Source organism: Botrytis porri (assembly GCF_014898465.1).
Source record: "Botrytis porri strain MUCL 3234 chromosome Unknown BPOR_007, whole genome shotgun sequence".
Lineage (NCBI taxonomy): Eukaryota > Fungi > Ascomycota > Leotiomycetes > Helotiales > Sclerotiniaceae > Botrytis > Botrytis porri.
The window spans coordinates 652,221-763,398 of record NW_024066081.1 but is presented as its reverse complement, the minus strand read 5'-3'; the positions used below and the strand labels follow the sequence as shown (position 1 = coordinate 763,398).

Here is a 111,178-nt window from a genome sequence, read left to right as displayed (position 1 = left end):
AGAAAGTGTTCGCCGTTCAGGCCATTCATCATTGGGTATAAGTTGGAGGAAGATCGACCAAACGCTATTTGCTAGGGTGACAAACACTTTATTTTAGTTGATCCCTTCTTCCAATCCTGAAGATCCTTGAGGGTTTAGAGATAAGTTTTTGGTTGATGAGAGGGAGGAGGGGAGGAGGGGAGGGGGGGGAGGTGGGGAGGAGGGGAGAGAGCAGGGAGGAAAGGATCGATTGGATGGTTGGATGTCATTGTGAGAGAAGGAAGAGATGTTTGTTGTAGAAATGAATATATTCAGAAGATATTCAGAAGATATTCCAAATATATACGTGCCATATCAACATACTCGGTACTTTATTAGCACATAGATCGACGAGGTACCTATCTACAATACCTAGGTATATATAATACTCGGTACTCACCATAGACACACTCTCAATTACCTACCTACCTGCTCACTTACTTACTTCATGTCAAGTAAATTGGGATTGTCCACCATCTCTCTCTTTTTCTTTCCTGGATCAGAGATGATAGTAGAAGTATCATATTGCTTCATTTAAACTTTGGAAAATTCAATTGCTTTTTCTTTAGTTTCCCTGGAGAAGATCATTCGCTAGGCAATCTATTACCTTGGTTCACGATAAGGAATATCATTTCGAGTGACACGGCGGCGCTTTTATTTGGATTTGCTTTGAATAGACCAAGGTCCTAGGTAGGTCCCTACATATTTGGAGAATGAAGAATGGAGAATGGAGACTGGAGAATGGAGAATGGAGAATTGGAGGAGCGAGGAAAGAAATCAACAAATAAGAAAAAAAGGGGGCAGAGAGAAGACAGAGGGGCTAGAGGGGACAGAGGGATCAGAAGGCAGAGAGAGAGAGAGGAGAGGAGAGAAAGAGAAAGAGAGAGAAGTCAGATGTAGAAAATGGTGAATATTATTACTAGGAAAGGTTACCTACCTAGCTAGTACTTTCACCTAGGTATCATTATCATTTCACTCTTCGGTCCCCTTGTATACCTGTGAACACTTAATCACATTCCCGCTTATCGTACATTACTCTTTTTCATAACAAAATCTCTATAAAAAAATCGTTTTCTCACATAAACTAATGATTTTTATAAAACCTCAATAAATAAAAAATTGATTTGAAAAATTAATATATTAAAGGTAAATATAGTAAGAATCTTATGAATAAACGATTTCTTTTAAATTTTCTTTTTTAATAAAGTTATAAGTTTTTAAAATTGTAATTTATTTTATTAAAATTTTATAATATATAACATCTTTTCTATATTAAGAAAATCCCTTTTTTTTAAATAGAATTTTTTTAGAAATTTCAACTTTCAATATCTAAAACCTTATTAAAAAAAAGACTAAAGATATTTTACTTATTTTTTTTATATGTAATTTTGATAAATTTCTTTTAATTTATTTAAATAATACAAATTCAATTATAAGATTGATTGAATTAACATATAGTTCAAAAGTTAAAGAAATAATAGTTTTTAATGTGTTTTCGTTTTTTTAGTATGTGATAAGCCGGGGCTTCACCTCTTACATTATATTTTACCTACATTTATCTACATTTACCTACATAATATATCATCAACCAACCAACCACTCTTTACAATCCATAATCCATAATCTATATGCGGACGAATTACCTGCGTAGTACCTCTTCTCCGTCTATTGTCTGTCATTTTCACAGTCATAATCATTGTCATTCTTTTATATTCTTCACTTGACTTCAATTCGATTCAATTCAAACCCGTCCAATCCAGTCCAATCCAATCTATTTCAACCCCCATTCAAACCCAATTCAACCCAATTCACCCCCATTCGATTTATAAGATCAATCTTGTAATCTTTTTTTATTTTATACACCATCATAACCATCCCATTTGATTAATTCACTTCATCCATACTTCACTGACCGGTAGTTGAATGAGAATAATTCATTCCACTATCAACTTCATATCACTCAATACGAATTCCAATTCTACATCCACACATTCATCCATATCTAGCAATCAAAATTTCTTGGAATTGCCGGATTCCTTCACCCTCTTCTTCTTCTTCTTCTTCTTCTTCTTCTCCTCCTTCTTTTTCTCCATTGCCCAAAAGTTCCCTCACCCCATTCAATTCCTCCATCAATCTATTAACCGTTTACCTAAGGCGTTTGATTGAATGATCAATGGATTGATTTGATTTGATTTGATTCAACAACAGTGGAGCTCAAGGGGAAAGTACTTCATACCTAGCTTCAATCACCCACCGTCCACCGTATTCCAAAGGGTCTGATCTGCAAATCTTCCTTTCTAGCATCAACCTTGGTTCGTCTTTCACTGCCTCTCAGATAGTCACACCAAGACCTCCAGGAAAAAAGAGCTTGTTGTTCATTAAATAGTCGGGAAAGCGTATAACCTTTTGCCCTTGGGTCCGAGATTACAAGGAGCTTCTCTCGCTTTATCCACGAAACGCCGGATCATCCCTCTCCCTCTTCTCCAGCCTAATAACTTATTACTCCTGAAGTTCGCGGTAATAGCGTCTAACATATACACTCCTTCGATTCGATGTCATACTGAAAGGAATTTCACTTACCTATCACTGGCATATCTGCCACTACAGTCTTTCATATTCAACAAATACAGTATATCTGCTTTCCATTAAATATTCATTCGCCATGGATAATAATAATTCAACTTCGGCTCCTCTCGCGGATTACTTTTGGATCGCGGGGATTGATTCTCTACAATATGGGCCCGAGGTTTTCCCTTCGAATCCAAGAGATAGATCAAGCAACATCATACAAGCGCCTCCCTCTCCTCAAGTCGATGCTACAATAGAAGAAAGTCCTGAGGGTGAAAACTCTCCTCCTCCAAATAACAATCGAGCTTCTGCACGACATTCCCGCAATAGCTCATGGAATCGTCTCAGCAAACAATCCTCGCACGAATCGCGAAGCTCAATATCCACTCTCGATGAGCTTGAAGGAACTGCGAGTAATCGAAGTAGTGTGACCATTAAAGCTGGTGAAATTGGTCACATCAATGGCATCGGAAATGGCACCGGCACCGGCACCGGCACCGGCAACGGCAATGCAAATGGCAATACAACTAGCACAAAGACCGAGGGTGGAGGAATATTTGGAAATTTCGACTTCGATACGGCGCTACTGAAGTTTGCGAGCGAGCGGGAGAATTTCCTGGATGACTTGAGTTTTAGTGCTGGGGCCACAACACAACCTGCACCTCCCATGACAAATCCGAGAGCTTCGAGATTAAGAGTGGAAGATGCAGAAAATATACATAGGAGAAGTCCGACTTTAAGGAGCGTGGGTGGAAGCATAAGGAGAAGAATTAGCTTCAGAGATCTGAATAGTGTAAAGAGACAGCCTTCTATGGCCGGTAGAAGTAGTAAGTCTGACAATATGCGTTTCGGTGCGGCACATATATTACATGCATTGCATACACCCAAGATGATTTTACCCGCAACCCTCTCATGTCTTTGAATACTTATGCTGACCATGACAACAGTGTCAGTTCGCACTTCGAGGCGCCTTAGCAATTACAATTCCGTCATCCCGCCTCCAGAGCCCCTGAATCTGGATCCTGATATGCACCCTTTAAAACGACGTTTTGAACCCGTTTTACTCGATAGATACCCACCCAAACACGCGACAGAAGAATTACCGAGGAGAGGTAAATTTCCCGATTATGTCCCTATGTTTGCATTTCCAAATGATATCAATATTGTTTCCTCGGACGAACGGCCACGATCAACCTGGCATGGATTTGCTATGACCTCAGATGACAATTCCAAAATATACGGAATTACCGTAATTGTCTGGAAGCCATTGGATCAAGAAGCGGCCGGAAATGTGGAAAGAAGATGTGAGGCTTGGAGACAAAGCCATATGACAAACGAGGAACGAGAACTTGCGGCGAGTTTGGGAGAACGATTGGCTGCAGAACGTGCACACCTTTCACAATTGCTAGCAAAATTGCCGAGTGTTGTATCTGGCTCGGCCGCTAGAGAACAGTTGGAGGAACAGATTAGTGCAGTGGAGGAAAAAATTACTTTGATGACGGATATGTTGAGGCCTGTCAGACACGGCGCAGCAGCTAAAATTGAAGGATTGACTGATGGCGAGACGGGGCTTTGGATACCTAGGGCATATGGAATCCTTGGCAGAGATGGAAGTATGACAAGCTTCTGGAAGGAATGGCTGAAGGCTGTTGTGGTACCAATGACGGATGGTGGAATACTCCGAGTTCCTGCAAGTTCGCCAAAAATCGGTAGATGGCAACCCCTGGAGAGATATGTTGTCAATCTGTGTACCGAAGCACTGAGCCCGATATCCTCGAAAACTCAAATTGAAATTGCAGTGCGAGAACTACGACTTTTTGCGCGAAAGGAAGCACCAAATGAACTGCCAGATTCACGAAATACGGATATTTATGCACTCTTCAGAGCTCTGAGTATACCCAATATTGTTGCTCTGGTAGAATTTATGTTGTCGGAATCTAGGATCATTTTACTGTCATCCCACACAGCTATGTTACATCTTGCTAGTAAAGCTTTGGTCAGTCTCCTGTACCCACTCAAATGGGCAAGCATCTTTATTCCAGTTCTACCAGCTAGATTAATTTCAGCGCTGGAAGCACCTTGTCCTTATATTGTTGGCATTGAAAGGAGATATGATAATATAGAGCTTCCGGAGGATGATTATGTTTTCGTGGATTTGGATCAAGACACCGTTGAGTCTACTGCTCCACCTGTTTCACTACCACGACAACAGCGTCGAAAGCTTGTGTCCCTCTTGCAGCTGGCAGCTCCTCATCACAATAGATGTGGTGTAGAGGTAGCACCACCACCTTATGCTGTTGAAACCTTTCCCTATGATGCATTTTCGTCGGAGAACGAATCGGTATTCACACAGAATGCACCACCTGGCACTTTGGGTAAGTACGTTAGCCAGAACTCAACAACCTTTGGAGAACCGGATCCACAAAAGATGAAGAGACCTCTAGTTTTCAATGCATTCTTGCAGTCGAAGAATGACCACACTCGTGTTGAGCGTCCATCAACTAGCGTATCAAGCAAAACCAGTCCACCCGCATCTTTATCGCCTGTATCTGGTCATTGCCCACCAATGCCTACAACTCCTATCTCTCGAAACGATTCTGGGTTCGCTCTGACGGCTACTTTGAGAGAGAAGAGATCTGGTCACTTCGATACAAACTCGAGACGTAGTTCTTCATTTGGTCTAGAGCGACAACCGACACTTCGTAGACCCAGTGCACCATTTGTCAATGGCCATTCGGCTAGTCTTTCCACTTCTGCTGTTTCCATTGGCGATAGCAACTCCATGTATGGTTATGCACCGTCTGCTTATGCACCATCCGCCTATGCGGCTTCGACTATCGCTGCTTCAACAATCATGCCCAACATGCTCATGCAACCAGTTTTGAATACGGAGACAACCATATGGGTAGAAGGACATTGCTTTGTTTATAATGCCAACGACATGGGATCTGTATGCTCCATCTGTGATGAAAGAGCAGAGGATGATGGCATGTATACCTGTAGTGCTTGTAGCACGGTATCACACGGCCGTTGTTTAGGTTGGTGTTCGCTTGTCTGTCCAGCCGCCTTCCATGCAGATCGTGTACGTGCAGCTTTCGTTCGATGTTTCGCAAATTTGTTTTACACTTACAGAAAACATCTTGGTCGGCCATCGAAAGAACAAAAGTCATCTGGACAACTATATGGTTTTGATTTAGCTGCATTCAAAAAGAGTCTCCCAAGCGATCAACAAGAATATATAGCAATGTTGGAACAGACACAAGGTAATTCAATTCATGGTTATGTCTGTGAAGTATACTAACATTAAGATAGCATTCAATGAATTTATTCACGAACGAGAAACTAAGCAATCAAACGATCGAGATATTCAGTTATTCGACTCGATTATTCAAGCGAAGAAGTCAAGAGGACGCGCATCATTCTTTTCTTCTAAAGCTTCACTTCGACCTAGTTTCCTTGAGGATACATCAGATCACTTATGGCGCTCCGCATTAGTTCCGGTACCTAGAGATGCTAAATTTCCTGGTGATTATAAGACGATTGTCTCTAGAATTCCAGCACAATTGGATATTGGATTGATGAAAGAGCCACGCAGTGTTGCAGGTGTGCCGCGTATGGACATGCCAGGAAAAAGGGTAGGCCGTAAAGCAGTTCCAAGTATGCTTGGTGGAAGAGGAATTTGAGTATGAATGAATGGAAAGAATGGTTGCATACGAAAAAGATATGAGACGAGGCCGACGGATCCAAAATTACGATGGAAAGATTACAGATAAATACACGCCCGGTTATAATTTAAAGAAAAAAATACGAAGGAAAAAGAAAGAGGAGAAGAAAGCGATTCGATAATAAATTTCAATGCAAGATGCGAGCGAGATGTGTAAGATATCCAAGCGAGGAGTTTAAAAGATTTTTTTGATGTTTTGTTGTTGATTCTCTTTACAAGTCCATGGAGCGAGAGCCTAGTGGCGAAATGCATAGGGTGGGTAGGGATGGGTGGATGGATGGATATCTGTGTGGTGTAATTAGGTGTTGAGTGGAAAGCAAACTTTTTGTTTTAATTGATTTTTGGGGTGGAGTGGGTAGATTGTCCAAAGGGGCGAGAAATGGGAATTAATATTTGGGGAGAAGCTGGGGAAAATAGAGGGGTGAGAGGGGCGGAGGAAAGACAAGCTAATGTGTTGGATTGCGAATTGGACTCAATGGCTGGATGGATGAACGTCGTGTTGGGATATGATATGATACTGAGTGGTCTATTGGTTGATTGCATTATATTTGCTCGCTTGCTTTTTGCTCTCGAAAGCTCGCTCAATGCGTAGATGGTTTTGCGTAGAGGCAGGGGATGAGGAAGAACGGAAAAACATGGCGGGTGATGAGATGCGGTGTTGGGTTACTCATGATGATGAGTCGCGGATAAAGGGGGCTGGAAAGGAGATTAGATGAGATGAGACGAGATGTGATGAGGGGTAGGGATGGGATGGTGAAGCGAGAGATAGAACGGCAAATGTACAGAGACACACCTACACAGAGAGCGATCTAATAATAGCGATACAGCGAGCAATACATCGAGATACCAAGAAAGAAAGTGTCGATTCAAATTTTGATGCATGCATACAGACGTATATATGACTTGAAGTGAAAAAGCAATGCATGAGTGATATTCGTGATGTTCTTGAAAATCGACTACCAACCTAGGTATGTGTATAGGTAGGTATACTTATCATGTTCGAAAACCAATCAACCATTCACTCATTCAAGACAGCTATGAATAAGTAGTCATACAAGTACAGAATCTAAACATCAAACAATAAAATACACACAAAGAAAAAAAATGAGTTTTGTATTCTTGTATTCTTATTCACGTCCTAAGATTGATTAGGTAGGTAGGTAGATAATTACAGGCGTTCTTTCCCTATCTCTTCTTCTCTATTTTTTTTTTTCCTTTCTCGTTGAGAGGATAGAGGATAGGTAGGTAGGTAGGTAGGTAGGTATGGAAGTATTATCCCCCCATTCCTTTCACATACCATGCCATACCATGCCATACCATATTAGACCACAAAGATCCTTCTCTATTTCTCTCCTTTCTTTTCTCCTCTCTCCTCCCCACCTTCCTTCCTACATTCCATCTAAGCTCTATCCTCCTTTCTCGCGTTCACACCCGCCACATACCTCCGTCTCCCCCTTCACCAACTTCCCCGACAGAAAAGTCCCCAATGTAAATGAAAAATGCTATAAAAAAAGTGTAGATACTCCATTCACCATACCGGTATACATTTTCATTTGAGAAAAGAAAAATAAAAATCATCAAAAAAACCCCCCATACTCCATTGCGATGAAGCATTCGTAATGCGAAATGCGAAACCTGGTATTCAGAATTCTGGGTTCTGGATTCACAAAGCCCGTAGGAAGATGGATGGCGGGAAAAGAAAGCATCCACCGTCTTGTCTTGCACACCATGACAATCGAATTAAAATGTCATCATCTTCCAGGCTTCAAAGCTAGAAGTTGAAAGCAGCGAATGAAGAGAGTTCCCCATTTCTATCCTCTTCCAAACACCATGTATACTTTCCACAAAGTATTTGCGTAATAAAGTGAGTACGACGGAACGAGTCTACAAATACAAACTTTGAGCCGCGACAATATCTCTCCTGATTTTCTTAAGCGACTCATCGAATTTATTCGAGATGTCATCGGAGCCCATGACTTTTCCTGCTTGAGCCATTTGTCTGAGGAGTTCTTCGAGACGACGGAAGAGTCGGATCAGAGATCCTTCGTAAACGTCTGTCATTTTACTAATATATTGTGTTAGTATAATGCTATCTCATCTTACCTCACATGAGGATTCTCAAAGGGAATCAAAACCAAAAAAACTTACCAGATTTCCGCAAAACTCTTTCCTTGTGCCCAAACATAAACAACTTCCATGAGTTGCCACTTGAAACTAGTCACGTATTCTTCCTCATTCATCTTCAATTTACTCTCCGCAGTAACCTTTGCGACGATCCTAGCTTGAGCTTGGATTTCTCTGTATTTAGCAGCCAATTCCTCTTTAAGTGGAGGACATTGACTCTTTTCTTCGAAAATGAAAACCGACAGAACGGCTGCGCACATTTCTGGGGTTAAATCGTTGAAGTAACCATTAAAAAGGAGTTCGGAGAGAAGAAGTTCATGACCATCGCCTGTGGATGAGATTTCACATGCAACACGGGCCTTTAGTTCGACGACTTCTTGTTCGTTGATGAAGCCGAGACGACGTAAAACACGTTTACGTGACTTGAGTTCATCGAGTTGCATGATGCTCAATGCGGAAGCAATAGCCTTGCGCTTTTCCTTGATTTGTTTGGTAAGTTCGAGTTTGCCGGCATATTGATTATAGAGATCTGGGAGACGGGGTGAGTTGTGGAGGGGATTGGAGAGTAAGCGAGATTCAAGAACTTCAATCTTGCGAAGAAGTCGCTTGAAGGAATCATCTGTGATACCCATATTCTCGATTGGGTCAAGCACTGCGATACCATCTGGGAAACGACGTTTGACTTCCTCAAGAGATTTGCGTACTTGATTTCGTTCGTTGGCTGGGTGAAGGTCCTTTGGAAGGAATATACGGACATGTCCAATGGCTTCAACACATGATAAAAGTACAGGAACAATTTCCATCTTGCCTTTGTCGCCTGCAGCAGGTGGTGTGATGCCTAACGGTAGGTCGTTCTGTGTTTGTGTAGTAACTGTACTGTCGGAAGAAACTAGCAGAAGCACGTCAAGGATGTATGCTTGTTGTGGAGGAAATTCTTGAGCAGATCCCTTAGCAGGTCGTCGTGCTGTAAACTTCACAACTGCTCCCCAGCCGAAATCATGATCTTGGTGTTTGATGTGAACAACACGTCCTGGTTGCATGAATTGAAGACAGTAGTTGGGGTGGTTGATGACATCACGCATGTCCTTAGTATAGGTAGTAAGTTGTTGTCGAAGATCATAGTAATCCTTAATGGTTGCTTCATCTGGAATTTGAACTTCATCCCTCGCAATTTGCAAATCTTGAAGTTCCTTTTCGAGACCAGTAACACTCGAAGTGTTCTGGAATTGGTAGAAACAATGTTCTAACATGAACTCTGGTGAGATTCCTTCCAGACGCATCAAGTTAAGAATCATGTTGTAACCAAGGTAGAAAGCTGAATTGAGCTTATCCTGCTCTCCACGTACAATTGTCTTGGCACTCTCTGGCTCCATTGTATCGTTGATCATCATAATGACAATACCCCTATCATCAAGACCACGACGACCGGCACGACCTGACATTTGCACGAATTCAGATGGCGTTAGGTATCGCATCTTCTCACCATCGAACTTCTCAACGCTAGTGAATACTACAGTCTTGGCAGGCATGTTCAAACCAATGGAGAAAGTCTCTGTAGCAAAAAGGACCTTGATCAAGTTCTCCTGGAACAAAATTTCGATGGTTTCCTTAAGAATGGGAAGAAGTCCAGAATGATGCACACCAATACCACGTCTCAACAATGGCAAGATGTGTTGAATTTGCGGTAGGGTCCTATCCTCTTCTGAGAGAGACTCGATTGCACTCTCGAAGACCTTCGAAACCATGTCTTTTTCGGATTGATCGTTGAAAGCCATGGAGCTCATCTGTAATGCATATGCCTCGCACTCTCTCTTACTGAAACTGAACACAATGACGGGATTGTAATGCTTCAACATGATCATGCGGACAATCTTGTAAATATCCGAACCTTCCTTATTGGCACCCTTATTGGTCTTCTTATCTTTTCCACGCCCCTTCTGTTTTGCATTGATGTCTGCTGGATCAGCCCCTTTCTTATCTTCTATTGTTGCCATAGCCTTTGAAAAGTTATCTTCCCTGAAGTTTCCCTTCTCATCAACAATCAAATGTATACCATCTGCACCAGCTGGGAAGAAGTAGTGTTGTAGAGGGGTAGGTCGGAAATCGGTGTAAACAATGTGACATGGCTGGTTGTGAGTTTTCGTGATCCATTCGGCAAATTGCATAGCATTGGGAATAGTCGCTGACAAGAAGACATATCTGACCTTGTCAGGTAATAAGATAATCGTTTCCTCCCAAACCACACCTCTAGATTTATCTCTCATATAATGAATCTCATCAAAGACAACCCAAGCGACTTCACGCATAATCTCAGATCCTCGATACAACATAGATCTCAAAATCTCGGTTGTCATAACTAGACAGGTCGCGGTTGGGTTAATTGTAACATCTCCAGTCATCAAACCAACGTCTCCAAAATCCGCAGTAAATTCTCGATATTTCTGATTACTCAAAGCTTTAATAGGACTGGTGTAAATGACTCTCTGATTGTTTTTGAGGCATTGCGCAATTGCATATTCTGCCGTAACAGTTTTTCCTGCACTAGTATGCGCCGATACCAATACACTCTCGTTTCTTTGGATTGATGCAATAGCGACTTTCTGGAAAGGATCTAATTCGAAAGGCCAAGTTCTCGCGGGTTCGGCAGGAGCTTTATGCTGCGATATTGGGATGTATTCGTAATCGGGAGGTAAAGAAACTTGATGTTGAATGTTGTGCTGTAAAACCAATGCTGTTTCTTCTGGGGCACCTTGTAATCCGGCTGAAGCAGCTACCTCTCGCGATTGTGCTGTCTCGAATGTATCTGTAACTACCGGATCGGCTTCTGTGTCTTTTCTGCGTCGTTTAGCGTCCTTCTTTGCTTCTTTGGTTTCGTCATCTTCTTCAATATCCTCTTCCTCTACATCTGCTTCTACCGCTGGCTCCTCGGAATCTACCATCTCAGAATCCACATCTTGCGCATCAGCAATTGGCTTTACATCTCCATTCGCATTTCTCTTCTTGCTGCGATCTTTCTTGTCTTTCTTTGCCTTTTTAGGCCTGCTGGGAGCAGCTGTTTGGGGCTTATCGTCGAAGGCGTCAAATAAGTCATCCATGACGATTGATATCCTACCACATTAACCAAGATGCAAAAGGCAATCGTGGTTTGTTGATACTTTATAAATGTATCAAAAAGTACAGGGTGTGGGTTAACAAAGATATTTTTTTATTATCGCTTTCCGCTCCGGGCACTATCTGAGATAACCTTGGAAAATCCCATTCTTTATTTAGCCTTAGGCATTAAAATATCTGGTTTGATTGTCGGCTAGTGCCAAACCGAGCTTCAATCAAAATCATTCGATTGACTGTTTACCCAAAATACAAAGCAGAACTCAATTCTTAAGGTAAGGCTGCGCTATCATAACAGCCCCAAGAGAAACTACTAACAGATCATAATAGATGTTGTCTAGAGCCGCCGTCCGCGCATCCTCCTCCACCTCAACGGTCGCCCGCCGTGGCTTCCACTCTACCCGTGCTCAAATGGGTTCTCCATACCATTACCCTGAGGGACCACGAAGCAACATTCCATTCAATCCAAAAACCAAATTCTTTGCTTTGAGATACTGGGGATTCATGGCTCTTGGATTCGGTAAGTTAGGATAGCAGCCCTGCTGAGGGGCATGGAGGTTGAAGGGAACCACACTAATATTGGGTTTAGGTGCTCCATTCGGCATTGCAGTCTGGCAAACAAAAAAGAACCAATAGAGGGCTGTTTAGGTGTACATTGCATTGGGAGGACAGTTATAAATCGATTGGTATTCAAAGCTAGAGGGGTGGGGGAACGATTGTGTATACAATACAACAGTTTTCACGGATATGACTTCATTCTTTATATTGATTATGATGGTCTCCCAAGGTACCAGACTTTATCGCGGCTTCTTCAGAGCCCCCATATGACTCACATGGTCAATTTATACCCATGGAATTCACTCGCGGCTCCTCGAAGATACTTTCTCGTCCTAGATCAAGCGGTTAGAAGACAGCCCCTCATGTCTCTGATATGGCACCATCTTATTACACACTCCCTTCAAGCCTGCACTTTAACTTTGGTATCAAAGGTATGCCTGTCTGCTGCTTTCAAAGCGAAACATCCCTTAAATTCTTCCTGGGCTCCCGATAGCTCTGCCATTGCACTCTTCATGTGATCAGGATCAGCTCCATTCTGAACCTCAACACTAGCAGTCAAAATCCATTTGTCGTCAGCATCAAATGGCTCCAGTAATTCAAAGGGAGGTAGCCTGCTGTTGACCTTAGGGCGTGAGGTCTCATCAACTTCTTGGAACTCTGAGGGGATTTCAAAGTAGCGACTAAGTGTAAAGACTATATTATTGTGAACAGTTCGGTGACTTTCTTGAATAATCTCCCGTGTGAATCTACTTGATGATTAATAACTGTAGATGATTGGTTAGTAGTCATTTCAACGTACCGGTGACTGCTTGCTTGAAGAAGTCTGCATAATGACTTTTCATTGTCTATCGCAATGAACATTCTGCTATTCACGACAGCAGCATTGGCTGGATCTGGAAGATCGGTCCACCTTAATGTACCAGGCACCTCATCACATGGGAGAAGACCCCTAGTTGAAGTCAATAAGTATTTTGTCAAGATGTTGAAAGCCCGTCTCAACAGATCACATGCTTTGATATGCAATCAATGAAAATTAGCCACTTACGGTCGGCCTTCTCCACCATCAAGCTCCTTTGCTGGCTGACCAAGTTGACTTTTATCAACATCATATATCAGAGTCAGAACGTAAGATTGACGAATCAGCTGCTCGTTGAGTGACTTCCACCAGAATTGTTTATTCGGCGGTTGGGCTTTCAAAAAGGAAGGATCAAGACCTTTCAAATTGTTGCGACTGCGTGGACCTTCGAATACTAATCGTCGACGAATAAAGTGCTGGGGTATCATTCCACAGTAGCCTTGGAGTACACGGAGAGAATGAGATACATCTTCGCTATCGACGGATGCCGAGAGGAACAACTCATGCATGGTGATTTTACCCAGAAGGCTGACAAGGATTGAGTTTGGGGGAAGGCCGAAGTACGGAGGTGGAAAGAAAATCTTTTGAGGGGGAGGTGGGAGGGGGGTGTAAGTTTTTGCTTATTGTGGTATAAATGAGGGAGAGTTTCCGTGGGCAAAAGTATAATTATTCTCGAAACGTGTTGTTGCAGTAGTGATGGATGGGTACCAAGGGTAGCTGGAGGTAGCAATGAAGGACCTTGAGCTCAAAATGTGATGACCGTACAGTTGAGAATCATCGAGGGAAAGAAACATATCTTTTTCCAGTCTTCACTTCCCGTCCCCAGATATACCTAGGTACACCAAGCTATTCAATTTCTTTGATATAGGACGAGTGCAAGCGAATGATTTCTTTGCAGTCACTTTTTATCAACATTTCCCCAGACCACCCTAGACTTTCAGACCAGACGAGGCTTTCGAGGCTGATAGAGTTAAGTAGGTGGGTAGGTAGGTGGACAGATAAAGCTCTACAACTTTGGATGATAATAACTTTGGATGATAATAATTTCCTTACAAAGTAACCCCGTAGTGATTGAAGTAGAGTCAGTGACAGTTAATGAATCAATGGTTGCTCTCTCGCTTATGTTCGGAATTGTCTCTGAATAACCCGAATTATTACTCGGTAGTGTGGTATGTACCCATCCCATACAGAGAGGAAAACAATCCTCGGCTAGTCCATCTTATCATCTGAAAATATCATATGTTATTGTTGTACCGGAAGTCCGTTGAAAATTCTAACTTTTTGCTTATGCCTTGGCTTTGAAATGAAATGGGTAGCTTGTGAAGACTGAAGAGCACCTCTTGCGGGCCAAGCGACCAGCCAACCAACCAACCAACCGACCAACAAGCCGTTGAATCTGCCAAATGTTACCTACCTGGGCGTGCATGAGAACTACCCTACTACCCTACTACCCACATACCACACGCCCCTTCCTGCAAAGTCAAGCCTCTTTCATACATTATGTGACAAGGAATCTGGGGAGAGAAATGATCTGACACCATTTATTATATACTTTGGACATTCAATGCATCCTTGATATTGATGGACATTATATGCTTTTGTTCATCACGCCATTAACTAGCATGTGTCTGCACTCTGCAACCATGATCAACCATGGTCAACCAATAAGCACGCAAGAATCGTTGTGCGATAAGAAAAAAAAAACCGATGATTGATAATTTGATGTCGTCTGAGGAATTAGAAATACATGTAATGCTCTATCGGAAGTGGCCTTTATCAATGGCTAACCCCGCACCAACCGAGACCTTTTCATCCGGTGGTATTCTATTAAGAAGACGGTTGGATTTTCTACTCTTCATTTCAGAGAGGAAGAGATATTACAGACATACGCTTACTTAAATAAATACAACACTCAAACCATTCACAGCTTCACATACCTAATCACCATCTTTTCTTTTGAATCACCCGCCACCATTTCCATATCTGGTTACTAGCGGACGCCTATCTATTCCCCTCCCCCCCATCCATCCACTCATCCATCCGATTCCCGAATTCTCGTCCCACTTACCACACGCTACGAGTACATTATTCACAAGACTAAAGCTTTCCATTTTCCGCACTCTTTTTCTTTTGACAACTTGACAACTTGACTTCTTGACTTCTTGACTTCTTGACTTCTTGACATCTCAATCTCCAGCAAGTCAAACACAGAGGCAGACGACGATCCTGACTTCCTTCTCAAACTCGCACATCTCAGCAGTATTCACAACTTCTCTTTGTGATTACTTTTTCAATCTTTCCCAACCATCAAGATGTTTGCGACCAAGGTTCTCCGTCAAGCCTCTGCTGCTGCTGCTCACGCTGAGCGTACTCCATTGATCAGATTCATGGGCAAGAGATCAATTCCCTGTATGTATTCTAATTTTCAATCTGCTCTATAATTCACTCTAACAGTTGAGATAGCTTCGGTTGATCACTCTGCACGACCACATCCAGCTTCCCCAACCCACGAACTTCCTGCAGGATTCGTTGAGGCTCAAAAGTCTTCCTCCTCTTCCTTCTCCTCCTACAGACAAAATGCTCAACAACATGGTCCACTTGGTCGCAGTGCCAGAAGTGACGGTACAATCGGTTCCCTCTCTGGTAGAGCTTTGGGCTCCGTTGCTCCAGCCAAGGGAGAATTCTTTGATCGCAGTGAACTCCCTGCACGTTTCCGACGTACTCCAATTGATCTTGCCGAGATTGATGCCATTGAGACTGGCGGTGCTACAGTTGTTTGCTAGATTTGAAGATTAAGAAAAGAAAGAAGAAAACTATTTGTACATTTATGGCTGGCTACGGAAAAGTGATGGATCGAGGGAGGATATACCCACGAAAACGATGGATTTCATGAAGATTCTGTGATAAGATGGACGAATATCAATAAGTTATCTTTCAGGACAGAGTGGAATACGCTCTACGTCTCTGTTTGAAAGTTTGGGATGCACAAAAGGATTGTAGCTCGGATCAGTGGCATGGAAAAGTTGCTTTTATGGGAGTCGGAGCATGTATCATCTTCCCTGTTGGAATAATTCTGATCTTGATCTTTACTCTGGAGTATGGGTTTCTGGGAAGTTCTTTTTATGGGTGGCTATCTGCATCGTTATGAGATGAGTTGAAGACAGCAAGAATATAACAAATATCAAACCAAACATGGAGCCAAAATACATTGATCACGTGCATAGAACATCATGATCCTCAACTACTTACTTAACCACAACTCGACATGATTTTCTCCATCTTGGGCTGTTTCCTTTTGGATGATACAGATCTCTCACATTAAATGACGCCCTAATTCTTGAATTGCATACAAATATCCCTTTCTAAATTCAAATGACTGCTACTCGCTAAGAATGATTCTTACCCATTACATCGCGTCATTCTGATATATCACCTAATTATCTACAAACAATTGATACCTACATTAAACATCGCACCTTACCTCCCCCTCATACAAAACCCCGCTTAATTCATTAAATCATCTAACTCCCGAGATCATGTCGAAATCAGAAGAAATCAAAGAAATAAACCAATCTGGTAAACTCATCGCTACTTATATTCGCTCTCATACTCCTGGTACTTCTGGGAGGAAATTTGACCGGATCGATGTTGATGTATGTGTTGTTTCTTTCTTCTTTTTCATCTATATACATGAAATGTATCTCTTCATAGATGAGAGGGTCTATTGGATTGATGAATATTGAAACTTTGAATAGATACCAAAAGGTCCGTCGACGTGGGTTATGAGTTTAGTAGGGGCATTCATGCCGGTGGGATATCCGGATAGTGTTACGGAGGATTATACTGCGTGGGTTTTTCTCTTTCTTTGAGGAGTTTCTCCTGCTTTGTTTTTGATTGGGATGTGAGAACTCTGGAGAATGATGACACTAATGGATTGTATTGTAGGTATCAATTTTATGTAAGATACCTTGGCTGGGGGAAAGGGGGAAGAAAATGCTGATGAGAGAAGGATTCTATTCAGGCTTTTGCTAGTACGATTGCGGGGTTGTTGGCTAGTAGGGCGGTGCTTCAAGGTATGAATGAGGTGAAGGACTCCTTTTGGGGGCCATTTGTTCGAGAGAATGAGTTTGTTTTTGAGCTTGTTGTCACAACTCCCTATCAAACCTTTCTCCTTTAAACATCACCACAAGCCTCCTTCTAAAAAGAACTCCAAATCTAATCCACCCCAGGTCTCGGCGTCGGCGACTCCACCGCCTCAGCAACCCACGCCGTTCTCCTCTCCATCCTCCAAGAATCCGCCGGCCGTATCTCTACCATCCTTTTCGCGCACCGACTCGGTAGCGCACTCGAACCCGAATGCAAAAAATATCGTCTCATGGCTGATATTTTCAACGACGCTGCTATGATTCTCGATTGCATCTCCCCTGCTTTTCCCAAGATTCCTCGTGTGTTTTTACTCAGTACGAGTAGTGTGTGTAAATCGCTTTGTGGAGTCGCGGCGGGAAGTAGCAAGGCGAGTTTGAGTGCGCATTTTGCGAAGATGGGAAATTTGGCGGAGTTGAATGCGGTAGGTTTTTTTCTTGAGTTTTTATGATAGAGGGATAGGGATAGTGGATGGGATGATACTAATAGAAAGATAGAAAGATGCAAGTCAGGAAACTCTCATATCCCTCCTTGGTATGCTCGTTGGAACCTTTGTCGTTTCCAAAATTTCCTCTCAAGTAGCCACGTGGATTGCATTGCTCACTCTCCTTTCCATCCATCTCGGTACAAACTATATGGCCGTCAGATCAGTCACCATGCGTACCCTGAACCGACAACGAGCCAATCTCGTCATTTCATCTTTCCTCTACAGTACAAACCACAAGAAGAACAACACTTCTCTCCCCTCCCCCAGAGAAATCTCACTCCAAGAACGCATCTTCGAACGCGACGGCGCAATTCGCAATATCCAAGGTACAATTCTCGCTTACTGCAACGTCGGCACGAGTCTCCAAGACCTCCTCTCTTCAATTTCTACACCCACAATTACAGGAAGTTATACAGAACCCGACTCAATCCTCAAATCTCTCCTATCCATCTACAAAGCTCAGGGTTACATAATGTGGTACTCCCGTTCCCGCAATACATTCCTCGTTGTTTTGAAAGAAGGATCGTCCCCGAAAGTTCAATTGGATGCGTGGTTTCATGCTATTTTTGCTATCAGTTTTAGGCGGGAGAAGATCCGTGGATCTGGGAATGCGAAGATGGATAATCAGAACATTTCAAATTGGATGAAGGAATCGCTAGAGGAATCGGAGAAATGGAGAGTAGAAAGCGAGTTTTATGCGGAGTTGGAGGGGAAGGGGTGGGATTTGAATACGCCGGCCATTGAGGTTAGAGCGGGGACGAGATTGGTTGTTGCGGGGGGAGAGGAGGAGAGAGAGTAAGGGGTGGGAGTGGATTAGGAAGGGGACGGTGAAGCAATGGGTTGAGTAAGAGGCTTGAGTGTTATTTGGGGCATTGAATATGAATTTTAATCAAAAGTGCAATCATGCTGTGTATATGCACACGGTAGGTTTCGAAGCTTGGAGATTTCACTTCACTTCACCCATCCCATCGAAATCTAAATAGTACGTCAAAAATAATTGCAGCGTCTCTCTTAAACACATCATTCTCATTATCATTCTCCCCACCTTTTCTTGACCTCGCTCCGTCCGAATCATTTCACCAAACCCCTTTACCAGCCAATATTCTCATTCTTTCCCCCCTCCAAATCACAAACAACAAACCATACATCCTCATCCCCAAGCACACAATCTCTTCTGCTATTCTGCGGCTGCTACTCAATCCCATCTCCATCTCTCTTCCATCAAATTCAGATCCAAAAATCCTACCTTTCCAAGAAAAATCATTCTATCTATCTATCAATCTATCCAGACGTCCGCATACCTAGGCAGTAAGTATGTAGTACATTGATCGATACCCATCTACATCTATATCTTCATCTCATCTCCTCTTCATCCCACTTCCCACTTCCCACCTCCTGTCCCCAAACTTCAAAGCAATAAATCTTCCATTCATTTCGAAATGGGTTTTCTCGTCCACTGTGTATTTGTGTGGGAGGATATGAGGACGTGTTGTGTAGGCGAACGTGAGGATATGAGAATATCTTGAAGTTCACAGCGGAAATTTCCTTCCAGGACAATGCAATCCACTACACACGTATAAGGGTCTTAGATCATCTCTTGGCTACTTATTCAATCACTGACATGTCCGATGTCGGGCCAAGAAGAAGGATTAGATGCAGTAGGAAGGTTGTGAGGGGAATTAATGTAAACCCACTTTTAGTAAAATGTTAATGTTTAATAGATTAGTACTTGATGTTTTGAAAGATTTTACTACTGCTTTAAACGAATCGAATAGATATTGAACTATTCCCCCTTAAATTTTAATATTTGAAGTTTTTTTTCGCTTTTTGTTAATCTTCATAGTTTTATGATATTTAAAGCTTCTAATAGGTTTTAAATAAAGTTAGAATAAAGATTCGAATACAAAATCTAATAAAAACTAATATTGTTACGAGCATCGATGTAGAGTCGGCGCTAGACCGATTATTATTCCGATATTAAAAAGTTTATATATATATATAGCTTTAGGAAAAAAGGTTTAAGGAATTAATAAAAAGTCTTTAAATTTAATTTATCTCTATTATAAAATTAATCTTCACCTTATTATAGCTCTTATAATTCTTTTTATTTAATTCTTTAAGAGTAAGTTATTAACTTATATTTAACAAATAGCTTCGAAAGTATTAAATTAATAAATCGCTGATATACTCGAGATATTCCTATAATAAGCTATTGATATATAATTTGTTGAGTAGATTTAATAAGGTATATCAGTAATAATAAAGTCTTAATCGATTCAATCTATTTATAACTAAGCTATACTAACTATATAATAAGTTATACCTAACGTAGTTTATTAATGGGTCGGTCATATCAGTGGATCAGTCATTTTTATCTTAAATTATTATTCTATATTCAATATGTATTTTCTGTATAATTAATCATGAAAATTCATTCTAAAGAAGCATATATAATTTTAATTATTTAAGCTATTAAATCAAATAAAAAATTATTAATTTGAAAAATAGTTTAGCTTTATTATATATTTCAAATTATATTAAATAATAGAATTCAAGATAAATCTAATATAATTAAGAGTTAATTAAAAAGTTATAATTTAATTGAATTAGAAGAGGAAATATTTATTTAATATATTCTTGATATAGATTTGAAAGGTTTTTTATTTAAACTTAAGAATATAAAAGATATAATAAATTATATTCTTAAATCGAAAGATATAAAATACATCGAAAAGTTTTAGATATATCAATTCATAAAATATCGAATCGAATTAAAAACACATTTTAATTGTGTTTATAACTTTCAAAGAGTTCTTTATAAGAATCTTAAACTTATTGAAAAGTGGTTTCAATTAGTTACAAATATATAAATGAAATATAATATTTTAAATAGAGATTTCTATAATTTCAATAAAACAGACTTTATAATAGGAATTATATATACAATAATAATTGTTATTAATACTAAGAAATATAATAAAAGTAAATCTATATAACCAGACAATCGAGAATAAACTATAATAATAATATATAGAAATGAAAAGAATGAAATTATTCCCTTATTTCTAATGGTTTAGGAACAGGTTTATCTCTTTAATTAATATATTGAAACCAATCTTCCTATAAAATAGATTATTAAACCTATATCTAATGAGTGGATAAATAATAAGACAGGTTTAAAATAATTGAAACACTTTGACAAGTATATTAAAAATTGAAGAAAGAGTAAATATTGAATATTGATATTGGATAAGTATAAAAGTTATAAATCAGTAGTTTTTTAAGTATATTATAAAGAGAATAATATTATATATTTATATTTACTATTATATTCAAATTATTTAATTTAATCATTTAATATTAACTATTTTAATAATCTAAAACATTTATATAATGATTAAATTAATGAATTTATTAAGATATATATTAATTATATTTCGAAAATTGAATTCTTTATAGCTTTTAAAGCTATATATAAGGAATCAATCATCTTTTAGAATATGAAATCAGAATTCCAAGAAATAGGTTTAATTCTATTGTTACGGGAGCTGCCTTTAGGATCATGTAAAAGTGGCTAGAGATCTCTCAAAATGGTTTAGATTAGATTTCAAGTAGGAATTCAATAAGGTTAATAATTGGTTGTAATTCTTGTAATTATAATAATAAAACTAATAATTGTTCTTGAGCATGAAGCTTTATATTATAATGAAACTTATTTTCTTATATAAACCTTCATTCTCTATTATATTCCTTAGGACCTTTCTATAGGCTGGATCGCTACGGACCTCACTGCGCTCCAGAAGCGCTACAGCTCCTTGACGCTCCGTCACCTACTCATAGTCATGTGACGCGGTACTTCGCAAGGACCGTCATAACACCTATTCAATCTTAAAGCTGTACTCTCGAAATTAGATATTCGAATTTATATACTTACCCCCCTCTCTTTCAATCTAAACCAATAAATCTTTTAAATCCCTTACAACCCAATTAAAACTCTTTCTCAATTAATATTAATTAAATTTCAAATAACTCATCATTAAGTAAGCTCTTTTATATTTATATTTGAAATTATATTAATGTTACGGGAGCTGCCTCTAAGGTTATGTAGAAGTGTCTAGAGATCTCTCAAAATGATTTAGACTAAACTTTAAATAGAAATTCAATAAGATTATAACTATTACAATTCTCATAACTATAGTAATAAAACTAATGATTATTCTTAAACACGAAGCTCTATATCCTAATAAAACTCATTTATTATATAGACCTTCATCATCTGAAGCCCCTGGGATCCGTATGCTCCTGGAGCCCGTAGCTCCTCAAGGCTCCCTCATGTGACACGCGAATGTGTCATGTAATGTCTGTCGTAACAATTAACTCTAACTAAAAATACAGAAAGATTAGCTTATGAAAATACACTTTTAAATATAAAGAATTATATACTTTAAATAATAAATAAAGTATTAAACAAATATTAATATATATAAAAATCTAATTATATCAAGGAGGAGTGCTTATTAAACAAAAGACTTTTAATATATTATCTTAATAAGAAATTGATATTCAAGTTTAATATAATAAGTATTAAAAAGAGGGGAATTCTAATAGAGAAGCATTTTCTAATTGATATTATAGTAAATATAGAAAGATAGGTTATAATATAAGAATCTATCAAAATAATGTAATAGATTCTAAATTATTAGATTCTTATGTTACAGGAGCTGCCTCTAGGGTTATGTGGAAGTGTTTAGAGTTCTTTTGAAATGATTTAGATTAAACTTCAAGTAGGAATTTAATAAGGTTATAATTGATTGTAATTCTTATAACTATAGTAATGAAATTAATAATTGTTTTTAAGTACAAAGCTCTATATTATAATGAAACTTATTCCTTTATATAGACCTTCGTTCTTTATTATTCTATTAATCCTATTGTGTTCTATCAGATGGGAGCAGTGGGATCTAGTGGGAGTCCCTAATCCCGTGACTTCCTGATCATGTGATGTGGTATATTGGATGCCGTCGTAACATCTTAATAGTTTTAATTAATTGATTTAGTTATTATTAAATAATATAGCTTTGAAATAACAATTTAAGGTAAAAGTAGCCGATTCATTGATATAACCGACCCACTAATAAACTACATTATATATTTTCAATTATATAAAATAAATAGAAAAAAAAAACCTATCCCTTTTTGAAACCTATTCAAATATACTATTGTAAAATCCTATTATATTATAGAACCTTTTAATCTTCTTATTTACCCTCTTATAATCCTTATAATCTTCTACTTCTTATATTTATTTTTATTCTTTCTTTCTATTTAATTCAACTTCTTTTAATATACTAAACCTCATAGTTGATATATTATTACCTTATTATAAAAATATCTTCACTCCTAAATTACTAACCCTCAAATTTTTCGAAATCTATTTATAATATTAATAATTCCAATTTCAATTCTAATCTTATATTATAGAATCTTTCATTTCTAACCTTGTTCTTCTACTATTTCAATCAAATTAAGTTCTATTTGAAACCTATTATCTTTATTTTCATTTCGTTTTATTTAATATTACTTCTTTAATACAAAGATTCTAAAGTCTTATAATAAAAAAGGTTAATGATTATATAGCTGATTTTAATTTATATTTGATATACTAATAATCTAAAATAAATTATATAATAAGTATAAAACGTATTGTAATATGAATTTTTATTATAATATATACTCTATATTATTAACGATTATTACTTCCTCTTTAAATAACTAATAATATATTATATATTATGAAAGAATATAATTAATATTAATATATTATAATTCCTATTATTCTTTAGAACTATTCTTATAAATTTTGTTATGTTAAAATATTAATAATTTTTTATATAAAATAATTATAGGTATTATATAAAGGTTTTATTTTTGTATATTAATAATCTTATTAAAAATATTTCTTAAAATAAGTAGAACTTATTAAAGAGATTTTCCTTTTTCATTTTTCTATATTTAAAACCCTTTTTCTTTTTATATAAAATTCTTCTATAAGTATAGCACGCTACACCGTAGCGTCGCTTACTTAAGAAGCGTATATAATAGCGTAGTCTCGATAGAGAAGAATGAAATAGCTTTTATAACAATTATAGAGATCCTCCTACAATAAGATTATTAAATATTAAAAGGTTTGAATCATTATAGAAATCTTTAAGAAGTCTTTTTAATTAATTTATTTAATATAATTATTCTATATAATAATAATATTAATTATTTTAAATATTCTAGATAAATATAATACATTTTCTTTTTTATATTAATAATAATAACTGTTTAATCTAAATAGATATCGACTTAATAATTATAAAAAAAATATAAAATAATTCTCTAATTCGAATGTAATATAAATTGAAGAGTTATTTCGAAAAAGCTCTTCTTAGTTTTTTTTATGTTTCTTCTAATAAAATATATATATATATAAGATATAAGAATAAAAAGAAACTTACTAACTATATATATATATATATACTAACTCTACTTATAACGTGATTTATCAGTGTGCGGGTCATTTTCACCTCAATTCACTCTATTCTCTTTCAATACGCGTTTTTATCAACAATCCACAATGGATTCGAATAATCAAGAAGCCCGTATACTCCTCGCTATCGAAGCTATTCAAAAAGACAAAAAAACAAGTATTCGAAAGGTTGCAAAGATATATAATATCTCGAATACAACACTACAGCGTAGAATTAATGGTATACTTCCCGTTCCGAATATCGACCTAAATCTTATAATCTTTCAGAACTAGAAGAGAATATCATTTCTGAATATATAATTGATATGGATTTGAGAGGATTTCCACCTAAATTAAGAAATGTAGAAGATATGGCGAATCATATTCTTGAATCGAGGGGTGCAAAGCGCGTTGGGAAGCTCTGGGCGCATCGATTCGTAAAGCGTCGAATCGAATTAAAGACGCGTTTTAGTCGTGTTTATGACTTTCAAAGAGCTCTCTGCGAAGATCCTAAGCTTATTGAAGAGTGGTTTCGATTGGTTGCGAATATGCGAGCGAAATACAGCATTTTGGATGGCGATTTCTACAATTTCGATGAGACGGGCTTTATGATGGGTATAATATGCCCCGGAATGGTAGTAACTAGTGCTGAACGGAATGGCAGAAGCAAGGCAATACAACCAGGCAATAGAGAATGGGCTACAGCAATCATATGTGGCAATGGGGAGGGTGAAACTATACCCCCATTTCTAGTGGTTCAAGGACAGGTTCATCTTTCGAATTGGTATACCGAAACCGATTTTCCTGCGGATTGGGCTATTAAACCTACATCTAATGGATGGACAAACAATGAGACAGGTTTAGAATGGTTGAAACACTTCGACAAGCACACTAAGAACCGAAGAAAGGGCAGGTATCGAATGTTGGTACTAGACGGGCATGAAAGCCATGAATCAAGAGCTTTTCAAGCATATTGCAAAGAGAACGATATTATATGCTTAAGTCTACCACCGCATTCAAGTCATTTAACTCAACCACTTGATGTGGGCTGTTTTAGCAATCTGAAACGTTCATATGGTGGTCAAATTGATGGATTTATCAAGGCACATATCAATCATATTTCGAAGGTTGAATTCTTTATAGCTTTTAAAGCTGCATATAAAGAATCAATCATCTCTCAGAATATGAAATCAGGATTTCGAGGAACAGGTTTAATACCATTTGACCCTGAAGCCGTACTTTCGAAGTTAGATATTCGAATTCGTACACCTACCCCTCCCTCTTTCGATCTAGATCAATGGATCTCTCAAACCCCTCACAACCCAACTGAAGCTCTTTCTCAATCAATTTTAGTGAAATCTCGAATAACCCGACATCAATCAAGCTCCCCTACACCTATATTTGAGACTGTACTAGCTCTAGCTAAAGGTACAGAGAGATTAGCTCATGAGAATACACTTTTGAATGCAGAGATTCGTACACTTCGAAAGGCAAATGAGGCATTAAGCAAGCGTCGACGCGCGAAAAAAACCCAATTACGTCAAGGAGGAGTACTTACTGGGCAAGAAGCTCTTGATATATTATCTCAACAAGAGGTTGATATTCAGATTCAACGCGACGAGCGTCAAAAAGGGAGGAATTCTAATGAAGAAGCATCTTCTAGTCGATGCTGTAGTAAATGCGGAAAGACCGGACATAATGCAAGAACTTGTCAAGATGATATAATAGATCCTAGATTATTATAATTTTCATAGTTTTAATCAATTGATTCAATGGTTGTTGAATAATATGAGTTTGAAAGAGTGAATTGAGGTGAAAATGACCCGCACACTGATAAATCACGTTATATAAAGTATATATATAAAATAAAGCGCGATATATAATGTTACGCTTCTAGTCACGTGTTTCAAGATAATTGATATTATTTAGAATCTCGAAAATATTCTTATTTCATATATAATAAGATTAAATTAAAAGAAATCTAAGAAAGAAAATAATCTTTAATATAAATATATAAGAATATCTTTAATTTAATAGCGATATACCTTTAATATTCATTCGAATCTATACTCTCGAATAAAACAAAACAACTAGATAAAAGCAGAATGAAAAAATGAAAAAGAAAAGAAAAGAAAAGAAAGCTATTATCACGGTGCAAGAGATAGGTACTAGGTAAGATGTATGATATTCTACAAAGAGTAAGAAGGAGGCGGAGAGGTTCCGACTATATAGAGGGTGGATGCCTTAGGCATCCATATAACTACGTATTGAACCCGTGACAGCTATCGTATAAAGCTAAGTCTATTCTATAGTAGAATGTCTATAAGATACTGTACTTTTCGAATTCAGTCCGCTGAGTAATTACTGTTTTTGAAATCAATTAATATCTCTAATTCGATAGAAATAAAGCTCTAGGTTTTTAAAGTCATTTTATCGAGAAATTACTATTAATTAGACCTTGATTAATAGGAATAGAGCTCTAGAATGAAGTTATTAAATATTTCAAGTCTTTTATAGAGAGAAGAGTATAGCTAGCTATTCTATGAGTAGTTAAATCTACTAATAGAAACTAATTAGAAATAGTCGATACTATATTGAGTAGTTTATCTTAAAGCAAAAGATAAAATAGTATTTACTAGAGTTGTTTATTTATGAGTGTAATCAGATCATTTTTAGGATTTTCAAGCTTATTTAAGACTTTTCAGGATTTTCCGAGATATTCGGAATTTTTCAAGATTCCTCCGGTATTAATACAATATCCCAGCGGAAAGCTAGTAGAGCTCCGTATTTTAATTTTTAGGAATTTTAGATCTATTCAAAACCTTTTAGAACTTTATTAAGATTTCGAGACTTTTAGGACTTTTTCAGAATTTTTTAGGATTTATAGGACTTTTAGGACTTTCTGAACTTTCTAGGATTTTTAGAATCTCTTTGTCTTTTTTAAGTCATATATTAGCAATATACTATCGATTTCTAATTTCTAATTTTATATTTCTTAGGGTTTATATACTTTCGAGAGCGAAAGCCTAAAGAGGGAGATAACTCTAGTGAATATAACTAATTATACGAACTATCGAATATAATTCATCATTCTATCGAAACCCAATCGACATTAATAAAATAAGAGGAAGTGTTAAAACACGTAACTAGGAGCATGACATTATATATTATACTTTATCTTATATATATATTTCATATACAAGTAGGGTTAATATATATATATATATATTTAATAAGTTTATTTTCATACGAAAAAGACAAACAGAATAAGACAATCCTGTTTACTCTTATACCTTATATATAGACGCCTTATTAAGTCTACTCAATAGAAAGAAAATAATTTATTTTTCGATTTTTTAAACTTTTGAATAAATTCTTGACACTCTTATATAATAACATAGCTCCTTTTCGAGTTATAAAAGAATTGAATCTTATAAAATGAGAATATAATATACGCGAAACAATACGTATAGATTATATAATATTTTCTTTAACTAATATTTATAGTTCTTTATTATATAGTTTAAAAAAAATTAAATTTCTATCTATTTTATTATATCCTCTATATATTATATAAAAGCTTTTTAGAGTCATTCTCCTCTCTCCTCTATTAATAATACTATTTTATAATAATATTTCTATAGTGTCTATAAAGACTTACTCTATAATCATATTATCTTCTACTCTTTTATAATAAGTCTTACAATACTAGCTTACTACTATAGAATTTAATAAGGCTTTAAAGTAGTATTAATATAGTAGTAATTAACTATCGAATAGCTTTAAGACTTTTAAGAACGAAAGTATAAGAGTACGTTCGAATTATTCTTTTCAAATTATTTAACAAATAAATTGAGATAAAAGTATACTAAAAACAGATAATTATTGTCACGGATCGGCCTCAATCGCAACTCCGATCGATCACGTGCACGATCACGTGTACATAGCTAGTTTATAGGTGCGCTCCATGAGTACTTTACTCTCAATTCTATAGTTGTAGATTCTAAGGATGAATTGTACCCTGCTCTCGTAGTTCTTCTACAGCAAAGTGTTACAATTATTTGACAAATAAAGTGTGGCTAAAATATTTCTAAATAATTCAAAACAAAGTTAAATCGAACGCTTAAGAATATCAAATAAAATTTATTTAATAAATAACTTTAAAATAACAAATACCTTTAAAATCCTTATATATTTTCCTAATGATTTTAAATATAGCTTTTTGATAAGTTTGAGAAATTATTTGCTAAATAATTTAACGAATTTTCATTTTAATTAATAAATCTTCATTTTCATTTAATTCTACTACTTTCAATATTACTCTAATATATTAATCTGAATATCGTTACTTTTTTCTATAAAAAAGATTATTTTGTAAATAACTATAAAAGTAATCCGAACGCACTCTAAAGAGAAAGGCTCTATATCGATATAAGGTCGGCGTTAAGCTGACTATTATTCCGATATTGAAGAGTTTTTCATATATATATATGTAAAGAAACGAGTACTATCGGGCAATAACCGGCGCAAGCCGGTATAGTATTTACGTCATGGTGTTATACAATTTGATCACGGTAAGGGGAGATTCGGCCCCTTCGGGGACCGAAGCTAGCCCCGGTGGGGTATTAAAACACCTATTTATATCCACAGCTTAGATTATCTTAAATATAGAGAATAATCAGATGAACCTTCTTCTTCTTGTAATACCCTGTAATTCATCACAATATAGCTTTAGGAAAAGAGGTTTTGAGGAATTAATGAAAAGTCTTTAATTTCAACTTACTCCTATTATAATACTAGTCTTTATCTTATAGTAACTCTTATAAATAATTTCAAATGAAATGTAAATAAATTTAAAGAAAATATAACTTTTAGAACACCTTCACCATCTAAAGTTCATTATATAAATTTTCAATTAGCGATATAATCTAGTTAATTTAAAGGCCTAAAGTAAGAATATATTTAGATGCGTTTTATATTACTTACTCTTCTAATCTTCATATAAGATAATCGAAAAAAGTCATAGCTTAAAAACACATTGAAAATAGACATTTTTCATTATTTTCAAATTTTTATATTTATAAATCCTTAAGAATAATAATCATTGAAACTTAATTTGATATAAATATTTCTATTAGCTTTAATAAAAATTAAATACTTTATTTTTTATAATCATTTCACTTTGATTCGATTGATTAAAGTTGATTGAATTTAAAAAAATTATTTTGTAATAATTCTTTTAATTGATTTAGCGTTTTTTTTTACATTTTTTAAGAATCTTTGACTTTAAGCTATCAACTTAAGATCAAATAAAATCTGAAAATAACTTGATTTATTTTTTATCAAATAATTAATAAATCTCTATAATGAAAAACTATTTCAACTACTAAAACGCTTCTAATAAAGAATTATATTCTATAAAAAAGATTGAAAAATGATTATTTTTGGTGTGTTTTTATACTATGGCTTTTTTCAATTGTGAGTCACTGTAGGTGTCTTCCCTCGAGACATGAGGAAAATCGACAAATACAAATTTAATAAGAAGCGGATATTGAATGGAAATTCAAACAACATATCAAGAACACCCATTTCATTGTAAGTAAGTTGAAACATTTCCTAATATACTTGATACACATTTTATTAGACTGTACATACATATAGTTGTACAGCTCAACCGGAGCAGAGAGTATGTCCTTGGAAGTCAAACTCAAAGAATTGATCGGTATACAAACACCGTAACACCTAAAATATACAATCCAGTGCCTAGCTTTCCATTCCATCCCTCTCAATTCGTTAATCGTACATCATCTCCTCTCGTAAAGCCCAGATGATATACACTCATCCAATGATGTTGGGCGCATATTTGCTGTGTCCTGAAGCTATAGCCGAATTTACATTCTGGCTTGTGTCCCGTCTGAAATTATATCGAACTTCAGTCGGACCTACTCCCAGACGTAGGATACGTCTTGTGAAAGTTGTCATGTCCGTCCATCTCCGCAATACTATAAGCTGTGACCGTGGCGTATGATGCCGAGTTTTGGTTACACCTCCAACCCCCCCCCCATTCCCATTTCATCATCTGCCGAATATAGAGCTCTAATTAAATACCTTCCAAGCCCTCATCTTCCATCCTTCTAATGTGTTCAACTTTGGTCGAACATCTAAAAAGAAATTCAGTTTTCCACTTCCATCAGGTGAAGCTTTGCCTGCGTAAAAGTCGATGATGTAATCAACTCTCTTACCACATCGATCAACAACCCAATCATGACGGTCAAAGGGAGCAGTATATCCAAGAAGTGTATTGAATCGAGCTTTGGGCGATAGCGTTTGCGAAAGTCCGAGGAAAGAATGAAGACGAGGTCCACCACATCTATTGAATTTATTAGTCCATATCTCATCACAACTTCTCAAGAGAAAACATACTTCTCGCTTCCCCATCCCGCCTCCCACTCTCTAATTTCTTTCCATGCCCTCTCATTCACAGCATTATGAATCGGCACAATAGTTTTCATATCTGCAGCGTCTGATTGATGACCTTTGCGCTTCATGGCTTCGAAAAACATTTTTTCACTAGGATAGATCCAATTTCCGGATGCAGAAACGCCAGACTCGGATTCGGAGTTCGCGGGATGAGAGGTTGAAGGAGAAGAGGACGAAGGGGTATCATTTGGAGAAGGAGATGCGCGAGGAATCGTGGAGATTTCACGGTCGAGTCCTAGACGGGGTGGAGAAGTTCCGGATTTGGGAGTTGATGGTGGTTGAGAGGGTGTAGATGATGAATTATCCCAGAAGAATAATCGAGACAGAAAACCTGAAGGTGTATGGGTAGGAGGAGGAGTTTGATCAACGGTTGAAGAATCGCAACTTGGACCTGGTTTTGATGGAGGGGTTGCGCCTGGGAAAGGTGGTTTGGTGGAATTGTTTTTGAGCCATGCTGAACGTGTTGCATGATCGACTGGACAGGCTTCTATGCCTTGAGCTGATTCTGCTTTAGACATCTTTGATAGTTGTGTAGATTATGAAGATATACTTTTTGGAGGCGAGGGGTGGTTGTTAATACATTTGAAAGAAATTGAATTGGTCGAATCTATTAACGTAGTTTATCAGTGCGTGCACCATATCAGTACATGCACCACTCATTTTATATACAAAATTCGTTTGTGCGTAACTATGCACTTTCTTTATTTATTAATATAATTTGATTTTTCCTAAAAAACTTTATAGTTATTTATATAAATAATAAGAATTTCTAATCAACTATTAGAAATATGATTTAATATAATAGTTATTTTAAAGAAAGTTTTTTTGTAACGAAAATCGTGACAATTTCAATCTTTTTTAAAATATAATGAAAATATTTATATAAAAATTATATTTTTTAAATATTTAAATTATAATTTTTATCATACATTTTATTTTTTTCAAAAAATAATAATTAATTATTAAAATACAAATATTAAAAAAACCCTGATTTTAGTATAATTTTGAAGTGGTGCACGTACTGATATGGTGCACGCACTGATAAACTACGTTATTATTATTATTATTATTATTATTAGCCCCCCAGCTTGAATTTGCTCTGTTGATGGGTGAATCCTTGTGCCTTGCTAGCGGATTATACTTATCCCGATTGGTAGTTGTTGACCGCCTTTGATATTTTGCGATTAGGTAGGTGAAGGGGGACTGGGGCTTGTTGTCAACAGGAGACTTCTGACTTCTTTTAACTTTGGGGGGTTTGTTGTCAAGAGGAGACTTCTTTTAACTTTTTAATTAAGAAGTGGACTATTGGAATATTGGAAATAAATACTTCTTGTATATTCCTTCCAGAAAATCAAACCAAAATCCTTACTCTTCTTATTTGATTCAAATCACCGTCCAAATGTCAGACACGAAGATTTACCAAGCCAGTACAACGGCTCCAGTTAATATCGCAGTAGTCAAGTAAGCAAAGCTACCCCTCTCTCTCCCATTGTACTTCCTGCATTGTCCACACTAGGAAACCCAACTAACATATTCTCTTACCGACCAGATACTGGGGAAAGCGCGATGCAAAACTAAACCTCCCAACCAACTCCTCCATCTCTGTAACCCTTTCTCAAAATGATCTCCGTACCCATACCACCGCTTCCTGCTCCTCCACTTTTGCCAAAGATTCTCTTCTCCTCAATGGCTCTCCCCAGGACATTTCCAACGCCCGCACTCAAGCCTGTTTCCGCGAGCTCCGCTCTCTCCGTTCCGCCCTCGAAGATTCCGATTCCTCGCTCCCGAAACTCTCCTCTTACCCCTTGAGAATCATCTCGGAGAACAACTTCCCCACCGCTGCAGGTCTCGCTTCGTCCGCTGCTGGGTTTGCAGCTCTTGTTAGAGCTATTGCCAACTTGTATGAATTACAATCCAGCCCCACCGAACTCTCAAGAATCGCAAGACAGGGAAGTGGCTCTGCTTGTCGCTCTTTGTTCGGAGGTTATGTCGCTTGGGAGATGGGTCAAAAGGAAGATGGATCTGATTCCGTCGCTGTGGAAGTAGCACCTGCGTCTCACTGGCCCAACATGCGGGCTCTTATTCTCGTTGTTTCTGCCGAGAAGAAGGGAGTTTCCAGTACCTCTGGTATGCAAATCACAGTCGAGACATCGAAACTTTTCAAACAGAGAGCCGAGACTGTGGTTCCAGAACATATGAAGGAAATGGAACGGGCAATTAGGGAAAAAGATTTCGAGGGATTTGCAAAGGTTACTATGATGGAAAGTAACAGTTTCCATGCAACATGTTTGGATACTTTCCCACCCATTTTCTATTTGAATGATGTTAGTAGAGCAGCAATCAGAGCTGTAGAGGATATCAACAATGCCGCTGGAAAGACAGTTGCGGCATATACTTTTGACGCTGGTCCAAACGCTGTAATCTATTTCGAGGAGGAACACCTTGGATTAGTCGCTGGTTCGTTGAAGAGTGTTCTTGGAGGTGTGGACGGATGGAATGGAAAGGATGTCGAGAGCAAGAGTGCAGAACATATTGATGAGAGAGCACAGAAGGTTCTTAAGGATGGTGTTAGCAGAGTAATTTTGACTGGTGTAGGTGGAGGACCAGAGATGACTGAGAAGCATTTGAGCGCTTGATTTGGAGTCAAATAGTTGATATGAGTGTGATTCGTGGAATTAAGAAGAAAGGGCGAATATAGAAGTTAGCGAGTGCATTTGTAGATGATATTCTTACAGCTGGTAAATACATTTGAAGTGCTATTACAAAAATTACTTTCACGTCTATCGTCTCGTAGAGAAGTTTAAAAAAGGCTAGGAGTGGTTGTGATCAGGCAAGAAGCTAGACCAAAACCCACCAGACCCCTTTGCAAGCGAGGTCTATATGACGCAATCCTATCCTCAGAGGTACTTCGATACCAAATCCACATACTCAAAATGGAAATCGTCAGCACCAATTGGACAAATATCTGAAAATACTACGATAGATTTGATAATTGACTGGCGGCAAATCATATCACCGTAATATTACAATTCCAGAAATACATCATTGTGTATTAGTCTTCGTCATCTATTCATGAACATTCAGTACAATGTAGACATTCAAATCAATATAAGAGTTATCGAACTTGCTCATCGCACACCACTCATTTTACACAGGTTTTTTAATAAATTTAATAAATATTCAACATTATATTGTTTATTAATAAAAATCTATATTTGTATTAATGAATAGTAATTAAACCTTACAGTTTAATTATATTATTTAATTTATAGGTCAATCTTTTTATATATATTTTAAATTCAATAGGGTTAATCTTCTTCTAAAACACCCTTAATTTATATTTTCATTCTTCAACAAAAGTAAATATAAATAAAAGCTTTTTTATTTCCTTTTTCATCTACCTTCATACCTTTTTAATTGAATTCAGATCTAATGAGAAGGGAGGTTAATCGAAACCTCATATATCATACTTTAATCGAGCTAGTTTAAAATAACCAAAATAAACTTTCGATCTATTTTCCATAAAAAAAAAAAGGTCTTTAGTTTATCGAATAATAAGAAAATAATAGGTTGAAGAACCTGATTACAATATACTAAGTTAATAATACTTTTAGCTCCTGATTCTCTCTATAAAAAAAACTAATAAGAATTTATAATTCCAGCTAATTACATTTCATATTATTATCGAAGCTTTTTTTAAACGATATACAGATTTAATATATATAAAATATCTCTTTTTATTAGATTTATATATTATTTAAACTCTTTTAACCTTTCCTAGCTTAAAAGGACTCATGTTCGACTATATAACTTTTCTTTAATTCCTTCTCTTTAACCTAACGATAACAATATCATTAATACCTTATTGTTAATAAAACCTAATAAAATACAACCTTTTTTTACTTACTCCTTTAATATAAAAAGTTTAGAATATACTATTTAATATTTATAATTATATCTAACGTGGTTTATTAGTATATACATTATATTAATATTTGTATTACTTCAAAATACACTAAAATTAATCTTTTATTAATATTTTTATTTAAATCATTAATTATTATTTTTTCTTTGAAAAAGTTTCCTTATAAATAATAAAAATGAAATATTTATAAAATTTAATCTTTTTATAAATATTTCAATTGTAACTTAAGAATATCACACTTTACATTACAAAAATCTATTTCTTTAAATAACTTTTTTATTATTATAAGATTTTACTATTTTAATTCATTTTATATTATTTATATAGATAAATATAATATATATAAAGAAAAATTAAATTATATCAATAAATAAAGAAAGTGTACGATTACACACGGCTGTTTTTTGTATGTAAAAATAATAATGCATATACTGATATAGTATACGTACTGATAAACCACGTTATATAATTTCTAATAAATTATACACATTAAAATTATTACCCCTAATATATTTCTAATCTATTCAAAAGCTATTCTTCTTTTGTCTCAATCTTTACTTAAATACCTAATAATTTATTAAATCTTTTCAATTATCATTATAAAAGATCTATAAACCTTTTTCCTATATATCATTTAAAATGAATTCGATTTAAATATATCTCTAATTATACTTCAAAAAACACTCAGATTTTTTTCAATTCATTCCTAAGATTTTTCATTATCACATACCTGAATCACTTTAACACAACAAAGAGTACCCTAATTTCAATAAAATTTATATAAATCGTTACTATTATTAAGTTCAACCATTTTTCTGAAAATTATTAAGAAAACTAATAATATTTGAATTTTTGATTAAATATTGAAAATAAGGTAACTGGGAAATGCTCGCTTAAATGTGTGGTGAGAAACCTCATTTATTTTTTCATTTTTGATTGCTAACTAGGTACATGTGTGTAATTCTCCTATGAAAATATTAGTGGGTATCTAACGCGCACTATGAATATGTACAAACCCGAACTACAGATCCTGAGCCCCTCTCAGAAACAACCCCATTACGAGGTAGCTACCAACTGCGAGTGAAATGCAAGATTACATGTCCAATCCCCAAGCCCTATGAAACCAAACAAAACCACGATTCTGCAAAACGTAGAGTCTACAATCTGCCAATCCCCCGCATCAACCTCTGCACATTTCTAAACTGCGTATTTTCCACCTCCAACCGCGCATTCCTCTCTTGCAACACAGCAATTTGGTCCAATAGCGCCGTATCCCCATCCGACTTCTGCATAATCTGAGATCGCAGATCCGCAGACACAGATTGCTCTTCTTGCAATTGTCGCTGAAGATCACTCTCGACGCTTTCCCAAGATACTGCGTCCTGTGCGCGACCACTGCGTTCCCTGATGATAGCTTTCTTCAATCGCTCATGTACTTTTTCGAGATTGAGAAGCTGTTTGATCACTGGAAGTGCGGCCATGCCTTCTTCGTTCTTTCGAGTCACGGCGTCGTCTTTGAGTTTCGCAATTGTTGTTTCCAGAGTGGCGATCTTTTCTTCCGATGCAACAATGGTAGCTTTCAGAGGCTTGGTAGCTTCCTCAACGGCACGAGCGATCTCGCTAGCCTTTGTGTCGTCGAGTTGAGCCTGACTGACGCGAGAAGCACGTAGTATGTCTCGTTCTTGTCGTGCTTCATCCCGTTGTTTCTTGAGCTCAGTAGCCTTTTCAACAAAGCGTTCATGTGCTGCTTTGTGTCGAGAAAGTTTATTGGTTGTTTCTGCACTATCCAGCTTTGTGATGTTGAGTGCATCTTGTCCAGCCTTCAATTCCGTCTCTAGCTTGGAAATCTTTTCGTGCAGACGCTGTATCTTGGCAGACCATTCGCTTCGAACCTTGTCTGGTTCTTTCAGTGCCTTGTTGAGTTTCTCTTTCGTCGTTGCTAATGCAGATTCTAGCTTGCTATTCTCACTTTTGAGTGCTTGCTCTCGATTGTCATGAGCAACATATAGATGCTTCATCTCGGTCTCCTTTTCAGCTATGTATCGTTCTTTGGCCACGATTTTCTTGCCTAATGAGAGTATCAAGTCGTCCTTAGCTCTATCTTCAGCTTCTTCTTCTGGCTTCTCGTGTTCTTCTTCCGACTGTTCAAAGTTTGTTTCGATGAAAGCTCTGATGTCATTGATGGTAACTTTGCGTTCTACCACCTTCTTCTTCGGCTCCTTTCTAACGAAAGCCAACTCAGTATGACCTGACGCTATCAATCTCTCTTTCTCCTCCACACGCCATTGTTTCCTCTGTTCCGGGGTCTTTGTCGTTAGGGGATACCCGTTCTTGAATCTCTTCGGCTCTTCCTTTCCTGCCTTGACTTGTGCTTCGATAGCACTTCTTACCCATTCTGGTGGGACTATTTCATTATTTCCTTCGTGATATTCGACAGCTTTTGTGGGAGATCCGATTGACGGGTCTGATTTTGGGACTGGGTTGCCTGTTAAAATTATGAGGAGTGTTGCAGCCTCGTCGCTTGTAAATGTGATATCGGTGTCATTCTTCACAGCTAGGCCCAGGCGATGGTACAGATATCCGGGGAGATAATTTTCAGGCTCAAATGCAGCCATGTCCATGCGTTGTTTTCTGGTTGCGTTTCTTGGTAATTTTGCCTCGCACTCTTTGGAAACCGGTAATGATATATCTAGAGCGGTAAGAACACGCGCTTCCCTGCTGCTCAACGTGGCATTGACTTGCCAAAGCTTCGCATCCTCGAGCTTTTCAAGACTTGAAACTGAACATAGATACCACTCTTTCGCAAGCTCTTCTCTTCCTCCTGGAACAACAAAGCAGGGTTTTGAAGCAATCGCAAATTCTGCTAACAAATTTATGCCTACATTCTCGCTGTAATCTTTAAATGGATCCCGTTGATAATCCAAGCAATGGGTCCCGTCGATATATGTTCTTTCAAAGATATAGAACCATATGAGTATGTCGTCTGCGGGTCTTTCCGAGCGTGCTTTGGCGTAGAACGCACCACGAAGAGATGTGTATTTGTAGGCTTCGACTTCGCGTGCAGTCAAGAAAAGACTCTGAACAGAATTTGCAGCTTCAAAAGCTTTCCCTGATATAGTTTGGAAGACTTCAGTATCCTTAGCCATATTTCTTGCCAGCGGAGGACATTTTCGACAGATGCAATCCAGCCAGTGCGCCTCCTTGACGGACAAGGTCGTGCCAGTTTGCTTTTCAAAACATCGCTGCACCTTTCTCTGCACTTTTTCTGCAATTTTTCTCTCATGTGCTGGAATAACTCTTCCCTCATTATAAGTATCCATGGTGAAACCGGCAACCAGCAAATATCGATCAGGTAGCAACAAGCGGCGCGATTGATAGTTGACTGTAAGCTGGATTTGAGCCGTCAGTGGAGGCGAATTATTATCTTCGACGAAAAAGCTTTCAGATTACCGCGAGCCAAAGTTATGCAGTAAGTAACAATCGAATGCAATATTAAGCGTTGAATTTAAAGATCGTCTGTCTAGACATGGAGACCATAGAAGAAAGGCAATGAGAACTCAGGTAAGTTAAACGAATTGTAGAATTGTTAAAAAATTTGTGAATTGTGTGATCAAACAAGTTCGAAAAGAGGGTGAAGGATTTGCTGAGTTTTAAAGAAGAATGCTGGTAATTTGCAAAAGATGAACCTGTGGACACTCTTAAACAAAAATGGATGGGGTTTCTTCGGGTCACTCACTGGCCTTTTGATTGAAATGGCTGTGTTGATTCACTGTTGCACATTCAATACTCGATGTCAGATTTTGCTAGGAGAAGATATCGATTTTGCTAAGTCTATCTTCTCGGATTTCTAAAATCAGAGTACAAAGTGAGCAGAAAAACGTCACATAAGAAGTTTTGAAGCTAAAAGGTTGTCTTGATCCTGGACGAACCAATCCTTCACAAAATGTTTTTTTTTTGGCTTTGATCTAAACCAACTAAAGGCAGATCTTAAGAAGAGTTGCTAGTGAAGTCTAGATGTATAAATTCTAAAGCATTTTGCAAAATTTCAGGTATTGGATAGATGTATAAGGGGAGTGAACTTGTTAGATTATCGTTGCTAATAGAAAAGTAACTTTAGAGTACAATTATTTAATCTCCCAAACCAAATCTCTTTGCACCTCTCCGCACTTTCCCTCGCACCTCTAGCTAACCCCTCCCATCATCAGCCCTGAATCTAGGCTTGAAGAAAGGAACCAAGCTTCCTTTCCTTCAAATATTCGAAACACTCTCAAGGTTCTGATTGTATATTCAGGATTTCCAAATTTCTGTATAGATCTGAAAAATTGAATGGAGATTTACATATTCAGAAAGTCCAGTGATGTGAGGAGAGAATCGAAAGAGAGTGAATTATCAAGAATAGAGTGAGAACGATGGGAAGCTGAAGAGATTGAGAATGAATTTTGTGTTTGTGATTAGTTTAGAGAGCTTGATAGATAACGACAGAAGATTCAGGCTGAGTGCTGTCAGAAACATGAACTTGGAGACCGAAGAGAGCAAACTTCAGTGTTTTGTGAAATGGGATAGAAGTAATAGATGGATACGCATCAGTATCAATAGACTGTATCATAATGTAGAATTTAGGACAAGTTCTGTCTTCTCTCTACTTTGCCAAGGGTGCATCATAACCTCTTTTATCTCATCTTTCTTAGAGGCATAATTACTTCGATGGACAACTTGTTGAGTATTCTGTTGCTCCAAACTGCTGTCGGGCAGAAATTTTTCTAGCACATAGAGTTTGGCTTTCTACTTCAAAAATCTCAGAGCATTTTGAAGAGGTCAACAGCGGTTTTTGACCTCCTTTTTTTTCATTGAGGGACACAAAAGAGAAAAGCTGCAGTCTTGATTCCCCTTGAAAGTTCTCATAATGCAGAAAATACAGGGACAGCATAATTAGAGAAAAAACAATAACAACAGAGAGAACCCACAATGGCAATGGCAATGGCAATGGCAACAACACTAGATATGGCAAAGGTCGAACATTACATTTCCTGAATTCTATGTATTTATGGTATCAATTATTCTCGTTAACTTTTATTTGTGTGGAGTTTCTATTACAGAATAATTGCAACCCGCAGATCTAGCATTGACACTAACAATGCACTAGATGATTGTATGGCGCAAAATATTCTGAACAGCTCGATTCATTATACTCCAACATTTCGACCTTGAACCTTCAACCCTCAACCTTCAACCAAGAATGCTTTTCAGCACCTTGATTTGCTCCTCAACGCTTGACTTGCTGGTTCCGCCAGCCGCTTGGCGTGCTTCTACACTCTTCTCATAGTCAAAGCATTCGGAAACATCTTCCTTGAAACGGCTATCAATGCTTTTCAATTGATCGTATGTCAATTGATCCATTGGAATCTTAGTCTTCTCAGAATATGCGACGACTTGTCCAGAGATATGGTGCTATTTTCATTATTAGCAATTGTTTAATCGTTCCTCTGGGAAGTTGGAAGGCCACTGAAAAATGAAAGGCTGCTTACAGTCTCTCTGAATGGTACACCTGCTCGCACTAAATAATCTGCTAAGTCGGTGGCCTAAGAACGATCCCCTTGATTAGCGAGAGCACTCCCAAGATACGCTAGGCTCGAGAAAAATTTCCACAAGTTATATCTTTGAATTGACTTACGAGCATGAATGGGTCTAGCGAGGCCTTCATCTTCTCTGGATTGATGGTCAACGTGCTGAGAACGCCGGTTGCGATCTGGATACTGTCTCCAACTGTCTTGATGTGATCCAACATTGGCTCCACACTCTCTTGGAGATCCTTGTTGTAAGTACTTGAAAGACCCTAATATGATCGATCAGTATATTGTCATATTGCCAAATGACAGTGGAGAAATACCTTGATGGTCATCATCAAACCTGCCATTTGACCGAATGCTCTGCCGGATTTACCCCTCAATAATTCCAAACTGTCACTGTTCTTTTTTTGGGGCATCAGAGATGACTATCAATGTTAGTTCAAGAGTCTATGTAAGTCTTGGGAGGTAGGACGTACTCCTGTGGAGTAGGCATCGGCCAAACGAACAAAGCTAAATTCACCGGTACCATAGATGATGAGATCCTCAGCCCATCTTGATAAATGTGACATGAGAGTGGCACCCCATTGCATTGTCTCAACGACAAAATCACGGTCGCCAACTGCGGACATAGAGTTCCACAAAAGACCTTCGAAACCAAGCTCCTCGGCCATTGCCTCACGATCGATATTGAAAGGGTTACCAGCCAAAGCACCACATCCTAATGGCGATCGATTGACTCGCTTGATAACTTCTCGCAGTCTTTGGAGATCAGTTGCAAAAGCCAAACCGTATGATAACATCCAGTGACTCCATCTGATGGGCTGAGCACGTTGCAAGTGAGTATATCCTGGCATGATATGTTCAATCTCATTCTCTGATCTGGCAGCCACAACCTTCAAATAATCGACTAGGAAGCTCTCAATCTTTTTGAGCTCATCCCTAAGCCACAATCGCATATCTGTTGCAACTTGCTCATTTCGACTTCTTCCGGTGTGTAATTTCCCTCCAATCTCTTTGCCAATAATTTCGCCCAATCTTCTCTCATTTGCAGTATGAATATCCTCGTCCACACCAGGAATGATCTTGAATGTGCCAGCAACCCATTCTTCCTCAACTTGCTTCAATCCGGACTCAATTGCTGCGAATTCGGCTTGAGTCAAGATGCCATTCTTGTGGTTTGCACGAGCCCAAGCAATACTACCCCGAATATCTTGAGTATGGAATGCACGATCGTAGTAGATTGATTCGTTATAAGAAACCATGAGCGGATCAAGACCACCTATTGAAGTGTCAGTAAGAACTGAGCTCAATCAAAGACATATGAGTCAAACAAACCAGTAAATCGACCACCCCACAACATATTCTCTCCAGGTTTGCTACCTGGAGCTCTAACTTGTTCTGAAGCCATAATTGAATAAAGTCGAATGAATTGATCACAACAATATTAGTAAATGTAGTACAGGACCTTATCGTCGCTGTGAGTATTGGTTGCTTGACATAAAGCCAAATATGGACGGGAATGCTAAGAAACTATTGATAATAGTATTGTGATAGCTAAAAAATCTTTTGAGGGGTGGTTCCTGATTGTATCGGAGGTCGGTGCTACGTTAATCCTTGCTAGCGCCCGCCTTGTGATAGATCCTTTTCCTTAAATGTCAGAACTACGGTAAACGACAACTCATCAATTGCTGTTTCATATCAAATCCAAATCTCAACTCTCCACCTCTTTAATTCTACCACGTATCTACCGAGTGCTTCTCCCAATATCCGAGGAGTTGATTTTTGAAGACCATTGAAGAAGCACAAATTCACAAGGGCATTGTCTGATATATTGATTTTAAATATGGCTTCGTTTCCCAACATCTGGACTCATCGTAAGGTGGCCGACACCGCTTCTAAGCCTTGTGAGATTTGCTATAAACCTAGTGCAAGTGTTCTGATAACCCCAGAGAACAAGGTGGATATTGTCATCCTCTATTTTGAAGTGATCGCTTAATGATTCTTATTAGGACTTCTTTTATGTATGCCCATCCCATTTAAAGGATAAAGGATTTGCTACACCCATTATAGATGAGGCTGCTATTGCTGCTAAGAAAAAGAAAGAAATGGACGACGAGATCGCACGTGTGAAGCAGGAGTTCGAAGAGAAGCAGAAGAGAAAGAAGGAGAAGGAGAAGGAGAAGGATAGTGAAGTTAAAAAAGATGAAGGGAAGAAAGACGAGAAGAAGACTGATGAGAAGGTATGCATGCATAACGCTTGGTCACTTGGTCATTCTCAATTTTAAGCCTACTAATATTTCTCCTGTGTCTTTAGGAGAAGTCAGACACTCCTGTATCACCAGCACCAAGTCCAACAGCAGATGAAGAACCTAGAGTCTTTTCCCTAAAAAAGGCGTTCTATCAACAGAGACTGGACAAAAAGAGACAGGCGGAAGTTGCAAGACGAAATCGTGAACGTCTCCAAAATTCGAATTTATTTCCTCAAGTCCCTAAAGGTTTGCCTTGAGCTGGGATCATCATCTTCAATGATCAACGCTCCTACTTAAGTGGGAGAGATTCCACCGGAGCCATCGTAGATTTATCATTGTTTCTTGTTATGGTGCTGATTTTGCAAAATCACTCGGAAACAGGAGCTTCGGACGTAACTTGCCACGAACATTCGTTCTTACATTCGCGAGTCAAGGAAGCGTCTTATTAGTTAGACATTCACCCTCGCGCAACCTTTACTCATTCTTGATATACTGGCCGGGGGATGCAACACGCGACTTTGATGGAGTCATTTGAAATGGTAACGCCCGCTTCGTACACGTCATATAATTTACTACTAATGAGAGTTGCAGCATCGTATGTTCTTGAGGTCCTTCTGCTGACTGCATATGATCGACCCGTTAGGAAGGCGGTCAATGCATCTAAGTTGGAGTTGAGCATGGATGGGTTGGTATTCACCAGGGCAGTCCTCCTTGTACTTACTATCCTGTATATAAAGCTTCATCAGGCTACTTCTCACGGCAGTCATCAGGCTAGACCGCGCGGTATCTTCCTTGCCAGGCAACGGAGTGAAAGAGTGGTACCATCCCGCCACTACCTACCTCGTACAACACGCCGTGAAGGTACATACGTGCTTACATGTTAAAAAGCTAGCCCTGCTTATCTCAAGCCATTCTAAGCTTCTTCCGATTCCCTGCAATATTTGTTTTCCATATCCACTATTTTCGCTTGAAAATTTATTGTTAGTGCTTATTTTCAGCCTTCAAAATCCTTAGGAGAAGCCACTCACCCCGGTACACACTTTGCGATACTCTCCAGCTACTCACTCGTTTGTCACTTCGCTTCTCTTATCCAGAAGCTCATCTAGTCTCAATTACCATATAGCATTGCTGAACCGATCAGTCTCGTGATCACACTAGTCATAAGGCTCTTAAGATGTCATCCAGATCCAATTGAATGCTTATGCTATCCTCATGCTCATCGATCATGTCCTGTAGTCAGACGGCTGAATGAGTATCCGCCAGCATCCTTTTACCCCCGCATATCTAACGATGCAATGCTATCCCTGGCCATCCTTCCGTAAACGATGGCATCATTGGATAGACGCGGCAATGTCTTGCAGAGTTAAGACCGCACAACTTTGCTCTGCTGGACATTGTACGTACAATTGATGTATGTATTTACTCGGTGAAACGTTCATTTCGGAAAGTCCGCTGCGAACAGAAAGCCTTCCGTAAATCTATCACATTTTCACGGCTGACTTGCATGCGTATGAGCATTCTATTACACTTCAAATATCGCGCTCGGTTCCTTTCTTCCTTCTCTGCCTGAGGTACGCCTTTGCATCCGTTTGTTATATCATCAACTCCATTCCGCTTACGGAGCCTGACATATATGGTCCCACCCTCCTCGCTCATGCTGAGTCATCGTCAACATCGATCCGTCCTGCTACCAGAATCCTTCCTTCACTACTGCATAGCTGCCTGATTCTCATGTAATGTGAGCATAAACGGACCCGACAGCTTGGTTGAAGTTAGAACGTTATGTATACGTGAAGAGTGGAGCCAATAATCCTACGCCGTTACGGGGTGTTTAGGATTTCCTCTCGCTGTCTTTCACAGTAAGTGGAGTGCTGGGATGAATGAAAAGAGCGTGCGGCTTACTGGAGAGCGGGACAGTGGTGAGGATGAGGCTAATCCTGGACGAGTTGGTTCATACGAAGGGGATTATTACTTCGGGAAGGAGGTCGTACCACATTATGTATAATAATATGATGTGATATGCTAAATGCTTTTTCGGGTCTCTGAAATAAGCTCCATCTCCATCAGGAATGATGAGGTCACCCTTTCGAGGTCTTTCCCTATTTTATACATCTAGACAGAAATATATAGAGAACAAAAGTTTCTTAATTCATACAGCACGCTGTACAAGGAATCCATTGACCCTCTGCAGATTCACAATCTAACAGATAAAGCACCTAGACCCATTTGTTCTGAATCATCATCCCGCTTACCTGTAAATGCACCCACACCCCATCTCATAAATCCATTCCTTCATCATCCGCTCCATGCGCCTGCTATCCGCGCAAATACAACCCAGCCTTACACAAGCAGGGCCAGGCAATCCAATCCATCACCTCTCGGTCGTTCCGCAAATACTACTTTGACATTTTTTTGACACTGAAAATTTCGCACTCCGAAATTTCCGATTCATTGTAATTACAGAAACTTTCTCTAACTGTTTTTTGTTCTACTTTTCGTTTTCAATTCTGAAATGTCACATGTGCAGGATGAAGATGTTTAGAACTAGGTGTGTGCATATACAGGCATTGATGTAGGTGGTCGCGGTGGATTGTATGTATCTCGTAAATAGTGTGCAATACAACCAAGAGAATAGGGCGGAACAAGCCATATCGGTGGCCCTGCAATCTGGTCTTCTCAACTTCCTATCATATCACATTTCATACTCCCTCTCTAGTACCGTACAATAACGTGCCATGGTTGTATCCATTCATACATATGTACATACATACATGTATACATGTTTTGTCCACTCGCGCGCGCGGCAGCATCGACCATTCCCAGATCAATCCGTATCCCCAGTCTACAAATTTCCCTTCTCCCTCTCCGAGATAGCTCCGCTTCCTCTCATCCCAGGAGGCAACCTAATACCCCCACTCCCGCCTTCCACTCTCTTTCCGATCGTGACCTCATCACATCTTCCCTTTAACAAACTGAAAGCCGGACAAACCCATACCCCACAACTACATCGCATCCCCTGCCAGGCATATTTTCCAACTTGGGCTTTGCATTTCTGGTTTGGACATTCGAGTCTTCCGGATAGGTTTCCGAGTTCGAGTTCTGGACGCATCCAGGAGAGAGGGTGCAAGAAGTGGTGGGTACAGGTGTTGTGGTGGGGAGTGGAAGGAAGGGAGGAAATAGGTGTTGTTTGGGGATTAACGAGGGAGGTAAGAGAAGATGTGGATTTTGAGTTAGGTATGTGAGGTATCAGGTAAGGGGTTGTGACGAGGTTGCGGCTGGGGTATTGTTAGCTTGATGATCATATTTCTTCCCTACTGAATAATAATCATGATATGTGACAGATAAATGAAACCCAGTAAAGATAAAACAAACGGAAAAACTTACCGACACATTCTACATCTGATCTCCTTTTCCTTGCCATCTGCCTTCTGTTTATCCTGCTCCTCTTCATCCTCAAATCTGACCCAATCAGGTCGTCCTCCGGTGGCCACAGCCAACTCAACCTCTCTTTGATACAACCATCTTTGATACTTAGGCTGATCATCTATGTTTCTTGGGCAGCCCATTTCGTGATAAAGTTGGAGTTGCGCCATGAATCCATCATTAGGCTCAGCGAAAGGACGTGCTTGTTGAACTTGGGCAAGCGCAGTATGGGGAGTCAGTGAGGGATATTGGCGGAGGAGGTAGGCAATTAAAATCGTTACGGAACGGGAGCGTCCCATTGCGCTAATGGGTGTCAGTGTTTGACATGAATTCCTCAAATATAGCATCATGGAGTCATGAGCAGAGAAACACCACTTGATCTCTCCTTTTAAAATCCTATTACATGCGTTCGTGTCTACTACAGTGATAAGAATGACTCTCGACTTTCAGGACAAACAAAATAAAGCGTCCCAACTTACCAATGAACAAGCACGGCACTCTTCTTCTTCTCGCCCTCCTCGCCCTCAAGTCTCCCATTACCCCTCAAAGCCTCCTCAATCCAAGCTCCCGTCGTCTCAAATTCGCCCAACAAGTTCTCGTCCTCTACATCATCCACTTCGATCTGGAGATGTTTGTACTTGTTCCAATCGATATTGAAGTTCTTGAAATCATACTTGAGAACACTGACAATGTGTGTGATGTTATTCTTTTGAAGAGAGTTTTCAGTCAACGAGACAATCCTGTCTAGTGTTAGCTCTATCTTTCTCTTACACCATCATTTATATCATTCATAGAGCAGCAGACGATAGTAAATGTTAGGGATCCCCCAAATGAAGTGAGTTGAAATGGGCGAAAGTCAAAATGATATCACGTGCGCGTGGCAGATGGTCGAAAGTGAATGTACATACCCCCCAACATACAACTCATCCTCCCCCGATAACCTCGAAGGTTCGATATTCATCTTGAGATTCTGTCTTAAATTCCTTACTTTCTGTATCTGTTCCTGTAACTGTTTGCCTTCCAAATCTGGCGAGTTTGCAATTGACGTTGATGTTGACGTCGCCACCTTGATCGAGCAAACCTTGTGTAACCTCAAGATAGCAAGTCAAACAATCTCAAATCCTCGCTTATGACCAGCAATGTCCTCTTGCCAAAAAGGGGGAGGGTAGTCAATTAAGATCAGGTGATGAAATATTATTGGTATGCAGTCCACGCTCAAGGGTGGTCTCTTCCTTCAAGCTTGTGTCTACATTTAGAAAATTCCAAATTGTTCTTTTGCTCTTTTCACCCCGCCTTACCGGTTAAATATCGGGATTTCGGGACTACCGATCCTGCACTCGTGGAATTTGCCTTAGGCCAAACTTTAAAATCAGTCTTGAAACTCATCGAATCAAACATAAAGTTAAAAAGTTTCTGCGCGGAGAAAGTGTTTTCTATCACGAGATCTCGTCTTGTTCTGTGCTTCGGCAGTTTGATTACAGAGCGCAGATGAAACATCCGGTGCGCAACATTCAGTATCATTTGTGCGCATACATGTCGTGGCAGTGTGACCATCTCGTCTTTTACGTGAAGATAGTCAGGAGATGATTAACGAAATTGCATTGTGTAGATGAATCTGCACTGATATCCATGCGATGAGACTCTCGGAGTACGCCTTTCTGGGGCTAAAAAGCACAAGCACGAGAATCTTCTCATCGGGCCGAGTCCGGGCTAAGAAATATTTACTGTTGGGGACTTTGGCCGCCGTGAAGATTCAACAGCAGAAGGTGGACGAGGTCAGATTGAGTTTTTCAGGGGGAAACTGGGGATGGATTTCGGGTATTATTAGGTTTATATCTCCGGAAAATTACAAGGCTGTCATGATAGACGATGATTAGACTCATCAAAGTTTGTCATTCGTTCGTATCGGTGCTACTGATATCGGTGATAGTCCTCTTATGAGAATCGAAGGAATGAGAATGAGAATGTTGGCCGAAATGAACAACAATATGTCTCGTTAGATGATCAATAACACATCGAAACGTTGCGCGATTTATTGTGCCAGCAGTCAACAGGCTGTAGTATCTCCGAAGGTTGGAATTGTCTTAGATTTTGTTGATCACCAAACACGCAGAGATCTCAACATAAGACATTATCATGAGTAAGTGAATGATGTCTGGTTCAGAGCACCCGACTCGAGGATAATCTAACTCACGTAGCACAAACATGCCACCAACCCTCGTTCGTCCGCCTACCGAAAGCCCTACCCGATGTTATCCATATGCAACACATATTGTACCTACTCAAAATAACTAAGGCTGGCCAGTCGTGCCAGTCCAATCCAAAGTCACAAGTGGCCAAGAAAACCACCCAGCATGTGCATACGCAATCAAATCATGAGAAGAAAAAAATCGTGTCAATCCAGACTCCAGATCATCCCCGTACCGATAAACGGACGATTGGCGATGTTCGTCCCAAAAACGGAAAAGTGTTGTGATACGACACCTCGTGTTTCGCTTCGACATCCCGCGTGTGTGCCAGAGATTCAGCCTTCTTTTTCGCCCTATGGGGCCGCACTTTACTTGAGCCTGGTACTGTGCTACGAGGCGCTAGAGGCGGGCGTTCATAAGGTTGGCCAAGGGATAAAAAGAAACGGAAAATTTGTTACATGAGCATGGGTTTTGTGTAACATTTCTACCTATACAAATTGACTGAATGGAAAGATCTGGATGACTTGGCATTTAGCTGAAAATTGAAAAAAAAAAAAGTACTGTCCGTATTCGAGATTTAGGCATTTTCATCTCTTGCATGCGGGTCAGTCAATGAAAGACGATACCAGAACATACAATATATTGGATATCCTTATACAGCAATTTTGTACCTTACGATACTATATGATGTTCCCAACGCCAATGTCATCAGCCGCTGATCAGAACATGGGTTGTAATTCACACCCATCTACCGAATGTTTTTCAGCCCTCTGTTCTAGATCTGCTCAAGACATCCACCTGTGGTCTATTCACCGCTTAGATTGATGCATGCTCACGGGACATTGTTATTTTGCAACTTAACGAATTGGCAGGCGAGTGTAAGGGTAGAAACTAGGCAGGTGCAAATCGGGGCGTTTATGGGAAAGCTGGATATACAAGCTTCTGTGTACAAAGTATACTGAAGCCTTATCCTGCTGGAAACGTTGGTTTGGGGGTAAGATCAAGTTTCTTGGATGCTTATTATATTGGTTCTTCTAAGATGCGATCTCCTTGTAACCCCTCTCAATACTCAAGCCACGAACGTGATTGGTGCGAGGCAAATTTTCGCCTCAATACCGGTGTGTGAGGATTCGTATGCTAGAGCAGATTAATAAGATAACAGTCAGCTTCGTTCGTATTTTGGGATCAATAACAGGTTGAAATCAAATGAAGCCCTGAACGAAAAAAACGAGATGCGTCCCCGCAGAATGAGATGGTGGCTGAGACTCTCGAGACACTCTGCGTGAACTTTGAGTCTTTGAGCTTATCCACCTCCCTCCTACTTACTAAACCCAAAATTAGCAGATCTAGATTCCCGTCTATCTGTGATCAACATTTCACTTCTCCCACCTGCCATTTCCCACTTCCACACACTTCCTTGCAACGCTGATCTAGTACACACCATTCACGTTCAATCGCATCTTCATGATTCATCACAACATCGTGACATAGCCTCCTCTCTCAAATCAACGGTTCAGGTCGCCGACTTTTACAAACTTCCTAGTAGTCGATCATTAGTAAAAGTAGGCATTTTGACGGCACGACTCGGTCACGCAGAGCCTCTACTCTCTCAATATTAGCAAGGCTTGCGTTACTCGTCCCGCTCGAGGCTCGGTAATTATCCTCAATCCAGAGGCATAGCTTTGATGTGATGTGATGTGATGTGATCAAATTTCCCTAATCACTATCACTGATTGCCAGGGGTTCTTCATTTCATTCACGTTTCCGGAATCTCGGGGCAATTTAGAATAAGCCTTGTAGGGCTAGGAAGTACCCGACAATGGACTGACCGTATTAGGAAAGCATTCCGGTGTTTATATGAAATCGGCGTCGAGTTTTCTTGGTGATAGCAATGAGATTGAACGAATAGACGACATGAGAGTGGGATTGATAGATGTTTGTGTCAGTATGCAATCAGGATGATGATTTTGATTGTTGAATGAATCCAATAATTATCCCTTGATTGTACGCACGCTACTCTTCTTCATTATTTACACAACTAATAAATTGACCGGACAAACAGGACGCAAAGTAGGCTCAAGGAGGGGAAACCCAGGAATGACTATTCTAGTCACAGACGACAGAATGCCCGCGCGCAACCACCTTCCACTTCCCCATTCATTATCATCGGCTCTACCGAGTTACCCCTTCATCTTCACCTCGTCGAAACCCGAACAGGATCACGATGTAGCTCTTACTGCTCCTCTTCAACGTACAAACGGATTACTAGAAGGTAAAATGCATGATTAATGATTACTCACCCGTGATTTAAGGTATGATTGCAGGATTTCAATCCACGTCGACGGGTAAGGTTCAGAGATTCCAAAGGGTGTGGTGCTGTGCCACCAACGGGCTTACCGTATTCAACCTTATTTTCTTTTGGGGTATCACTTTAAATTGTTGGTTTGGATTGTGGTTGTGGTTGTAGACTTGTAGTATGCGGAATCCTTGAGATGAGGACAAAGTATTGGAAATAGCAAGCGATGGTACTGGAATTCTCAAACCTCACCTCTTCCAATTGATCCCACCTTTCGTTCCCCTACAAACTTAAAAGTCCCCTGGAAGTTGGAACAAACCCCCATTGCACTAAAGGAAATACTTAAATACCTCGGCTGGTGGAGCTCACTAGTCCGGTCTGAGGTGCTCAGCCCTGATTAATCTAGCTTAGATCACCATCAGAGCGAACTAGGTAGTTATCTGTTGAACTTTTCACAGGGCTGCGTTGGATGCGGTATTGGTTAGAAAGTAAAATGCCGAATTGACATTGAAAATGGGGGTGGTTTGGGGTATTTTGACTTTTGACTTTTGACTTCTGCCTTTTACATGACCATTGTGGTTTTATAAACATTGTTAAGCCGTATTAGCTAGGATGGGGAAGCCAAAAGGTCATCACCACTCGGCGCTGCAGATTAATATCCATCTATCTATCTATCACCACAATAGTGGCAAAGGAAATCTATCCTTAGCTAATCACTCGTTATTTCTCCCTCAGAAGCGATCCATCAACAATCCGTATACTATCACAATCTAATTTCCCATCTCCGTTTTTTCACACAGACATGGAAACGGCCTTATAAGGATAGATACAAACTATCAACTCGCACCGACGCACCAGTGAAAAGCTCTCAAAAGAAGGCCAGAGAGTCGGGACCGACATCATGGTTTCTCCCCCATCCACAGCACTACTGTACGCTCGAGGGAAATGGTACAGAGTAGCATGCAGTTGGATCCTAGATCCTTGAGTTTGTGCATGGTTAGTGTGAAAGGGAGTAGAGTGGGGAGTCAAAGGGCTGACTATTATTCATGACGTTTTAGTGAGGGTAAGGAGAGACATTACTCCGTTCCTCATATATCACTGAAATAGGAAAGTACACAGATACATTCCAAACTAAGCGGAAACAATCATGTAAGTTACAAAATAGACAATCGATTCCATAACGTGTTCGCACACCTCTTTTCGCCCTTTCGTATGTTTTACGTGAAATACATGAAGCTCGACTCTTTTGCATGTGCTGAATATGGATATCTACATGGGATTGAATCCTACGGTCCTAATCAAGAATGGTATGTATAGAAAGTACATACAGTAGTGTATCGTATGTCATCTAATGCCCGCGAAAGACTTAAAAATTTCGGCAAGATACTCGAGGTTGGCGTGAAGAGGGGAGCTCGGATCAATCAAACATGTGTGTATATATATGAAGAACCAAAGAAAGCAGAAAGGGACAAATGAAGGACACAACGCCCAAGCTCATTTCGCCTTGAAAGGCTGATGGGGATCATGTTTGACACTCACCCCGTGCCGGTATACCTTCCTTATCTTACACTGTTCCTATGCACGCCCTCCCTCGTACACTACTTGAATATATGCAAGCAAGCAAGCTTTGCTTCCCGAGTCCGTAACTTTGCATTTGTGTGTGTTCCGTTCCACCAACTCCCTGTCTGTTATGAATCTTCTATTATAAAACATCGTATTAATGCATCGAGAGTTGTTGATATGGGTGCAATGAATGATTCGCACGCGTGAGATGGCAATGAAAATTCCAACGTTGTATTGCGTGACCAGATTGAGGCGCACAGAATCGTCGGAGGTAGGGCGTCAATAGACTGAATGGACATGGTGCCCATGGCTCGTTGAAGAAATCTCAATGTAACGCAAGTAGGTGCTGGGTCAATAACATGGTCGTACCGCATATACTGGGATCTTGGGACTGATTGCCTTGATATTGCCTTATTGTGATTATACCTGGTCTGTCATATAATCAACAGACCACAAGAGTCGAGAGACCTTACCAATGTTGAATCTTTGACTTACATATAGAAGGGTGATGTGAGATACTTATGTATTGGATAGACTGTTGCAGATGATGCAGCCAGACCGTTTCACACGCATTTGAGTTGAGAGGCGGGGTAATGAGTCTTATTCGAGAATCGGTGTTCTTGTATCTGATATGACCGCGAGCATGAGGTATCCTGTCTAACCTTAGCATGCTTGTGGATATATACACACTGATGGGACGTAGGGCTAGGACTGACAGTTAAATTGTGAGTTTCCAAGCGCCACTGATGTTTCCAAGGCAATCCCAAGTTTATGATACACAATGTTCCTGATGAGCGTCGGAGTATAGAGTTCCAGACGACCTCAGTCTCACCGGATAATGAAAATTGATCGACATATTGATCAACGGAGTGCTTCGCTTGTTCTGAGCATGAGGTATATGCAACACGACATAGCATCTGATCCAATAGAAAATTATCCTACACTTCAGCGCACAAGTTTGAGAAGGATTAATTGCAACCATAACATGACTTTAAGAGATCATGGGTGAGAACGAGAAAGATGGCAAGTAAGTAATGCTGTACCTCTGTTTCGAAGATCGACACGAGTCTTGTGAGTCTGGGAGGAGAATAATCAATCCCTATTTTCTTCCCCTATACGTAAGACATAACATGGAATTAAGCAGGGCTTATGGCGTAAACTAGGCGTGTTTTTTTTTTCATTCTCCGCATTACACAAGTGCCCAAGGTGCCTCGAGTATTTTTTCCAACTGCTAGTGCCAGTGGCTGTGTTGAAGATCTTCGGATTTCCATACTGTATTGGATATAACTCGAAACAAGTGCTGAAGTCAATCGCTAACGATTTCAAGGTTGATACCAAAATGTCAATTTAATCCCTAAGATCGAAGCATGTGATTCGGACATCTAGAGGCGACATGCTGAAATTCTCAGGTCAGAATGGATGGCTTAGCCGGGTAAGGATATTTGTGAATTTGTATGGAACGCTAGGATGGAGGATAAGGGAGCTGTGGATAATCTCAAACTTGGAGTTACTTGTCATATTGACTACAACATTTCCGTATTTTTGCAGTAGATTTGCTTCAAAAGGCTGCAGATGCTCAGGCATTCAGCTGCAGTACAACTTTCTCAGTATTGACAACCTCGTACCAATAACCAGTTGATTGAAGCTAGAGCTGTGGCGATTGCGGAAGATGTACCTTCGTACTCCGCACAATACCATGAATGTTACGAAAAGGGTTCTGTTCCCTTGAGATCATTCTCTCCTTCGCTTAGTGAGTACTATTAACATGAATACCTAGGTACCTAGCAGAATGACTCTCGTCATGAGATTCAAAAAGAGTAGTAATAAACATTTGTTAAATTGTCTTAAACGTACCTACTCAATCAAGGATCTCACTTATTGATGCATTGAGACCCTTGAATCTGCATTAGCTAAATACTACATACACCCAACAACAGCTGTTGTTCAATCAACTCTACTTTACAGATGGTTGGTGTGATCCCTCGTGTAATTATTGATCACTCTAACCTTCTAACCATAAACTCCCTCTTCGATGATTTCTTCCAATAAACAATCTAAATGAATAATCTCCTAATATGTGAGATTGCTAGCTAAATCTATGTGGAAGAAAGTGTGGTAGTACAGTCCCAAAAATCATCCATGATTGCTTTTAGAGGTTACCTGAGAATGAACTTGTAAGGCTGAACAGTAAGTGTGGAGCACCAGATCACATTAACCAATGAAGAAAATTGAAAAGGAAAAATCCAGGGCTAGTAGATGACTAGGGAATCTCGGATTAGACGGTGTAGGTGTAGCTAAAAGGGGTAATATTGGACATGACCCAAAACAAAACAAGTTTATGATTCAATTGATTGAAAGGCCCAGATGGTTCCTGTTTTCAATAACTTGTACAGAAATATAAACACACATATATAGCCTTATGGAGAGTTAGCAAAATACTAATGAGGAATGACAAGATGAAAGTCGAAATGTTCCTACTCAAGCGTTCAGAAATTTTATCATCGTCATCAACATCATCATCCAACAACATCAGCATTGTTGGTTTGACAGCTTGCTTACCAGCCTTATTGCCTATACTCCCGTGATCTTTTGAGTTCGTACTACCAAACATGGCATGGCATGGTAGGTATCTGACAGGGTTGCAGGATAATCATAGTCGTTGTATGCAAGAGGACAACTTTATGGAGCTTGATTAATAGTTTACAAACATCCCATTGGCGCCGGTTTGATTCATGAATTGCGCGCATCACATATTCACAGCGGGTAGCCCAAGAATGAGCCTATGGCCTCGAAAGGTAAGACTCAAAACTCGTGAATGAACCTAGTTCGCAAGACCGTGAACAACACTGGATCAATCAAACTGAAAGTATATTTCAGAAGAATAGAATCATGTTAGATAGATGACTCTATGAAACGACAAAGGAATACATTTGCACATACTGGAATCTGTATCTTACAATGTTCGTACAGTACATCTTACTTGAGTGGGTTGACTCTGACTGATTGACGACTGACAATTACCTACCTTCCCTCTTACTATCTTCTTAGCTCCTCCTCCTCCTCCTCCTTCCCCTCCTTTCAAAGTCAGTGTCCTCTTCTCTTCTTTTGATCAATTGCCGCCATCTGTATTCCATCGTATTATTGTATCCACTTTCTACAATACGTGCTCCCTTGTACATGAAATCAAACAGTACACAGATCCGAAAAATAGCCCTAATCCGCGTGTTCACATCGACCTAACACAGGAACGTCTAAAATAGGATTGAGAGGAGCTCAGTCATTCATCAACATCATTAATTGTCATCGCAACTTCACCAAATTGGATCGACTCAATTCATTTCCTATTTTGTGTTGGTACTCCCCTCTCCCTATCGTACTACCGTGCGCCGGGAATTGAGACAAACAGCCTTTCGATTGTCTTGGCTTTGACCAGTATCTTACCCTTCATCATTTGAAAAGGCGAGAAAGGCGAGAATATCCGAGATTCTAACTCTATTATACATGCATAGGCAGGTGGGTATCTACTATAGACATATCTACCTACAGAGTGAGAAGGTCATGACCTAGCGAACGAAGTGCAGTATTTAAGATTTACACTACCGAGCACTCATCAGGACGGACCTACATACGACTCGAATCCTCAACCCCTAACGCTTTAAATCCCCGTCTACTCAGAGAAGACTTTCATCTACCAGGTCCTACTTCTATCTACTTGCCATACTTTATCCATACTTTATTCCCAAAACGAAGAAGGCTTTATGGTCCTTGCCTCGAGGAGTTTAATCATCCATCCTCTTTGAGACCTCGTCCCCTGTTTCTGACTTCTCCACCTCGTTCTTTACACTCTACAGACGTATAATAAGTCCCACCTTTTACCCTCAGTGAACCCATACATACACCCACCCACCCATACCATAATCCATTCTGTTTAACCCATAAGGATACGGATACCTGGGTGCTTGAAATCTGCCTATCAAATTCAATTCTAGGTTGGCTTCCTCCGCTCTCATCCGTCCGTCCATCATCACCATTCCCACTCCCCGAATGAAATCCCAGTTTCCCAGCCCTATTGTTTGTCATTCGTATTCTTAAGGCTTATGAGCTTATGAGAGAGGGAAGCAAGAGTGAGAGAGAGGACCGACCGGGTTACTTGGAATTCCAGGTACGACAATAGAATTTCAAGCTTATATTTGAATGTGTGTATATATTTTATGAAAGATTTACTATTGTTGCGAGTATCATCATCTATTTAACTTGTCCTTTAATTGTTTATCTAACTATCGATTTATATGCCTTGAGGGTCTCTCTGCCTTCCTCTATATTTATATATTTGATACTTAATCATCTATCATTTATTATACACCATGTTATTATCATTACTATTATCCGCATTGTCCATATCTATATGAACTTACTTTTCTGACTGAAATAGTTCTCGATTCAATTTAGATTTTTTTTGTGTTAGTACATATTCAGCCCTTCCGCTAAAGATTGGCCGAAACATACCTCTCCGTACTTCTTCGTCCTTTCATAACCACAGACGTTCGCCCCGTCATCCCATTTTATGAAGGGTTCGCAAAACAACGTCAACTTCGCGAACTCTTTGAGTCTACCTCAAGAGGCATTTGGTCCTATTGAAGAAAATATACACCATTGGAACCGGACGTTGTGACCCGGAACCTCTTTTTTTGTAACTAATCTATCTACTCTTCGAAAAAGAAAAAAATATCCATGTTGCGATTTCCCTCCTTCTCCACTCTCAACCTTTCTCTCCCAAGCAAAACGGCACGTCCGACTTAGCGACTTCTAGACGAAGACGAGGTCAGCTCATGTTGTTAGGAGGACTACAATATACATCCACTTAATTTTCACAGCCTGTGGCTTAACTTACACAATGGATATTCCTATGCGTGGCCAAAAGCCGAGCTTCAGCACACCCTTACCAGAAATCCATGTACAAGACTCTCACCACCCCGATCGATATCCCGATCGATACTTAGATCAACACAAATACCATTCTTCCAACTCTTCAAGGGCCGCGGCTGGACCAATGTCTATACCTAACGCGAGAGAGTCTCCCCCTCCTCCTTTACCACCACCTAAATACATTCCAGACAGAGAAAATGGGGAAGATGTTGCGTGGCAGTGGGCAAATCAAAATCGGGAGCTCGATTGGGGAAGAAATGTCTCATCGGTTCCCGCCGGTTCGAGTCTGTATGGGAGCTATAGTCGCGATAGCATATCAGATGAGCGACCAGACATTGAACGTCGAGGAAGCTCCAGCGCCACTATCACTGCCCATCCGTCGAAAGATGTGAATAACCTTGCAATTGCAATTGCACTGCCAAAAGATGAAGGCTATTCAAGTCTTTCTGCTTCCAACGCAAGCATTGGGTCGACACAGTGAGTGCTATTATCTTAAAATTACGCCGGAGCCTCCGATTTTATATCACCCCGCAAACAGGATCGCCAGTTCTCTTGTCAATGCTTTACTGAAGATTATGAAGTATTCTCTTGTGCCTTTTACTAATTCTTCGTTTCGCAGATCAAGAACCTCAATAGGCTTTCAAAGTTCTGTCCACGATACATATCAAACTAGTGCTCAAGCATACGACAAATCACTATTACAAAAGTTAGGTAGTAGAGGGGATAATTTCACACCATCAAGACCATTCGCGAAGTCTCCGTTTAGCTCATCCGTAAACGATGCATCACCAACCTCTAGAATAGCGCGAGAACATGGTCATCCTACACTCAAGCCACTCTCTCTGCCCATCCATACACACAAACCGGCGCTTGCAGAGAGTCCCATAAATCGATGGGCAGATTCGCCTTTATCTTCTGGCATCTCACCAGGCAATCCATATCCCAGACTTAGCAATTTGAATACATTCGACTTTAGGTCACCGACCGATATGATAGACAATGAAAGGTCACCACACCCTTACAACATGAGGTCAGGGAGCATAGCCGACGATGCATCAAGTATCGCCAGCCAATCTAGGGAAAGCTTCCAGATGCCTTCTCCAGAATATGAAGAAGGCTTTCATATGGAAGAAACGGGTCTGAGACGACTACAGATAGGAGAGGAGTATCATGGTCGCAGTGAAGGATACTCTCCCTGCTCTACTACAGCTGGACAAAAACGACGCGCATCTTCTCCTCCCAGGGATGATAGTCTACATCTATTACGCACAGTAGGCAGTGCAAGTGATCTTGCTCGACGTCGCGAGTCTGGCTCACGCTCAACACCAAGTCCGCGCTTTCATTCGAGCTCTACGTCCATATCATCTACTACTTCTTTACCGAGGAACTCATTCTCATCCACACTATCAGTGACTGCTAGTAGCGCGACCAGTATGGGCTCTTATAGTAGGCTGTCTCATGGAGGCCTCTCACCCGGACCCATGGACATTAATACTGACATGTCATACAACGGTTCAATGTCGCTAAATCCCAGCCCAAGAGGTTCAATTTCGGCTAGAACAACCCATCATCGAGCTTTATCTGAAAGTCGACCTCTAACTAATGCCCGAAAAATGTCAGAGGCATTAGGACACGTGAAACACAATAGTGCCCCTAGTAGACAAGGCGGTTTCATTTGTGAATGCTGTCCCAAAAAACCTAAGAAATTTGACACCCAGGAAGATCTCAAGTTAGTGTTACTCAAATCCAACTTTTTGTTGATACTAACCACAATTTAGCACTCATGAACAAGAAAAGCAGTATGAATGCTTATACTGTCGAAATCGTTTCAAGAATAAAAATGAGGCTGAAAGACATCAGAACTCTTTGCACCTCCGTCGTTACTCTTGGTCATGTGCTGCTCTCCTAGATTGGGCGCATGCTTTCCATCCTTCTCCTTCGCGGCCAAACGAGGTGGATACTTGTGGATACTGTGGTGAAGATTTTCCGAGGACTGGAGTTGCGAATCATGAGGGAACTCCGATGCCTGTGGCGACTGGTGAGGATTGGGACCTCAGGGGTGCCCATTTACAAGACATGCACAAGTTTGGAGAATGTAACCATGCAAAGAAATTTTTCCGCGCGGATCATTTCCGGCAACATCTTAAACACAGTCATGCTGGTACAAGTGGAAAATGGACGAACATGCTTGAGAACGCTTGTATGATAGACGAGCCACCTCCAGAGCCACTCAGGGGACCCGAAAGAGTCAGTCCTGGTGGAGTGAGAGTAAGCAGGATCACCGAAGAAGACGAAGTGCTATAAAATAAACCGGCTTTCAATTAAGTGGCCAATGGAAGTCATTTTGACATGCCAAATAAATACAATTCATTTAGGGTCTTTCATATAAACAGCTCATATTTGGACTTTCTGACAATGGAAATTCCAAACGACCGAAACAACCATCATGAATTGGGGAGGTAACATAGGGACAGCTATCTATACTAAGGAGTTATTTTTGGTGCATTGCTTACAGTACATTGCATATCTTTTCTTGCATGATAAGGACGCTCATACATCTGGATCTGTTTGGCGTTTTGGTTGTCTAAACTTTTCTTTACAATTTGAGAGTTAGTGTCAATCTCCATAATCAGCGAGTATTCAAGAAACAGACTTGTCAGACTTAATTCCCGTTATCTTCGGGTGGATGACTCGGGCGCAAACGGGACGCGAAGAGCAAGTGAAATAGGTTTTCACTTGGGCTCTGTCATCCATGTCAGTTCAGTACGAAGAAAAGCCTTTTATATTGGGTCTGCTATCTATGAGGGAGGGATCAATGCCGAGGCGCGAGGGAGGCAAGAAAAGGGAAAGACGATGGGCATCTAATAGGCAAGAATTTGGCGGGGCTGTACTTACGTATGAAACAGCGCAAATACAAAAGTGAGTATATAGCTATTGGCATAAGAAAATAAAAGTTTACACTTTTGACTACTTGATTTCTCAGATTCTCAGATTGTGATGCTGTTGAATGTTGATCTCGGTGTTTTACATCTCTAGTAATGCAATTATATTATACAAGGCAAAAGAATGCTATGATAATTCAAGATAAAGTTCCCATATACCTATTCAAGCCTACTTTATCATCACGCAAGCACTGCAGGAGTTAATGTTGCTTGACCTAGTCATTTTTTATAAAGTTAAGCAATAATGCAATCGAAGCAGGAATATAACAGGATGGACTGAATTCAGGAAATTCTCTGGGGATATGGAGACTCAGGGGTGTGTTTATAGTACAATGAAAGCTCGAAGGAACCAATGAAGAATGACAGCAAAGAGTGATCCCAAGTACACGTATCATTTTAGTCTATATTATTTTGGCTTCGAAGCTCGTCCACATATGAGGGACAAGGTGTTGATGAGTTCTACAAGTTTGCAAAGGCAATCCTCTATCTTGTCTTGAGATCCTGTAAGTTCTCTTCTTTCAGATCTAGCTTCTTAACAATGGCACTTTATTCCTGGGCTGCCAAAGCTGGAGGCAACATCAAGATGTCTATTCTAGTCTCATTTGACGAGGTAGGAGAAGGGGTGATAGGAGCTAGGATAGATATTCACCTCTGTTGCGCCATTTTCTTCTTAGTCACAATCGAATGATACACCGAGGACCGAGGGGATTTTGGAAGCCATTGAATATTCACTTTTTGATTAGTTGAAGATAGTTTTGAAAATTGGTATGGATTCACCGAATCAGGGTCAAGATTGCATGGTAGGAGGGCAGTGTCAGATGCTATTACAAGTGTAGTCTACTAGTGTCAAGGTTTGGGCCTAGTAACTAGATCGAGTAAAAGTCTCCAATATGCAGGTCATAGATTGCGTGAAGGTAGTGCTAGTCCACATGTTGTATGCAATTTGTCATTCTCAACGTTTGTATGAGCGATACTGCAACGGGTTAAGAATCACTTTTTGACCATCAAACCATACTAATAAGTAGTGAATTTTGAACGGTCAATGGGTGGTATAAACTGTTGTTTCATGCCGTGAATATTTTCGTCTTCTAGCGAAGTGAGAAAGTCTTTCTCTATCTAAAGTTTAACTTTCCTAGGTATGTTTCGCTTGAACCTAAATCATTCGTACGATTCACTAGTACAGCCAAAGGCCGATTTTGTCTGCAGAACTGGTTATGGTTGGTTCATGGGCGTAGTAAATCTTTTGGCAGCTGTCATGTTCACTATAGGTTGATTTCTTAGCGTGGTGATCTAGTTGACAGATTTCAGTTCTCTTGCCTATATAAAGACTCCGTTCCCTCGTTCCTTTGCGACTTTTTTCTTTTCCTTTTTGTTCTTCGTAGGGCGATTGTGTATTCAACCCGCCATCCTTGGTTTCAGCGCCTTGGTCGTTCAAACATTTTGTTCCTTTCATTGAATCATCACCTTTTGATGTCGACGCCTTGCCGTTCAAGCATTTTTGTTCTTTCTATTGGACCATCGCCCATTGTTTACGGCGCCCTATCTGCGTAATCATTTTTGCTCCATTCGTCGAATTTTCCCATCTTGACTTTCGCGTCTTACACGCTCAAGTCTTCTTGTCCCTTCATTAGAACGAGGCTATCAACTCTTGATCATATAGTGCTATTCTGATTGACCTCCCTTCGGGGAGATTGAAATGATGAATGGCGGTACTTGGTTTGGGACCTTTAGCCTTGGCTGATGATCGGGTAAGATTACTTGGGCCGCTAAGCCGGAACTCAAGCGGGAGGATTCGGGCCTCGAGCAGGATGATTGCGTGAGGATACGGGCTGTTTCCAAGCGTGGTGCTTCAGTAGAGTGAGCAGGATGTTTCAGCGGCGAGAGCGGGGCGTCAAGAGGGGGGTTCACTGAATCGACCGAAGTGTTTCAGCGGCGAGAGCGGGGAACAAAAGGATGCCCGGTTGAAATGACAATTCGCCTAGGCCAAGGCTGCCAGTCCTTGACCCTGCTGTTGCTGTCTTTTGACTACCCTCCCTTCGGGGAGCGTAGAATCATAAAGAACAGGAACGGGGGGTGCAAGTCTGGCAGCCTTGTCCCGTAACTCTGGCCCAAGTCAGTATTCCTTTACCTCTTGTTGCTGTCTTTTGACTTCGTCCCCTTCGGGGGGCGAGGAATGATAAAGAACAGGAACATGAGGGGAGGGGTGCTGGCTTGGGCAGAGTTGCGTTAGGTCGATTTCATGGTTTCTCCGGCTGGACTTTGATAATTTCCACTCTCACGATTTCCTTCGGGGAGTCGGGGGTGAGGGAATTGCATGGGATAGCCTGGGGAATGATGAAGTTGACCCGTAACTTGGGCCAAGTCCATCGTTCTCTGATATTCTCAACGAGCTTCTAATCTGGTCATTCTCTTCGGGGAATGACTGGCGCAGGAGTGGCTAGAGGGTGATCGGAGAGCGTTGGGCTTGGCCTGAGTTGCGTTAGGTTGATTTACTGGTATTATGTCCCAAAGATCTAGGTGCGAAAGGGAATATAATGTTCAATTCATATTGGCTGAAAGGCTTCTTTATTCAAAGTTTCCATGGTGGAACAATATCCACAACTATAAACCAGTTTCTAGCCCAATATATTATATCTAAGTCTCTTCGAATCTCTCTCATCGTCTCTGGTATTCTGTTCCTATCGCAGATGTCTTCTCTGCCATTTGAGATTTCCCGATCATCTAAAAAATAGCCATTGCATTTGGGGGTGAAGAAACTCCTCCTGGCATATTCAATGGCATAGATGTTAGGAAGAACGAATATCGATTTAGTTCGCGACAGGTACGAGACAAGGCCTCAAGATCGAATATTTCACCTATGTGGTTAATAAGTAAGCTGGCATAATTTTTAAGCTTTTAAAACTTCGAATTGCACGCCGATTCTCTCCGTGATTTACGAAGCCAGGCGCATGGAAGTGGATAAATATTAGACAGAATTAGAAAATCATAGATAACTTGAAAAGTCAATCGCTCACTCACCGATTGGCATTCCCCATCCTCCGAGCAGATATTCATGACAGCTAAGCTCTCCCTGTGTAGGATATACCTCCCAGCTTATAGCGTCGCCTGCCACAGCTGAAATCCCACTATCCCATAGCCACTCTAATAACTCCAAACTAGGTTCGACACCAGCATGTTCTGGGGTACTTTGTGATGCATATTCCTGTTTTTGAGAATCGGTGAAACTATCCCATTCCGGGATTACCCCCATGCGGACAAAGAGAATATCACCATGTTGAGGGGTTATATTTTGATCGGCGAGAATTGCGACAAGCGTTTTGAACGGGATGTTGTGAAGGGAGAAGTTGGTGTACGTGATAGGTGGGGATTGTTGGGTGCACCAGTGAGCGTAGTCGATTAGGATACCGCGACCTGGAAGTGATTGTGAGCATTATGAAGATGTGAAATGGAATGAGAGAAGGGAACAGGTGACGACGAACCAGCAATTCCTTCAGGTGCCCAATGCTGGAGTCCAATACGGTGGTTGGATGTATCCATAATCTCATCTTTCGTAGTGCCGCCGCAGAAAACTCGGTCTTGTGATGTCGAGGGGTCAGAAGTATTTCGTGGCTGGGAGTAGTGACGAAATCCATCCCATTGACTGCTTTGTTCTTGTGTTATAGGGTCAGTCTATGCTTATATGATATTCAAATTATATTAAAGCATAAAATTGGGACTCGAAGCGGTTTTATGTGTCTTGTGGAGGTGTGACTTGATTTTGTCATAATCTCAACCGGTAGAATTCGAGGTAAATACACTAGGTGGTAATAAACCGTGGGTTTTACCTGCCTCTTTCAGATGAATACTTGCCCATCATCTAAATGAGAAGTTTCGAGCAAGATATCTCCGATTGAAAGCGTTGCGAGAATATGCTAGAGACATCGTAACTAACAAGAAGCATTGCCATAACCTACGGGGATTCATGTGATACACATCATCAAAACAAGCTCCATATCCACTTCCGCCTGGTCCATTCAGTGGAATAATCTTATGACCACATTTCTGTCGTCCAAATTGGGAATACTCCAATTTTGTAATGTCCCATCCGAGACCTATTCTTCTACCAGTCTTGATCTCTGTAGTCGCCGCCGAAGAGACTATTTCTGGTGTGAGAAGGGATAGGCGACCTAGAGGGTTTGTCAGGTGATTCATGGTCCAGAAAGGTGAAGAGATTCTTACCTATTCCTTCAAGAGTAGATCCAGGCTCCCCTATCCATACTCGTTTGGGGTCTGGTAATTTTGAGAAAGGGGTCTCGTAGATTGAGGGGTCGTAACGCGGGGTAGTAGAATCCTTCTCGGCCATGGTAGGAATATCAGTAACGAATATCAGGTTTCGAGGAGCTTTCTTTTGCTGAAGGGGCTCCTAGATCTTATCGTTGACTCAAGAAACAATCATGCAATCTAAAACACAAATGTTTTCCCAATTGTTGAATATATATCGAATCTTTGAAGGACATCACGTGTAATATCCCCCACCTCGTCCTACCTTCGGTAACTCGGTATAGTGACGTCCGCCAATCATCATGCAAGTACACGTTTGGGGTTTCATGCACATCACGACCTCTGAAAAGTATGGGGAAAATTCAGTGGTAGATATAACATTCTTCGACTACGACGCGCACCGAAATTCGAGTGAGCGGGTTGAGGTACTTACTTGGGCATCAGTACAGAATGTTTTTCTTTGCCAGCATCCGTCGAGATCGTGTTCTTCCGACGAGCTCCTTAATCTTTCCATCTTGATATTGCTAAAGCATAGTGAATAGCGATTATAAAGCGAGTGCTCTTCGAGAGGTACGATGCAGGTTACTGGCTTGTAGTGTGCAAGATTCGGGTGTGCTTAAGTTTAAGTTCTTGGAGTACTTGACAAGCAGATTTGCATACGTGGATGAGTTATGAGAGGGTCTAATAATGGAAAATCTTGAAAACTTATGTAACTTACAGGTTCTGCATGCAATCAGCTAGTGCTGTGAATCCTCAGAAAAATGTTCACTCCAATCAAAAAATGCTATTTCGGTAATATATATTGAATTCTGATGTAATTAACTCAGACACCAAGTCTGAGCAAAACTACACTAAAAGTACATCTGCAATTATTTTCGTAATATCAACGTTTATTCAAAAAGCCTTTGTTATCATGCCAGCATGTCCAGCCCCGAGATCCAGCCCCAAAAGCCATTACCTAATCCTACTATTGGAAGTTTGCTTTAGTCGCCAATTTGGAGTTTCCTTTTCTTCCGTTCTAATCCCGCCCTATCCTATGTTGACCTAGATGCAGACCCAATCTTGCGTACTCTGCAATCTCTTCTGTTGTGTAGTCTGACTCTTTGGGTGCATCTGAGCGTCTTCGCCGGAAGATACCCGTTATTCTTGCCTATATGAATTCAGTTAGCATGACCGAGAGGTTTTGATGAAGGACATGGTCTTACGTACCTTTAAGGTGTTGTTCTCACGTTTGTACTTATCTACTCGTTCCTCAAGACCAAGGTTTACACCTATCAACTCCTCAAACAAAACCACAGCTTGAGTCACTAAGTCAGTCAATACCTCTGGATGCCTTCCTTGTTTAAGCTTCAACTCGTGAAGGCCCGAAATAACTTGGTCTCTTGCTCTATCTATGTATTGCACGTGGAAATCCTGACGAGTTTTGATATACTCTGATATGCTGTCGCAGTATCTCTTAGCATAGATATTGAGATTCTTCAACTGGTGGTGGAACGATTTGAGTATCTCCTTTTCATGTTCGGGCTTCATTTGCTAGCATTGACGGTACTCAGCTTCACTCATTTTACGATCATCCATCGTAAATTTAGAGTAGGGATGCAGTGTAGGATTTATTCGACAGCCCGATGCAGAATTGTAAAGAAGTGAGCGGTAAGAGCCGTTTGTTGATTGTGATATTAGTGGCTGTTGCAATGGTTCTCCATAAGGCTGACGTCTATGAAGATAGAAAGCTGACAGGATTTGAGAGTAACTCGTGTGATTTGATATTGTTTCTTGGATTATTTGGTGTCTGGGGAGCCTTCTGCGTAAAAATTATATTCTAATAGATATGTCTTGTTATGTAGGAAGTGAAATTTCGGGTTTGTTGCTTGACATGTAACAGGAGTTCAAATGGGGAAAGTTCAAGCTGTTTGTGCCCATTCCTCGATGTGTGTTTGAGCTAGTAGATACTTTGAATGAGTAAAATATGGTTGGCTGAATCATTATGACATTACTTTCTATTATTCATTTATCGTATATGACTCGAAATCATAGTCAACTCGTGGCTTTTTTCTTTACAGATTAGATCGCCCTGACATTTGTGACACTTGAAGGATTATCATGAGTAGGCTATCGCTGTATGAGGCACGCCTAATAGAATCACAAAAACCTGTGAGTAATTAATTAATTGGTGATCAAGATGCTATTGTTTTTGATCACTGAAGTCGGTTCCTGTAGCCGAGAATTCACGAGAAGTTATTCATCTCTGCTCACAAGATTGTGCTCACTTTTGAGCATCTATATCAAATTTCACACATAAACACAAGCATATACCAATTTTTACAGATTCAATATTCTCATAGCACAACATCCATATATCACACTGTATTCAACCTTCAAGATGTTTACCCATTCTTCTATTCCTGCCATTACCATCAATAGTGTAGACCTCTCGCAGAGCCTTGAGGTATCCTCGATTGCAAACGACACAAGCAGCCAAGAAGCTATTGAGGGTAGGCTTTACCATGGTCCCGAAACACTACAGGGTGACATCCCAGCTGTGGCACCTACAAAGAAGCGCTGTTACGTTCTCAGAAAAGTCATAAAAGGCACATCAAAGGTAGTAAATGCTTTCACCAGTACGTACAATCACCTTCACAGAGTCTGTGATCAAAGAATAGAGGCTAATTTGTCTTTCAACTCCTCTCGCAGGAGTTTAGCGATCATATCACAGTGGTACCCGCAAAGTCGATGGAACGAGAATATAGAATTGGTATCGTAGTGAGATGCCCCTATACCATTATCCGAGCCGTTCATGATATAAAGATGCGAAATCCCAGTCCCAACTGGGTATTGACGTTTGAGGATTCATGGGCAGAAATTCGATCATTTTGATCATTCGATATGGGGATATTATCTCTTTCATATTTTGGGAAGATGTGAATAGCAGCTTTAGCCTGGACATGTTAGAGTCACAATACAAATGAGGAGACAATATGAATCAGCGAGATCTCATGACTAGCAGAATAGCGTTTTCTGACTACTCCTGACTGTTCACTTAGTATCATACAATTCATCCTTTACGTACCGTTGTATGATTCTCTGAAACATATAATGGTCCCAAACTTCTCCAGATTTGCATCTTCATTTTTTAAATTCTGATTTTTCTCACACTTCACAACATAATCCAAAAATCTCAAAGAACTTCTGCCACTTCACACTTGCAAAACACCAACCCAAGTCTTTTGACCCAAGCCATCCACCACGGCAAAGCTTTCTCGGAACTTTTCACATCTCATCACCACCATTGTTCCTGCTTCATACTATACCAGATTCAACAGCTGTAGGTTCAACCCGCAGTCATCTTACTAAGTCACACCGCTAACCTAGTGGCCAAGAAAACATGGCCTCCAGAAATGTCTACCAACAGAGGCGATCTAATTTCAAAGTAGATCTCGATAAAAGAATGCCTTGCTCAAAGAGAAGGTTCGGGATCGAGATCTCCGCACTGGAGCCGCCAGCGCTCTCCAGAATTTATACGTATTCCGCATTGCCAATACATATGTCGACGAAGCTACACATAGATTTGCATTGGAGGGGTTAACTCGGAAACACATCGACAATATCCATAAGGAGATTTTGCACATCCAACACATACCTCATCAATTTTTGAATGATGTGTATGATATCGTTTGCACTCCTGAAGCAAATATTTGTGAAGTTGTCTCATACTTTCTGAGGGGGGAGCCCATTACACCCGATTTGCTGAATAAAACAGTCGAAGATGCTTCTCAAGCAAACATTGCTTGGCAAATTATTCATCTTGGTGTTCTTCTGGGAAGGGTTCGAAATCGTTCACTTGACGAGTGGAACAGGATCAACTCTAGGCTACGTATTGGTATGGCAGTTTAGACTCTAGAGCACAAATGGAGAGACTGGAATTGGCAATGCGGTTAGCAAGTAATCTAGAACTTAGACCACAGGGCCCTGCTCGATATCCTCTCCGTCTGAGTACTGAAATTGAATAATGCACGTGGTTAGCTGAGAAGATAAGTACAGTAGGCGCGGTACTTGTGAGCTGAGATACATTTAGTTGGAGAAGTAGTAATCGACCTTGGGCAAAATTATGTATGGCTTTGATAGTTTTGACACATAAATGAAAATGGATCTAAAACTTACCAAGTAGAATCTTTTGTCACAGTGAATGCATCTTATTGTACCATTGTATTGTCCTCAGTAGAAAGCTTGACTGGATTCTTTCGTTTCGCGATGAACAGTCACGGCCTATCAAATGTAGAGTCATAAGTGATTCTTGAGAGCTTTCATGCCATGACTGAAAGTGAAATGAATCCTACATAATTTCTTTTACCTTTTGCACAAAACCCTTGGCTTCTCCCTGCCCTCTGCTGTTCTACGACAAGATACAAAGAATCCAAGCACCAAACATCACAACTTGCACATATTGAGATATTTTCTTGATTCAACTCAACACAGTCAAACCAAACACTGCCAGGTATTACCAAGTGTTATATACCCTTAGTCAAAATACAGCTTGTTGCTAAGTATATCAAATAGATCGAGGTAACCATTTACATATCTTCACCTCGTCAAATAGTGAAACTTAATACACACTTGAGTTAATCTTCTCCCCCAGGTGTTCTTGGTAAGATTTGCTTTTCTAAGAATATTCTTAACTTATCTAATTGTTGATCCAGAACAACTTCGAAATGAAGATAATAGATCAGACCATGAGAGCTTCTAAGGCATCGGCTGAGGCACCCGAAAGCACTAAGAGCGAGACAAAAAGGTTGCAGATGATGACAGCAGAGCTTAAGGAAAATGAGGAGCTTCTGAATATGAGAATTTCAATTAACAACCAAGAGATTGCTAAATTGAAAGACAATAAGCCAAAATATCAGGCTGAGATTGCAGCTTTGCGGAAAGAAAAGAGTGATGGATGGGTAGGAAAAAGGTCCAATTAGGACAAAACAATGATATGGTAAGCTCATAGCAGCGATATAAGTCCATTTACTAACTATAAATAAGGAGATCCGACAACATTATTCGGTGGATACTATGAGGGGTACTAGATGCTAAGCTTGGAATGGGAGGGTTGACCCGCAATAACAGAAAGAACTGCCTGACTTTTGGATGTTTATCCTTTAATACCTAGTGTAATAGAAATAAAATCTACTATGTAAAATGTCATCCCATTGTGCAACATTGATATGGCCTCTGAATGCTTTCTCAGATATCCAACATCAACTTTTGATATTAACACATATTGAGTGAACCCATCACAGGCTCGCTATCCAAAGTCCAAGTGTGTATTTTTATTCCAAAACCACTCGAAAGCTCAAACTTCTGTATTTTTATTCCAATACCACTCGAAAGCTCAAACTTCCAGTCCCCGTACTAACAGGAGGGGCTGATTTCTATTCAAACTTAGATTATTCACAGGAAGACACATGCTCTCGAAATTTCACAGATTTCTTGGTCAAGAAACATCAGGATCTGATGAGGTCTATGGTAAGAATTGATGGCTTTGATCCAAAAGCAACTGTATGCCATTTATGACAGAAAGCGCGGAGGTCTTGAAGAATTGTAAACCACTCGTGTGGTCTTATAACTCCTAGTTGATAGCCAAGCATCATATTAAGCAAATATATTCCGAAAAGAAAAGGGGTCGCCAGAGCAGCTAAACTTTCAAATAGAGAACTCTGATTCAGTAGATCTGCAACCAGTTAATCAGCTCTGGTAATACTCAATAATAACTTCGGTTCTTCAGGTTAACAGCCAGATATCACTCGTGAAGAAATATCTCACAAAAAATTGCACTGCTCCATATTCTTCGGGGTGGTGAGCTATAATTGACCAAATGTGTGAGTTGTCGCATCTTACACAGCTTCAGTTTAACTTTGATCGTCACTATATCAAAACAACATACCCAGTAATCATTTTATCCTAGTTTTGTTTGATCTTGAAAGAACTTATACGCACCCAGACCCTTTGCAAAATCTTGTGCTAGGTTCGTAAGTTGATCGAAAGCTAGCGGTGCACACCCAGAGTCGTTCGTACCTGCCGTGTTTGTAAGAGCTTACTTTTGAACTCTCAATCTTCATCTTGCAACCGACATTCCCTTTCAACACTTTCCGCAGCCCATCATCTCGTTTTCCCAGATACCTATCAAAGAACTCTCCAGGTAATTGATTCGGGATATTTTTTCCTATTCTGGTACACTTCTATATCACGATTGTCACGCTCGCGTGAGCCTTGACAGCTAAAGCATTCGAAGAAATCGCACAAACATAATAAGGAGGTTAGATGAATTTCGAGATAAGTGGCGAGGAATCGAGTTTTGACACTCTTTAGTCACAACTGGGATACTGGCACAAAGACTGGAGCCAAACGATTAGAAGAGTAGCACAAACTCAGGCGTTTAAGGGGTTCAAAGACCGGGGCCGGATAGTCCAGTTCTCTACTTAGCACAAGCACCGAAACTCAAAGCATTCAAAATTAGCTGAAGTCTGGACACTCGAAGACCTCGAAAACAGACGGCGGAAAATCCTCAAATATTTTCATACTTCAGTCTTCTATTCGATCAGATTGGCTAGATTCAACTACTTCTCAGTCGCACAATGTCGAGCATCGAAGAACAGACCAACAATGAACGCCGCGTCGCACATCTGCTATGTGCAGCAATTGATTCGCAACTGGAACTCGAGAAAGTCGCAGAAAAATTGATTGACAACGTGTATAAAGATCTGAACAGAATGAAAGCTTCTGGCTGCTCAAGTGAAGATTGGATCGCAATGTTTGACATAGCACAGGAATTAGTTGACCTTTTAAAATTTTTGACCGTTGATGAGGCTCCCATATCGATTATCGAGGAAAGAAAAGTCGTTGTCAAAGTCGGCAATGAATTCATGAAAGGAGAAAAACCGGAGAAAGATATTGAAGAGTACCTCGAATTATTTTTGAAGGAGATACATCCCGATTTGGATCAGATTAGAGCTGCTGCTAGCTTAGAGAAGCAGGACCTACACGATATATTTGGTTTGGCAAAGCAAATGGCAGAGCCCTATAAGTTTACGTTTGATGAGGAAATGAAAAAGGCAACTGTTGAGGAAAAGAAGGACAATAGAGCAAAGAGGAATGAAAAAAAGAATAGGAAAGGGGGAAAAAGAAAATCTGAGAGAAGGGGGGGGGGTTCATATCTCTTGACGAAGAACTGAGGGATCGCAGAACCGTCCCCTCTCACTCCGTACTATGATATTGAGGAAGATGGAAGCTCAATATAATGAAGTTTTCTCGGTTATACCCACTTTGACGGGAGGCTTGGATGACTGTACAACTTCAAGTAGTGCAAATTTGTAGCTTCATATTGGATTTCCAATGCCGCTCGCTAAAGAGTGTTGCGCTTATTTTCGATTCAAGTCTATAATCATTATTATATACTGTGTACGAAGATCATACCGTCAATTATGAGAAGAATGGGAATTTTAAGATTACAATTGGTAGGTCCCAAAAGATTTATCATTACTTAGCATGGGAGGATTTGCCAGAGATGCTTTATGTATACGGCGGTGCGAATCGTTTTCACACCGCGATGTTCTTGGTGATTCCGGAGGACGTTTATTTGCACAGGCACTTTCACCATAGTTGATCCTAGCAATTCGAGACCAATTCAATTTCATTTCCCGTGGTCATTTTTACTGTCAAGATGTGTTTATAGTGGTGTAGATTTCGTATACCACTCACATTGTGGTGTTATTTCCATCAATTCACTAAAATCAACCCACCTTGTGAGTCAACCGAGTAACCCTATTTCTAGGGGCTCCTAATCACCTTGAATTTCTTACTTTTCTTTCACGAATGAACAACGACAACAAACGATTTTGTTTGTGATACTTATTCGATTAAATTACGGAACCTAAGATCAAGAAATCTTTTATCAACTTAACTTATCATGGAGCCAAATCACACAAAATCTACTACTAATACTCCTTTTGTCAATCTCCGACTTCTCGAGAACATTAATCATCACATTGAAGCCGAAATTCCCAAGGAACGGTACAGAGATTACAAGATGCGCAGAGAAAACATAGATAGCATGACTCCACCGATCACTAGCTCTGAGGAACCAACCGTGTCTACACTTGAGGGATCGGAAGACGAAAGGCTGTCTTCGGAGACACTGTCTGATACGGAAGAGACATCAGAAGTTATTCAAGAAACTCGAGCTGAAACTAAGAAGAGGAGACGCCAAGAACTCCTCGATAATCATGATGCGAGATCGTACGAGCTCGTTGTGGATGGCCTTCTTGAGAGTCAGATTAGACATTACGCAGTGCTGCGGCGATGTGAATTGGTTTCTGTGCAAGCAAAAGAAGATAAACATTATAAGGAGCATACTTTTATTGAGACTAGCGAAGGTTGGAGTTTACTCAAACTTGTGTTTTGCTGGTCTTTCACTAATGCTTGGTCTCTAATCACTAGAATCAGAACCTACACCAAAACATGGAGATTCTATTTCCGATCTACCCAATTCACAATTCTCGATTAAGAGCAAGAATCCTAGATTTTCCTATAGCGAAAATAACGTGAGCGCAATTGGGTAAGTCGTTGCTGGCACTACCAGTCCATTCATACGACTGTTGTAAGGAGATCTCGCTAATAATCATGTAGAAAGAGTGGACCTGGCGTCACAAAGAAAGGTCACGTTGCCAAGAAACGGGCAATTATCAGTAAGTATCACACGGAGCATTCGAGAAGTTGCCAGTTGCTAATCAACTTTTAAGAAAAGAAGGATATGCTCGAGTTGATGTTAAGGGAATGAAGCATTGTTCCGGAGCTTAGTTTGAGAAAGGCATTGGTGGAGGTCTCTGGATGGGGTTTTAAGTGGGGTTTCTTACAACGTCGAAGGTAAACATCAGAATTTTGGAATTCGAAGCCACAACAATAATTGGAGTAAGGATTGGCGGTATGTTTTTGATCGGAAGACTTCAATTTTATCATTCACATCGCCAGGGACAATATCCGAGTTCGCACTCATCAGTCAGTATAGGAAGCAGGCTTTCTTTCTGGAGATATTCTCATTAGTCTGGAAAAGCATATCTTCATTCAACTACTATTGCTTTCATTGAAATCACGCACATTATCCGTGCGACATAATCTTCGGGTGCACTTACATGAAGACTAATATTCCAATAAGCCTGTCATCCAAGCTGCTTCTTTGAAATACGTCCTTCACAGAGGGCCAAAACCTTGGTTTGGTGGTGTTCTGTGGTTTCTGGATGTGAAAATGTGAAACCAAGCAACAATGCTGAATTTCCTCGCACAGTGTATCAACAACAAAGACAAATAGATCAGGAAGTTTCTAGCAGTAAGACCAGCTTCTGCGAAACTGGAAGCTCGATTCTCATCTGTTATTGTAACATTTATTCTAAAGATATATCTATTCAATTCTGGAGCGATCTAAAAAGGTGTCTTAGATGACCAGAATTGATCAAAGAATATTACAATCGTATGAATATATAGCTAGGCGCTACTCACAAAAATGTTTTTGGAAATACACTTTCGATTTTCATCCGCGTTATGGCCAAAAATTTGGAAGTAGAAAATCCCGAAACAATGAATTGTGCAGAGGGAAAAGCTACATCGAGAACCCCCAAAGAAACATCCACAGCATCTCGGAACCCATTTCTGCCTCGAAATTCGGTGCTTAGAAGCTCTTCCATCATCTCTGGTCCAGCTGCGCAGCTACAACCCCTTCATTCGGGAGTTATAGCGAAAGGTCGAACGTCCAGATTTGTGGAAAAAATCAGCAGCGATGAGGACTTAGAGAGCTTGGTGAAGAATACAAGGGCTGCCAAGACATTTGATGAAATGCCACTGCCTCCTGGGAAAGTGAGGTCGGCAACTGCATGCGAGGAGCAGACTAGAGTGAATGATTCTTGTGAAGCAGATTTCAGAAAGCACTACTGACACTTTCTCATAGGCCGAGGAAGCTGAATGCTGGTTTAGGAGATGTGGGCCGATGTAGATCGTCGAGTAGAGTGCTGATGTTATCACGAAGCATTGGTGGTAATAGGACTACCGATGCTGCCAGCTTCTGGCATATGTATTCCTCGGAACTTCAAAATTGTTGTTTGTTACTTTTTTGTAGGCTGCTATAGGAATATTAGTACGCCATTTTCTTGTAATATTCTCTAGGTACCATGAACATGATGTGACTAGGAGTAAAATAGATTCCCTAAGAGAGACGATGATACGTGTGAGAAATTCCTAATACTCAAAACTTCTCACATGAGAACCTGAATTTCGCCAACCCTCAGGGAATGATAGCAATCTCCGATGGAATTTCATGAGATTAAGCAAGCCTTGACTAGCATTAGATTTGTATTGACTAAGATACCACCAAACTGATGATTCTGTATCAGGACTAAAAATTCGAATGTTTCGTTTGCTGGATAATGAATTTACTGCAAATTTCTCCAGAATCTAGTATTTCTCGACTTCTGTATACCACTCAAAGGGGAATGTTTTAATACATATCTACTCTGATAATGCAGAAATACTGCTTCAACCCTCGTAGCTCTAGCTATTACAGGATAATTTCAACATTTTGAGTGAATTATTATCCCCGCATATCATTTGGTGGCAGGACATTCATATGAGATTCATTTCCACTCTGTTGTGAATAATCTATGCGAGTCATGAGATTCATTCACAGCATTAGCACATTGAGCATCAATAAAGCTTGCCACATGTTTCCCCGGCAGACAATTCCCTCACAGTAAACACAGAACCATACAAGAACCTGCAAGCTTAACAAATATAGAGACAATACATCCAGCAATACTACCTCATATCAAAGTAAGTCTACAAGTGGGCCATTGAAATTAAGCAGCCTGCTCATCATTCTTATAGTACTCGAAATCGAAACAACGCCATGCCTGAAAGAGAATCAAAAACTTTGCCGAAGATGAACATCTCTTCGGCGTGGGCTCTACTACAGAAGGTGTCGACACTCGTTAACAATCTTTCGAAATCCCAGGAAGAAGCCCAATTGTCCAGGAATACAGACTCGCAGTCAATCGAGAAATTGAAAAACAAGGTTAAATCACTTGAAAACGAATTGAAGGGAGTCAATCAAGACTTTGAAAGACGGATCAGGCAGCTTGAGAGCGTGATTTATCGTTCAAAGTGACCCCCACCAGGCCCCACGTGCGAGTGGTCATGACTAGAGTCCTACAGACTGACCGGATCAGCAACAACTTCGGAACGTGAGGAGCTTGAATGCTTTGACAGTCGATTGGGAGATTTTGGAAACATTCACGATATTGTTACTACCTAGGTAAATAGGTAATTGAAGACCAATGTACCATGATGGCGTTCTTGTGCAGGAATTGGTAACTCAACGTGCGGAAAACCTTTGGTGAGCATTGTATTTGGAAGGATCGAGTGTACAGGACTAGACAGAGGCGAACTCAATAAATTTCATCGAAGAGATCGCATGACTTAGCTGCAGCCTAGATTATTCGACTCTAGTCAAGGATGGATTGTCATTTCATGAAAGTCCTAGCGACCTGAAATCATGAGTTGGTGGGATAACTACAATATACATTCATTTTCCAATGAAATAACGTGGGATTTCGGGCATTTCTCATCCTCTAGCCTCCACATTCGCTTAGCATGACTTGCCAAGTGACTGTGTATATTCAGAGTTTCGAGTCAGATTAAATGAACAGGATAGTCGGCCAACTATCCAGTTGGCAGCACTGACTTATTGCTATTGAACGAAGCCAGCAAGGCAGCATATTATCTACAAGTACCTAAGCAAAGTAGCTCTCGCTGATAGCTAGATTTTCAACAAGGGCAATTGCAATTTTTGTGATGTTGATCTGAATTTTGGTTGTCGGAACAACTTTTAGACGGCTTAGAGATTGTTCAGGGTATACTTTGTGGATTATGTTTGGAAAAATGGACTGGTGATATTGAATGTACAATTACATAGAAGAATTGAGCTCAAAGAAGTTTGGAAATAACAATAAAAAGTTCATCTTCACTTTTCTGATTTTCCCGTCCAAACCACCGTGTACGTGCAAGCTGTTGAAATTATATTACCCATAGCGAGTAGATTCACTCTACCCATAAAGGGCTAAGGTGTATAATTTCATACATTTGTAGTAGTTAATCACACAAAAAAGTTGTTATTCATAGTCATCTGTCATAAAGGAGGTACAAATTCTCTTTGAGCACCCAAACTTAAACAAAGAACACCAACCACCATATCAAGCCCCGATTTCCACAGTTGACCTGAGATCAAACAATCACAACACGACCAAATTCCTCTGATTCTAGTTTTCGATTCAAGAATCATCATCATGCCTGAGAAGGGACGTTTCGCAAGTGCCACAGATGAACAATTGAGAGATGTGAAGTGGTTGAGGGCCCAATTCAAAGAATTTCAACAAGCTCAGGAAAGACTCGATATTGCAGAGAAAGCCATCCTTGAACTGCATACGTCAGTCAAAGAGCTTTCTGAAAAAAATCAAGAAGCTTGAGTCGTAGATAGAACTACTCTTTGTAAGTATCTCTCCTATAAAAGCCAAATCAGGAAAATTCTCTAAATTCTCACAAATGCTGTTAGCTAATCGATGGTAAAGACTGAAGATAGTCCATTTGACGGGATGACAGATATCTTGGGGGGAGGGATGGGCTGGCTGAGTCGGGTTGCTACACTGAAGTCCGAATTTCTTGGGTTTACTCTTGTAATGGGTCCACCAGATGGCCATTTTAAAGAAATGGTTTGGGCCCGAGAATCAGGAGCTAGCAACATATAGAAAGGAATAGTACAGCGCGAATCTCAAACATAGTCAATGAAAATCCCACATCGCGAGGTCTTAGCGATGCCACGCTAGTTCGCCTTTGCTTGCATATTTCTGCTTTGGGATTGGAACGGCTAGATTCATTGCGTGAATAAGATCCAGAATTCAAGCGCGCAAGTCATACGTTTCATGTCCATAGTTTGACTTCTATAGGATATCATTGTTGTTTAGTCGAAGCCCGTATGTCTCCAAGGAACCGTTGAGAAGAAACAAAATTCGCAGCTTCATTGCACTCGCATGGACAATCAAGTCGCATTTCTACGCACTATTGTTCGATATGGGGGAAAAAATAGAGCTTGAATGACAAAGCCTATATATTCAAGCATGAGCTGAGCAGTTCGGTCCAAAAGCATGACTGTGGAAGGATTTCATTGTTATGACTGTTTTCCAGCAATTATGACTGAGTTTCTTCTCTGTGAGACATCAATTTAAGGGTCATTTTCTCCTTGACATATCCATACTCCACAATCAGACAATTTAAGAAACAAAAGCCAACATATCCTCGCATACCAATACCAGAAAAGCCTCCCGAATCACTCTTTTATTCAAGAACTCAACCATCTGACAACGAGAAATCTGAAACATTCGCAACAGAACTGCATTTCGAAGTCAAGATGCCCTCCGCCGCCGATCGTTTCCAAGGTCAGCCCATTGAGAATGTGCGGGAGAAATGCGAACGTCAGAAAGTGTCGGCCGTGACACGATGCCTACAAAATAATTTTAGAAGAGAAGACGAGTGAGTAGCCAAAATGGTACGTCCAGCACGCCCCCTACTGACAAGTAGTAATTGCTAATAAATGACAAAGACAGCGGGAGACGAGCGGATTGGCTCTAGCTCTGGCTCCAAATACTAACAACTATCTCAGGATCAAAAGAGCCCGGCGCTAAATCAAGTGCTTCCTAGATTGAGCGTTTAGTCTGTACAACATTCTATATCGTACTTGGTCGTCTAGCCCACTTCTATCACTTGAAGCAAGGAGCCAGCACGCGCATTTTTGGGTCATTATTGTTGGTTTAGTTTCAGGTGTTCAGATACAGTACTAGGGCACAGATAATGACCGCTTGCCTTAATTACACTAAAAAAAAATAGCGAATTAGTATATCTTATATAATGATTTATTAATCATTATAATTATGTTTTTCAATTGAAACTTTTCAAATGAATCATTTATATAATAAAGATTTATATATTTTGTTTTTTAGAGTTTTAATATAAACTATAGAATTAGTATTTTATGATTGAAATAAAATCTTATAAAAGTTTTTCAAATTTTATTTATTAGAGGTTTACCTCCTTAATAATCTTACTGTCTACGAGGATTATAGTACTATATATATACGAAAAATGAAAACTTTTGTTTAGTAAGACTCATTTCAAGCGATCTGATTAATCAAAATGAATTTTAACTTTATTGACATTATAATATAGTATAATACCTAAAAACATTAAGTGTTTTTTTCAATAAGACTATTTTCATTAAATTAAATAAAGAATTAAAAAAGTAATAATTATTTAAATTAAATTAAAAACTTTTAAAGAATATAATTTTTATAATTCTAACTTAAATATAAGATCTATATAAAGAATTGAAGTTTATATATTATGTTTTTGAGGCGAATTAAAGGCAATAAAATTCTATAAATATATATAATCAATTCAGATATGATTATATTTAAATTCATTTGTTTTAAGGATGAATTTTGGTGTGATTTAGGCGATCGGTCATTATCTGTACACAGCGACTGTAGGAGCGGATAGAGGATTCTTCATCACAGGTATTAGATTTGGCATCGACAAGTTCAATTCCAAAATGCCAGTATAAACATTTGTTGGTCTATTCGTTGATTTGGAGGCTCAATGCTCTAGTACGAGTGGGTAATCTAGTCTTTAGATCACCGGCACTGGATGTTGGTGTTCTATCACGTAAATAATCTACCACATAAAGAAGGAAAAACTGGTTTGAAATGTCTTTTGATTTAATGTGTAAATCTGTCCTCATGTGCGCCCCGTTCCATTAAGCCCAGAATGATAAATGCCATGCTCCAGTATTCCAATATCTACATCTCCCCGTCACGTAATCTCGTGTCTTTATACACAACTTAACCCCAAGTCTTGAGTGCTTTCATGCTTCCCTCTTGATCGAGTGCCTTGTGCATGTCGAAGCTGTTCCACAATAGATGGGGCTCGTGACCCCAGCCTCTTCTCATACACTCGAACTCGGCCTTTCTGAAGTAGTCTTCCAAGATTGGCTTATAATCTGGATGAGAGCACTTTTCAATAATGACCTTGGCTCGCTCTTTTGGACTTAAACCTCGGACATCAGCAAGACCTTGTTCAGTAACGATAACATCCAAATCATGCTCGGTTTGATCGACGTGTGTGCACATAGGAACAATGCAAGAAACACCGTGAGCATCGGTCTTAGATGGTCTAGTAGATGGTGTGTGCATTATACTGTATTTAGAAGAACGGAGGAAATCAGCAGAGCCACCGAGGCCGTTCAACATGCGAGAGCCCATAACATTTGTGCTGTTTGCATGTGCGTAGATATCGACCTCAACTGGTGTGTTCATTCCGATAACTCCCAACCTTCTGATGATCTCAGGGGAGTTAGAGACTTGCTGTGAGCGAAGCAAAAGTTTATCGAAGTATTGCTCCCATCCATCGTAGAAGCGCTTGAAACCATCTGGGGAGAAACGAATAGAAGTTGCGGTTGCAAAGTCTAAACGTCCAGAATCGAAAAGGTCAAGGAAGGTATCTTGAAGCACCTCTGTCCAGACTTTGAGGTTTCTAAAGTTAGATTCGGCTAGACCACCAATGACAGCATTGGCAATGTTACCAATACCGGACTGAATTGGGAGGAGGTTCTTGGGTAGTCGGTCATGCTTCACTTCGTGCTCAAGGAATTCAATCAAATGAGCAGCAATTGCACGCGATGTAGCATCTTCTGGCGCATTTGGTACAGTTTGATCTTGATAATCGGATTCGACAATGGCAACAATCTTCTCGCTATCAACAGGGATTGAGGTTGTTCCAATACGGTCCTCTGGTGCCATGATCAGGTATGGTTTTCGCTTTGGTGGAAGCTCGGTCATGGTGATATCGTGTAAACCCTCAAAAGAAGGCATAGAGGTGTTGACTTCAACAATGATCTTGTCCGCCATTTGGATCAATTCTGGTGATGCTCCAACGGAAGCTCCAGGAATAATACCGCCATCTTCGGTAATAGCTGTGGCTTCAACAATAACCACATCCAGCTTTTTGTTGGGACGATCTTTTGTGTAAAATCCATAAACCAAGTCTACAGGAAACATAGACAAATGTTTGTCGAAGAAATTGATGTTGCCATTGTTAATGCCTTTTGCAATAGCTTTTCCGACCTGATGAGGGCTTCGTCGTTCGATCATATTCAATTCTGCCCATCGATTTTCCGTTTCCGCTCCAGAACTCGCACCTACGAAAAGGGAGTACTTAAGCTTGCCCTGCAAGTTGTTCTTCTCTACGTGATCTGCGAGCATTGTTGGGATCTTTCTACACAGTTTCGATCAGTATTGGTTTTCCGCTGAATCAATCATATACTATCATTTGACCCCTCTCTTGCTGAGCACCGCAGTACAACTGCAGTTGTTACTTACTTAGGATATCCAACACCTGTGAACCCAGACCACCCAATGTAAGCTCCATTGGGGAATAAAGGGATCAAATCTTGAGGATGAGCAAGCTTCTTAAGCAAAGATGGTCTCCTAACTCGAGATTTCAATGCAGCAGAAGCTGTCAAAGCTGCCGCAGATGCCATCTGGAGAAGATTGAGCTATAGCGACGGTATAAACACAAACAAAGCGAAAAAGCAAACAGGAGAGGAGAGGTGATGCAGAAAATAAGGTTTGAAGGTGGGAGATATCTACGTATTTAAAAAGCCATCGTATGATCTGTTTACTTCGGCAAGCATGGTCAAATTGTGAAGCTCAACCGGGTTTGCTGGGACGATGGCGCCCCGCAACGATCGGTTACAAGGAGATATTTCACTCCGTCATCGCAATAATTCGGTTATTCGGTAACATAACAAACACACTGACAGCCAACTCTACTGGAGAGTCATGAAAACTTAAGGAATTATGTTTCATTGGTGGAGAAGGTTGAAATTATGAAATTCTTGTTAACAGACAACTAATATACCATAGCTGTGTGTAATAATGACATTATCAAATTACGTTAAAGAAAGTTCACTTCGCAGCTCCAGCAACCAAACGCATACCCTTTGCCAGTACCTAGTAGTCAGTCAGTCTCACTCAATCAAGATCGTGTCGTTCAATGCTGGTGTCATTACACATTGAATTCAAGCCTTCATCTGAAGAATCATTATACGTTTATTTCATTGACTTCATTCTCTATACAAGTAGTTCAACGACGCCTTTGCTCCATATCCTCCTGTCGCGGAGGAGCCATATTCATGGCTTCTCTTGCTGCCCTTAACGCAGTCTGGTTTATTCTCAACTCTACACTGTAGTCTCCAAATGAATCAACTAGCTCTCGAAGTCCGCTTTTGAGGACGGCGAGGAGCAGATCAACCTCGGGACTCTCCTGTCTCCCTTCTACGTCGGTCCAATGAGCCCCCAATCCGATCCTAAAATTTTGCACTTGGATAATCGTCTTTGTATATGTTTCCACGATATCCTTGATGTCCTTCTGTACTTTTCCATATTTATCCTCAACAAGACTACACACAGCAAACCTAGTTATCGAGTCGATAGCATCAACGATAATACCTAAATCGCCATATGGTGTTCCCAGTACTACGCTTGCAATCTCCTTTCGATATTCCTGCCTGAATGGTTTTCCGAACGGCAGCTTGAGGATAATGATCGCCTGCTCCCGTAAAATGTTCTGTAGTCCTTCGGGCTGTTGAAATTTTGTAGGGAGTGCGGCTTTGATTGCTTCACTCTTCTTGTCGTCCTTCAATTGGCGGCGACGAGATATCTTATCGGGCGGTGATAATTCTCCTTGGGTCTTTGCAAATGAGCCCACGGCTTCTAAATAACGCCTGCTTCTTGACTCTGCTGGTTCGGATTTCTCAACAAGACCGCCCCTTGGTTCATCCTTGAGCGATTCGGTTAGTAAACGAGGAAGCGATGATATTGGTTCTATGGTTTCATGCTCCTCGTACACTTTGATCACGGGTGCTTGTTTTTTGGGATCATATTCCTCGATACGCTGGTTGATTTCATTAACGGTTTCAAGGCATGTCGCAAGGATTTGAGACCAAGCTGAACCACCAACACGGTCAATGTCCTCAAAGATGGCTTTCCGCCTTCCTTGGTATCGCTGAGCAATTTCTACAAGTTCCCAAAATGCGAACGCCTGAATGGTATTAGTACAATCTAGTAGGAGCTGCAGGGGGGACTTACTCTTGTTTGTAACTTTTTACCCTTTAATCCAGTTAACAAACTGCCATTTGGATCCCGAGACTCGTAGGTAATTGGTCTGTCGTTCTTCAAAGGGGCTTGCGCTACGTAAATAGAGAAAGCAAGATTTCCAAATTCCCACAATAGCGTAAGCATGAGCCCGGCAATGACTGTCCTAAGAACCATGGTCCAGTGAAAAGGTAGTTCACTCGGAGGAGTGGCAGCCTTGGGCAAATTCCAGAAAATCTTTGCAAATGACCGAGTAAAACCCCAAACACTCTCTCTAATATTGAATGTGTAAATCGGCAAGATAAATGGGATGGGAACGCTGATGTTCATAGAATAGATAAATGGAGATACTACTGCCATTATAGAAACACGCTTAAGACACTGAATGGCTAGAGGCATTGCCTTCGCTTTCAATTGTATCATTGGCAGTACGGTTGTGTGCGAAGGTTGCTCAGATGAAACTTCTGGCCCAGTCTTCGTGAGTGGAATGTCGATGCGATCATAGTCGTACCAAAGGTGGAATCCGGCTTGAACGAGAGCATTGAATAGAAGGAAGACGGTCAGATATATAGGTTTCTCGTTCAATATTGGTCGACTTGTTTTTGCTGCAAGCTTGATACGGTTAAGACCTGCGCTCTCAGAAACCGACCAGACGTAAATCTCGCTGAAAAACCATGCTGAAAAGAGATACCAAAGTGCTGTCTGAACCGTCTGGTATTTGGGCGCATACTGTGTAAAGGTGTGGAAGCTCGAGTTTGAGGTTCTGATTCCTACGTGTAATTGGGCTACTCGAAGGATGAATATCATAAATGCGCAGGTGAAGAAGAGACCGGTTCGGATACCCGCCCTACCCAGAGGAAACCATGACCAAAGGACTGTGAGACTTGATTAGCATTGCATATTGAAAGTTGTGAAGCTGAAGAAGACCTACACGAATTCCATTCCCCAATCCATACCGCTTCAACGTAACATACTGCTGCTAAGACAGCGGTTGCCAATGCAAATCTTCTGTGTAAGGCTGGAGTTAAAAAGTCCTTGTAAGGACGAATCCTTACTGCGGGTGGCATGGGTGGAAATTTTGTGAAGATGTTGCGTCTTAGAAGACTAAATCATCAATAGAAGAAATTGGAATCTACGAAAGGTTACTGATCATGTTGTCGTTGGAAAATTAAATAAAGAAAGCAACACACGGAAGAGCTTTTGTTGACATTCACTTTTCTAGGTAAAATAAATTTGAGTTGGTTGACGCGAAAGGCACTTGGGCACTTTGGTGGGTGACCCGCCCTAGGTTGGTAGGCGTGGTAGGTAAGGTACAGACTACAGAGTACAGTACGTCAGCCAACATAGGATATCACACATCAAACATCACATCACTCACCCACCCATCATTCCAGATTATCACAACCTTCGTGGGCGAAATAGGCAGCGAGCGAATTTGTACATAAAATCAATACCAAATCTACACTCATTTGAAAACGTCTCAAAACATCAATAACAAGCAAGTCATGTCCTTCGATCAGTTGTCATCAATGGAGTCGCAACCGACGACAATGCGAAGAGAGGATGATCCTCAATATGCGGACGATCCGGAATTCCAAAAATTATCGCAAGACCTTATGACAAAGCTCTTCTCATTGACAGGAAATATCTCAAGACTTTCAAATGAAATAAACTTGTTGGGAACGAAGAGGGACACGGAGAGGGTTCGGGAAAGAGTTCACGATCTCTTGGAAGACTCAAAGGATGCCTTCAAAGAGATTGGCGATGGCGTCAAGAAGATACAATCATGGGAGGATGTAAATGTAAGCAATAAGATGTCCTGTATGATATCGACGGGGTATTGATAGTTCATGATAGCCATCGCAAAAATACACTCAAACAAAACTTACGCGCGAGTTCCAAAACAACTTGACCGAATTCCAAAATGTACAGCGCCGAGCTCTCGAGAAACAACGATCCTCTGCCACTGCAGCACGAACGGCAATGGAAGAAGCGCAATCACCAGGAGCTGAGGGTGGCAATCAGTTTGGACAGCAACAATCCCAAGAGCAGCTTAGATTGGCTTCGCAGGATGAGGTTGATTTTCAAGATTCGTTGATAGTAGAGCGTGAGGCCGAGATCCGGAATATCGAACAAGGCGTCACTGAATTGAACGAGTTATTTCGAGATGTGGCACATATTGTCAACGAGCAGGGCGAGACTCTTGATTCGATTGCCAACAATGTCGAGAACGTACATACAGATACAAGAGGGGCTGATCTAGAATTGAGGAGTGCCGCTAGGTATCAAAAGAACGCTCGGTCAAAGGCTTGCTGTTTACTATTGATATTGGCGGTCATCCTCACTATTATTATACTCGCGGCCACCCTAGGCTAGGCGCACTTTTTTTTTGGAACGGTTCTATGTGTTAATATCCTTGGGGGAGTTTTGGCGTTTTCCCATGGCATCCTGCTTCCATGTCTTCATACTTTCATTGTCATTTTGTACGATTGTCGGCCAGAATGTTTTTAGAACGATTTAAATGAAGCAAGAGAGGGTGATAGGATTAGGTATTTTGTCACGGTCCTATTGTCACCTCTGAAACTAATATACGACTATTAAAATCCTCTGCGTCTACGTTGTTCGTCCGTGATTGATTGGCTATGTTTGTCAATTGCCCCAATGATTCATATTCCTAATGATGGCGGCTAAGATTGAAGAAAACCAGCGGCAAAAGCAAACTACATGAGTCCTAGCTAACAAGTGATTCTATCGGAAGATGCGATTGATTGATTATAGTGTACCTGAAAAGGTAGTTGGTATTGCTTTTTCTGTCCCCTTGGAAAACCATTCCCTTCGCATCGAAACTCATGATAGCCTGACATCATCACAAGGCTTCGTCTGTCACCCAAGCGCGTTCTCCATACTTTGGAAGATTCGCGTTGCCTTTTTAAAAAAAATAACAGCATATTATCACGTTAATACATATACTCATACTCGTACTCATCCACTGAAAATTTCAGTATGGGTATTGAATTGAATGAAGCTAGTCTCCAAAAGGCTTTCCAATCTCGTCCAGACTTACAGAATGCCATAGCGGCAGCATCACAAGGTAAAGTACATATCTCTCAGCCTTGCAAGAAAAAGAGGTATATATAAAAAGTCAATAATGCGCCAACAACCACGGAAGAATTGATAAGTTTGATACCCCAACTAACCTGTAAACATAGCTGGTCCAGAATATATTGAGCTATTCAATCAAATTTCCCTATATGTCTGCGAGACAATAACTCAGCAAGCATCAGAACCAGCTTCAAAGAAACGTCGCATAGATGAGAGCCTCGCAAGTCGAAGTATCCCGAATAGCACAAATGGCACATCAAACAGCGTCGGAAGCGCGCCTGCTACTGGAGAAGATCCAGTCTTGCTTGAGATAAAAGAGATATCAGTGGTGATACCGCAGCGCAAGAAATACACCCTCTGTTTCGCATCAACACATCTCTATGGACGATTACCGACCTCTGAGGAACCTGCGTCTGGCATGAGCTATGCCTGGAAGGACATTGGTACTACTCCTACTCTTGAACTACCGGAAGTTTGCTGACTAGTATCATAGAATACGTATTTTGCCTCCCAGTCCCAGAGAAAACGCAAAAACAATACAATTATATACTCTTCCCCAAGAATTCTATTATATCACCCTCCAAGCCTTCAGCGTCTGCACAGCCCGTACCTGAACCATTAGTTTTCACCATCACCGATGGAGCGCCAAAATCAGGGACTATTGCTGGAACAGATAGTTCAGCAGCTTCAGCTGTCTCCGATGACTACAAAACACTTTTTAACTGGGCTATTACCGCCCGGTTGAAGGCCGTCGGTAATATTCTCAAGATCACTGAATCGGACCCTAAGCTGTTTGCAAGTGCAGTCAAGCAAAGTCATCGACCAAGCGAGAAAGCGGTGCATGTTAAGGCATTCAGAGGATCTAAAGACGGGTACTTGTTTTTTCTCCCTACTGGAATTCTATGGGGATACAAAAAGCCATTATTATTCTTACCACACAACCGAATTGCTGCACTATCCTTCACAAATGTCTTACAGCGTACCTTTAATCTTTCACTCGACATTGACATGTCAGTCTCAGGCGAAGAAGAAACTACCGAGGAAATGGAATTTCAAATGATAGATCAAGAAGATTTCGCTGGCATAAACGAGTATGTACAGAGATATGGATTGCAAGATAAGAGCATGGCCGAACAGCGTAAGGCCAAGCGATTGAATGTGAACGTGATGAAGGATGAAGAAGGAAACGTTGTAGGAAATGCGGAAGCGGGAGAGTTGGAAAGGGCAGCGCAAGAAGCGGAACAGGCAGCGATGGACGAGGAAGATGAGGATGAGGAAGATTATGACCCAGGGAGCGAGGGTGAGAGCGAAGGGAGTGGCACAAGCGATAGTGAAGAGGACGATGATGAGAATGGGGAGGGCGGAGGTGCTGGGGATGATGAGGATGATGAGGATGATGAGGATGGGGAGGAGGAAGAGCTGTAGGAATGAGATGACTCATGTTTTGTTTCGAAACTGTAATTGTTGCTGATTTCCTGATAAGATATGCCTTTTCAGAGCTTCAGTTGGACAGATAGCAATTCGGAGGTGCTGAATAGCCTTTGTATGAGTATATGAGTAGCATCAAGGGTCAGAGTTTAATCAATCTAACCTATGGATTAAGTGCGTTTTTTCATCTTGAATCTGGTGGATAATTTTTGGAGTCTCAATGTCAACATAGGCCTACTGTAGTACTATGTCATCTGAAATGATCAAGGAGGATCACACTTTCAAATTGATTGTAAGTTCCATCATTCTAAAAATTTGTCACTTATCAGCCCTGGCATTATGAAGCTCCTCACATATGTTGCGATACAGGTCTGTTCATTGCTCTATCAAAGGGCTCATCTCAATCCTTCATTGCTCTTCTCTCCATGTGTATCAAATAATACAAGGATTGGGAGCTTCGCGAAGGGTACTCCTCCAGCAGCACAAGAGAAGACGGCAGTGAATCATTGGCGCTGTTTGTGTAGTTATTTCGATGTTGCCCTTGTTTTCGAACTGGTCCAGCTGCTTCTTCCCTATGTTGACGGGCTTTCGTATGTGTACATGTTACGGACGTTGAAACGGGGGCCAGAAGACTTTTGCTGTCCAGAACAGATTGTTATATCGAGGACATTGATCTGGATGATGCATTTTAGTACATATCTTCAGTATGTCTTACACTAACTACTCTAGATCCCCTGCCTTCTGGTGGTAAGTATGTTTACTCCATCCATCATACTTACTTCATACATGGAGTAGACTTGATCTCACAATGGCATCATTATTTCGTCTTGTTCAATTCAACCACAGTTACAAAGCTCATACCGGGATACTTTTTCCTAAGAGGGGGTATGTTCGTATCCCAGCAAGACCAACATCATACAACTCCATGATTTTTACTGGCATGATCAAATATTCTGACGGTCTGCATCATCCACGTAGAGTCCAGTGCACACAATGATCTAGTGGCAATACGTAGACAGATTGAAACTGAACGATTGCCTCTCCACGATTGTCTGACATCGTGCCATTGCCTGGATCATTAAAGCATCAGGGCGAACTGGGTAGCGAAACTCACCTTGACTAACTCATTCCATGCACTTGCATCGGAGCCATCATCCCAGTGAGAAGCCCTCATCTTCGATCCTCTTACAGGCGCATCTACTCTATTCAGAAGGTCGGCTCATCCACAACCTCCTCATAATTTTCATTATCCACTTGTAGTAGATTCACAAATAAAAGTCCACAAAGTATCTATCCATGACACATTCACCCCCACTGCCAAACCCACCGACATGAAAAATCTTCTCCTTACGCCATCATGCAGCTACAACCTTAAAAAGTTGGAATCTCGAACTACTGGTGACCCCACTGCCATCGACACCCAGCCCTAACGCCAAACTACATATAATCACTCAAGAAGAAAATAATAATAAAAACTCTTCACTCGATAAAATTTTCATACGACTCCGCCACTAAGAGTATTCTCTACATGCAGTACAAATTCGACCGGCCGATTCCGCCTGGAAGGCTGGAACGAAGAAGATTCAGCAGGGAATATACTCAACAGGGATTCTGCGCATAAGAACCTTCCGTATGTCGTTGGATTCGGATACGCACACCGAGAGACCTTGCTATCGGGATACAGTACCGAGACATTCTGTATGGATGGATTCCCAAACAACTTCGATCTACATCAAGAACGACGTCGTTGAGAAGCAAGTTTAGAACGGGCGAGAACCAGTTGTTGGGATCCTCCGGTGCTTATACTACTTTTGGTCTTTCCTCCACCTTCACTAGAACTGGGATGAATCAGGCTTGCTGTTTGAAAGCACATGTGTCATGTAGGCCCTGAAATAAACTTGAAAGGCACGTTGGCGTGGGGGTGGACTTGCAGTTCCTAATGCTCAATTAATGATGCATGAGCACGAGAAGCATGAGGTGACCCCCAAAAGAAAGCTTCAAAACCCAACAATCGGTATACATAAAACTATCAATACTAGGATTTTCGTAAAACCCCAATTCTAGACCTCTGTACCTGCATAGACTTACATCGTGGTTCCAACTCGATTGGAATGTACATGGTATCGTATGATTCTAGTCTGTGATTATACGATACAGGAAAAAGAGCCTTCTCGGGTAAAATGAAGGAGCTGAGTAGAGGGTGGAAAGGCTTCAGTGTCGTATTTTTGTGTATCGGATGTCTTTCCGTGCATATGGGCTTAGTTCGCAATATTTGAAGGGTCCGTTTGTGAAGTAGTCTCGAGGCAGGCCAAGAAATGTGATAAATCTATATTTCCGGATATGCATGTTGGAGATAATGGATTTTAATATGTAAATGAAATATAGAATAAATATCTCGAAAGGTTGTGCTTTGTCTATACACTGGCATCTGTATGCAATGTATAGTATATTGGCAGACGCGACAACACTTGCCAGAGATATTAACGAATGGTCTTCAATATTGTAACCCAAAGGTACTCACTCGTACGTGAATTCAAGTCATGCGACTTTCAAGAATTTATCTACTGTCCCTTCTCGTATAATAAGTATATTCGGACGAAATACCTCGAGAACTAGCATGCAAGAAGTCACTTGCCAATTCAATATTATACTCGATTTTGTTCCCTATCAAAATCATATCACAACATCTACCATACTACACTATAACGCCAACAATATGTCGTGCCTTTACCTTGGAAATCAAAAATAGGCACGGGAAATCGATCACCCTCACTCAATGGGTTCTCAGAATAGAAAACTAGCAAACTGCAGTATCACCTCCACCAATTCAAGACCCCGAAACGCCATCATCGTCGGACTCGGACGTATTGATAAACTTACAGTATACACCACAGCAGCAAGATCAACGTCCCCGAAAGCACTCGTGTATGTATGTATGTATGCATGTATCTTCCTACCTGCAAGCCAACGGGTCGAGTACATGGGGTTAATATGATGCATGGTCTGGCAAATTTCGAGTACCTCACAATACATGGATATACCAAACCTCGTGTGAAGAGGCCCAACGTTTCAAAGCATGATACTGTATTGACCGTACGAGTACATGAAGTGTACGTAGCAACATGACCAGCTTCGATCATCACGACATATCATTTCCTTGGTACCACTCGTGAAGCCCTATGGCGATAACGACCGCTTTCTCATACCACGGATGATAGGACCATGGGTACATGGAAACGGACGGGTCAAGAAAATGTGCTCGAGCCGTTCAGTCAGTTCGTCCAACCCCAGATCAACAAGTTGCTACAAGCCTTATGGCAGTTCACAATACCGGCTGTACGCATTGGCTCATGCGTGCACTCTCATCTGATTAGGGCTCGAGTTGACTGAGTTGTATTCCATAGACGGGAATGATGTGAGATTAGAGTCAATGAGAATGGACGAGGCTTGTCCCTTGAAGAATCCCTCCCTTCTCCAGCCCGCATCTGCAGATAAGTTTAAGAGGCGAGATCAGATAGGCTTTTGAAGAGGAGTAACACGAAACTCGTGCCTAATTTCCTTTCCTGCCCCCCTTCAACGTGTAACTTCCTGGACGTAGCAATGTACATACTACATGATAGCCTATCGTAGCTTATCGTGAATTCGCCCAGAACACTTCATCCCATCCCATCAAATGAAGTCCTCCTCTGTATTGTAAACACTACTTACCATCCAATATCCTTGAAAACTCATCCTCTTAAAAACTTACTTTCCCAAACCTTACCAATAGCACTCCTAAACTATAACCTAAAAGCCCCAATTGGAACTTTCCCATATGTTCGCTGTTAGTATGTATAAAGTGTTGTAATGATTAGACCCCCAAACCTTTCCCAAAAACGTGTGGACGCAGACAAATAGAGATACGCCGATTACACCGATCACATCAACAGCGTCATAGCAGCATACACACAGCATGCACACCTCCAGCTCCAGACCAAGTGCAGCGTCGATCCCCTAAATAGGAAAAGAGGAAAAGACATTCGCCTCAAATAAGTAGTCGTTTCGAGCGGTGGAGGCTGTCCGTTCTTTTTGAGTTATCTACTCGGTAGTGTCTGCTAATTATAATCAATCGTATTGGCTTGTTTCAACCTTCATTGCCCAGAACTGCAGGTACACTTTTTTTGAGCCCTAGCTACGCACTCACTTCCTTGCATGTCCAGATTCTAGCTATACTTCTCTAATGAAGTCCATGCATTGCTGTCCGTAGAATACCAAAGAAGCTACGAGGATCTTACTACTGTAGGTGCTTGAAAAATTTCTTATATTGAGTTTGCAACATATTGTTGAATCCTGCCCCGGTTTGTGCTTCTTTTAAATCTAGTTGCCTTTTACAACCGGAAAATAAGTGCCCGATCCGATATGATACCACTTAAAGTTACAGGGCAACAAAAGGACGGTTTCAAGAAACTTCCTAGATACATTTTGCTTTATGTTATTAGTCGGTCGAGCTTGAGGTCTATTAACGTGTCTCGAACGTGTCATGCCCATGCCTTTAAAATATGATGAAATCACAGAGCATAGTTAGTGAAGCTAGAAAGCCATACTAGAAAGACCGCAGCGTTAAACCGTCCAAAAAATTTGTAGAGAAATTTGTAGGATTCTGGAAGACGCTTCGAAACTCAGTTAGTGCTGAGAGGTCAACATTATTAGAGAGTATTCCACATGTGATTGTCGTCACACCAATCGAGATAAAGAGCCAATGTGTTGCTTAGATAAAATGTTTTTCCTTTTTTTCAGTAGTAGGGTATCTAGAACTAATATTCAAAAATCCTCCATCCGTCTTGATTACCACCTCATTTGTTCAATCCCTTCATTGACTGGCTAGCTTTGCGCTTTTCCACATTGAGATCTTCGTTAAAACGATAATTCCAAGGATAGCCGCCATTGCGTTGTGTTGCGAAATATTCCTCCATTGAATATCACTGTTCATCCACTTCCATTGCCCTCCCACCCCTGGTTCCACAAGGTCGTCCTTGTCCTTCCCACCGCACCACCCTTTGATCACCTGTCTAATCTGACCCATCCTCCCCCCTGGTATCCCTTTACTTGTTGCCGGTATATTACAAGCAATGCGCACAGGTGTTTGCTATCCCATTATACGCCCTCTTAGGGGACTTTTGCCTAATCCCATCCGATCCGATAATCCAAGCTCCTGTTCATCCCCTTAGCCAAGCCAGTCTAGACCCAGCTCCAATCCCAGTGAATTTTTTTGCGCTCCAGCTCCATCACTTCACGTGAAAACGCAAATAACAAAGGAAATAAACGCATGAGAGGAGATTATCCATAGTATCAGCATGGATAATTTCAAATAAATAAAAAAGTAAACAATACACAAGAATAACAACAATGCTATAAAAAAAAGGATGGTAAAGATCCCGGATCTCAAATTGGTATTTATCATAGTTGGTTGCTAAGGAGTGTTTGGGTATAATAAAAATTCGTTTCGTTCGTAAAGTCGTTAAAAAGATATGGCGGGACGGTACAACCATCAACCAACCGGAAGTAAAAACAGGAATAAAATCATGGCTCGTGAGGGCCAGAAGCTTCTAAGAGATGCTTTGTTTCGATGGCATTCAAGCTTTCCCTAATCCCACGGGAAATTTATCAGTGAGAAATCGGAGAAGCTTGGCTTTCTTGCTGGGGTTTCGTCGAAGTTGTGCCGCAGCTTGAACCATTGGCCCAACGATATCTTCGTCGCCAAGCTGAGGAAATTTGCCTTCGCTGCGTGGATCGTTGAGTGACGGAATTTTGGTCATGACGTTGCTTGAAGAAGAATTGCTGAGTGTGTTATGTTTTAAAGTAGCGAATGCGTCTGTGGAGCTCTCAGCTGTGGTCGCAATTGTGAGTTCGTTGTTCTTCATCCACTGGAGATCTATTTGGGCCCATTTTTGCTCGGTCAACTTGTAAGTTTTTGAAGTAACGCCATAGTGTTCACCTGTACGAACGACATGTTTGGTGTAGTTACAACGTGCAAGGTCCCAGTCGGCTCGTAGTTGCCGGCAAGCTTCAAGATCAAAATTCTCGGGAATATAAGGCTCAGGATGAATCACAAAGTTAGCATGGCCGAGTTTGTTCGCCCACTCGTCGTTTTCCTCGGCGATGAGAATCGAGGGCATCTCTAAGGAAGGAATTGTGTAATTCGATCTGATTGTCGATCGATGGAAGGATGAAACTGAGGGCTTAGTACTCAGGGGCGGCGATGGGATTCCGGGTAATTGGTATGTAGTTATGAAATCAATTGGCGTGTTGGTACCAGATGTTAGATCACTCGAGTCAGCGACAGAGGGTGATTGTAATGGCGATTGCATTTTGAATTGGGCATTGGCTAGAACATCGGTCATGAGAGGTGGAAGTAGTGGCGTGCCAGCTAATCCTTCTTCGAATTCCGATGTGCTAGTTTTCGCCTTTTCGATATCGAGGAAGGATGTTGTGGAGCTGTTATCACGACCTCCAAAAAAGCTTCTAGATGGAGTGGGTGGTAATTGAAGATCAGAATTGTCGTCTATAGGTCTACGGCCGGAATTTGATCTTGATGAGGATCTACTAGACGGAGCCCTCGAGGTTGCATAATCTCTTTGTGTATCAGATGATATAGATGCTGCTGATGAACCGGCACCTTTCCTGGAATTCCACTTGCGTGCGAAAGAGGGGAACTTGGTTCCGAGTCGAGATGTGAGCCCATTGAGTGGCGATTCGTTTCCTGTCCTCTTCCTGTATCTTGAATTGATTGAGAATTCTCCATCACTAAAGAATTCATCGGAAAGATCATAATCAAAGTCTGGATTGGTAGACAATTGAACTGAGCTTTGGGCCAGAGATGTATCGCTATGCAAGCAATACAGATCGTCACCTACATCACGAGAAGCAAGGATTAGCTATCATCCTTCAAATCTCAACCAATGAATATGTATGTATGTCGCGATGATCGACTACCCCGCGTAATCATCACAGAAGGGTAGACAATAAGTAAACATATACTACATGAAGATTTTATGTGATGCGCATAGTGCATAGTAAGAGTAAAGGTATGAGTGAGACTTACACAAGCAGTTGTATAATTCATCGCAATCCAGGATATCGTCATCGTCGTCATCTTCAAACATAAAGTCATTTTCTCGTTCGCGGGGAGGTTCTTCTTGAACATCAGGTAGTGATCGCTTTCCAGGTTTATGGCTTGTGAATGTGGGTGAAGAAGGACTCTCGTAGAGATATTGAGATTCGATTGACGAAGCTGAACTTGGGTGCCTCATGTGTCCGCGTGTAGAGAAAGTTGGTGTGACTGGTGATGGTAGCTCTGATGCCGATGAGTTTTGTGTGTGAATTGAGCACGAAAGATCCATATCTAATTCTGGTAAGCTCTCTCTAGCTTTTCTATCTGCGATATGGCCGGGAAGGTGAAATTCAGCTAATCCTGTTGGCATGTTGAAGAGTCGACGAGTATGTAGTTGATCGAAATTCTAGAGGCTGGTCGATATAGGCGACTTGTACTGTATCGATAAGGGAGTGTACTTGTTCAATTAAAACGGGTGCGAGTTTGAAGTGCAATTGACAACATAATATGAAGGTAGTTGATCTCTTTTTCTTTCGGATGAATTGATGTAGAGATACCCAGGTAAGGAGACTGTACAAGTAACTTGTTCACAACTTGGAATCATACGTGGACGTTTTTTGAAAGTTATGCGTTTTCCAATGGACCACGTAGTTATGTGTATAGGTAGGTAGGTAAGCAAGTGAAAGTGCGCGCGGCGGTGGGAGAAATGTATAGGATAATATGAAGACTTGAATGCGTGCGTGGTTGGGAATTCTGGATCGTGTCGCGAACTTTTTTTCTATTCCGCAACCAATTAGATATTGCTCTCCCTAGTCGCTCTTCTTCTTTTTTTCCTCGTCCAATACCCTCACGTGGAGGATTAACTTGGAAAAAAAGAAAAAGAACTTGCATAATTTCGGGGACTAAGTCAGACTTACAGTAATTGGATCGATGGTTTGATATTGAGTTATTGCATTCGAGTGATATGTATGTGTGTATGTGTGTAGGTATGTATGTATGAATGTAGTAGTCTGTATGTATGTATGTAGTGTCGTATGTGGTAGTAATGTTTGACAAGAGGGCGGAGGGATGTATGTGACGGGGTACGACGGTGAAGGGGGTTATCGGAAGTGTCTGGGGGTGGTTATTCTTGCGGTATAACTGGTTGGAAATGGGTCCTGCTGGTTGATGAAGATTGATATAGATTGACGAGTGGATTTGGATGATTGAAAGACGGAAGACGGAAGACAATGAACAAGTCAGAAGGTTTGGCAAGAGATAGAGATGGGGGGGGGGAAGTCGAAGTGAAGTTTGAGAATAATTGGAAAGTTCCAAAAGAGTGTTGTGGATGTCAATGTGAATGTAAATGAGAATGTGAATGTGAACGAGACCTCTGAGACCTTTCAGAACTCAGACCCGTGGGAATGGATGGTAGATCTAGGTATGGAGTAGAATAGGACATAGCTAGTCGACTCCTAGTCTCGTAGTCTTCTAGTCTTCTAGTCTCCCAATCTCCCAGTCTCCATCCCAGTCTCCTAGTCTCCTAGTCGTTCCAAATTTGTGTTTGTGTTTTGATATGACCCATTTATTATTTTCAAATAATACTAGAACCTAGGACGTACGGAGCATTCCCACGGGGGGGGCTTGGGGGCAGTATGGGTGTGGATGGGGATGTAGATGTAGATGTGGGCAATGATCAATTAGCAATAATGAATGGACTTGGAAAGAAAGAAAAAAAGATTGTGATGTGAAGCCGTATCGATCATACTATCCCATACCTCACTATTTTAACATCATCCCTATGAATATCCGTTATACATTGTAGAACATTCATACTCTTTCTGTAAGTACCAAACGACAGGGTAGTAGGTACCTAGGTATACACGACTACACCACTTAATCGTGCTCTTCTTGACTTGTTTTCTTTCTTTCTTACTTACTTACTTCTTGCCCTCCTCCCCTCCTCCCTGCCCTGCCCTGCCCTGCCCTACCCTGCCTTGCCCTGCCCTGCCCTGACCTATTCATGACTTCTTGATAACTCTACAAAGTAACAGTATTCCTTTTCTTTTACAAGGTATATAGTAATAGTATCTCCTAGGCACACTGTACATCGTATAATACCTACTCCACTCCGTACAGGCGTAAGCTCAGGCCCAACTTCCAAGCCAGGTATCTCGGAAAAGTCCACTTTTAACTTCTTCTTCTTCTTCCCCCTTCTGCTTCTCTTGGGACCATTGAACTCTGCATCGACCGTTGCGTCCTTGTCGATAAGTAGCCTGTAACCAATAGCCACCAAACTCACGCGGCGTGAAGCGTCCATAGCTTTATCAAAGGAGACAGACGGATTGGGGGATTGATGGACAGATGGCAATCAATACCTAGATGATTTTAATTGGTAGAATGTTCTTTCGAAAGAACGTGCCGACGGATATCTCATACATTACTACTACATACTTGTTAGGTACGAATATCTAACACATTACCATACATTACTACATTACTACATGACGATTATTTGACAATCTATTCCTCTTCTTCCTATACTTATCTCCAAAGAGGCAGCTTTTGTATTGCATTTGATCATGATGCATAGTCACATGTTACCACATGTTACCATACCAATTCATTCATTCATACCTTATTAATATGTAGGTAGTAAATATGTAGGTGTTTTGACTATACTCGCTACACATGTCCTCTTTTCTTCCCTTTCCTACTTGCCGCTCTTCTTCGATCGTTCGGAGCTTGCGCAAGACATTTGAATACTGTACCAACGCCAGCGCCAGCGCCAGCACCACTACCAATACCCCGAAAGGCCTTAGCAACGCCCAAAAACTTGGCTGATCTCTCAAGCCTCAAGAGTCGAATACAGACAGTCTACATATAGACTCCCTTCCCACAAGAGATCTTCCAAATGACTTTCTTTATATGGATTAGTGGAAACACCGATATGCCGTCGGAACTTCTCTTCCCATCCCTAATTGTGAGAAGTCCAGATTTCTCTCTCACATAATGAGCGGGTCATATCGTTATTCTCGTCATGGATCGATCCTCTTTTTTCAAACTAACTTTCTGCTCCGGAATCCGTACCGTACACTATACAGAATTCTATCGACATCTCCTCACCCCTACCCGTACCCGTTCAATCTATGCTTGCTCGTGATAATTAATATCTTTGTTCTATCGTATAGATTGATGTAATCTAGGGGCATTCGATTCATCTTTCCATAATCCTAGCTGACCCAATCGAATAGGGACTAAACAAGGTGTGTCGGACACTATATACCGACTTGGAAATAACAGAAAAATGGCAAAGGGAGACGGATCCCAACGCGTCGGGGAACAGGGTTAGGATGAAAAAGTCGGTCTTATTACTTATTACATGATACATCCATAGTCAGTGGTTGATTTTAGTTGAAAGGTCTTTTGCTGGTATTAGGTCATAAGGCGGAAAAGAAATGCTTTTCACGGCCCGCCCAGGAAGATAGTTGAACGGAAAATCTTTGACAAACTAGAGAATTTTGGGAATCTAATATTGTTCTAATTATACCACTGAGGATGAAACTGAGACAATCGCCGTTGATTTAAATTCCGACCCAGCCGTGGTCTGTTATTTATACATATCTAAACAAATGAGAAAGGCGTTACGCTGAAGAAGGCTCATCAAGTCTTTATCAGCTTCTATCGAACTTAAGCTTTTTTTCTTCAGATGCAAGATGGAAGGTGTAATAATGACGAAAGGTTGTGCAAACAAAAGCATTAATGCACTGTGAAAATATTCAATCTACACCTAAACTGGTGATCCTCTGTGTGATTTATGCGCGCATTGTCTAGATTCCCTTATTGAGGCTAAGCTTTGCCCTGTCAAAGTCCACAGCATTTGAGACACCCCTGGTGCAGGAACCCGACCGTCGATCCAATGATCGAGGGCCATGCCGTTGTTTCTCGTTGTTTCAAGCAATGTGTGCTACCCTGTCCCTAGTCCGCCTCGCGATTCATCACATCTGATATCTTGTTCAAGCTGTGCCAGGAAATACATTACCGCCCGCCTTGCCTTATCGATGATGAGAAGAGACGCCATGCGCATGACTTTGAAAAAGGTGTGATCTCTTGTTATTTCTGTGAGCAAAGTTTCGGAGGTGCAGTAACAGAATCGAACTCAGTTGCTTGTAAAGCTTCTCGTCTCTACGAAGTATTTCAATCAACCCAGAACAACTTGTTTGCTAACTAAAATGGACCCTTACCAGGTCAATGAATCAATCAATCAATATCCGTGCGGAAGTGGAAGGATACAGATGCCGCAAACTTTTAATTGGCGGGTTAACCAAATGCTTCGTCAACCCACTGGTAACACGGAGTATGTTTTTGGGCCTACTTAATACCCCACAGTCAGGACCATAAAAGTGATACCTCTGTAGAAGAACAAAAAAGTGGAAAGTTGTGAAAGCTCTCACTCATCTTTGGAGGAAGTAAACAAAAACAAAGTGCACTGTTCGCATAACACTCTTTACGAGGCAACCCCTCAGCAATGTAATAATCTCCGTTACATATGGTCTCGCAAACAATGAGTAGTACAGCATACTCAACAACCTCTGGTTCCAGTTCATTTTATGGTACTGCAGTGTCTTGAGCATCCTAAGGCGGATGACTAAGAAAGCACCTTGACTTGGGTACTAGATATCTACTGATATTTATAATAACTGCAGACTAGTCAAATAAAAGCTTCGCTGTTGTTTGGGTAATTTTTGGGTGGGAGTTCTTAAGTCGCTCAAAACATGGATCAAAATGATGATGAGTTGAGTTCGATCGACGTGGTCCAGACACCCAGCCTCCTGATTTAGCCAGTCCTCGCGTGGAGTGTTCCGTTTCACTATGACCAAATTCAACACCTAAAAGCTCCATTGGTCGCTAATAAGAGTAAACGCGACATGAGAAAATAAAGTGCAACTCAAAATATATAGGCTGGGCACACGAATATTTCGCTTTGAACATCATTACGCTGAGAGAAAATCAAGATTCCGTATTGCATCACAACAACGAGCAATGTTCAACGTTGTAAATTAGAAATCTAAATCTCGTTGAAGCGGCGGACAAATAGTTACCGGCACACTATTGCAACGTTGCTGCAGTCCATCACGGCCGCCAAACGAACCAAGCAAAATTCGCTAGTGCACAAAGAATAGTACCTAGATATTGGGACAATTGTACACAACCCTCGGGTAATCTCCTGCCATGTGAAATATGCCACGTTCTTCCACCGAGGTCTTTATCACAATCATTGATTGATTGATTATTCAAACCCAATGTTGAGTCCAAATTTCTCGTTGAGCTTCGCTTCCCTCGAACTTATGATCTCAGCATTAAACATACAGGGAAGAAAGGGTATGCAGTGAGACGTACCTTGAATGGTACTTCTGTAATATCCTGGAAACCCTCGATTAATTCAGGTCGTTGGTATCTTGAATTGAAGCTTGTGAAAGCCAATTTAGGAAGTATCTTTCTCTTTTCACGGTTCATCTATATCGGATTAGAAATTCATAGCTTAGGAAAGACAGTATGACATGGATCCTTCTCGTGAATGAAGAGGGTAATCCATCGGAGTGAAGAAAGACGTACGGTTTCATTCAAGGCTCGCACAGCATCGTTGTGCTCGCATACTTGTGCACTTGCTAGGAAATGAACACAGCGGATCGACACAGAATGCTTGGCAGCCAGTGCTATCCATTTACTGCGAACATCTCGATCTGCATTAGTATTGTCTAGAGGATATCAATTTTGCTGTCCTCGTAGAGATGCAGTGCAAGCTCGACTACTCACCCACAACCACAGACCTCCCCTCATCTAAATATTGACCAGCGACTTTAAAACATTTATCACGCTCCTCGGAAGTTAGCCTCTGTTCTGTGATCGCTGGCAAATGCAGCACATACTGTCTTGAGGATGTCTTGGTTAACTCTGGCATAACCAAGAGGTTCCAACTGCTTCCAATAGAATGTAGATTTTCCGGCGCCAGGACTACCACAAAAGATAACTATGTCTTTCGGGTTGTCTTTTTTGTACTTTGGAGACACTGAAACAATGTCAAAAATAAATCGGCCAGACAAAATCAATGATACCAACCTGTGGTGTCTTCACAGTTGTAATCTCCTGGTTCGAAGGTGCGAGTGAACGGTCTTGGTGTTTCGTCGAGAAAATATTCTTCGGGAGTGTAGAATTTGATCCCGGCATTCTCAGCGAAATTCCTGCAAATGTCAACAATCGATCCAAATTAAGAGCCCCCGAGAGAATTACCGATCTGAACAAGAGAAGTCTTTTGGTTTTCCGGTACTTGCGTGGCGCCCGGCAGCATCTCCAACAAAAATAGATTCTTGAAGTTTGAAATCACCTGGAAGATGGATATCATAGTCTTCAAGTAACTCCTTCCACATGCCCGTTCGTGGCTTCCGGTAAATATCCTTCTCTGTTGCTGCATATATGCTCACTGGGATATTGAGATGATTGAAGACTGCAGATACCTTCGCCTTGAATTCAGCAAGTCGAGCTTTGGGGGATTTGGGGTCCGTTTTGAGTGAAATACCAGCTTGGTTGCTGATCACAACGACACGAAAACTGTAGAACATTCAGCAATTCGGAACGATATACAAGAAAATGTGCTACTAACCCATCGTCTAAGTATAGTTTTCTGAGAGTACCAGGAACCGATGGGTGCCACCACTTCCAATCTTGGCCATTGGTAGCATGTTTCTTTCCAGACGATGTTTGTATGAGAGTGGAGTCCTATAGCAAGATATTACTAGGCTGCTACTCCAAGTATTGCAAAGTGAATACTCACAAAATCGAAAGCAGCAACTTTGTTTCGTGCGGAATTGTGTGATAAGACTTCCTTGCCTGAGCTGTTCAGTGGTTCATACTTGCCAACCAGCAGCGTGTTCGGTGAATCTTCATTTGGTGCGCGTTCTTGCCAGGAAATTTTCTCAGGTAGTTTTTGTGACGTGGGCGTGAAAAACGATGCAACATCAGTCTCTTTCACTTAATTTAGCCAACAGATCTCACATAGCTAAAAGGTGAGTCTTACGTGTTGTTGTAGACTGTACTTTGCGACGCAATGGTGGAGGTGATATTGGGCGGTCAGTACTCGACTTTCTCTTCTGTGGATTACTAGGGCTTGCCATAATTCTCCAAATATATCTCGAGGTCGGTGCCCAGAGATATTTTGCTGATATAGCAAGCAATTTGATATCAAGCATGTATTACTGGCTTTCTTCTCTATTGCCTCTGGCCTTTTTGTTGATCAAGTACAAACTTTCCAAGCTGCGCACGAGCCAATCACGAGCCAATCACGAAAATCACGTGCCATTTAAAACAGCCATTGAAATTCCAATCCTTCCATTCTACGCAAACAAAGCACATACACCTGAATTCAGCCTCGACTCTTCCCTTCTACACACACCTTAGGGATTGTATATTTCTAAATACTACATAAACACCCGAGAGCTATTGTTGTAACTGTAAGAAAAGTTGCATATAAGATCAGGCAATTACCACGGTTAAGTCGTCCGTTCTGCAAGCACCATCCCCTACAGCTGTTGTTATTATTCCTTTGAAATTGTCAGCATGCTACCGTTTTCTCTATAGAGAAGTTCTACTCTTCCACATATTGATCTTTCGTGGCGATTGTGTTTCCATGATAGCTGCATTTGGTTTCCAGTCATGTTGTCACGCATGAGTGCTCTGCGAGCTCCGGAATCTGTTATCCCTTGCATATAAAAGCTGTGATGCACTAGAGTATATTCTGACTCTTCATTTACATTAGATTATCTGTTATCAGGATTTCACTGAAAAGTTTCGTGAGACATGGTTTCAAGGCACGTTAAGGTACACTTGGGGTTTGGATGCTACAGACTAGGATCATTCGGGACGGTCGGTGTCTAGCCAAACATCGGCTGCCATTAATTCATAGAATTGCAGATAGCATGTATGAAGAAGTTGTGTTTAACCAGCGCGTCTTACTGTCAAGCTATATAGACATTTGCTAGAGGGTGATGGTGATGATTCACTTTCTCTGCTATGATATTCCAACAATCTTTATGTCCGTTCTCTGCCAACCTCGTAGTCTCTTTTTTGTTCTGGCGGCTCCATATCGATTGAAGCACTACCGGGACCCATTTGGTCAATCACAAAGCCAGCTCCGCGTACATTGGCTTATCTTGTCCATGCAAGTCGTATGCCTGGCTCATTATTCCGCGAGCCGGCAGGTCGATCATCCTACATCATATACATTTATATATTCGTAGAGGATCATGACCTGCCCCTTTACTTGTCGTCCATCCGCAGTCCATCAGTCATCATTAAAGAGGGTACTTATGAGATAATTGATTTTGACTATGAAACTAACTTTAAGTGGCCATCCACAGTCAGTGATCACAATGGAAGGATGAGAATCACTCAATATTCACTAATATAGCATGTTCAGCCAATGATTTATGGTCGTCTTCTGGTTTCTAATCAGACCTCTGGGATACAAATGGCTTCGAGTCAGATGAGCCTGCCCCCAGACCACTCCGAGCTAGTATACTCTATAGATACGGGTTCGAACGGCAAGATATGCTGAGAAAAAGCTTACGAATGAAGCCTATCTCTAGTATTTGTCTAAATACTTATCGTTTGGGTCACTCTGTGTGTTTCGGTTGGCCCCTTCTATCATGGAAAGGGCGAAGGAAAATTGACCGACAGGTGCAAGTACTGTCTCGGAGACAGGATTGCTTGCTATTATCTGGGAATTTGTGTATTATTCCCTATATGATCAGGATGCAGTCCGAAGTTACTGGATGCTACTGTTGAATTCTCAGACTTGCTTCTTAACAACCAAAACATGATGTTTCCGCTATCATGATTGTCTTCTGCTTTGGTGCATGCAAATACATTTTTTGGTACTCGGATCGGTTTGGTATCAGAATTCATTATGAACTATATCTATAACGCCGTGTCCACGTGTTGTATACCTCCTTAATCTTTAACTCCACATTCTGCATCCGTAAGCCGATTGTCACAGTTGATGCAAAACCACGAAACACTTTGGGGTCGCATTCATCGACCTGAGAGTTTCATCTGTACAATAACTTCAGACTGCAACTTGCTGCCACCCTTGTTTTTCCAAGTCCAATTGTAAGTCAGTGTCTTGTTATAAGTACCCTTCAATGCCGTGATTTTCACCCGATTTTTTGAAGTTCTACATCTCACCAAATAGATCACCCTCGCTGTCCTGCCCCAGGCTTCAACGTAATAGTAGCTTTACAACCTCATACGTCAACTGTGATTGTAGCTACAATGTGCGGGTCATGCCATAGTTTTTGAATCTGGAACTCCGTGGCAGCATTGTACATATCTTGATATTGAGGTGTGATTGAACTAGCGGGCTTCTAGCCACAGATTTGTGCACTCTAGAGCTTTCATGATCCATTGCCCATGCGAAGATCATGATTGTGCGGTTACTACGATAACTTCCACAATCTTTGATGAGCATATATTCACTAGATTGTGCATTTTAACATGCGCTGCATTCTTTAACTAATAATCTTTCAGAAGACATATATCTATACCTTCTCAAGTGTAATATTCGACCCGCTCTGTTGATTCGCCGCCAATATCAAGTCTAAGGGCTCATGAACCTCCAGAGAGAATATTCCATTAATACATCCTAAGACAATCAAACATAGCGGCTCGTCATACCCGATAATCAAGCTTTGCCATACGATAAGTCTCTACACTTTCTTATACATTCCGAATCAGATAAAGCAATGACTCATTACTGCTGCCAGTATATAAAAGTGTCTTCTCAGGTAATAGTAATAGTAATATCTGATAAGTTGACATAAATTTAAGACTAGAAGTCTTTCGAGAGATATAATAATATATTAAGCTATAAACATATTTAATATTTCAAAAAGTAATTCTATATATAAAGATTAGAATATCTATTAAACTAGCTTCTTCTTAAATATTTAAACTAAGACTAGTAAGACTTTACAAAATTAAAAAGCTAAATATTATATCTAGAAATAAGTAAGTATATAGTTAAGATATTAAATATATAAATATAAAAGAGAAATTCTATTATATTCCTATTACTAATCATTATTTTAATATATATATTTTAAAATACATTTTAAAACTAAAAGCTGATTAATTAAGAAAAACTATAAATACTCTATGTATAAATATTAGAAAAATAGAATTTGAAAATCAATGAAACAAAAGTAAATGATCTATAAGAAATCAAAAAAGACTAAAATATTATATAAATGAAACCCTTTTTAATAATTAAAGGTTTATCTTCTTAATAATCTTACTGTTTATAATAATTATAGTACTATATATATATAAAAAAGTCAACTCGTTGAAAATGAATTATAATACTAATCATCTAATTAGTAGAAAGTCTATTATAACATTCTTAGCATTATAGCGTTGTGGCGTTGTGGCTTTATAGTTTAGATGATTAGAATTATTTTAATTAGATAAAAAGAAGTAGTAATTAGAAAGAATGAGCTAAGAGCTTTCGAATGATATAAACTTTATAATACTAGCTTTAATATTAAGGTTTATATAAAGAATTAAAGTTTTATCTTACTAATAATTATAGAGCTTATATAATAAATTCAGTAGAATATATATTATATAACGTGGTTTAACATCAAGTGCATCATATCATCGAATGCACCATTTCAAAATACACCAAAATTAGCCTTTTCCTAATATTCATATTTTAATACTTAATTAATATTTTTTAAAAAACAAAAAAGATTTATTAATAAGAAAATATTTTTTTATAAAAGTATTGAGTTTTTATATAAAAATTTCTCTTATATTCTATAAAAAGTGGAAATTGTTACAATTTTCGTTACAAAAAAACTATTCCTATAATAACTACTATATTAATTCAAATTTCTAATAAATAATTAAATTTTTATAATATTTATATAATTAAATATTACAATTTCAAATTTTGAAAAATTACATTATTAAATAAAGAAAGTGCATGGTTATATACAGATGTATTTTGTATATAAAATTCGTGGTGTACTTGGTGATATGGTGTACTCGATGTTAAACTACGTTAGTGGAATTGTTATTAATAAAATTATTTTAACATTAAAGCTTTTATAATGTAATAGTATAATTGTTGATTTAATATATAAAAATTAAAAATCTAACCCGCTCTATTATATAATATAATGTAAATTGAAAATATAACGTAGTTCATTAGTATATAGGTCATATTACTATATGAATTACTTCGAAAATATATTAAAATCAAAAATTTCTTGATATTTATGTTTTAATAATTAATTATTATTGTTAAAAGAAAAAGTTATGAAAAATTAAGATAAAAATAGAATATATATAATATTTAGATTTTTTTTAAAATAATTCATTTTAGTTTCAAATTGTTATATTTTGTATTACGAAAACTCTTTTTCTTTAATAACTTTAATAATAATTGAAATTTTGAAAAAGAAATTAGATTCTTAAAATAATTGAAAAATTAGGTTTTATATAAAAAGTTTTCAGAAAATTCGATTAACTAATAAAGAATGTATATAGTTATATATAGACGAGTTTTATATATAAAATGAAGTAGTCTATATAGCGATATGATCTATATGCTAAAGAATTATATTATATATCTTTAAGTGTAAAAAATAAGTATATTATTATAGAAATGTAAATGTGAAACTTGTGAAAATATCATGAAAAATATGAAGAAAAAAAAGGTAAACCGACTTCGCTTACGAGCTTTTAATAAATTTCCTTTTAAATATTTAATAGTAATAATAGTAATTATCATATAATACATTCTCAAAAAGCAAGGGGTCCGGGGGCTCGCAGGCCCCTAGTATATTTTTTATTCTAATAAGTTATTATTCATTAAAAAACAATTAATTAATATATTAAATTAGAAATTTAAACCTTTAAAGCTTTCGAAGAATTAAGTAAACGCTTCTAATAGATTTAAAGGCTTGAAATGTATAATAAACGAAACAAGAAATCTTGGATTTTATTTACTAAAAGAATTTCAAGAGGGATTTTATTTGATAATAAAATTGAAAAAGAGTTTTTAATTAGGAGAATTTATAAAAAATATTATTTAGTAAAAGGATTTTAAAAAACATGATTGAAGAAGAATTTTTAAAAAGATTAATTAAAAGATTTATTAAAAGATTTATTAAAAGATTTATTAAAATATTTATTAAAATATTTATTCGGAAATCTATTAAAAGATTAAGTTGAGTTTATTAAGTTTATTTAGATTTTAGACTTAATAACATCTTCAACACTCCTATAATAATCATATCATAGTTACTCGATCGACACAACATTTTAAAATCAAGATATCTTCGTATTTTCGACTTTATTATATAGAATTAACTCTCTACATTCTCTATAAACCCTTTTACTCATTATAATAATTACTCCTATAATAATATCACCAAGTAATAAGTTTATAACTTCGAATTATCCTTTTCAATTACTAAACCTTAAGTTTATATACTTATTAGATTTATAATTTTTAATCAATCTTAATATATTATTCATAATTAAAAGATAAAAAAGCAAAATGAATATTTATATATCTTCTTTTGAAATTAATTATTACAATTATACTATTATTTTAAGCATATTAAATATTATTAAAAAATAGTTTAATGTTTTTGAATGTGATATAAAAAACAAATATATAATTATTATAGATTTTATAATCTTATTCAACTCTTTTATAATATTTTATATAAATATATAATATAATCTTTATAAAGGAACTAATAAGCTTAATGATTAATTTTGTAATTATTATTATTTTTTATAGATATTATAGCTTTCTTTATATCTCTTAATATTTATATCTAATCTTTAATTTATATTATATTAACTATTAGCTTTAAGATATTTATAAAAATAGTCAAATTTGATAATACAAATAATACCAAAAACATTATATTCTTTAAGTCTAGAAATATATAATTTAAAAAAACTTTTTATAATTTTATTTTGAGAAAAAGCTTTTTTTTTAATTATATTTAATATTAAAATTACAAATTGATTATTAAATACAAACCCTTTACTTTACTTAATCAATCCTTTATCTTGACTTTTTAATAATAATTTATAAAAATCATTAAAGGTCTTTTTTAATTGATATTTTAATGATTTTATTTATAATTATAAATTAAACCATTATTTTTATAAATAATAATATTTATGATTTATTTTATAATAAATATAATTGGTAAAAAGTTTTATAAATATTAAATGCTATATCTCTAATTATTCTTAAAATTTAGTATAATTATATAATTATAAAAGTCCTTATTTTCTTTATAAATTTGAATAATAATATAATTATAATAAATAAGATTTTTATTCTTAGCGAAACCTTTATACAAATGAAGAAACATTTAATTACAATTAAATCCTTTAATTATAAAGTTAATAAATATTTTAGTAAAATCATTTGAATTATTTTATCTATTGAGATAATCTATCTCTTTATTCTTTTTAATATTAATAGTCTTTTTAGGTTTATTAAGAAGAAGTATATTATAATTTGATATAATTTAGATTATTAAGGATATTATTCCTCTTTTAGATATTATCAACTTCTCTTTTATACTTATTATGATTATTAAATAGATATATATAAAAGATTAATAGAGGTTAACTATATAATACTTTTTAAATATATCAATTATTAAAAACCTTTGAAAATGGAATATAATAAATACTTTATTGCTCCTTAATATAAAAAGAATATTATAATACTCCTTATTAAGAATAAACTTAAGGTTATTCAAAAGGTGAATAAGGTTTAATATAAAATAGTTAATATAGCTATTAAAGACTTTAAAGTAAAGATATTGGATATTCTTATAAACATTATATTCTTTAATAAATATAAATATAATAAGATTATTATTTAATATAAATAAACTAAATCCCTGTTTATTATTAATTAAACCCTAGTTCAAAATCAGATATAAGCTCTTATAATTATAATCTAGATATTTATTCTTCCTCAAAATAAAAGTTTTAGTTTATACTCAAAATTAAAAAAAGAAAGTAATAAGAATATTCTTTATAATATATATAATTCTAACAAATTAAATACATTTAACTCTAAAAAAACAATTTATTAATATCAATATAATATTACAAACCCTATACTGAAATTTATATTCAATTGATTTAATAATGTAATCTTTAAGTATATTAAATTAATATTAATAAAAATACTTTTGTATATATAATAATTCTTATAGTTTCAGATATCTAGTAAATCGATATTATTTGTGTTTAGGAATTCTGAATTGTTATTAATATATATATATAAAATTATCCGAGTTATGATTATTATGCTTCTATAAATTCCTAGAACCTTATGAATTTTAAAAAGTTAGATCGTTTTTAGATCATAATATATATATATAATAATATAGCTTCATTTATAATAAAGATTTTCCCTAGATTGATGTGAATAGAAATACTATATTTAATTTATTTTAATAATTAAGTAATGATAAGATGATAGATTATACATTTCATCTTATTCTATTATTTTAATATTTGATAGGGGGTAACTTTAATATTTGTATTATATATTTGAATTAGGAATGTAATTTAAATATAGGGGCTCGAATTTAGTACGCTAGTTTAGTAATAGTAGTATAAACTTTATTAGTATTTCTGACGACTTTATATATAAGGTTAACCATATTATTAACCTTACTTTTTCAAACATTTTCTTTATTAATATTATTATTAGGGAAGATATATATAATAATTCAAATCACAAAATATAAATAATTATTATTTTAGAATAAAGTATAACCATATTGAAACAATATTATTATAGAATTCCAAAAACAAAACTAAATAAACTTTCTAATCTAATATATATTGGTATAATTTATTTTTTTAGTATTCTCTTTTTTACAAACAAAACAATAATTAAAATATATATAGCTGATTTTAATTCAATAATGAAAGCTGTTATTTATATAATTAATAAATCTAATAAAGAAAACAATAAAGTAATATTATAATAAATCCTTAAATATAAAGAGGTATATCAGGCTTATTTCTATAAATATAACATTTCAAAAAAGAATATTCCTTAAATAATATAAACCTTTTATAAAATAGTTTAATAGATGAAATATAATTATTAAAAGAATATTATAAATAGAGTTAAAAATAATAAGAAGTTCTATAAGATTATTAATTAGTATAAATTAAAGTTTAGTTTAAAGTTTCCCTTATTATTTATTAATGAAAATCTTATAGAAGATATTATAGAGAAGGTTAAGGCTCTATATAAAAAGATCCTTAATTATTTCAGTATTTTAAAGAATCTTGAATACAATCTCCTCAAAAACTAAACTAGATTAAATACTTTAAAATAATTTCAATCCATTTTAATAAAAAAAGTCAAATGAAATATTATTAGAATCTTTAATATTTTATTAGATATAGATTATATTATAATATGAATATTTAAGATTTATTAATTAACGGTAAATTACCCTTTCTATATAGACTTTATAATTAATATTTAATATTCAATTTCTTTTTATAAGTTTAAAAGCTTATTAAAATAGCTATATTATTCAAAATTAATAAAAAGAATAAATCTTCGGTTTATTTTTAATAATTTATTATATTTATTTTTTATATTTCAAAAGGTTTAAAGAAAATTGTGGCCTGTTGTTTGGTATAAATTATACTAATTAATAACATTTTCAGCCTATAATATAGAAAAGTTCTTTTAAAAAAAGTCGTTATAAATCTAGTAGCTTATTTTATTTATAATATGAAAGCAATTTTTGTTTATGAATTGAAGATTATTATAATTACTATAAACGTCCAAGGAGTTTTTAACATACTTTTGAAATGGAAATTATTAAAAAAAATGATTAATAAGGCTAGTTTCTGGCTCTTCTAAGGTTAATCGAATTCTTTTTTATTAATCAATTCATTTGAGTGGGATGAGAGAATTTGATTATATTTAATTATAAAGTTAAATATAGGATACTTTAGGGCTCTCCCCTTTCCTTAGTTTTATATATACTATATTTAATAGAGTTTATATCGTAAAATATAACACTATACTTTGAATATACTAATAACCTTTACTTATATTAAGCCTTTTAGTTTTTGAACTTTAATATTCTTGTCCTAGTAGATAATATAAAAAAGATTTTTAAATAAAATAATAATAATAAGATTACTTTTACACTTAAAAAACTCGAAATAATCTATCTAATTAAAAAGAGAAAGGCTAACATTTCTTTCTATATTATTAATAAAAAACTTATCATTATATTAATTATTATGATTAAAAATAAAGCTTAATCTACTCTAAAATAATTAAAAATCTGGTTTAATAGAAAACTTATCTTTAAAAGATATGTAATTATAAGGACTATTAAAGCCTAAATAATAACATATTATATGTATAATCTCACGAAAATAATTAATAATCCCCTAATTTTAGCTTTATAAAAAACTATAATTATTTACATTATTCCCTCTTTTATATATAAAATTAAAGTATAATTTGCTAATAAAATGAAACTATCTTATATTCAATATATTAGCTATAATTTTATCATTTTCTTTTAAATAGATTAACATACTAATCTATTTGAACAAATGTTTGTTCTAACTTTGAAGAATATATTCTCTATATAAAAAACTATTCTGATTACTATTTTCTTTAGAAATACAAATATTTTATTTATTAAGGTTATATTAAATGAAATCATACTCCATTTCATTATATACATATAGTTAATAAATACCTTCTATTTTATAATCCATTCAATCTTATTCTCATTTAATATTAAAAATAAGAATATCAATTAATAATAAAAATCTAAAATTAAAATCTAATATTTAAAAATAATCTTTCCTTATATTATTTGTTTTATATTATAATCCCTATACTTTTCTTTAGGATATTAAATGAACCTAATAAGGAATATAGATAAAAAAACTATAATTATTAACTTTGAAGAATAATAATCCCATTTTCCTTTTAATAAAATTTCAATCTTTTTAAATGATTTAAAATAAGTTATTAATAAAAAAGAATTATTAGGTATAAGTATATAATATATTAAAATAAAAAGTAAATAGTTATTAGCTTAAACTTAATTAATAGCATCTTATATATCTTTAATTCAAAGATAATTAAAACCTATATAAATCTTAAATATACCTTAAGAATTCTTTCATTTAATATATAATACTTATAATTCTATATTAATAATACATCAATAATTTAATATTTATATAAAAATATATTCAATTTCTTT

The 111,178-nt window shown here is 38.9% G+C and overlaps 27 protein-coding genes across 27 annotated transcripts; 15 read left to right on the top strand and 12 right to left on the bottom strand.

The window, feature by feature from the left end:
• Positions 1–2,680: 2,680 nt before the first annotated feature.
• On the top strand, positions 2,681–6,269 carry EAF01_005544 (uncharacterized protein; the record flags this gene model as incomplete). Its single annotated transcript, XM_038913797.1, has 3 exons — positions 2,681–3,413; positions 3,534–5,849; positions 5,899–6,269. 3 exons carry the CDS (start codon positions 2,681–2,683, stop codon positions 6,267–6,269), a joined length of 3,420 nt encoding a protein of 1,139 aa, XP_038770246.1.
• Positions 6,270–8,194: 1,925 nt separating this feature from the next.
• Positions 8,195–11,529, bottom strand: EAF01_005543 (uncharacterized protein; the record flags this gene model as incomplete). Its single annotated transcript, XM_038913796.1, has 2 exons — positions 8,195–8,375; positions 8,459–11,529. The coding sequence occupies 2 exons, from the start codon at positions 11,527–11,529 to the stop codon at positions 8,195–8,197; spliced, it is 3,252 nt and encodes a 1,083-aa protein (XP_038770245.1).
• A 343-nt stretch (positions 11,530–11,872) lies between these two features.
• Positions 11,873–12,178, top strand: EAF01_005542 (uncharacterized protein; the record flags this gene model as incomplete). Its single annotated transcript, XM_038913795.1, has 2 exons — positions 11,873–12,062; positions 12,132–12,178. 2 exons carry the CDS (start codon positions 11,873–11,875, stop codon positions 12,176–12,178), a joined length of 237 nt encoding a protein of 78 aa, XP_038770244.1.
• A 322-nt stretch (positions 12,179–12,500) lies between these two features.
• EAF01_005541 (uncharacterized protein) lies at positions 12,501–13,465 on the bottom strand (the record flags this gene model as incomplete). The annotated part of the gene is made up of 3 exons (XM_038913794.1): positions 12,501–12,846; positions 12,900–13,049; positions 13,146–13,465. 3 exons carry the CDS (start codon positions 13,463–13,465, stop codon positions 12,501–12,503), a joined length of 816 nt encoding a protein of 271 aa, XP_038770243.1.
• A 1,636-nt stretch (positions 13,466–15,101) lies between these two features.
• EAF01_005540 (uncharacterized protein) lies at positions 15,102–16,148 on the top strand. Its single transcript, XM_038913793.1, has 2 exons — positions 15,102–15,365; positions 15,420–16,148. The coding sequence occupies exons 1-2, from the start codon at positions 15,269–15,271 to the stop codon at positions 15,737–15,739; spliced, it is 417 nt and encodes a 138-aa protein (XP_038770242.1). The 5' UTR covers positions 15,102–15,268; the 3' UTR covers positions 15,740–16,148.
• A 344-nt stretch (positions 16,149–16,492) lies between these two features.
• On the top strand, positions 16,493–18,385 carry EAF01_005539 (uncharacterized protein; the record flags this gene model as incomplete). The annotated part of the gene is made up of 6 exons (XM_038913792.1): positions 16,493–16,609; positions 16,712–16,803; positions 16,902–16,914; positions 16,978–17,029; positions 17,186–17,523; positions 17,597–18,385. The coding sequence occupies 6 exons, from the start codon at positions 16,493–16,495 to the stop codon at positions 18,383–18,385; spliced, it is 1,401 nt and encodes a 466-aa protein (XP_038770241.1).
• An 11,811-nt stretch (positions 18,386–30,196) lies between these two features.
• Positions 30,197–31,098, bottom strand: EAF01_005538 (uncharacterized protein; the record flags this gene model as incomplete). The annotated part of the gene is made up of 2 exons (XM_038913791.1): positions 30,197–30,470; positions 30,524–31,098. 2 exons carry the CDS (start codon positions 31,096–31,098, stop codon positions 30,197–30,199), a joined length of 849 nt encoding a protein of 282 aa, XP_038770240.1.
• Positions 31,099–31,979: 881 nt separating this feature from the next.
• Positions 31,980–33,216, top strand: EAF01_005537 (uncharacterized protein; the record flags this gene model as incomplete). Its single annotated transcript, XM_038913790.1, has 2 exons — positions 31,980–32,041; positions 32,130–33,216. The coding sequence occupies 2 exons, from the start codon at positions 31,980–31,982 to the stop codon at positions 33,214–33,216; spliced, it is 1,149 nt and encodes a 382-aa protein (XP_038770239.1).
• A 2,446-nt stretch (positions 33,217–35,662) lies between these two features.
• EAF01_005536 (uncharacterized protein) lies at positions 35,663–37,825 on the bottom strand (the record flags this gene model as incomplete). The annotated part of the gene is made up of 1 exon (XM_038913789.1): positions 35,663–37,825. The coding sequence occupies one exon, from the start codon at positions 37,823–37,825 to the stop codon at positions 35,663–35,665; it is 2,163 nt and encodes a 720-aa protein (XP_038770238.1).
• A 1,906-nt stretch (positions 37,826–39,731) lies between these two features.
• EAF01_005535 (uncharacterized protein) lies at positions 39,732–41,480 on the bottom strand (the record flags this gene model as incomplete). The annotated part of the gene is made up of 6 exons (XM_038913788.1): positions 39,732–39,953; positions 40,031–40,084; positions 40,177–40,338; positions 40,393–40,497; positions 40,549–41,351; positions 41,408–41,480. The coding sequence occupies 6 exons, from the start codon at positions 41,478–41,480 to the stop codon at positions 39,732–39,734; spliced, it is 1,419 nt and encodes a 472-aa protein (XP_038770237.1).
• Positions 41,481–41,915: 435 nt separating this feature from the next.
• EAF01_005534 (uncharacterized protein) lies at positions 41,916–42,578 on the top strand (the record flags this gene model as incomplete). Its single annotated transcript, XM_038913787.1, has 3 exons — positions 41,916–42,029; positions 42,082–42,312; positions 42,387–42,578. The coding sequence occupies 3 exons, from the start codon at positions 41,916–41,918 to the stop codon at positions 42,576–42,578; spliced, it is 537 nt and encodes a 178-aa protein (XP_038770236.1).
• Positions 42,579–45,163: 2,585 nt separating this feature from the next.
• Positions 45,164–46,705, bottom strand: EAF01_005533 (uncharacterized protein; the record flags this gene model as incomplete). Its single annotated transcript, XM_038913786.1, has 4 exons — positions 45,164–45,596; positions 45,706–46,047; positions 46,224–46,484; positions 46,653–46,705. 4 exons carry the CDS (start codon positions 46,703–46,705, stop codon positions 45,164–45,166), a joined length of 1,089 nt encoding a protein of 362 aa, XP_038770235.1.
• Positions 46,706–47,744: 1,039 nt separating this feature from the next.
• Positions 47,745–48,039, top strand: EAF01_005532 (uncharacterized protein; the record flags this gene model as incomplete). The annotated part of the gene is made up of 2 exons (XM_038913785.1): positions 47,745–47,884; positions 47,943–48,039. 2 exons carry the CDS (start codon positions 47,745–47,747, stop codon positions 48,037–48,039), a joined length of 237 nt encoding a protein of 78 aa, XP_038770234.1.
• Positions 48,040–50,030: 1,991 nt separating this feature from the next.
• EAF01_005531 (uncharacterized protein) lies at positions 50,031–50,222 on the top strand (the record flags this gene model as incomplete). The annotated part of the gene is made up of 1 exon (XM_038913784.1): positions 50,031–50,222. The coding sequence occupies one exon, from the start codon at positions 50,031–50,033 to the stop codon at positions 50,220–50,222; it is 192 nt and encodes a 63-aa protein (XP_038770233.1).
• A 6,464-nt stretch (positions 50,223–56,686) lies between these two features.
• EAF01_005530 (uncharacterized protein) lies at positions 56,687–59,022 on the top strand (the record flags this gene model as incomplete). The annotated part of the gene is made up of 3 exons (XM_038913783.1): positions 56,687–57,195; positions 57,338–58,447; positions 58,497–59,022. The coding sequence occupies 3 exons, from the start codon at positions 56,687–56,689 to the stop codon at positions 59,020–59,022; spliced, it is 2,145 nt and encodes a 714-aa protein (XP_038770232.1).
• A 3,359-nt stretch (positions 59,023–62,381) lies between these two features.
• On the bottom strand, positions 62,382–64,002 carry EAF01_005529 (uncharacterized protein; the record flags this gene model as incomplete). The annotated part of the gene is made up of 5 exons (XM_038913782.1): positions 62,382–62,515; positions 62,679–63,071; positions 63,140–63,310; positions 63,614–63,826; positions 63,879–64,002. 5 exons carry the CDS (start codon positions 64,000–64,002, stop codon positions 62,382–62,384), a joined length of 1,035 nt encoding a protein of 344 aa, XP_038770231.1.
• A 936-nt stretch (positions 64,003–64,938) lies between these two features.
• On the bottom strand, positions 64,939–65,450 carry EAF01_005528 (uncharacterized protein; the record flags this gene model as incomplete). The annotated part of the gene is made up of 2 exons (XM_038913781.1): positions 64,939–65,070; positions 65,130–65,450. The coding sequence occupies 2 exons, from the start codon at positions 65,448–65,450 to the stop codon at positions 64,939–64,941; spliced, it is 453 nt and encodes a 150-aa protein (XP_038770230.1).
• An 850-nt stretch (positions 65,451–66,300) lies between these two features.
• Positions 66,301–66,619, top strand: EAF01_005527 (uncharacterized protein; the record flags this gene model as incomplete). Its single annotated transcript, XM_038913780.1, has 2 exons — positions 66,301–66,538; positions 66,612–66,619. 2 exons carry the CDS (start codon positions 66,301–66,303, stop codon positions 66,617–66,619), a joined length of 246 nt encoding a protein of 81 aa, XP_038770229.1.
• Positions 66,620–67,302: 683 nt separating this feature from the next.
• Positions 67,303–67,811, top strand: EAF01_005526 (uncharacterized protein; the record flags this gene model as incomplete). The annotated part of the gene is given in 2 exon segments (XM_038913779.1): positions 67,303–67,347; positions 67,365–67,811. 2 exon segments carry the CDS (start codon positions 67,303–67,305, stop codon positions 67,809–67,811), a joined length of 492 nt encoding a protein of 163 aa, XP_038770228.1.
• A 2,726-nt stretch (positions 67,812–70,537) lies between these two features.
• EAF01_005525 (uncharacterized protein) lies at positions 70,538–71,134 on the top strand (the record flags this gene model as incomplete). The annotated part of the gene is made up of 1 exon (XM_038913778.1): positions 70,538–71,134. The coding sequence occupies one exon, from the start codon at positions 70,538–70,540 to the stop codon at positions 71,132–71,134; it is 597 nt and encodes a 198-aa protein (XP_038770227.1).
• Positions 71,135–71,868: 734 nt separating this feature from the next.
• On the top strand, positions 71,869–72,738 carry EAF01_005524 (uncharacterized protein; the record flags this gene model as incomplete). The annotated part of the gene is made up of 4 exons (XM_038913777.1): positions 71,869–72,334; positions 72,399–72,516; positions 72,588–72,646; positions 72,701–72,738. The coding sequence occupies 4 exons, from the start codon at positions 71,869–71,871 to the stop codon at positions 72,736–72,738; spliced, it is 681 nt and encodes a 226-aa protein (XP_038770226.1).
• A 5,864-nt stretch (positions 72,739–78,602) lies between these two features.
• EAF01_005523 (uncharacterized protein) lies at positions 78,603–80,768 on the bottom strand. The gene is made up of 2 exons (XM_038913776.1): positions 80,429–80,768; positions 78,603–80,324 (listed from the first exon to the last, which is right to left on the bottom strand). The coding sequence occupies exons 1-2, from the start codon at positions 80,587–80,589 to the stop codon at positions 78,893–78,895; spliced, it is 1,593 nt and encodes a 530-aa protein (XP_038770225.1). The 5' UTR covers positions 80,590–80,768; the 3' UTR covers positions 78,603–78,892.
• A 426-nt stretch (positions 80,769–81,194) lies between these two features.
• Positions 81,195–83,271, bottom strand: EAF01_005522 (uncharacterized protein; the record flags this gene model as incomplete). The annotated part of the gene is made up of 3 exons (XM_038913775.1): positions 81,195–82,151; positions 82,199–83,079; positions 83,136–83,271. 3 exons carry the CDS (start codon positions 83,269–83,271, stop codon positions 81,195–81,197), a joined length of 1,974 nt encoding a protein of 657 aa, XP_038770224.1.
• Positions 83,272–83,709: 438 nt separating this feature from the next.
• Positions 83,710–84,580, top strand: EAF01_005521 (uncharacterized protein; the record flags this gene model as incomplete). Its single annotated transcript, XM_038913774.1, has 2 exons — positions 83,710–84,006; positions 84,062–84,580. 2 exons carry the CDS (start codon positions 83,710–83,712, stop codon positions 84,578–84,580), a joined length of 816 nt encoding a protein of 271 aa, XP_038770223.1.
• Positions 84,581–85,207: 627 nt separating this feature from the next.
• EAF01_005520 (uncharacterized protein) lies at positions 85,208–86,731 on the top strand (the record flags this gene model as incomplete). Its single annotated transcript, XM_038913773.1, has 3 exons — positions 85,208–85,295; positions 85,414–85,749; positions 85,800–86,731. 3 exons carry the CDS (start codon positions 85,208–85,210, stop codon positions 86,729–86,731), a joined length of 1,356 nt encoding a protein of 451 aa, XP_038770222.1.
• Positions 86,732–91,477: 4,746 nt separating this feature from the next.
• On the bottom strand, positions 91,478–95,333 carry EAF01_005519 (uncharacterized protein). Its single transcript, XM_038913772.1, has 3 exons — positions 94,742–95,333; positions 93,816–94,602; positions 91,478–93,623 (listed from the first exon to the last, which is right to left on the bottom strand). Exons 2-3 carry the CDS (start codon positions 94,192–94,194, stop codon positions 92,347–92,349), a joined length of 1,656 nt encoding a protein of 551 aa, XP_038770221.1. The 5' UTR covers positions 94,195–94,602; positions 94,742–95,333; the 3' UTR covers positions 91,478–92,346.
• Positions 95,334–99,097: 3,764 nt separating this feature from the next.
• EAF01_005518 (uncharacterized protein) lies at positions 99,098–101,050 on the bottom strand (the record flags this gene model as incomplete). Its single annotated transcript, XM_038913771.1, has 10 exons — positions 99,098–99,148; positions 99,204–99,320; positions 99,420–99,562; positions 99,621–99,684; positions 99,734–99,873; positions 99,924–100,045; positions 100,095–100,412; positions 100,465–100,580; positions 100,636–100,826; positions 100,879–101,050. 10 exons carry the CDS (start codon positions 101,048–101,050, stop codon positions 99,098–99,100), a joined length of 1,434 nt encoding a protein of 477 aa, XP_038770220.1.
• Positions 101,051–111,178: the final 10,128 nt, after the last annotated feature.

Coding starts and splice junctions, on each gene's coding strand:
- EAF01_005540 (XM_038913793.1), top strand. CDS start 15,269: ATGTTTGCGACCAAGGTTCTCCGTCAAGCCTCTGCTGCTGCTGCTCAC. Junction 15,366..15,419: donor GGGCAAGAGATCAATTCCCT/GTATGTATTCTA, acceptor CAGTTGAGATAG/CTTCGGTTGATCACTCTGCA.
- EAF01_005523 (XM_038913776.1), bottom strand. CDS start 80,589: ATGGCATCTGCGGCAGCTTTGACAGCTTCTGCTGCATTGAAATCTCGA. Junction 80,325..80,428: donor ACAGGTGTTGGATATCCTAA/GTAAGTAACAAC, acceptor GAAACTGTGTAG/AAAGATCCCAACAATGCTCG.
- EAF01_005519 (XM_038913772.1), bottom strand. CDS start 94,194: ATGCCAACAGGATTAGCTGAATTTCACCTTCCCGGCCATATCGCAGAT. Junction 93,624..93,815: donor TGAATTATACAACTGCTTGT/GTAAGTCTCACT, acceptor CTCGTGATGTAG/GTGACGATCTGTATTGCTTG.